The sequence below is a fragment of the Adiantum capillus-veneris genome, chromosome 4, assembly GCF_014529385.1.
Source record: "Adiantum capillus-veneris isolate H3 chromosome 4, ASM1452938v2, whole genome shotgun sequence".
Taxonomy (NCBI): Eukaryota; Viridiplantae; Streptophyta; class Polypodiopsida; order Polypodiales; family Pteridaceae; genus Adiantum; species Adiantum capillus-veneris.
In genome coordinates, this window is record NC_140934.1 from 127,723,430 (window position 1) to 127,867,608 (window position 144,179).

A 144,179-nucleotide genomic window follows, 5' to 3' on the forward strand; every position below is an offset into this window, starting at 1 on the left:
ATATGTATCTTGACGGTTTTTTGTGCTCTTAACGCCGAGTTGGCGGTCACACAACAGTGGTTTTGTGCAGTAGATGCCTAGTTAGTATAGTTGGCACATTTATGAGTGTTTTGAGTTGAATTTTGACTCCTCATACAAAGGAGACTCTGCCGGATTTCCATTCCGCGAGTCGTGACTTTCATTATTGGCACCTTTGAGCCTATTTCGGTTGAGATTTTACTCTCGATACAAAGGTTACTCTGCCAAAATTTCTGTAGCTTCTAGGCATAGTTTGGCACCTCTCAAACCCTCTTGTCAGTGATGGCTTCTTCTTCAAAAACGGAGGAGTATTTCATTCGCAAGTTCGACGGCAGCAACTTCACGTGTGGAAAGAGCGCATGAAAGATGTTTTGACAAACAAAGGCCTATCAGAATCGTTGAAAGAGCGTGCAGAGGATGATGACTATATGCAAGCTCTGTGGGAGCTTCTCGATGCGAGAGCCATGGCTACGATATGTCTACATCTAGTCGAGTTAGAGTTATTCACTATCATAGGGAAGACAACAACCAAGGAACTTTGGGATAGTTTATGTTCAACATGGGAGAGCAAAAGTGCATCCAACAAAGTTTTTCTCATGAAAAAGCTTATGAAGCTTAAGATGAAAGAAGGTAGCACAGTTTCTGGTCACTTAAATGAGTTCAACCTTTTGTTCAGTCAGTTGACATCTCAGGGCTTTAAGGAGTTTGACGACGAACTTAAATCTATATTCTTGTTATGCTCTCTACCCAGTTCATGGGACATCTTTTGCACAGCATTAGCAATTCGACTCCAAATGGCAAGTTAGTGTTCAATGATGTCACAAATGCATTGCTCATCAAAGAAATTCGACGTAAAACTCTCGACGATGCTAGTCATGGAGATGCATATGTGGTTGGCAGTTCAACGAAGACAAGAGGCTGTGACATGAACAAATACAAAAGCAAAAGTAGAGAGTGAAATCCTCATAGTCCTATCAGACACAGGAACTCAAGTAGAGACTGCAGTGCCAAAAATGTCGAGTGTTATTGTTGCCATAAGAAGGGCCATTACAAAAAGGATTGTCGCAGTTTCCCAAGAGATAAGAAAAACATGCAAAAAGATAATTATGGCAAAGGCAAAAAGTATGGTAAAGATTGAGGAGCTCAATGTGGTTGAGTCTCCCATACCTAGAACTGCACTAGAGGATGCTCCTCCTCCAGTGATGAACATTATGCCGACAAAGATTCATGCAGAGGTGACAACAGATTCCTCAGATGTTCTCGTTATCACTTCGGATATCACTCCAGATGCTTTGGTTGCACATGATGAGGGTTATGCACATAATTGGATTCTTGATTTTGGTGCAAGTTTTCATGTTGCACCGCATCGAGAGTGGTTTACCTCTTATGCATCCATGCATGGCATAGTCAAGCTTGGTGATTCCTATGAGCTTGACATTGTTGGCACTGGTGATGTGAAACTTCAAGATGCATAATGGCACTACTTTTGTGTTGTAGAATGTCAGACATGTGCCCAACCTTACAAAGAGCTTGCTTTCTATAGGGAAATTGGATGATCTTGGCTGCACTACAATTTTTGGTAATCGTTCTTGGCTGTTCCGCAAGAACAACCTTGTCCGTGTACTCTATTTTTGTTTCGAGTGTCAACGAACACTCTATCTATGTTGCCGAGTTGTCGTCTACTGAGTTGGGGCATAGCCGGCTAGGGCATATTATCCAAAGGGAATGAGAACATTTTAGCGTTTTGGCTACTTGCCTGTGTTAGATTACACAGACTTTCCATTGTGTGAGCATTGTCGATACGACAAACATACTAGGTTCACATCTTCGCCATTGAACAAGAAAGTAGGCGAACCCCTAGATTTAGTGCACAGTGATTTGTGTGGCCCAATGCCACATAAAACTATAGGGGGGGCAAACTAATTTCTCACGTTCATAGATGATTCTACGAGAAAGGTGTGGGAGGAATTTCCTTAAGCGTAAGGAAGAGGTCTTTTCTACGTTCCAAAAATTCCTCGCCATGGTTGAGAACCAATCAGGAAAAAAGCTCAAAGCTTTTTGAACAGACAATGGTGGAGAATACGTCTCCACGGAGTTCAAGGATTTTTGCAATTGAAGAGGCATTCGTTGGCAGTTTACTGCTCCATACACACTTGCACAAAATGGGATAGCTAAAAGAATAAATCACACGATATAGTTATCTCTATGATGTCTATGGTGAAGCTCACTCCAGAGTTTTGGAGGGAAGTTGTTCTAACAGCAGTGCCCATCATCAACAGGTCACCTAGTTCTCCTTTGAATTCCCAAATTCCATAGGGATTATGGACTGGGAAAACGCCAAGCTATGAGCATTTATGTGTATTTGGATGTGAGGCATATGCACATGTGCCCAAAGAACTTCATCGCAAGTTAGATCCCATGTCACACAAATGCATTTTTATCGCCTATGGTGCAAATGGAGAGATGGGCTATCGTCTATGGCACACAGAATCCAACAAATTCATACGTAGCTCACACGTAATTTTCAATGAATCAAAAATGCACAAAAAGCTCATTAAAGAAGTTGAGTATAGACGCGTTCGTTTTGAGGTTGTACGAACCAACTCGGTTCATAGTGTTGTACCTAATCCTCAAGTGCAAGATACTACTATTGCTCTGGAGAGAGTAGAGTCCAGCAATCAGGCACTGAGATGCTCTAAAAGAGTATAGCGGTCGAGCTGTTTGAGCCGAGTATACACCACATTTTGGTCACTGACAATGGAGAGCCAACCTGCTACAAAGAAGCTATATAAATGGACGATAGCGTTAAGTGGAATCAGATTATGCAATCAGAATACAATTTGATTATGATTAATGAGACATGGATTTGGTTGAATTACCAAAATGCAAAAAGCTTTACCTTGCAAGTGGGTATACAAGAAGAAGTATACAGAGGAAGATCCTGAGCCTAGGTACAAGGCTTGTCTAGTTGCCAAGGGTTTCAAGCAGCAAAAAGGTGTGGATTTCAATGAGATCTTCTCTCCAGTAGTCAAGATGACTACACTTCGCATTGTGCTTGGCTTGGTTGCTATCCAGGACATGGAACTTGTCCAAATGGACGTGAACACAACATTTCTTCACGGGGATCTAGATGAAGATGTCTACATGAAACAACCAGAGGGTTTCCTATGTGAAACCCAAAATCCAATGAGGGAAGAATTGGTTTGTAGACTTAAAAAGGCACTTTATAGCCTCAAGCAAGGTTCAAGGCAGTGGTATCAAAAATTCAACAAATTCATGCAGTCTCAGGGTTACATAAAAAGTAAAGAGGATCATAGCTTATACACAAAGAGGCTGAACGATGGTTCTTTAATCATCTTGATCTTCTATGTAGATGATATGCTCATCGCAGGCAAATCAATTGATGAGATCAATCAGTTGAAAAATATGCTAAGCACTCAAGTTTCTATGAAAGATTTATAAAATGCCAATCACTTTCTTGGTATGCGAATCAAGAGAGACATGCAACGTGGAATTCTTGAATTATCTCAAGAAAAGTACGTCCACAAAGTCTTGCAACATTTTAGTATGCAGGGGGGGAAGTCAATGAGTAGCCCAATGCAAGCATGCTCCAAACTTAGCAAGGAAGATTCTCCCAAGGCAATTGTTGAGAAAGAGAAAATGGCGAAAGTGCCATATTCTCAGCAATTGGCAGTTTGATGTACGCTATGGTAGCCACAAGACCAGACATTGCACATGCAGTGGGAGTGGTTAGTAGGGACATGGCAAACCTTGGCAAGAAGTATTGGGAAGCAGTGAAGAAAATCCATAGATACTTGAAGGGTACAACTAGCAAGTGTTAACGCTTCGGAAACAACGATGCATCTATTGTAGGTTACACGGATGTAGATTATGTGGGTTGCGTGGATCATAGAAGATCCACATTTGGCTATGTGTTCATGTTTGTTGGATAAGCTATCTCTTGGAGATCGTGTCTCCGAGACTGCACGTCTTCATCTATCACTGAGGCAGAATATGTTGCTGCGTCTGATGCAAGCAAGGAAGCCATATGGTTAGCTCGTCTAGTGGGAGATTTGGGCATTCACGAGGTTCCATTACTGCATTGTGATAGTCAAAGTGCCATTGCTTTGGCAAAGAATCTGGTGTTTCACTCAAAGTCAAAACACATAGAGGTCAGATACCATGTCATATGAGATGCATTGGCTGGCAAGCACATTGAGCTTGTCAAGGTTCACACTGACGACAACCCCGCAGATGCTAACACGAAGAGCCTAGCCTCGAAGTGATTTACACATTGCATAGAACTTATGGGTGTAGGATGAAGCCTAGGGGATGCTTCATCAACTTTGTATAGACTAATTATAATGATGCCACTATTGGCCACCATGAACTTCAAGTAGGAGATTGTTTGGGATGTAGGCCAGGTGGCCGTGGGAAACCACCCTTACACTTTTTCTTTCTAATCAATATAGGGAGAGAAAGTGAGAGAGTCGACCACTCTCTCACTTTCCTCTTCACTAACCCAAACAAATTGTGCTTCATCCCCTTCCCCAATTCTCTTCTCCCCTCTCTTGCATGCTTCGCCTCTTGCACACTCCGCATTAGTGCCCTATCAGGTCGCACTACTCAAGAAAGAGCTTGCAGAGGTGCGATCACAAAATGTCCTCGAAGAGGGAGAGCTTCAACCCTAAGTAGTTGAAGAGATCAACACGATTAAAGAACAAGTGTGGGCCATCAAAGAAGGTGAGGAGAAACAAAAAGAAATGACGACCTCGTGGGTAGATGTCATCACAAAGACCCCAACAAAAAGCAGACGAGGCCGAGAAATGGATCGAGATTTTCAAGAAAGGAAAGGGCAAGGAAATAACCCCCACCCCCACACCAACCATCATTAACTTGACACTAGAACATGAGCAAAGGAGACGTGTGCGGGCCTTACACGTATGGATATGTGGCCTCAGATACCAAGATAATGTGGATGAAGAGGTGAAAGAACTCATGACTATGGTGGGGGTTAATGAGTAGACGCATATGAGGGCTTGGAGCGTGGGCAATAAGAAAAGTGGGAGCAAGGGGGAAACCTCGAAGGAAAGGGCACTCTTTCTCCGTTTCCCCTCCATGGAAGCGAAGAAGGACTTTTTGAAGAAGAGACCAACTCTAAAGAAGATATGCATCTTTCTCGGAGATGACCTCGCCCTCTCACAGATTGCTCATATGCAAGAGGTAATTCCAAAAATTAGAGCGGCAAGGGAAAAAGGGAAGATTGCTTTTACCGTGATGGTGGTGATATTGGAGCGATGCTCGCATGACGGTGCGAGACATATGGGACCACACTAAAGATGGCAGCCTGGAACTGTAATGGGTCACTCCGATCTTGATGTAGGTACTTTGAGGATAGTTTCACTAGGAGAGACATCATTTTCTATTCTGAGACACATCAAGTCCTTGGGCAGTCCATGCCACAAGTGAGTGGATATAGATGGGAGATAGCTTGCAGACAGGAGACCAGATCAGAGCATCGAAGACGGGGCCCAAGGGGAGTGGCAATTTTATTCAGGGAGGAGTTGTAGCCATTGATATATATATATATATATATATATATATATATATATATATATAGTGCGCAGGGATGAGCAGGCTAGGTACACGTGGGTGAGGCTAAGGACAGAGACACGCAGATACCTCTACATTGCTATTTGTTATTTTCCTCCTAGTACGTCAATATATTCATCACCTAGAGGACATTCCCCCTTTGCTATTTTGGATAATGACATATGGGAGTTTTCCAGGGATGGCGACATTATCATACTAGGGGACTTCAATGCTAGGACTACCCATCACTAGAAAATATTCTATGATACTTCCAAGGAGATGCTTAGTGAGTTGGACGGTACAAAGATGGGCCTATCCAGACTACCACAGGATGAGGAGTACACTGAGTATGGTAGATACTTGATAGATATGGGAGCTGGACATGGATTGGCCATTTTGAATGACCTACAGAGATTTTCTACAGCTGGAGGTTTTACATGCTTTTCCCATCGACATGGTGCTAGTTCAGTGGATTATGTTATGGCCCAACCATGTCTCAATCCATTCTTTCAGGATGTCATGGTGGACACTAGGCTAGTTGGAGTAGCAGTTGATCATGCTATCTTGTCTTTCACTCTTACGCTTCAGTTCAGCATAGTTCCTTTAGGAGAGGTCCCAACACACACTCGGTATACCTTCGTGAGGGAGACGGATTCTGTGTATATGGATGAGATATACATGCAATTATGCACTCAAAAGCCGTGATGGCCACTAGATGAACTCACTTAGATATTGACAGAGACGCTCCATGATGCAGCATCAGAGGCATACCCCTGGAGACGATATGGGAGCATACCCCAGAACAATTGGTATGATGAGGAGTGTAGAGAGACAAGGATCAAATTACAGAGGGAAGTGCTCATGGGTATTACCACACATAGATAGTCACGGTTTTATCTTTCGCCGCCTACTGCGATAAAAGAAAAGGGCTTATCTATCTCAGCTAGAGCGGGATCTGTATCAGCTATTTAGGAGTCAAGACACGAGTGAAGCATGGAGGCTATTCCATGAGCATTCACCACCACCAGCCGTCACCTCCACAGAGACATGGGGGGAATATGCCACATCTCTCTACACAACATCAGGGCAGCCACCTTTGTCGGACCCACTAGAGACATGCCCTAAGACATGTACTTTCTTTACTACCGAGAGGGTAAGGAAAGCCATTAGCAGGATGAAGACAGGGAGAGCACATGATCATGATGGTCTGGTAGCAGAGCACTTCATCCATGCCAGAGATATGCTTGCAGAGTTTCTTGCTATTATGTTTAATCAAGCCATGTATGAAGGCTTTCCTGAGACTTGGAGCATGTCTACGATTGTGCCTATTTTCAAGTCAGGAGATTGCATGGTTCTCGAGAATTATCGCACCATCATGGTTGGTCACACATTGGCTAGGCTGTATGCATTTGTTCTTGAGTAGGAGCTGAGTAGATGGGTAGAGCGAGAGGGCATACGAGCACTAGGGCAGGGCAAGATTTAGGAGAGGGTTCTCCACTCTTGACCTGGTTCTAACACTCAGAGCTATTATTGAGGAGGGTAGACACCATGGCAAGAGGATCTATCGTAGCTTTGTGGATTTCTCCAAAGCTTTTGACACAGTGCCGAGAGCTAGACTTATACACAGACTATAGGACATGGGTGTTCCTATAGAGCTGATATGGGGTATTTTGGCTTTATACAGGACAATGATGGGGCGGGTACGCACTACTGAGGGAATGTCTGACACGGTCCACTCCACTATCGGTGTGAAGCAGGGATGCCCCCTATATCTGACTCTTTCTGGGATGTATGTGGACGAGTTTTCAGACTATGTAGAGCGACTGGGAGATAGAGGGGCTCAACTAGCAGGGACATGGATTTCGTTGTTACTATATGCTAATGATATTGTGTTGATTTTTGACTCTCTAGAGGGGATGCAACATCATTTAGATGCTTTGCACACATTTGCTCGTGACAGTGGATTGTTTGTCAACCTTGGAAAACCAAGGTTATGGTGTTCAACACCACATCACAGTGGGTCAGGAGGTCAACACCCACATTTGCATACGGCCAGGAGAATATGGAGTACATAGATGCATACACCTATCTCGGGGTAGTCTTCAGTGGACCGGTGTTTTCACTAAGGAGAGCATCAGAGACTAGACTAATAAGAGCCTATGCAGCCTTGGGAGGACTGGAGAGGATGTGTTCGCAGGTTCAGTTTCACGCACCACAAACAAAGCTCTGGTCTTTTGACACTCTAGTGACTTTCAGCTATGCTCTACGGAGTTTAGGTATGGGGACCCTCAGTAGACCATCATGGGAGATATGGCAACACAGATGGATGGAGATATATGGAGAGGCCTTTGGTCTCTATGATCGCTCAGATGATTCGGTCTAAGGCCTCAGTGCCGCATGAGATTATCCGAGCCGAGCTAAGCCCCCCCCCCCTCAACGTGGTTGAGGTATTGACTAGATTAGTATCCTTTATACACAGTTTATGGGATCTCCCTAGGGACAGATATGCTCGGCTTGCCCTGGAGTCATCTTGACAAATAGCGCTACATGGCGATACAACATGTCGGTATGGACAGATGGCAACATGGATTCAGTCACATGGTTTCAGCATGGATAGATTGCCTCCGTTTCAATACTCCCTAGATGCACCCTCCCTGTCGCTCACACAAATAGAGATCACCAGACTCATGCAAGGATTCGATTTAGCTAGATACCAGGAGCACATGGATACAACCGACACAAGAGTTGGGCACATGGCCTTCTACAGAGAGCATCTTCTCCAACTCACAGAGGACAATTTTGTGACTAGGCCTGCATACATGGATACACACTTATCTCATGGGATAGGATGCGCTATTGGGCAGATACGCACATCCTCACATCAGCTCCAGATTGAGACTGGCCAATTTCGAGGAGTACCAGCAGAGGCCATGATATGTCCCTTATGTCGCTTAGAGCCAGAGACAGAGCTGCACTACACATGTCATTGCCCAGCATACTATGAGATACGAGGCCGCTTCCATTGTTTGTTCAGAGAAAAATTTGGACCATTTTCCAGAGTCATGAGATACGAGGATCAGAGATGTCTCGAATTGTTTCTACTAGAGCTGCGCAGGCTTAGGGAGAGCTTGCTGAGGACATCAGGGGAGAGACAGTCTCAGAGAAAAATCAAAGATTTCTTTACACCAGCCAGGGGAGGAGTAGTCATCACAACAGATTTCAGAGCACCCACGAGGTACGTTGATTGATCGAGCCATTGAGCTAGGCAGATCTAGACGCCCACGACCTTGTGCGGCCTCCCACCATTGATGAAGGCTGCAACAACAGAAGATCTAGATCACTCTAGCTCGACATGCAAGATGCCTAGTTAGAGTATTGACCATGGAGGATATTGATGATGAGATTCGACAGTGACCGATGAGAGATTCCTTCTGAAGCCACCACCCCCCCTCCCTCTATCTCGTTTCAGTTCCGGATCAGCTTTAGATTCATTTCCTTAGTGCTTTAGTTTTAGTTCTTTGTACTTTACTTACTCAGACATGGTATCAAATTCACCAATTGTAACTTTCTGGTCTCATAGGTCATTTTGGCCTTACGAAGACGTTAATATAACATTTCATATCATTTCTCTCTCTCTTAGATTCTATGACAAATAAGGGAGAATTGGCTACGCTTGATTCAGAGTAAGATGGGTGTCTCAAAGATGGGTCCCCGGTCTAGAGACTAAATGGTCGGTGATATTACCAAGTTGAATGGAAATCTACAAATAAAGGTGGGTTAAGGAGTAGGGTTTATGGCAATGATTTAGTTGCAACCCTTTGCTCAATTTAACTTTCCCCTTTATTAGCCCTCTATCGTATAGTGAGCCCTATGGGACACAACTTGCTTCTTTCCGATGGTCATCAAGTCCCAATCTAAGCCATTGATGTTGCCTATCAATTGGTTCTACTCATCCGCTCGTGTTCCACAACAAAAACCGAGGTGACAACAATCACAATCAAGTAACCAACTATGCTCCAAAATGTATTAGAGCATGTACGGCAAAAGTAGTGCCTTGGTCTCATTGCTCGAACAGTTATAGAGAAAGCTGTGAAATTGGACCATTTTATAAATAGCTATAGAGCTAACCAATCATCATATATGTTTAATAAATACACTCGTAATTCTTTTTTAGAAACTCATCAATGCACTTTGTACTTGTTTACTTAATGTTAGATGCTTGATGTCAATCTCCGTATGTCTTGTTATTTATGTTCTATAGGACCAAGCAAGACTAGTTTCGTATTTTACAATAAGGGTAGGGTTCTTTTACTTGAGCGAGAGTCTTTTTGATGCTAGAGAAGAACAGACGGCTGATTGTTTTATCTGCTAGCTCTCTGCAGACCCCTATTTCCAACCCTAACCGTATCGCACTCGCAGAAGAGGCGCAGGGCTTTGGATCTGTGCCCTTGAATTTCTGTCATGTACGATCCTCAGATGGCTTCCGGCGGCCTCCCTGCTGATGACGGGGGCCGCATGCAGCATGGCTCCGAAGGTGACGCTGGAGGCCGTGGCTATGGATCTTCATACGGTGGAAGAGGTAATTCTTTGTGTACTGCACGTGTTAACTGTAGCGGTCCTGTTCTGACATCCCTATACGGTGAGGGAGTTTTGTCTTGAATTTCTGATATCGTTTTTTTTTGCAGGTGGGGGTTATGGTGGTGGAGGTAACCCTCAAGTTTTTGTTGCAGCAAGTGTTAACGTCGTTTTTTGTGTCTATTTGCTAAGTCTTGTGATATTTACAGGTGGGGGCTATGGTGGTGGAGGTAACCGAGACAGAAGGCCTGGAGGCGGCGGCGGTGGTGGTGGGGGAGGTCGTGGTGGGGGTCAGAGAGATGGAGACTGGGTGTGCCCAAGTTCCAGGTTAGACATCACGTGAACTCTTAAGATTGGAAGTTTGGGATGTCTCTTATTTTTGTTTCAATTTGAAGTTGTGTGTGTACAAGACATGTATCTTGTCCATCTTTTTGGAAAGCTGTATTCATTTCTCAGTGTCTGGACTTTGAAGTTTTTCTGGTTTCCTTGTAGCTGTGGTAATGTAAATTTTGCAAGGAGAGTTGAGTGCAACAAGTGTGGAACTCAGAAACCAGGAGGTGGGGGACAGCCTACTGGACCAAACAGTGGGTATGGTGGTGGAGGGAATCGAGGATACAAAGGCAGTGGTTTTGGTGGTGGCGGAGGTGATAGCTATGGAGCTCAAGGAGGTGGAGGTGGAGGAGGTGGTGGTGGTGGTTATAGACAAGGAAACAATTATCAAAATCAGGGTCCTCCAGGTGGATATAATACTGGCAATGACTATGGGAACCAAGCACCTGCTGCAGGTGGTTCTTATGGATATGGTGGTGGTGGTCAAGCCCAAGGCAATGTCCCACCTTCTGGGAATGTGTATGGAGGTCAGGCAGCTCCGCCTAGAGCTGACTATGGTGGCCACCCTCAAGGGGAGAGTAGAGGGAGAGGAGACTATGGTGGGGACAGCAGAGGCAGTAGGGGGGGAGATTATGGGGGCGACAGCCGGGCCAACAGAGGAGGAGACTATGGTGGGGACACCCGGGGCAGTAGGGACTACGGAGATAATAGGGGCAGCCGTGGGGGAGATTATGGTGGGGATACCAGAGGGGGCAGAGGAGGTGATTATGGTGGTGGAGGCAGAGGAGGTGATTATGGTGGAGACAGCAGAGGCAGAGGACAAGGGGGCTACGATAACTACGGGTCGGACAAAGGATCTCAACAGCTTGACAACAGAGGAGACTACGGCAGTGATGATGTGAGATCTGGGGGAGGTGGCTCAGAGTCGGTCAAAGTTAAGCAGTGTGACGAAAATTGTAATGAGACCTGCGATAATGCCAGAATCTACATATCAGGGCTTCCTCTTGATACAACAACTGATGAACTTAGAGAGCTGTTTGGGGGCATTGGTCAGGTAACCTCTTGCATCCTTTTCACCGCTTGTTTTGGATTTGTGTTTTGATCAACTGTTTGATCTCCTTAAGATAATTTGTTCAGTTTTCAAAAATATTATCCGCAGCGTTCTCTTCATTATTTTGAAATGCATTGCACACTCATGTCAATCACACTGTAAACATGCTTCTATCATTCCCATCAATATATTGGGCCAAGGCTTTTATTTTGGAAACTCCTGGGAAGGGTGTGGGGGAAGAGAGCGTCGATCAATGAGGTTGTGGGTTTTTTGTCGACTGTGAACCTCTTATTTGACCATTGGGAATTGTGAGGAAAGCGCAAGTCTGTACAAGGGGCAGAAGTTTTGTTAAGAGATCCTGGAATTTAGTGTGCTAATGAGATCATGGTTTGTAGCTTACGTACAAGAGGGACCCATCTCGAGGATGTATCATTCTTGTGATTGGTAGTTGGCCTGATGTGCGAGCTTTACGCGACTGTGTTTGAAATGTGTCTTTAGTGTTGTCATTGATGTGCCGTTTGTTGCTTGAGATTTGATCAGAGCATATAGCAATTTGTGACTGTTCACTGCACTATGATTTGCGAGCATGGTTGGAAGTGAGTGGTGATACTGGAGTATTATTCCTGGCTGCACGTGGACAACACCAGGCTTCAGCCTGTCAGTACTCCGAGGACAGTGTGTTTATCCGTGCATGAGTGCAACTCCTGGAAACTCCAGGTGTCAGCATATTGAGGATAGTCTATGTGCGTGTATCTGTGCATGAGTGAAACCTTGAGCTAAGATTCACAATTGTAGATTTTGATGAAAGCTGAAATGAATGGAGCCTCAGCAAGCAACGAAATGCATCGCTGTCTGCAAAAGTATAAATTCTAAGGGTCAGCTACTTGGTACTCTGTCCTTGTCCCTCTGTTTAGGGAGCAATCTTTTAGTTGAGTTTGTGTCGGCTTGCAGAGTCTGTTCCCGACATGAAGGCTCGGAGCCTTTATAGATGTTTATCTTTATACATGCCCAAGAGGGGAGTCCTGTACATAGGCTTTCTTCACTGCAAGAAAGCCTGGTACTAAGTCTGTCTCCCTTCGCCCTTCTGAATAGTCTTGGTTTGAAAACAAACACTATGCTCTTTCGCTTGGAGGCAATTGTGTCTTTATTGATGCAGTTGTGCTCTTCTCCGGTTATTTCTCGCATCTTATTTCTCACGCCATTGCAATGGAGACATTTGTCTAGGAAACCAATGTTAAATTGGAATTGAGCTGCACTAGCAATTCAGGCAAGCCGTCAAGTTGAGAGATAGTACAGACAGCTTTGCCTGAAGCATCTGCTCATTTTGTCGCCAAAAACAATCTAGATGTGATACAGTGATCCATCTTGACCTCGGTCTTGTCCTTCAGTTGTGGGGCCATTTCAGGACTAGTCGAGGAACATGGCTGTGTATCATAGGACTAGCTCAAGGAAGTTATGCATCTTTGGATTAGTTGAAGTATATGTGGGTGAATTTTAGTATAAAGTGTCTCCAGGTAGGCACACCACGACACAGGTATTGTTCCTTTCCCCTCTCCTTCATGTTTCAAGTTGAATGAGCAGAGTGTGGGATTCTAAATTTGGAAATTTAATGGAAGGCATTTTATAAATTATCTCTGCTGATTACCTCGCAGATAGCTGCACCAGCTTCTGGATAAGGCAAGTGTAGGTGATTCAGGTTGGTAGAAATCACAAACCCTTGTTTGTTTATGGATAAAGCAAATAGTATGGGGACTTCCTGGGGCTAAGTATCCACATCAGATGATTGTGGCATCTTTTACTTTCCACGATTTTGAGCTTAGTGATGCCTTATGTGACTTCTGGTTCAGTCATATTTGTTGCACTTGCAGGAGTTTGGCATGTTATCTTTATTTGCCTGTATGCGTTCGCCCAATGCTGATGATGCTACGGTTTGTTCTCAGAAGTGTGGATTGTTCATCCCTATGTAGGTGAGTGCTTAAAGGTAGGTCTGCAGTTAGATTTTCCTGTCTATACTTTGCATGCAGGAAAGCACAAAGAGGTGGTAGTTTTTCGTATTCTTTGGTTGTCATTTTAAACTCTGCTTTTTATGTCTGTAGCTGTTTGATGCCAACAATTTTATGTAACCATTTTTTTAGAGTTTGGTTGGTAATGATATTGGTCACTTGTAACAGCTTCAAGTCTTGAAAGCTACTTATCTGATAAGCTTAAACCTACTGCCATTGTTTGGTACTTGAATTAGTGATGGAAAACTTCATTCTTTTGTGCCTGCACGTGAAATGGAGGAGGCGTTTGCTCCTTTTGTACTCTTGGTGTGCATCTGAATAGACCAATTGACAGGTTGCAAGGATTAAGCAAAAACGAGGTTACAAAGATCAGTGGCCATGGAACATCAAACTGTACACTGATAATGCTGGCCAAAACAAGGGAGATGGAGTGTTGGTCTATGAAGATCCATCTGCAGCACATTCTGCTGGAGGGTTCTTTAATGGTACTTGCATTTATATCAGTTCAAAAAGTTCTGGATCTTCTTCTAATAAGTAGAAACTTTTTGCTCGGATCGCACTCTTTGATGGCTTCAGTTCATATCTCCTGTGGCGGATTCTTTTGCAGATCATGTCTTGAGGGGTCATCAGATAAAGGTTATCATGGCAGAGAAGTCAGCTCCAAGGCCAGCTGCGGCGGGGGGCTATGGTCAAGGGTGAGTGCTCTTATTTTCCTTTTCTATCAAGATGTCTTTTCAGAGCTATGTCCTAATTGTGTTTTGTTTTTATCTGCGTAGACATGGAGGTGGCCATGGTGGGCCTGATCGACGCTTCGGCGGTGGGCATCGTTCCCGACCCTATTAACTTGTCTGGTTCTGGTGGCTGGAGTCAACAAAGCTTTGCAAGTGGACTTTCATCTTTTGTAGTTCTAACAGTCCTCATCCGACAGTACATGGCACTTGCTGTTTGTGCTCAGGCTGTAACTTTTTTGAGTCCAGCTACGGCTAGGTGTCTTCTGTAGGATCTGGCCCTGATAACTAGGTTGCTATTTTGATCTTACTGGTCGAAATTGTTAAGTGGTTTGTTTGCAGCAGCAATCTGAGAGTGCGATGGATTCGAGGCCTTCTTTGTTTTGAACATTGATTAATGTCGTATTGGGTTTGACATACCTGTTTGTGGTGGTGGGGAAAGGTGTACATGGATAGATGTGAACGCCTCTTAATTTTCACAACGAGATTCGTCTTTGTACACTGTTTGAGCTTAGCTTCAATAGCCGAATGATGGTTATTTACCTGCAAAAACTCTGCATGTATGTGAGCTTAAATTCTTAAATGTCATTGCATGTGCATGTGAAGAACATTGCAATAAGATTTTCATGATTTGTAGTTAATTGGTCTCCATTGCACAGTAGGTCTTTGTGCGAATTCTGTCAACTTTTCTGAGGTCAGCTATTGGCTAGGCTCCTTCTGTTAGATCTGGCCATTGTAACTATTTGCTATCTTGAGTGGTTCGTGTACAGCAGCATGTAAGGGGGGTGACGTTTTTGAAGACTTCGTTTCAAACACCGATCAATGTTGTATTGGGGTTTGACATGCCCGGTTTTTTGGGAAATGTTGTCTGGAATGATGTTCATATTGTAGTGAAAGGTCACTGAAAGGTTATTTGGTGATTCTTCCCAGTCAAAACTGCGACTGCATGGCGATTGGCACGGAGCTGGGAGCAGTTTTCACTAGAAGAAAGGTGCCGGTTGCCATGTGGTCGCAAGTTTTTACGGGGAAAGGTCACCCGATGACCTTTCCTGGCCATCAAGGTACAGGGGAAGGGAGGCTAAGCAGTGACCTCCGAGGAGCTGCAGTGGCGTATGACGGAGAGTAGAGCAGCGCGTGAAGTTTGGAATTGTTGCTGCACTCACCTTAGTCAGCTGATGGCTAATTTCCTGGGACTGTGTACGTTAGGTCTTTAGTCATTATAATGGTAAGTGGTTGCATGTGGCATGTGAATGACTCCACATGCTTGTTGAGTTCTGTTCGTTGAGGCTTCCGGTTGGGTTATTGCCAGAATCCTTGATTTTATTGGATTCGATGTGATTCTGAATGCGCAATGTATGGTTTGGCTGCCAAGTTCAGTTGCTTGTGTAGAATGCTCTGAAGGGCTGGCACACTCACTGTATCCGTGCCAAGATGAAGGAGCTCATATAGACAAAATATGTTGTCATTATCTTTTTCCTAAAGGATTTCAGCTTGTTAGATTAGCAGGTTGGCTCTGGCCCACTGACTGGAAGGATCAAAGTATTTGAAAATTTTCAACCTGAGAGCTTACAGTTTCCATGGAGGAACTATCTTCTTTAGAAAGAATTGTGTCTAGCCTTGGGAAAAGAATAATCCCAATCTCTTTACAGTGGTAAAATGTACCACCAACACAAGGTTTCTGAAACACTTGAAATCTAGATGCTCTTTATGATTTCCTTGTTAAGGTTGAAAGGACTATTCTAAAGTCATGCAAATTCTTTTTTTTTGTGTACAGCTTATCCTTGAAAATTCCGTACACCACCCACTCCGTCAGTCAACTGGTCTGCTGCTTCTGCAACCAGTGACTGGCTACAACAGGGAGACATCGGCAGAATCTGAGCCTCAAAATTCTGCCTGCTAACATGTAAGCAACGCACAGCATTCTGTATTCTGCCTGCTGACTTGGCACCCTCCCAGCGACCGTGACGGTCGGGACTGGCCATTGGTCGCCTGACCTGCAGAATGCGCCTCTCAAAGTCCATTCCCTACACCATCCAAGTCCTTCCCATTAGTGTGCCATGCATGTATGTGTTTTTACATAACTGGAGTTTGAATTATGGCAAAAATAATTTCTTTGATGAATAAGGTTATGAATATGAGCATATTTGAAGAAGGTATTGGTATTGGTGAAGAAGTTGAGTTGGTCTAGGTTTCGAAAGCCCATCATCTTTTAGCCTTCATCTTGGATTCATGTCCTCACATTTAAAAAAGACTAGAAATGGAAGGACGAGTGCTTGAAGGTGGTTAGAGTACCAACTCCAAACTTATACGATTGAACACACAGAAATTGTGTTGGTGGTTATAAAATCTCTATCTTCCCCGACATTGTGAAATGCTTGCGACAATCCCAAGTTGATGTTTGAACATCTTGTAGGCTACACATTGTGAGATTATACTTGCGACGATGCAAGACAATGCCATGGTTGAAGCTTGTTGGGTAGGATAGAAGCTCTCGGCCTCAAAGAAGTTGAAGTGTTGGGTTAGTGAAAAGTTGGACGAGTGGCAAAAAAATTCGTCAAGCTAAATCTCTGACATAAGCTGAACCTCTGAGATTGTAGATAAATCCGATTAATAAAGTGGGCATTAACCATGACACCTCAAGAGAGGAAATCAAATGAAAGAAACGAGAAGTCCCAAGTAGGGAGTGGTTGTTGGGTTGAATGTGGGGGTTCCCGAAAACCTTTAGCATAGACCCATGACACCTCGAGAGAGAGGAAACAAAAAGAAAGAACGAGAAGTCTTGTTTTAGGGAGTGATTGCTGTGAGACTTACAAGTGGTGCCTAACGACAAGGCTTGCACAAATTGGCTCTATCAAAGGTTCCCAAAAGCTTCAGCCTTATTGACTAGACGAGTTTGTGGAAACATTGCAATTAAGACTCTATGCATTGGAATAGTGCTTGAATTGATGTACGAGTTTGTGGAAACATTGCAATTAAGACTCCACGCATAGGAATAGTGCTTGAATTGATGTCGGTAGATGTGTCCTTATGCTATCTCAATGAGAGCATGACCCCACGATGGTGTTGACAAAGATACAAGATGAAAATAAAAACTTTATAAAGTGCTTTTTGATGATATTTGTAATAAGACACTTCTCTAAGCTTTTGGGTTCTCATCCTACAACCACATGTACTTAACCTCTATATAGTGCATTAGATAACCTCGAAACTATCAAGTTATGAAATTTTTAACCCAGTGCAACAATTGTATTCTGCCATGCCAATTGATTGTTTGAGCTTCATAAATAGCACGCTTAATCACAAACTTGGGTGGTGCACATATGGGGAGCATTTCAATTAGGAGGGTGAAGAAGTATAATGAACTTGACAAGAATGATCGATCTGATATGTGTTACAAAGAAGATAGCTACATAATCTGCTCATAATGTTGTGCAAAGCGTTCGAGGTTTCTCATTGATTTGATTTGAAGGAAGAGATCCATGAATACACTAGAAAACAAGTTCTTATGGTGAAATATTTTCCTTGGATTATATTGTGTGAAATTATACTCACACACATTGGTAGGATTATGCGCTCGCACACAATCCTTGAAAGTAGCGTGGTCAAGACAATACATGTCCAATATGTGACATATGGTCTGTCTTATGTACCAACATATGGTGTGCATTCTCTCTTGATTAAGTCATAGCTTATATTCATGTGACTTCCATGTGGGTATGATGAGGTGTAGATGGTTACTTGGTTGGTTTAGTGCTTTTTTAAAAAAATGAGGTTAGAGAATAAAGCCACTTTACGTAATGTCAACCATTAATCAAATGAAGATTGAAGGACACAAGAATATCTCTTGCCTTGACTGTCAACAAGCACCTAGCCTACACTGAAAAGGTTGGAGAAACTATAGGCTTTCACTAATAACTTTGTGGATGGCTCAAAAGCGATGAGCACTGGCTTTGAAAATCTTGGAGTGGATAGCCCATATACGCAAAGACTGTGGCAAAAATGGCACATCAATGCAAGCACATGAGCTAGAGCAAGAGAGCGCAATAGCCACACTCTATGCCAAAGGGACTGTATGCGAACCTCCTTCCAAAGCACAACACCCTCCCTCTCGACTAGAACAAATCTGCACTAGTCTTTGGTCAATATTCCTCTAATAGACCATGATAGCTGAGCAACTTGGGAGCGGGATAACAAAGTGAACACAAGCCCAATTATATCCATCTCTCTCTCTCTCTCTCTCTGTGGAAAAAAATTCCTCCAACATTAAGACTTCTTTTCTCTTGAGATTAGATTGTTTCTATGATGTAATTTCTTCTCTTGAGTTGGTGTTATCTTTATGCCATTTTTTCTTATTTATAAGACTATGAAGATCAGCCACACAATTCTGGATGTACACAAGGCAGTGGTACGAATGATAGTTCACATAGCCTCACATGCAAAGGCAGATTATATAGTAGAAAAACTGTCTAATTAATTATGTCTACTTCACAAACAAAGAATTTCAAAATTTGGAATATTATTAATTGGCAATTTCCTCCAAGTTAAAATCTCCACCAAGACCTTCCCATCGGTTGAAATCCAGTTGCATATGCACGTAACCACCCATGAAATGAAGACACTTGAGGAGAAAGCATGTCCATGGAACAAGAAGGGACACTTGATCGATGAGACCATCTCATGGTTGCAAGTTTGAATTTATAATGGACATCCAAAGCCTATCAGGCTCAAAATAGCTACACATTTGAGCACAAAATAGGCTTTGCCCATGCGAGCTAAAAAAAAGAAAACATCTGGTAAAAAATGCTAAAATAATTAATGGCATAAAGTATGTGAAAGACGTGGTTGCTGATGAGAACCGACACGTGGCGGTACAATTGCTAAATACAAGCCATTGCCAACGCATCATGTGCCTAGCCACTCACTGATTTGCTGAACAACACCACCATACTAAGCGATTGTAATAATCACATCAATCCTCAATGTAACATCAATAAAACCGAATCCAAAAATAATAAAAATCTTTTTATTCATTTCCATTACATATCTAACGATTAAATTACTCTCTGTAGAGGTCATCTAGCTTCCAGGGCAAAAACTTTCGATCTAAGAGAATTACCGAATTGACATCACTCCATAAACTTTTTATTTTCATTTGTGGGTTTTTGTAAGCACCACATTGGTTCCTCATCCTCTTATCTCCTTCACACAAGGAAATCATAAGATGATCAGAAACTTTATAGCTAGCTATGAAAAACAAAACATAACTAGAGTAACTTTGTAGTAAACACCCACACTGATTTTTAAAGCATATGGTATATGTGTACATGTGTGCAATTTTTGGCATTTTACAACCCAAATTTTTGCTATTTAGAAAGAAATCTCTCAAGCTCTTTAGTTGTTGTCTTGGTGAATCTAGTTTAAAAGAGCTTGTTCCTTGAGATGGGTTGAAAAGTATAATCTCACAACAAATTATCCACCACATGATTTTTGTTGTAGAAGAACTTGATTTCATGTATTCATGTTTTGAATGATCTCTTTGAATACTTTATTCAAAATTAGTGGTGCTGAAAGTTAGAGTAGATTATAAAAAGTTATGGCTAGGCTATGCAAATTTTAACAACAAAAAAACATATCCACAATCCTGCTTAGCATTTTCTCGTCAAGTTCAGGACACGTTGTCACCCACCTTATCCAAATTCTCACCATTAGTGCACTACACAAGTATGAGATTTAGCACATGTTTTGTAGAGCTAAAATGTCCAGTTAGTTTTTTTATGTGTAAAATAATTGCTTAGATTTGTTAAAAGGTTCAAGGAGAATCAACAGTTATAAGCTTACTCAAAGGTAAAACACACTACAAAGAGATCACCTACATATGCTATTTGAGTTGTAACTGCAAAGCTAAGAAAAATGGCAAATTGCAATCAATTCAAAAAACATGTTTTTAATTTCATCTTGGATTTTTGGTAGCATCACCTTGGATCCTTATCCTCTTAGTTTTTTCTCACAAAGAAAAGCTCAAAAGATGACCAATAATGCGAGAGCAAGTGCTTCAATAGTAAAGCTCAAAACTCTAAAAAAACATAAAAAAATTTGGTCTTGAGTTACTTGTTAGACTTTAGGGTAGATAGTGAGAGGAGCATTCATGGTGTGTGTGTGTGTGTGTGTGTGTGAGAGAGAGAGAGAGAGAGAGAGAGAGAGAGAGAGAGAGAGAGAGAGTGTATAAACTCAAATTAGCCTCTCGATTATGCAGCATGCAGAAAGAGAGTAGAGACCTCTTATAAAGGCAGTGACATCATGGGTATATCATTTGAGTTTATATAATTTTAGCATGTCAACAATCCCATGTTGAAAGATACATATTCTATCACATGGTCTATGCCACATTCGCTACAACTAGAGAAGAGGGTTTGCATTTTGGGTTTATGGGATTTATCCCATGTGTGTAGCACCTTTTGTCTATATTGGGATGCTTAGGTGGCATGTAACCATGTAATTGCATGTGGAAAAGACACCTAAGGGGTGTAGTTACCCATGAGGGCTATTACTAGAGGGCGTGGACTCATCTAAACTTAGCTAAAAATTTGTTAAAGTAGCCTAAAAGGGCACCCATGAGTTCACAAGTGGATTGGGGTGATTTTGACGGTCCATATGATGTCATGTATGATGCCTACACCAGCTCTATATATATTAGTCTCTTTATACTCACTTTGAAGCAATTTAGTAATCAAGTTTGTGTCTACACTCTACTCCATTATCTACCGTGTGTTTAAGTGTTGATTATTATGAATGGTTTTCCAATTTATCCTTCCTAAACTCTACAAATGGTACCAGAGCTACACATGTGTGATTAGTATTTCCTAATTACACGTGGTTTAGATCCAAAGCTAAATCTCATGCTTCCCTTTGTTCACAAGCATTAGATCGATTGATACTTCTTTACACTAGATTGACTTAATGCTGATAAGTTTGTGTCATTAGTGTTGGATACGTTTTTATGGCCACTTCCTTCCTGATGACAAAGGCTTATTGGGATCAAGAATTGGGGATTTGGAATAAAACGTGTGCATACACACACATCAATTAGTATGCTTGCATTAATTTTGCATTCACTTGTGCTCGAACTGATTTAAGCTTCATTGGTCTATGCTCAAACAATTGGCTTGATTTAAGTGTGTGTGTGCATAGCATTTTCTACAAGCTATGCCTTTCAAATTAGGAATCATGAAGATCCGCTTTTGGAACGGCTTGTACTAGCAACAAATAAAAAATCCAAATAATATTTTAATTATGATTGATGATTTGCGGACTGTGAGCTTTTGTTGTTGAAACCACTATCCGATATCCCTTCTTGAAGACTCTAAAGTACGATTGCATATTATTGTTGTCTTAGAACATACTTTTCAAAATTCCACTTGAAAAATAGGGTGCAATTGGTTATCTATAGAAATAGAACTAGGATTTATAAGAGTCCCATCAAATTAAAGATTGAAGGAGGTAGAGACCTTTTTTTTTCTGGCTATGTGTGTGCTCTTGTGGTGTGTGCGTGTGTGCTTGCAAAAGCTCAAGCTCTCTGCTTCTTTCTCGCTGTTTAATTGGATCGTTGGAAGGTCGTTTTCGGCATCTCTATGGCTCCAAAATGATGCCAGTAGCAGCAATGAGACTTGAACACAGTCCAAAGCCCACTACTTATCAATTTAAATTGCAACTGTTTCCTCTAATGGGGGGAGGGGGCGCTAACCATTTATTTAGGTACAGATGCGGCATCTGGATCGTATAGAGACCGCGAGGTGAGATGATTTAATGGATCTTGGCGGGTAATGGCTGCGTTCAGACAATTCCGTCATGCTCAGGATCCTAGCCACGACTCGCTGTGAAGCACTTAGCGACGGTGACTTGGCCGCTTCATTCTCAAAATTAGCCTTGATGTCGAGCGCCGATCTCTCCATTAGCATTATAAAGCGCGAATCTGATTCACCGACCACCTCCATCTCTGGTTAAAGCTTTTACTTACCTGTCCATGCATTAGCTGATATGGTGCGGCTCAGCCCAGCTGGATTTGATCCTGGCAAAAAGGCATGCTGATTTGCGCATCTGGGCAAGGGCATGGCATCTGCAGAGATGCCTGGCATACCCATGAAAGCTGCGACATCCACTCCTCCTTCCAAAAAGCAGGACCACATGGCATCCACACCATCTTCTGAAAGGCACATGGTAGCTGGTCGCCGCAAGGTACATTCTTAAATTAATAGTGGCCCTTTGAAACTACAATGGTGAACATAAAATTGTTGGATTGAGGCGCAACTGCATAGGAGCAGCATTTAATTTGAGAAAGCTAATTTCAATTTTTGGTATTCACAGGCATCCCAGCTTTAGACCAAGGTTTCTATGGTTTCTTGTTTGTTTCCCTCCCTGTCTATGAAGGGTGTGCTTCAGATAGTTGTAAGGTAGAATGGGAGGAGAGAAAGGGTTGGATAATGAAGCTTATGGATCCATTAGTTGTGGAAGACAATTCAAAGTAAATTTTTTGAGCCTTATTGAGCACACTTACGTGTGGAGGACAAGAGGTTAGCTTAAAAGAAAATTTTGTGAGCCTTAATGAGCAACATACGTGACTGAACCTTGCAAAGTCATTTTTGGGTTTTCAGACATTTACTTCTACAATGAAAGGATTTTAGTTCATTAAAAAAAGAAAAAATCGTAAATGCTAAGACGTTCTTTTGAACACGTTTACATGGGCTTGGATGAATTTGCTTTGTGAAGCAAATCCGATGAATAGAAATTGAACTCAGTTGGGCATGGTGGCTGAAAATTTGTCCTGCTTATTGCGATAATGTGCAATCCTTCAATTGTGCTACAAGATTGGAGAGGACTGCAAACAAAGCCTTATTGGACGAGTGCAATAGTGTATGTGTGATCTCAAGACTCTGATGGTTTTTTGATGCACAAGCTAGTGTGCAGGCTACACTATATAAAGAAGCCCTTTATACCCATTTTTTTTCTGATTGAAGACTTTTCTCGTTAGGGAACTGGTTGTTGTTGTTTATGTCCTCAGTGTCGTGTTCTTTTGTCTTTGAATGTAAAGTTGTTATTTTCTTCTATTAATTGAGTCAGATACTCGATATCAGAGTTGTTATTTAAGGTAGCAAGTATTACATGGCAATTTATCGATCGCTCTGAATCCTACCCATTGTACTACGCCTTGTCATTGTAGCCTACGACATTGATCCTTTTGTAGAATATGTCCCTTGAAAGCAAGATAACCCATTCAAATTCTTTACTTTTACGTGCACTGTGTTAAGAGTATCACCCCATGTTTGTGGTGGCTCGGGTATCTCTGAGGAGAATGTATAGGGAGCAAGGGCCATTTAATGGCTGTGCCTAGGGGTGAGTGACGTATACATCACTTTCCCAGCAAGAGATGCCATGTTTTGCCCAGTTGGGTAGGCTGGAAGTGGGAGGTTAGTGCCCAATTTGAGGGCATTGTTGGCATTTTATGAGGCTTTTCTCCATTTTTATATGTCATGAGGCCTATGATGGGCTGGCACCGACTAAGGTCCCAGTTAAAAGTATGATGTTCACATTGGAACATCTAATATTTGACTTTCCTTATAACCTATAGCTTTTGATATGCCCACACGGCATGGTGTATAGTAGGGTGTAACAAACTTGGACACTCCAAGTCAAGAATCAATCGCGACAGCACCAAATAACCACTTCAAAACAATTCACAGATCACAATAGATTTGCACTGGCCCGGCGGAGTTCTGTATTGGCCCCAAAGACTGGCGCCCCTTTCGGTATTTCTTTATGTATTAAATCAATGTCAGAGTACAAAGAGCGGTTAGGGTTTCACTCTTAGACTCTGCGTCCAGATGCTCTGCAGAGTGAGCCCTAAACCGTGTATATAAAGATTACAAGGGATGCCCAAAAGCAGAGCCCCAAAAGCTTTCAGTTCAAAAGCAGTTTCTCTCTCTCTCTCTCTCTCTCTCTCTCTCTCTCTCTCTCTCTCTCAATGAGAGCAAAATAAAGCAATTCTGCCTTTCTCTCTCTCTATCTTCCAAAGCGTAGCCAAAAGCTGGATTTGCGTCGCTAAAAAAAAATGTTTTTTTTTTTCTCTCCACCTCCAGCCATTTTAGGGTTTCAGCCAGCAGTTAGGATTAGGAGTTCCAGAAATTAGGGTTTTTTCAAAATTAGGGTTTGCAAGAATTTTAGGGTTTTTGGCATAAATTAGGGTTTTTGCTGTCGGTAGCCACGTCATCACTTTGTGACATAGGGGGAGCTTCAGTTTGCATGGTTGATACAAGTTGCATGGACCTGGCCTACTCAGATGGTAGTTGCTAGCACTATTTGCCATTGGAGGACATGGTTGTCTATGTTGGGCTGTGTAGTTCTCTGTAGAGAGTTATGTTTGATGCAGTGGTGGATTGGGCTTGAGATTCCTTCGTTACTCTTGGAGGCCCTAGATCCTTGGTCTTGTTTTGTACCTAGGATCTGAGAGTGGGTGTTAGAGTTTTGGAGGTCATCTCGTGCGTTTTCTTGTCTAGATCTTGTGAATGAGGGCTTCTTTGTGGCTTTGCTTGGGCTTGTGAGGTTTTTCTTGGGGCATTTTCCAAGATTTTATCCGGTGTGCTACTTGTGGTCTTTTTGTTGGTCGCCTATTTTTATGTTTTTTACCCTTCATATTCCCATTTATTTGACATGGGTTATTCAGACGTGTGTCAGGTATTATTGTTACTCCCCTATTTGGGGGGGGGGGGGGGACTTTTTGGCAATGTAGAGGTATGAGCCTTAGTCTCTCCTGATAACAAAGTTTGCCTCCGTAGGGCTTGAGCACACATTCTCTCTCCATCTCTCTCTAGTGTCTCTCTCTCTTCTCTCGCTATCTTCCCTGTGTGTTCCCTTGTCATCACACCTCACACTGCATTTTGATGTTAAGTGCTTCAGCTTGGATTCCATCTTATGTCCGTATACGAGGCGTGCAAGGCTCAAGCTTGGCATGGAGGTGGATTGCATTGAGCATTTAGTATCTATTCAGGACCTTAGCTCCCGAAGGGAAGTCAGAGGAGCTCCCGAAGGGAAGTCAGAGGGGGCACATGTAACGGGTTGGTGCTCTTTAATGGGTGGTGATAAAGTGTACATACCTTGAAACCACAATCTTGAACAAATTGAAAACGGCTTCAAAACGTGCACAATTGTCATCACATATGAAATGCATGAGTTAGACTAGCGATCGTAAGCAAAACGCACCGTGTTTTGCGTTGTGATTCTTGCTAGTAACCCTATGGCATTTCACACATGCCCCCATTAAGGCTTGGATCCTTTGATTCGGTCGGCCAATGCTCCCCTCGTCTGGTTGTATGGTCATGTTCCCCCCCCTCCCCCCAAGAAGAGTAATCACCCTTGATTATGTTCATAAAAGAGACAGTAAACAGTAAATGTCACGAGGACGTGGCAACTGTTAACTATGTCACAAGGACGTGGCAATTGCTAACTTTAGTTGTTGGTTTCTTTCCAAGGGGTTTTGTTTTATTTTTGAGACCCTCTTCTTGAAGTAGCAAACGGTCGGACATTGCATGGCCAATGTGAACAGTAGTTTCATCGGCAGACGGGAAGTGGTCGGCACTGGAGTTCGTATGGTAAGAGGATGTCTAGGCTCAGAGCAAGATCATATAGGTCCCCCCGTCGCACTTAGTAAGTTGGTGGATACTAGGAAGTGAACTCAATAAAGGCCTAAAGTCAAGGTGTGACTACCAACAGGAAAGTATCCGACAGTTGGGCCACATTGCATTTTTGGATGCGGTCCCAATGAGGATAGATGGTCAGAAGACCAGTGGGAGCCCAACGGAAGCATCTCCTAAAATTTAGGGAACTACTATTTTGGGCCGAGAAATGTGTTCGCGTCATTACCTCCGGTATGACTAGGAGAACATTTTACAACTCTGCCGCGAAGTCAACTGGGCGATCAGTTGGGATATTTTTAAGCGGCGAACCCGAAACGGGAAAATGCTTGTAAATGCGCCAAGTGTCACATTTTTGTGCACTTTCCAATGCAAGGAAGAGTTAGTGCTGATTTCATAGCTGGGAGGCTTATTTGCAACTCTCTGTCACTGGTTACGAGCTATGGAGTGCTTCCTTTCCCTCTTATGTACAGTGCGGTGCCAGGAGTGATGCCCTGCACGCTACGCACTACTCTCTCTCTCTCCCCTACGAGCAGTATGTTATGCCCCACTAGTGGGCTTTTCATTTGACCAATGTACAGTTATGTGGGTTCATGCGCGATTGCTGAGGCAAGAGCCTCTTGCACAGGTACTGGATTAGCTAGCGGCTAATCCCCCGTAGGTACAGGTGAATTCGGAGAGGTTTCACGTTAGAAATCTCGTTCGATTCAAAGGGCAAGTAGCCCTACAGGTGCGGGAGCTCGAGGTCTTGCCACAGACGCGACCGGCAGCCCAAAACAGGGAATTACAGCCTGCTGTGTATTTTTGCAGGTTTAGGGTTTTGGCCCTAAACGGACCCTAATACCCCCAGGAGGTTCGGGGACGCGAGGGGACCGTTGTACAGGTGAATTGGCGCATTTTCGGGGCAGAAAACAGAGAATTCAGCGTGCTGCAGATTCTCGCCAGGTTTTGCAAAGTGTCCGTATGCGTCGGGAAAGTCACCTATTGTGTGGGGATACTGACTGTGAAGCGTCCTAGTACAGTTAGTCTGCCGAAATCGGGCCAAAACAGGTGTTTCTTAGCCTAGATTGTGCGGGGCAGCTTGTAGGAGATCACAGGTTTTATTCCCTCTGTTAAAGAATAAAGAAATACCGAAAGGGGCACCAATTTTGGGGCCTACAGGTTGTCGGCGTCTGCTCGGAGCATTCTAGCTTTCGAGCCGTGTGTGTACTTAGGTGTTAATCCCCGTTACAGGTTACCCTTTGCAAAGTGCTCTGTGTGTGTCTAAAGTAAAGAATTTCGGGTGAAAGCCAACTCCTACCGCCCCACGGGCCGGTTTCAGTAAACTAGCTCAATAGACATTGCTGACTTGATGTAGACATGCATGCACCAAACAATCATGCACTCACACAAAGAACACTTGCCATTGAACAATCAACAATCACATTCACATCTTTATCCCCGTAGAGATCTCAGACGTGAATCATGATCATTATGAATCATTTAGCCATCACATGCAAACCTCATCAATCTCTAACAAATGACTAGATGTGCTAAACCTTATCATATGCATCATTCATATCACTTTATTGGTGAATCGAGACAAAATGGTGCAAACATTTTACCTCGGATACTTATATAAACACACATATACATATCATATTGTAGTGACCAGGCAAAGCACTGTCAACACATAAGTACCCACAACATGTGCAAGACAAATCGGATGACTCCTATCTCAATTTGTGACAAAGCATTGGAGTGGCTACTCTCTTGTGTAGTGTCACAAGTTTGTGACGTGGCATGCCCAAGTTAAAAAACTGGCAGAGAGGACAAGGGGTTACACTGGCCTAGGGACCTAAACCCTAGGATGCAAAAGCGTAAAGCCTTGCTGTTGTCTTCGCAATTTGCGCTGACTTGCTGGTTGTCCGGATGGCCCGGATTTTGCGCTAATTGGGTGATGACGAGGCAAATTTTGTATGGACAACAGTAGGCAGATTTTGCACAAGGCTTTTGGGGTCAAATGCTTTTGGAGCTTTGCTTTTGGGCATTTGTTGTACTGTTCATGAGTGTCCCGAGGGCCTCTCTTCCGCAGAGCATCTGGATGCAGAGTCTCGGAGAGCTTGATCTTCAGGGAGTTGCCTGTCACAAATTGATGACGTGGCATGTCCTAGTTGGCAAAATCTGGTCGAGGGGCCTAAACCTTGATAAACAAAAGTAGAAGAAGTTTAACCAACTTACAAATTATGGCTGAGAGGCCCCCTGTAACAAACTTGGACACCCCAAGTCAAGATTCTACCGCGACACAGTAGATATTCACTTCAAATTGACTGACAGAACAAAAGAGAGACGACACTGCCAGGCATAGTTCCGTGCCAAGAGATATTGGCCTCAAAGACTAGCGCCTCTTTCGGTATTTCTTTTTATACTAATCTTTGAGCAAAGAACAACCGGTCCGTTGGTGCTCGCTCTCAGACTCTGTGTCCAGATGCTCTGAGAAGTGAGCCCCCTTGGGTCACTTATAAAGTTTTTACAAGGGTTGCTAAAAGCAGAGCCCCAAAAGCATTAAACTTCGAAAGCAATGTCTTCCAAAAGCTAGCGTTGCCGAAAGCAGCCAACGGAAATCGAAGAAATCGCGAAAATTGCGGAATTTTGTACAATTTTGCCACGTCAACATGCTCTTCGCTTCTTATTACTGGCACTTAGGCCCCTCGGCAAAGGTCCATAAGTTGGACATGCCACGTCATCAGTTTGTGACATACCCCCCTCTTGAAAGAATTGTAATCGCCCTCGATTACGCTTGCAAAACAGACAGAGGCCATAAACTGTCTTAGTAGACATTGATTGTTAGACCGACGCACTAGACACGACTTATCTAGCACTTGTACAAATCGACACTCGACATCACAGGACATCACTCGACATCACATGACAAATCACAGAAAAATTCATTCCAAATCTTAGACCATGACTGCCAGCAACGTGTTTAGTAATCGCATCTAGATCCATTCCGGACCTCACTGATCCGCGACTAACTAATCCTTATTGCGATCATGTCTATAGAGATATATGAGACTGAAATGCTGGAGATTTCGTCTTTTAGTTCTTGCACTCAAACAAGTCAAGTACAATATTCATTTTTGGGAATTCCTGTCATACACTCATACAACAGAATACTACTCAGCCCTTGAGTATCGCTGAAATCCAAAGGGGACATCAGTGACTCTATTCAAAATCGGGGTAATCTGTTGACAAAGGAGCGGAGTGACTCCCCTCTTGTGCAAACCCGTTGCACTAGATTCACCCTCGCTGAATTCGAGGTTCTATCGGAGTAGACTATGCTAAACCGAATGCTTCAAGGTAAAGTTCCAAAATCTGAGGAGTATCTGCTAGGTCCTCCTCCTCCATCCACTTTGCATCCAATGCAGGATAGTTCTTGAATTTAACCAAGAACTACCTAATCGCTTTACCTTTTATCTTTCTATCCTTGTGTGCCAAAATCTGTCCTGAAATGAGTATCTTCTTGCTTTCCTCCACTTATGAAGATTTGGGCAAATTTTCGGCGGAGAAGTTTGCTAGAGCAGAGTACGAACGTTAACTGCAAGTTGACATGTGTATGGAAAGATTGTTCAAGTACTGCACAAACCCCAAATATTTGAAGTATCTTAAGAATTACCCAATTGATGAGATTCACTCTAGATGGCAAGATGCCATTGATTCTCCTCTCAAGACGGGAAGGAAACTGAAAAGAAAGCAGAGTGCAGGAAAGTGGAAATTGTACTTGCAGAAGAGTTGGATAGAGCTCTTGAAAAGAGATGAACCTGGTAATGAAAGGCTTGAAGCACTCTCGGAAGAAGAGGAAATCGGCAGATTTCCTTAGTTATTTGGGCCGGAAGTCGATTTTCAAGGTGGCAAGCAAATCCAAGAAGCGTGCTCGTTTTGAGGATTTTTTCTTTGTCCTCAAAGAGTTTCGGCAGTTCGTCGTCCTCTAGTTTCAATGAGGATGAGAAAAGGCAGAAGAAGTGGAGAGAAAGCAAGAAATGTAGATTTTTGAAAAAGTCTAGAAGGCATGGGAGGCCATCTAGCAGTTCTGAGGAGGAGAGCTTGTCCTCTTCTGACAGTCAACAGAGGAGCAAGAAGACCAAGGACTTTAAGAAAGGGGGTCAAGTTGTCAAGTTTGAAATGCTATAATGAGCATACATCATCAAGAATTGGAATCTCTACCCGAGTTGTATTCGGTGAAATTTGGCAACAACTACAAACTGGTAGTAAAATTTTGCCCTACTCTATTAAGGATGTTGATCTTTATTTTCGCCATACTCTTTGTGTGGCACGACCACTTAGAACAAAGGCGATGGATAAAGCACATGCTTCTCCTTACGTAGGACAGAGAGGCATAATGTCCACAACACAGGTCTTAGAAAGATATTTTTAGTGGCCAACACTACGAGCTGACATAGACAAATACATCAGAGAATGTGTACCATGCCAAAAAGCTAAGTAATGATCCCCTTAAAACTCTTGGCTTACTTCAGCCCCTACTGGTACTCCAAAGACTTGGCTAGAGTTTAGGAGATTGTTTGCTTTTTTGTGGTTGACACATTCCTTTAAGGCTAATATCCTGGCTGCATGGAAAACTGGAGGTTTGAGGAGGAAGACACCCTCCAGACGTACAACTTAAGGGACGCCTCTTTGCTAGTGCCTTCTTTTAGGTCACCTTAGATGAGCTGATGGAGAAGTGTTGTGATGTCTTCCTTTTGAGTCGAAGAAGTCTTGTGGAAAAGGAAAAGACCAATGCGAGATTGGTGCTTGACATTCTTGGAACCCATCATGAGGATGAGTCTTTAAAGCTATGCAGGGCATGGGGAAACTTGGAAAGGCTTGGAGACTAGGAGAGACTCATATTCTTTGACAATGGAGCCAAGGCCAATTTCATTTGAGGTTTCAGCATGCCTTGCAGTGGAGCTGGAGGAGATGGGACCATAGATGGATGCATGCGCGCTCTCCTCTTGCAGTGGCCCCCATCATAGGTGAACTTTGTTCTCTTCGTCCAGCATCTCATAGTCATCAGGTCCATTGGCACCTGTACCTCTGCCATATGTTCTTTAGGCACCCCTCTGCTGGCACAAGAGGATCCATATGCGTCAGCACATGCACCAAGATCATCTCTGGCTGCCATGTCTGAAAAAGCAGATTTCCTTTTCATAAACTGGAAAAGGCGACACCTCATGGCGCCTGCAAGGCCAATGCCCCATGTTCTTCAATTGCTGTTGAACTTGCTTCTGTATTTCCCTGTGAATTAGGCGTTGACTCAGTGGAGACGTGGATCTCCTTTTCGCGTTTGATGACTTTGTCTTGACTTTCATTGGGGTCTTTTGACTTTGGGTCAAGTTTCAACTGATCCCCTGCTGCTAAATGATTTCCATAGGCGATGCCTTCACATGCTTTGCATAGCCAGCATCGTGAGAATACTCGATTAGGTGTTGCATAAGAAACTGGACTTCCTCTTGCCGCTTCAGATCCTGAGCATTGGCGGCATCAACAAATGATTCGGGCTCCCTTTTCAGCTCACCCTCATCAGCTGTTGCTTGTTCCTCATAGGCCGATTCCTCTTCTTCCTCCACTTCAACTTTTTCTTCAACACACTTGGTACTCTTCTTTAGAATCACGAGGTGCTTTTGGGTCCATGGTGGTTGTATAAAATAGGATTGGACTCTTGTAGAAGAAAAGTCAACTGGCGCTTTTGATACCACGGTAACTGGCAAGTCGTTGACAAGGCAATGAAACAGACAAACAGACCACGAACTGAACCGAAACAACAAATAGTGAAACTGAAAGAGAATTGAAAAGCTGGAAACAAGACACAGAGGGGCAGAATTCCCCACTTAAATGCGGTGGCACCTAGGGTAGGCTCCCTTTGTGGTACGTCTTTATTATTGATCTTTGAACATACATAACTGCCAGTGTCACAAATTGGTGACGTGGGTGCTCATACACACATACACCCGCCCCGCTGGTCATGGAATGAATGCTGACGTGGCCTACTGCTGATGTGGCCTGCTGTATGGACAGCTCCGGAAAATGCGGCGCCATTCGCGGGCAGGTAGCCACATGGCAGGGTGTACGGACAACTTTTGGCTACGTAAAAATTGAAGGCTGAAATCTACGGAAACCCTGCTTTAATTTACGCAAGGTAGTAGAGAAAGAGAGAGAGAGCCTATGCTTTAATTTACTAAGCCTTGTGAGAGGCTAGTTTTTAAAAATTTACAGCTTTTGATTTTTAAAAGCTTTTGGGGCTCTGCTTTTAGCATCCCTGGTAAACTCTTTAAATATGTGGGCAGACCTCCCACTTCTCAGAGCATTTGGACGCAGTGTGAGAGTGAGAGCCTCCCACTGGCTTGTACCTTGAGTTGCAGATGATACAAAAAGAAATACCGAAAGGGGCGCCAGTCTTTGGGGCCAATATCTCTAGGCACGGAACTCGGCCGAATCAATGGTGAACTGTGAATTGTTTTGAAGTGATTTATTGTGGTGTTGCGGTAGATTCTTGACTTGGGAGTGTCCAAGTCGGTTGCAGTGGTATCAGAGCATGGCCGATTTCTCTTCTACGGGAAATCTGATCCTTTTTATACGGCACTTATGGCTATAGGCAAAGATCAGTCGACTTCCTCTGCATTGGAGATGCGGAAGAGATCACAACGAAGATTCACGCGAGGAGTATGGCCCGCCTCGTCCTACTCAGGCGGAGCTCTTAGAGATGGAGCGTCGACGATTGATCAACGATGCAACACAGATGATTCTTAATTTTGCGAAGGACCCAAAATTTGCAAAATATATGAGCCATACTTCTTTTGATGAGGTGCACACACAGTGGCGGCAGACCACAAAACCACCCCTCAAACCGGCTCTCAAGAAACCTCCTACTCCCAGGATGTATACAGAGCAAGAATTAGAAGAGGTGGTTGATTTGACGCGTAGAACAAAGCTAAAAAGCATGACAAAAAGCAAAAGAAAGGCGTTGACTTCTTGGGTTATTCGGCTGTTAGTCTACTTTTGAATCGGCAAGAAAGCAGAAGAAACGTGTTCTAGTTGAAGGAGTACCCAGTTCTTCTTCTTCTTCTTCTTAGAGTTCTTCTAGCTCCTCTGACTCGAGCAAAGAAGACAGAAAAGGCAAAAAGCGAAGCAAAAAGCAAAGCTTCGAAAAGGACAAGAAAAAGGCAAAGAAGTCTAAATCTCGCCCTGTGGTTGACAGTTCTACAAAGGACTCGTCTTCGGATAGTTTGGACTCTGACGACAACAGCTTTTACGCAAAGAAGAAGAATTTTTATAAAGCCAACCAATATGACTTTTTGGAAGACAAAAGCAAGAAAGTCGGAGAGTTTAAGGAAGGTGGATAGTCAATTAAATTTGACACGTTTTCTGGTTCTAGAGATGCTTCGAAGGCTTTGTCTTTTATACAGCAGTTTGACATAGCCTTCTCGAGAGGGCGTTACTCAAAGCACTCTAAGATTCGGAGGGCTGCCTCTTATTTTAAGGGGAATGCTCGAACTTAGTGGTCCATGCTTCTATTAAACAAGACAACGCCAGTTAAATGGCTGAAATTCAAGAGGCTTTTTATTTCTTCTTGGCTGACTCGAGAGTATGAACGCGACATACGAATTGCTTGGAACCATCTTCGGATGACCAAGAAGGATACAGTGGACGCTTATTGCGAGAGATTCTGGAGCTCTTTTCTACCTGCCTCTTCGTTTAAGAAGAACAGATTGAGCGGTTTTACCTTGGGTCTTCCTACAGAAATCTGAGATCACTGCTTGGAACAAAAGTCAGCTTCCATTCAGGAGTTGATGAGTCACGGGGATTTGCCATTTACTCAGGCAGTTTGACCTACCCCACAGATAAGATCATGACGCATAGGGTCGAACAGACTTCGACAAATGAAAGTAGAAAGAGGAAGAGCAACCCAGAAAAAAAAGAAAAGGATGCATGACCCAAACTCACCCCTCAAGAGAGGGCTCGCTACATAAAGGAGGGGAAGTGCTTTGGATGCGTTGGAAACTGGGCATATCTCCGCGAAGTGCCCTAACAAGGCACAAAAAGAACAGAATGACGAAAGACCTGAGAGTCTGAGAGCAACTGAGGAACGTGGACGAACAGGCCAGATGAAAACAGGACTGGTTCCAGATTGCGTGGGTACCGATCCCAGTACGTTGGACGAGAGTACAGAACATTGCTGAGCTTGGGGCAAAGTGAAAGACCAAGAAGTTCTGATCTTCTTTGATGGAGGAGCCAAGGCCAACTTCATTTCACTAGAATTGACGGCGCGGCTCGAGATCACTCTCGATCAGATAGGACCACTTGCAGAGGCTGTTCTAGCGGCACCCGACGGGGACGTAGCCATTACACCTGTCATTGGCAACCTTCGGTTGCATTGTCAGGGGTATTTGGGGCATGAGGACTTTTACATAATGCCTTTGGAAGGTTGTGATGTCCTCTTGGGAATTCCATGGTACCACAAGAACAACGCCGTGGTCGACTATCGAGCGAGGAAAGCGACATTGACCACAGAGAAGGGCAGAACCATTGTACTTGATATTAAACTTGAGGGCGAGTGTGTCCCTATTGTATCGGCTTCGGCCATTTCAAAGTTAATGAAATCCAGTCTGTTTGTTTACTCGATCTTTATGAAAGAGTTGAGTGATGAAGATAGGACAAATATGTCTGAACTTGATAAAGAACGCCAAGATTTTCTCTGCTCTCATGCCGATTGCTTCTCAGAGGGCCTGCCAGGCAGGTTGCCACCCGCTCGTCCTGAAGATCATACCGTTGATCTAATACCTGGAAGCACACCACCGAACCGGCCACCTTATCATGGGAGCCGAGCCTAGAACAAAGAAATTATGAATCAGGTAAAAGACCTCTTGGAAAAGGGTCTTTTCTTGCCTAGTACTTCACCGTACTGCTCTCTAGTGTTGTTGGTTTTGAAGAAAGACGGATCTTGGAGAATGTGCATCGATTATAGAGCTCTCAATAAAATCACCATCAAGAACAGATTTCCGATTCCTAGAATCGATGATATACTAGACCGACTCCAAGGGTCCTCGTGCTTTAGCACGATCGACTTGAAAAGTGGGTATCATCAAATCCGAATCGCGTCGGGAGATGTCTACAAGGCAGCCTTTCGGACGACTTTTGGGTTATTTAAGTTTTTGGTGATGCCTTTTTGGCTTAACCAATGCTCATGCGACATTTAACCGGATGATGGACAAGATTTTTCGAGAGTACAGACTATTTGTTGGCACTTTCTTTGACGATATCATTGTTTTCTCCAAGGATAAGGGCAGAACATAGAGAACATCTGCTTCAGGTCTTTCAAGCATTACGAGATCACAAGTTAGTGATTAATGCGAAGAAAAGTGAATTTTTCCTACCAGAGATACACTTTTTGGGACACATTGTGTCAGCAGCAGGAGTGCAGATGGATCTGGCCAAGATAGAGACTATCCATGATTGGCCCGATTTGAAGAATGTCCACGAAGTTAGAAGCTTCTTGGGATTGTGTTCGTGCTACAGGCGGTTCATTAGAAAGTTTGTAGAGGTTGCTTCCCCTTTGCATATCTTGACACAGAAAGGAGCCCTTTCTCGTGGGGACCCACAAAGGTGACTGCCTTTCAGACATTGAAAGAGAAATTGATTACGGGACCATTTTTGACTTTGCTGGACTTGCAGAAGTCATTTAAATTTTAAAGTATATTGTGATGCTTGTGGTTGTAGTCTGGGTGCGGTCTTAATGCAAGAAGGCCAGGTCATTGCTTACGAGAGCCGATTGTTTTGAAGGCCCGAATTGATAGCACAGCTTTATGAGAAAGAGCTTTTGGTGGTTATCCATGCTCTCACTCAGTGGCAGCACTACCTACTCGGAGCGGATTTTACTGTCTTTATAGACCATCAGAGTTTACACTACCTCTTGTCATGGAAGCAGCTATCAGAAAGCAGATGCGGTGGGCGAACATCTTGTTACAGTTTCACTTCCAGATTTTCCATGCGCAGGGACAAAAGAATTTGGTGGCAGATGCTTTGTCTTGGAAGTTGGTTCAGGCTATTTCCGTGGCACAGATACAGATTTTGCAAACATTTTCACACGGATACGGGATGGGGAGACAGTAGCGGGATATTCCATTTAGGATGGCTACTTGATGAGGAAAACCATGTTGTGCGTTACACAGCCGTTGAGGGAAAAGGTTATGACCGAAATGCCACTGTCCACCTTTTACGGGTCACCGCGGACCTTGAAAGGGGTAGAGAGATACTTCTTTTGGTCAAGACTTAAGAAGGATGTGGACGAGTTTGTGCGCAGTTGCTTGGTATGCCAAAAGGTCAAGTTTTACAGGCATAAAGCATAGGGATTGTTACAGTCTTTGCCCATACCCACCCGCCCCTGGGAAAGTATTGCAATGGATTTTATTTTTGTTCTCCCGAGAACACAAAGTGGTCACGATGGTATCTAGACTGTTATTGACAGATTTAGCAAGCAGGCTCATTTCATTCCAGTGAAGAAAATAGTCAAGCCGGATCACTTAGCGAGACTGTTTGTGGCCTAGATCTTCAGATTACATGGCATGCCCGAGACGATTGTCTCCGACAGGGACCCCAGATTCACGAGTTTGTTTTGGAAGGCAATTTGGGAGAACATTGGCACGCGGTTGCAGTTCTCGTCATCTTTCCACCCGCAGATTGACGGGCAATCTGAGATTGCCAATTCAATGGTTTTAGCTTTATTGAAGTCTTATATCTCGGATTAGAAGACTCAATGGGAAAAGTATCTACCTTTGGTGGAATTTGCTTACAACAACATGATACACTCTTCGACGGGGAAGGCGCCTTTTTAGATTATTGAACGTGCTGCGAAGATTCCACCCTTCCTAAGCACAAAAGATAAGATTTTTGAAGCTGATGAGTACACGTGCGACTTGGACACGGCTTTTGCCAAGGTCCGTGAGGCTTTGCAGAAATCTTAGGAAAGACGGAGCAGATCGCGATCGTCACGATTTGAAATTGAAGGAGAATGATTAGGTGCTCTTATGTTTTGAGAAGGCACGTCTGAGAAAGAAGAAGGGAAAGGAGAGGCTTTTTGCAAAGCTTAGTATGCGATACTACGAACCTTTCCAGATCTGCGAAAAGATCAATGATGTCTCCTTCCAACTGAAACTGCCCGACACTTGGAGGATTCACAATTCATTTCATGTGTGTCTCTTGAAGCCTTTTAAAGGTGATGTGCCCGAAGATGGGGAGCTTGATGAGCAACCCGAAGTGGAAGAAAACGAGGAGATCCTTGTTCCTGAACAGATATTGGCACATAAGGACAGAAAGAATAAGGGTAAAGTGAGAAGGCTGTTCTTGGTTAAATGTAAGAATTATCTTGCATTGGATGCGAAGTGGATGGAGGAGGAGAACCTAGCAGATACTCCTCAGATTGTGAAACTTTATCTTGAAGTTTTTGGTTTAGCATAGTCTACTCCAAATGGAACCCTGAATTTAGCTTGGCCGGAGATCTGGTGCAGTGGGTTGCACAAGAGGCGAGTTACTCCGCTCCTTTGTCAACAGATGCCTCGATTTTTGAATACTAGAGTCACTGATGTCTCTTTGAGCTTCAGGGGTACTGAGAGCTGATAGTATTCTGTTGTATGACTTTTTGAAATGGAATTCCGGATAATATGAAACTGATTTGTTCTTGACTTGTGTAAGTGCACGAACTGATAGACGAAATGACTGCAGCATTTTGGTGTGAATGATCTCGATAGACATGGTTGAATAGGGATTAGTCAATCGGGCATCTATGAGGTCTTCAGTGGATCTAGATGCGATTGCTAATTGCATTGCCAATAAATCATGTTCTGAGATCCGAATGAATGTTGGATGTGATTTGTCATGTGATGTCCTGTGATGTGATTGTCAATTGGTACATGTGCTAGATGTGTGTTCCTAGTGCGTCGGTACTAACAGTCAGTGTCTGCTAAGACAATTTATGGCTTCTGTCTGTATTGCAAGCGTAATCGAGGGCGATTACAATGCTTTCAAGAGGGGGGTATGTCACAAACTGGTGACGTGGCTGCTCAGTACACACATACACCCGCCCCACTGGTCAATGCTGACGTGGCCTACTACTGACGTGGCCTATTGTAAGGACAACTCCGAAAAATGTGGCGGCCTTCGTGGGCAGGCAGCCATGTGGGAGGGTGAATGGACAGCTTTTGGCTACGTAAAAATTGAAGGCTGAAATCTACTCAAAGCCTGCTTTAATTTACGAGAGAGAGAGAGAGAGAGAGAGAGAGAGAGAGAGAGAGAGAGAGAGAGAGAGAGAGAGAGAGAGAGAGAGAGAGAGAGAGAGAAAAGAAAGAAAGAAAGATTTTTAACGTCTATGTCAGGCCAAAATCGGCCTATGAGACAAATCAAATGTACATGGTGTGTATGTCATCCGACTATCGGAAAGACAAATGAAACAAAATTGATACAAAACTGAACTGAATGTAGGTAGTGGAGTATCTGAGGAGGGATGGAGCTCTATCTCTAGGGGTATATGCATGTCTGTATGCTCAAGGTAGTACAATCATGAGAATGCATCAAGCTATCTAGCTCCATCCTGTACTAATGGGGGGATGTAAGATGTGGTACATGGGTGGGTCTGGTGCCAAGGCTACCGGGATGAAAGCTGTCGGGTCGGCCCTCATCTGAGCCACTCGCTCCTCAGTGGCACGGCGCTCCCGGGCTCGGATCTCCTCGATCTGTCGGTGGTGGGAGCTTGCGCCCCTGTAGCCTGTGACTCATGGTCGTCGTCTAGCTCGGTTCACCTCCGCCTGTGGGAGTGTCACCCCCCTCTGAGTGTCTGGTGAGGGGGGGGCGGAAATCCTCTGAAAGAAGTCTGTGAGCTGCGACTGTCTCCCCTCTGTCTATGTAGCTGTGTGTGGCTGTAGTAGTGTGTCCCGATGGCTCTGTATCTCTAGTAAGAAACGTCCGAGCTGTCTCTGATCTCGAGATTCCATGATCTCTTGGAGAGTGGGCTGTCCTCTGAATAAGGCCTCATACCTGCCTCTGATCTCAGTGTATGCTCTGCATCTACATACAAAGTGCTCCTCACTCTCCACCTCCTCTGTGCAGGCTCTGCAGATTCGCTCCTCCCTGGGAACACCAGTATGTCTCCCGATCTCAATCTCTAACCTGTGTGAAGCCACTCTCAGCTGACCAATCGCCACCCGTGAGCTGTGTGGCATATATGTGTCCATGTAGCGTGGTCTCTGTATGAACCCCCCCAGACAATATGGTGAGAAACTGGTCTCTGTAATCTGACATCCTCGTCCCCAAGCTAGGTGCCTCCCAGACTCTCCTAGTGTATAGCTGCCACAGATCCTGTCTCAATACCAAGTTCCTCTCACTGCGAGAGAGGTGAACATATGGAGAGAGAGAGAGAGAGAGAGAGAGAGAGAGAGAGAGAGAGAGAGAGAGAGAGAGAGAGAGAGAGAGAGAGAGAGAGAGAGAGAGAGAGAGAGAGAGAGAGAGAGAGAGAGAGAGAGAGAGAGAGAGAAATGAAATGAAATGAAATGTTATATTAACGTCTTCAAAAGGCCAAAGTGACCTATGAGACCAAACTGATACAAAAGTGGTGAGTTTGTTACAATGTCTGAAAAGTATGAAAATGTGAAAATAAATGCGAAAAACTAAATACAAAGTATTAGATAAACTTCTTAGGAGCATTTTGGGTGTCTAGCTAGAATGCTTCTAATCCTTTGTTGTAGTCTCTTCCGTTGAAGTGTGCTTCTGCATCTCGATCGTGGTCATCTCGATTTCCTAAACTCAATCGCCCTGTCAATGAGGGTGCCTTTGGTATGAATGTGGGTACTCCCTTGTGCTCGCTGCTCGCCTCTCGCTTCTCCTTCCATTCCTGCTTCTCTCGATCCAAAGAAATCTGTGATCTGCCTCTCAGGCTGTAGTGCTCTTTGTCTTCTCATTAGATTATCCCTGTGCCGATGTAGTTCCAGTAGGTACAGGCCTAAGCACCTTTGATCTTGGTATTGCATGACTCTATCTAGAGGTCCAAAGCCTTCTTTAAATAGGCAATGGAAACGCCCACGTATCTCATAGTATACAGTGCAGTGGCATATGTAGTGTAATTCTGTCTCCGGCTCCATTCCGCATAACTTGCAAATTCTGCTCTCAGGTGGGATTCCCCTAAATATGCCAAATTCAATTTCCAACAGGTGTGAGGATGTACGAATCTGACCAATAGCACATCTCAAACCATGAGACAGGTGGGTATCCATGTAGCTCGGGCGAATCACAAAGCCATCTTAAGATAGCTGTAGGAAGTTTTCTTTGTAGTCGGCCATCTTCGTGCCCAATTCTTGTGTAGGGTCTACCCATGTCCTCTTAGTGTCCAACTGTATAAGATCCTGGCGGATGATTTTATTAATCTCCGTTCGTGTGATTGCCAGTGATGGAGCCTCAAGAGAGTATTGGAAGGGGGGTAATCTTTCCATACTGAACCCGTGTCTCTGAAACCACGAGGACAATTGCGCATACTAGCATGATGTATCTCCTTTCATTGCTAACTGTCGAGAGGAATCGAGGGCCAATCTAGTATATCGGCAATATTTGTATCCCATAAACCATGTATAAAGGACACTGATCTGGTAAGAGCTTCAATTTCTATTGGAGGGGCAGCTAGTTCCGCTCGGGTAATCGCGGGTGGTATGGAGGCCTTGGCTCTAATCATTCAGGAAATCATAGATACCAAAGGTCTCTCCATTGACTTCCAATTATCCTGATCCACAGATGGTCCCCAAATCTGGACTCCATAAAGCATAGCCGAAGCCACCACAGTATCAAAGAGCCAAAGTTTTGTTCGTGGTTCCTGAAACTGCACTTGTGAACACATCCTGTCACCAGCTTGTGACTACTATCTATCCTTTTTGTTGATTTCTTTCTTATTATCTATTTACTTTCACTTTTTGGAAACACCCCTCGGGAAATCTAACTGCCCTGCATTGCATAGCTAGTGTGGAACTGTCTAGAGGGAGTCCAGGCCTGAGGGCAAGAGAGCACTAAGGTCGGACAAAGACTATGGTTAGCCAAAGTGGGGTCATTGACTAGCCAAAGTGGAATCCTTTGCTACAGAGGCTACATTTCAGTTTTGGGTGTGGTTGCAGTGTACAAAGGGGGTAAGATGACCTAGAAAGATACAATGGCAGCATCTCCTAAAATCTAGGGAACTGCTATTTTGGGACCTGAAAATGTGTTTGCGTCATTACCTCCGGAATGACAAGGGGAACATTTTCTTACTCTGCCGTGAAGTCAACTGGGCAACTGGGAGATTTTTAGGCGGCAACCCCGAAACGGGAAAATGCTTATAAATGTGCCAAGTGGCACCTTCTGGTGCACTTTCCTCATGCAAGAGAAGGGGGCGCTGATTTTAGAGAGGAGAAGGGCTCATTTGCAGATTTTTGTCACAGGTTAAGAGCTATGGAGTGCTTGCTTTTCCCTCCTATGTACAGTGCGGTGCTAGGAGTGATGCCCTGCACGCTACGCACTGCCCTCTCTCTCCTCTATGGCAGTATGTTATGCCCCTCTAGTGGGCTTTTCATTTGACCAATGTACAGTTGTGTGGGTTCATGCGCGATTGCCGAGGCAAGAGCCTCTTGCACAGGTACTGGATTAGCTAGCGGCTAATCCCACGCAGGTACAGGTGAATTCGGAGAGGTTTCACGTCAGAAATCTCGTCCGATTCAAAGGGCAAGTAGCCCTACAGTTGCGGGAGCTCGAGGACTTGCTACGGATGCGACCGGCACGCGAAACGGAGCCCGAAACAGTGAATTACAGCCTGCTGTGTATTTTTGCAGGTTTAGGGTTTTGGCCCTAAACGGTCCCTAATACCCCCAGGAGGTTCGGGGACGCGAGGGGACCGCTGTACAGGTGATCTGGCGCATTTTCGGGGCAGAAAAGAGAGAATTCAGCGTGCTGCAGATTCTCGCCAGGTTTTGTAAAGTGCCCGTATGCGTCGGGAAAGTCAGTCAATGCGTGGGAATACTGACTGTGAAGGGTCCTAGTACAGTTATGCTACCGAAATCGGGTTGGAACAATTGAAATTCAGCCGAGCTTGTGCGGGGCAGCTTGTAGGGAACCACAACGTTTATTTCCTCCTTTAAGCAATAAAGACATACCGAAAGGGGCGCCTAAGTTAGGGGCCAATTTGGTGTTGGTCTACTCATACAGGTGCAATCTAGCAGCCTGTATCCCTCTCCCCTTTGTTGTGTCTTGAAAGTACAGGTAGAATAGATGACTAATAATGGGTGAAAGCTAAATCAAGGTTTGAAGTAAAGTCTACCGCCCTTTTTGGATTGAACAGGCCGGTGTCATGGTTCCATCCCCGGGACTAAATCACTTTTTCCCATAGAAGTGAGCCTTGGTCAGGTTGGGCTTGAAGACACAGGGGATCATAGACCAGACACAGGGAATTGCAATTATGGCTGACAGACCAGATGATGTGATTGAAGAGGTTTCCTCTTCACAGGGGCAACAGACACATGAAGTGGGTTAGTCTTCATGACCACCACAGACGGATGATGATATATTCAGGACCCAGTTGGCTACTGCTGTGGCTATGTTCACACAAGTAATGCAGAACCCGAGGTTCTTAGCCTTTCTGCAACCTCCTCTTCCGTCTCAGCAAGTTGTGTCACTGGATCGTATTCAGAAGTCTGTTAAGGCTCAAGAACAGGTGAGTCATACAGCACAGTCAATGGAAACACCTGTACACTTGACGGAGAACATTCTTCTCCACAACCTGTGCCTAAGGTGCAAGAACAGGTGGCTGAGATCCCAGTCTTTCAAGCTGTACTAGTTCAGTCCGCCACTTTTCAGCAGCCTATAGCTGGTTCTAATGGGCAGGGAAGCAACCTACAGGCTATGCAACAGGTCTTCCCACCACCTTCAGTACACCTTGGCTATTTTGGAGGTGGATCGGTATTCCAGAGCATGGTTGGTCATGCACGTGGAAATCAGTTTTACACGCCAGGAACAGTGTTTGGGGGTGCTCAAACAATGATACCTAACCCCATGTATGGTGTCACGGGCATGCTACCAGGGTTTCAAAGCACTCAGGGCCAATTTGGGATGCCACAGGCAAATTTTGGTATGGCTGGAATTACAAATCAGCAGCCAAATATGGCATTTCCAGGTCAACTTAATTGCGGTCAGGGAACACAAATGAACCCTAACAGTGTTCCCATGTTTCAGTCACTTCCATATGACAAATTAACGCCGTTGGAGAGGCCAACTCCGTACAAAGAAGGTGGCAATGGTGTGACATTCACGACCTTTACAGGGTTTGATGACAGGAAGAAGGCTCTCTCATTCCTCCAGCAGTTTGACAAGGCCTATGCAGGGGGAAACTTTACAGAGGCTTCAAAGGTCCGCAAGGTAGCCACTTTCTTGACAGGGAATGTGGGACAATGGTGGACAACTTTATTGCTTCAAGGGCAAGCTCCGTCCACATGGATTTACTTCAAGCAAATTTTTGCAGCAGCATGGTTATCTGATGACTTTGAAGCAGATGTCATGACAGAATGGCACCAGCTTAATGCTGCCACTTGCAGAAATCTGGATGACTATAATCGAATGTTTTGGAAAGCTCTACCTCCAGTAACTTCCTATAGGTTTGTGCCATTGACAAAACAGATTGAAAAATACTGTTGTGGCCTACCCAAAGGATTGAAAAAGTACTGTACGAAGACCAAATTCACTACTTTGACGCAGCTCATCGAGGTAGCAAACACTGGCAATGGTTTGCTCAAGGGAGAAGATTGTGAATTTAATACTGGCGTCAAGGAAGGATCAGCCAAGAAAAATTCAGCGAAGAAGTATGTTCCCAAGGAGGTTCCTAGAGTGACTCAGGAGCCAGCCAACGCAGGGAAAGACAAAGCTACGACTGAATCAGAAAAGGGACCAGCGAAGAAATGGAAAAGAGGTTTTCCTCGCAAGTCGGAAGAGCAAAAGAAGGTCCTGAGGTCAGAGAACAAATGCTTTATTTGTGAGCAGCCTGGCCACATTGCTTACAACTGTCCTACAAAGAAAAGGCCAGCTGATTCTGAAGACAAGGAGGACAGGAAAGGAAAGAAGCCCATGGCTGGTCTAGTGCCAGATATGGTGGGCGATAAGCCAAATTCAGATGCAAGTGAGCTTTGCAGAGCATGGGGAAAGGTCAGGGATCAGACAGTTCTTATCTTCTTTGATCCAGGTGCGAAAGCTAACTTCATTTCCCCAGAATTGGCTTCAAAGTTGGGAATCAGACCTGAAGAGATGGGGTATACAGCAGAGGCAGGTTTGGCATGTCCTGGTCATACAGAAGCTGTGACACCCATCATTGTAAAGTTGCGCTTACATATCCAATCCTATGTAGATACTGAAGAATTTTACATCATGCCACTGGACGGATGTGATGTGTTGCTAGGTATTCCTTGGTTATTTCGTGTACAGGGAATCATGGATGCCTACAACAAAAAGATCACTGTACAGAGCAAGGGAAACACTCACATTCTGGATGTAAAGCTTAAAGGGGAGTCTATTCCCACTGTATCAGGTTCTGCTATTACTTCTGTAATGAAAAAGCATCTTTCTGCGTAGTTGGTTTTTGCACGTGAAGTGTCAGATTGTGATGAATCAAATTTATCTGTGCTAGATAAAGAAAGGTCAATGTTTTTACAACAATATAGTGACTGTTTTTTCGATTCATTACCGTCTCAATTACCGCCAGAGAGACCCGAGGACCATGCGATAGATTTGGTGCCAGGCAGTAGCCCACCAAATAAGCCTCCGTACAGGGTTAGTGCGGCTCAATAGAAAGAGATAATGGGCCAAGTACAGGAGTTGTTAGAAAAAGGGCTGATTCAGCCCAGTTCATCCCCATTCTGTTCTCCAGTGTTGTTGGTGTAGAAAAAGGATGGCTCATGGCGTATGTGCATCGACTACCGTGCACTGAACAAGAATACCATCAAAAATAGGTTCCCTATACCTAGAATTGATGATATTCTAGACAAATTAGGAGCAGCAGCTATGTTTAGGAGGATAGATCTAAAGAGTGGGTACCATCTGATCCGCATTAGATCAGAGGATGTGCACAAGACTGCTTTTAGAACAACGTTTGGCCTTTATGAATTTTTAGTGATGCCCTTTGGTCTCACAAATGCTCCTGCTACGTTCAATAGGATGATGGACAAATTTTCCGTCCCACCAGCAGTTTGTTGGTACATTCTTTGATGACATGATAGTCTACTCAAAGAATGAAGAGGAGCATAGACATCACTTGGCCATTGTGTTCGAAGAGCTACGCAGTCATAGGTTGCTCATCAATGCAAAGAAAAGTGAATTTTTTCTGGAAGAGATTCATTTTCTCGGACACATTGTCTCAAACGATGGTGTTAGAATGGATCCTGCAAAAGTTGAAGCGATCAAGTCATGGCCAGATTTATAGTCGGTGCACGATGTCCGAAGTTTCTTGGGACTATGCTCCTATTATAGAAGGTTTATCCGAAATTTCGCTGAGATTGCTTCACCTTTACATGCACTTCAAAAGAAGGCAGTCACCTTTAGATGGACACAGAAAGAGATTTCAGCTTTTAATCTCTTAAAGGAAAAGATGACTTCAGATCCAGTCATTGTGTTGCCAGATCTTAGGAAGTCATTTGTGGTCCAGTGTGACGCCTTTGGTAGTAGCATTGGTTCAGTGCTAATGCAAGATGGTGGGGTAGTAGCCTATGAGAGCAAAATTTTGCAAGGGCCAGAGATGACCATGCAGGTCTATGAGAAAGAGTTACTGGCTGTGATTCATGCGCTCTGAAGTTGGAAACACTACCTGCTAGGTGCAGATTTCGTTGTCCAAACGAACCATCAGACCTTGCGATACTTCTTGACACAGACAAAGTTATCTGAGAAGCATATGCGATGGGCAAATATCTTGTCCATGTTCCATTTTTAGATTGTGCATGTGGAAGGTAAGAAGAACGTCGTGGCTGATGCCTTGTCAAGGAAGCCACAAATTTCAGCTGTGTCAATTCCTTATCATCATGAACTTGATGATATGAGAGAACAGTATGCAAATGATGAAGATTTTGCAAGCGTCTTCGAGTAGCTAATGGATGGACAACGTCATGAACACTATCTTCTCAAAGATGGGTTCATGATGATGCATGGCAGATTGTGTGTCACAAAGCCATTGCGACGCAAAGTTATAGAAGAGAGTCATGTCCCACTGTATGCAGGGCATCGTGGTATCGATGCTACGGTTAAAGCGGTTGAGACATTCTTCTATTGGCCCACATTGAGAAGAGATGTGGATGCCTTTGTGCGAGAATGCCTAATTTGCCAAAAGGTCAAGTTTGACAGGCAAAAGGCACCAGGGTTATTGCAACCACTACCTATTCCAGATAAACCATGGGGAAGTATTGCTATGGATTTTATCTTTGATCTTCCGAGAACGCAGACAGGAAACGATGGCATTATTTGCAGATTCAGCAAGCAGGCTCATTTTACTCCTGTCAGGAAGAAGATAAAGCCAGATCAGATGGCACGCTTGTTTATGAGCAATATTTTCAAGTATCATGGCATGCCATAGTCGATTGTTAGCGACCGTGATCCACGCATGACAAGTTTCTTCTGGAGAGGCTTGTTTGAGAATATGGGCACAACGCTCAAATTCTCTTCGTCATTTCATCCTCAAACAGATGGGCAGTCAGAAGAGGCAAATTCTTCTGTCCTAGATCTGCTGAAGTGCTATGTGTCAGAGCATAAAGGAAAGTGGGAGCAATATTTGCCATTGGTGGAGTATGCATACAATAATACAGTGCATTCATCCACTGGCAAGGCACCTTTTGAGATAGTTGAAGGTGGCAAGAAAGTTCCTCCCATACTGCATACAAAGGACAAGATATTTGAAGCAGATAAGTATGTTCAGGACATGGATGAAATGTAGAAGAAGGTCAAAGTGGCCTTAGAAAAGACTGAGGTAAAGCAAAAGAAAGCAGCTGATCGTCACCGTCGTGAAGTGGTATATTCACTTGGTGATTGGGTGCTTTTACGCTTTGAAAAGGCAAGGTTAAAGAAGATGAAGGGCAAGGAAAGAGTGTTTCCAAAGCTCAGCATGCGTTACTATGGGCCTTTTCAAGTGTGCGACATAATCAGTGATGTTGCATATAGGCTGAAATTGCTTGACAGTTGGAAGATTCACAATGCGTTTCATGTGAGTCTTCTCAGACCCTATGTGGGTGATGTGCGAGAGGATATGCCAGCTGAAGATCAGCCGGAAGTCGAGGAACTTGACGAGATCTTGGTCCCCGAACAGATTTTGGCACATAAGGAAAGAAAAGTGAAAGGCAAGGTTGCTAGGCGTTACTTGGTAAAGTTCGGAAACTATCCACCAATGGATGCTAAGTGGATGGAAGAAGGTGAACTTGCAGAGTCACCAACTGTGTTATCACTTTACCTTGAAGCCTTCGATTTGCAACCTACCTTGACCCCTTGAGTTTCAAAGCTACATGGATTGTTAGTGTGACAATGGCTTCTGAAACAAATGATGTACATGGTATTTAAAGTGAGCTCAAATGAAATACCTGTTACATGAATGTTAGAGCTGTACAGATTGTCAGTTTGGCGATTGCTCTTATGGAATGTCCAAAAGTATGGTTAGTGCTATAGAAGTGAGTATTTCTTATCAGTTTGTCAAGGATACAGTAATTGCTTCTATCAAAGGGTACATGTGTAACTGCATTCTTAAACTGTCGGTTTCGGTATGCTCGAAAGTGTTACTGGGCCCAACGTGTACTATAAGACAGTGGCAAAATGTGTAGCTGCCATTTTGTCATTGGAAAGTTAGTGACTCAAAGCAATGGCAGAGTGCGAAGCTACCACTATGTCATTGGGATAGGGTTCACACGCAGGCAATACATGTGTCGACGAGGTGTTGAATACACGAGGGTTAACAATGAGCATGTATGTGTCGTACATGTGTCGACAGGTGTTGAATACATCAATGTTGACTATGAGCATGTACGACATAGATGCAAACGAGGACGTTTGAGATTTCAAGAGGGGGGTATGTCACCAGCGTGTGACTACTATCTATCCTTTTTGTTGATTTCTTTCTTATTATCTATTTACTTTCACTTTTTGGAAACACCCCTCGGGAAATCTAACTGCCCTGCATTGCATAGCTAGTGTGGAACTGTCCAGAGGGAGTCCAGGCCCGAGGGCAAGAGAGCACTAAGGTCGGACAAAGACTATGGTTAGCCAAAGTGGGGTCATTGACTAGCCAAAGTGGAATCCTTTGCTACAGAGGCTACATTTCAGTTTTGGGTGTGGCTGCAGTGTACAAAGGGGGTCAGATGACCTAGAAAGATACAATGGCAGCATCTCCTAAAATCTAGGGAACTGCTATTTTGGGACCTGAAAATGTGTTTGCGTCATTACCTCCGGAATGACAAGGGGAACATTTTCTTACTCTGCCGTGAAGTCAACTGGGCAACTGGTTGGGAGATTTTTAGGCGGCAACCCCGAAACGGGGAAATGCTTATAAATGTGCCAAGTGGCACCTTCTGGTGCACTTTCCTCATGCAACAGAAGGGGGCACTAGTATGTTATGCCCCTCTAGTGGGCTTTTCATTTGACCAATGTATAGTTGTGTGGGTTCATGCGCGATTGCCGAGGCAAGAGCCTCTTGCACAGGTACTGGATTAGCTAGCGGCTAATCCCCCGCAGGTATAGGTGAATTCGGAGAGGTTTCACGCTAGAAATCTCGTCCGATTCAAAGGGCAAGTAGCCCTATAGGTGCGGGAGCTCGAGGACTTGCTATGGATGCAATCGGCACGCGAAATGGAGCCCGAAACAGTGAATTACAGCCTGCTGTGTATTTTTGCAGGTTTAGGGTTTTGGCCCTAAATGGTCCCTAATACCCCCAGGAGGTTCGGGGACGCGAGGGGACCGCTGTACAGGTGATCTGGCGCATTTTCGGGGCAGAAAAGAGAGAATTCAGCGTGCTGCAGATTCTCGCCAGGTTTTGTAAAGTGCCCGTATGCGTCGGGAAAGTCAGTCAATGCGTGGGAATACTGACTGTGAAGGGTCCTAGTACAGTTATGCTACCGAAATCGGGCTGGAACAATTGAAATTCAGCCGAGCTTGTGCAGGGCAGCTTGTAGGGAACCACAACGTTTATTCCCTTTTTTAAGCAATAAAGAAATACCGAAAGGGGCGCCTAAGTTAGGGGCCAATTTGGTGTCGGTCTACTCATGCAGGTGCAATCTAGCAGCCTGTATCCCTCTCCCCTTTGTTGTGTCTTGAAAGTACATGTAGAATAGACGACTAATAATGGGTGAAAGCTAAATCAAGGTTTGAAGTAAAGTCTACCGCTCTTTTTGGATTGAACAGGCCGGTTTCACATCCTCTCCAACCCTCCCAAGGCCGCAGAGGATTTGGACAATCTAGCATCCGTTGCTTTCTTAAGAGTAAACTTCGGTCCTGTAAATACCACACCAAGGTATGTGTATGCATCTGTGTACTCTACTGTATCCTGGCCATATGCAAATGTAGGTGCCGATCTCCTAACCCACTGCGGTGTGGTGTTAAACACCATAACTTTGGTTTTACCCAAATGTACTGACAATCCGCTGTCCTCCGCGAATTTATGTAATGCATCTAACTGCCTCATCATTCCATCTGGTGATTCTGCTATCAATACAATATCATCTGCGTACAACAACAAAGGGATCCATGACCCTGCAAGTTGAGCACCTCTGTCACCCTCTCTATCAATGTAATCTGATACCTCATCTATATACATACCAAATAAAGTAGGGGACAGTGGGCATCCCTGCTTTACTCCAACGGTGGAATGAACAATGTCGGAATCCCCTTCTGGAGTACGTACATAACCAGTTACTGACCCGTATAAGGCCATGATCCCCCAGATAATCTCTTTGGGGACCCCTAACTCTTGCATTCTGCGCAACAATCTGGCCCTTGGTACTATATCAAAAGCTTTCCGAAAATCCACAAAGCAACAATACATCCTTCTCCCGCTTGCTCTTCCTTCCTCAATAATGGCTCTGAGCGTAAGAATGTGATCTAAATTGGAATAATCCCTCCTGAATCCAGCTTGTCCTGTTGCCCTTATGCCCTCATTCTCTGCCCATCTACTCAATTTTTGTTCCAGAATGGATGCGTACAGTCGTGTCAATGTGTGACCCACCATAATGGTACGGTAGTTCCCGGGTATCATAGGATCCCCTGACTTGAAAATAGGTACGATAGTAGATAATTTCCAAGATTTAGGTAATCCTTTACACATGACCCGATTAAACAGACGAGCAAGGACTTCTGAAAGTAGATCCCTTGCATGGATCAGATGTTCTGCTACTAAACCCTCATGATCATATGCTCTTCTTGTCTTCATCTTATCAATGGCTTTTTCCACCATTTCCGTAGTAAAGAAAGTACTAGTAGCAGGGCATGGCCCTAGCGGATCTGGTAATGGAGGCTGTCCAGATACCGTATATAATGATGTTACATATTGACCCCAAATCTCAGTAGAAGTAATTGTCGGAGGTGACGAGTGCTCGTGAAATAAACGCCAGGCCTCATGTGAGTCCTGACTCAAGAAGAGCTGATATAAATCCTTCTCTAGTTTGGCTAAAAATGCCCTTTTCTTGCGACGTACTATACGCCGAAGAGCAATCCGAGACTGCTTATATGTGATGATCCCAAGTGTAAGCTCTTTCTGGACCTGGGTTCTCATCTCTCTGCATTCCTCGTCGTACCAACTGTTTTGAGGCATGTTCCCAGATCCTCTCTTCTGATCAGGCTGAGTATGTGGGTATGCCTCTTGTGTTGCTCCATGTAGTATCTCTGTTAGCTGAGAAGTAATCTCCTCTACAGTATATACTGGCTCGGCTGCCCACATCCTATTATAGATCTGTTCCACACAGACTGAATCAGTCTCTGGCGTGAAAGTATATCTTGTGTGTGTCTTCTTCCTTTGTACTTGAGAGGCATTGTATTGGAAGGAGATTGATAAGGTCAAGAGAGCATTATCCACTGCAATCCCAACCGGTCTGGGTCCCACCTTAAGGTCCTCGATACTAGAAATAAAGTTTGGTGAAGTCATGACATAAACCACCGTACTGGCCCTATGCCTGTGCGGGAAGCATGTGAATCCCCCAGATAAAGGGAAATTCTCTAGACCATTAAGTATGGCCAAACCATGTGTAGTTGCCATCTCCATGAGATGTCTCCCATATTCAGTGTGTTCTTTATCCTGTGAATTTCTAGTAAGCCCCTCCTGTGATAAATCCACTTCTCTGAGCATTTCCTCAGAAGTATTATAGAATACTGCCTGAGAGTTGGCCGTTCTGGCATTAAAGTCTCCTAAGAGAACGATGTCTCCATCTCTAGAGAACTCCCATATGTTATTATTCAATATGGAGAAAGGGGACTGTCCTTTAGGTGAGGAGTAGACTGATGTACTTGGAGGGAAGTAGCATATAGCGATATATAGAAATCTACTTGTCTCGGCCTCATTCTCACCCACATATACCTTGCTCGTTCATCTTTCCTGATAATCTGTAGTAGTGGTCTCAGATCCTCTTTAAATAAGATTGCTACTCCTCCTGAACCGCGGCTACCTCGTAGAGATCTCTTGCCTGGTCGACCAGCTGTTTCCCATAAATACCCCTTCACATGTGGCATAAGTTGTCCCGGTATCTGGTGTGTCTCTGAGTAGAAAACTATGTCTCTGTCCCTAAAGCTCTCTTCAAAGGCACCTACATCTAGCCTATATGATCCATTACAATTGCACGCCGCTATCCGGAGCGTCGCCCCATAGGTCTCACACCGTCATGATGAGTGCTTTTCCAGAACCACTACTTTCCCTCCTCTATAAAAGGCGATTTTCCCCTTTTCTCTTGCTGCCCTGATCTCTGGCATCAACTCTTGCATGTGTGCCACTTGTGCCAATGTAAGGTCATCTCCCAGGAAAATACCGGTTTTCTTAAGAGTTGGCCTCTTCTTTAGAAATTCTATCCTTATTTCTATATTCGGGAAGCGGAGAATAAGTGCCCTATCCTTTACGTTTCCCTTCTCGTCGATTCCTTTCTTGCCCACTCTCCATGCACTTGTGTGAGTAGGCTCTGTGATGCCCATGCGTTGTAGCAGTTCCCTCACTTCTTCATCTACATTCTCTTTGTCTTTGACTCCTGTGACTCGCACATGCAGAGCCCGATTCTTCCTTTTCTGCTCTTCCTCAATGGTCATATTAATAATGGTGGAGGTAGGTGTGGTCTCAGGCATCTAGGCCTTCCCTTTCTTCGCATCCTCAATCCATTTCTCTGCTTCATTAACCTTTTCTTGTGTCTTAACAAGACGTTCCGCCCATGAAGATGCCGTTTTCGATTTCTGTTCATCTCCTTTCCGTAGAGCTTTCATCTGATCCTTCATGTTCTCGAGCTCCTTTCTCCTTAGTTGCAGATTTGCAAGCCGCAAGTTCTCCTTTTAGCTCTTCGATTATTGCATCTTTTTCCCCCATGTGCTTTTCCATATTTGTTTTCCATGCTTCAAAACTTGCTACTGCCTCATCGAGTTTCTTTTGCATAACGCATTCTGCTACATTTACTTCGGCCTTGATCAGGTATCGTAATTCCGTTTTCACGGTCTGAATTTCCTCATTCTGTATCCCCCGGATCTCTCTCCTTAGTTCTCTTCATGTCTCCATACATGGAGTTCCTGTAGCTCTCAGCGTTCCCGTGCATTTCCTTCCTGATGTCATCCCTCATATAGTTTAGCTCTGATTTGAGCATCACCTGGACCTTCTCCATTAGTAGCTCATCATGTATCCTGGAGGTTTTCCCGACTCGTAAGGATCCTGGTGATAGTACAGTATCTCTGTTTCTCCGTTTGAAAGTAGCCGTCGTTTTTTTTGGGAATGAAATGAAATGATATATTAACGTCTACAAAAGGCCAAAATGACCTATGAGACCAACTGATTACAATGATGAGTCTAGTACCAAGTCTGGGTACAAACAAAGAAAACTACAAACAAAGAACCGAGATAGGAGTGCTACCGACTCCTATGGGTGGCTGGTAGGCTGAGCAATGGTATCATGCCACAAAGGTACAAAGTGGGGATAAGTGTCACCATGATATAATAAAGCAATGGCATGGAGCCTATCCTGGTCGACACTCAGGGTGTCGTGCTAGAATCCTGTGGATCCTCTGCCGCAATCTCCGCCGGTGCTGCGTGGCTCCCCTCCTCAGTCGCGGTCGTCTCGATCTCCCCAACTCTATAGCTCGGTCAATGAGAGTACCACTGGTGTGTGTGGGTGGGAACCGAGCTCTGTGATGGTGGTGTCCCCTCTGCCTCTATGGTACTCAGACTGAAGAAATCTGAGATGCGTCTTTGGGACTGTCTCTGTCTTTGCCCTCTCAATAGAGCGTCTCTATGTCTCTGTATCTCAAGTAGAAATAATCCGAGACACCTTTGCCTTAATTTACCAAGCCTTGTGAGAGGCTAGTTTTTAAAAATTTACAGCTTTTTGAGTTTTAAAAGCTTTTGGGGCTCTGCTTTTTGCATCCCTTGTAAACTCTTTGAATACGTGGGCAGGCCTCCCATCTGGACGCAGAGTCTGAGAGTGAGAGCCTCCCACTCGCTTGTACTTTGAGTTGCAGATTAATACAAAAAGAAATACCGAAAGGGGCGCCAATCTTTGGGGCCAATATCTCTAGGCACGGAACTCCGCTGGGCCAGTGTCGAATCAATTGTGAACTGTGAACTGTTTTGAAGTGATTAATTGTGGTGTCGCGGTAGTTTCTTGACTTGGAGTGTCCAAGTCGGTTACAGCCAGGGAGTCTTTGTGCAAGGTGCAACCATGCTCTGATCTGCTGAGTGCATCACATTTAATGGCATTGAAGTACAAAAGCAACTGCTATCGTTCAAAAGCTATGCAAAAGTGTTTGCTTTCAATTGTGACCCCCACGTCCACTGCCAAGCAGCCTGCATCTGTTCCACAATGTCAGGCTGCGTCTGTAGTGCCTCAACCATGTCAGGCTGCATCTGTGTAGCTACGTGAGCAGCACCGTGATTCATGTGGCAAATAACCGCTGGGATTCCTGCCCACCGGGTCAGAGACGGCGGGTCCTCTGTTCAGGCAGCTCCAGCGTGGCTTGCTTCCCTCTTCAGGTTCAATGCTGCATCATCATTTTGTGACACAGGGTAGACGCATTGTCCAGCATCAACAGTTCTTGAAGATATTTAAGGTCACATGTTTATGAGATCATGGTGTGAATGCAAGAAATTATGAGTGTGATAAACTCTCTAAGCCTAGTGGAATGAGTGGATTAGGTTCATATCCATGTTTTTACCTGAGCGTGCTCTAAATCCAATGCTGAATGCTTATGCTGTTATTCTTCTTGCTTATTGATACATATTCTGGTTTGTATGAATTGTGTCGATGGTTTGTTGATAGCTGTTTTTGTCTGAGTTGCCATCTGTGGATATTCTTTTTATCTTGTGGTGTTGTGTCTGCCCTATCAATTATGTTCGAATTCTTACATTGAACGGTTTTGTTTAGCTATGCGCAGACCTCTTTCTTACTTATGCTCATGTATCTGTGTGTCTCTAGAGGTGCGCGATGTATTGGGAACATATGTAGATACTTATTTCTACACCAAAAGCTGGGCAATGATGGTGTGGGTGGATGTTGTAGTATTTTTCATACTATGCATGATGGAGCTGATTGTTTTATTGTCTTGCGGATGACCACCATGATTATTGAATGTGCATGCTCCTTTGTAGGTGAACCTGGGCTTTTCTTAGGGGTTTTTTCCTAAGAGTGTGCATTCTATCTTCAATTTGTTCATGTTTTCTGCTCCTTAAATTGTTCAAATTACTCGCCCTTTGAAGAATGTTTTAGGTGTTGGGTTTCTTTTTGACTCTGTTGCAGCTTGATGAGTTTAGAAAGAAACGAAAAAATAAAGCAGCAGAAAGGGCAGTTTCAAGTGATGTGCATTCAGAGGGCCTTGCCAATGGTCCTAGTTTTGGTCCCATTACTGAAGGGAATGGTGGGAAAAGTGGTGTTAATGGTCAGGATGCTCAACCTGTTAGTGTTCTCAAAGACGAGAGAAAGGAGAGTTTGTTTCAAGATTCACAGTTGGAGCAAACAAGTGGCGGCGAGTCTCATGAGACAACAAGCATAACAAACGATTCTGTCCAGGGAGTTTCTTCCTTCTCAGGATACATGCCTTATACTGCTGCCATAGTTCCGAGTAAGTCGGTCGGTGACTTGGCTGTCAAGCTTCAAGAGAATGGTAATGGTTTGCCACAGAAGTAGCTTTTGCTTGCTCTGTGGTGTTTTGCTTATCCATGCTATCTTACCAAGTGATGCATTGAAATTTGTATCAAAGTTTCTCTCCCCTGTCTTTAGTAAGGGTGCTTCGGCTTTCATGTGAGCTTGCAGATTCAGATGCTTCAGTCATCAGTCTGTCATCATCTACCAAGGATGAATTAGTCGACAGCAAGAGAGAGGAATTGCATGGCCAGCATATGTTCTCAGGGATATCCAATGGTAGAAGATCATGGGACCTGAAGGAGACTGATTTTTCATTTTTGCAGCCAAAGAAGTTGCCCTTTTCTGAACGTGTAGAGAGAGAGCCCCTCTTCCCTTCAAGGCTTCTTGACAAGTCACCGTTTCAACCATTATCTGCAAACCGAACAGCTTCACCTATCGCTCCATCTTCAACTGGTCATCAAGAAGGCCCTTCATTGCCATTGTCCGCTTCTGATCATTCAAAAGCAGATTCACCTTTAGACAAGGAGAAAGAATCAAAGACTCTCAGCCAACAAGAGGAAAAGCAAAAACATGCAGGGAATGATGACTTTGCTGCACTGGAACAGGTTTGCTAGCATCAGTAGTTTATTTGTGAAAGCCAGAGGGTTTACGTCCCATTAACTTGACAGGGCTTTTATTTCTTAAATATGATGCAGCACATTGATGATTTGACTCAAGAAAAGTATGCTCTGCAGCGGGCTCTAGAGGCAGCTAGATCTTTAGCAGATTCTTTGTCGCAACAAAATTCTGCTCTTACTGAAGATTTCAATTCTCAGGTCTGGATGACTACAATGATAAATTCTCTTTGTGTGAATGGTTTTTGGTTGAAAACTATGGTAGGCAGATTAAAACCTTACCATGGATCGACTGTATGAGGGGCGTGACAATTTTTTGGTTACATGCGCTTTGAAGGAATTGTGCTGACTGGGAACATTCAACTTTTCTTTGAAGTTTAGTGCCTGTGTTAGTGTGAATGCATAACAAATTTCCGTTCTGAATCTGACACTGAACTCCAGAATCAAGTTTTCTGGTCTCAAGGCTATTCCTTATCCGGGAACATCTGGCACCTGCACCTTAGTGCCATCCTTGAGGGAAACAGAGATCTGATCCATTGATGTGCTGCTCCAGCTCCATCACACCTGCTGGTACCTCTCTTACATGTACAAACAGATGTGTAAGTGAGACACAGGCAAGCCAAAGAAGCTTCTCCTGTAAAGCAAGAGCTATGTTATTGAGAAGTATCTTGCTGCCCTGCATGAAAGTGCTCCGAAGGAAGCGCCTGCAACTCTCTGATTGCATGCTACGCAATGAAAGCCCTCCATTATGCAAGGAGCCAACATGCAAGGGCTTACATTGCCCTCCCGTATGCAAGGAGCCATCATGCAAGCAAGACCCTCCGAAGTCTGAAGAAAATGAAGTCTTTGAAATCTTGTTTTCAGGTTCGCCAGCAGAGAGGGTGGTGTCAATGAGAGAACAGATGTGCATGGAGGTGGGCCGCGATCTTTAGAGCGCAAAGAGCATCATCCCATCTGGCATGAAGTCTGATGATGAGCCGTACTACGAAGCTTCCATTTAGTCACCATCATGACCTCACTCTTCATTCGTCTCTGCTCCTTTTCTGTATATGGAGAATTTTCATCTTCAAATCTGCCCTATGTAGCCGTGGGTAGTGGCTTCTACTGTGCTATGTCCAGGAGGAATTGTGTGTGGTAACAGAGGTGGCACTGGGACCTGGAAGTTCGGCTGAATGGGCCAGCACCTGTTGTGGGCTATCACTGGGCATCTGGGCCTGAAATGGGAGGGTTTAGGTCCCCTTTTCCACATGCTCTCCCCTTTGTAGCAATGTCTGGAGATTGTACTCTCATTGACGAAGAAGAAATAGAAGTATTTGAGTCGAAAGAATAACCATACAGTCTTGAAGAATACCTTATGTTGAATCTTTTCTAAAAGAAAACAAGAGATCATCACCCACCACTTAAAGCAAACATTACCTTATCTCCAAAGCTAAAAAAACCAACTGAACACTAAGGCCTTTGCCACTGCAGGCCAAAAACCTTGGAGCGAATACTTTACTTATTACTCAGTCACTTGGACCTTTTCTGTCGTGATAGATGCTCCACACCTGCTTAGCAGTCTATTTCAGGCATTCCTATATGCAGTTTCGTGCAAATGTTAAATATCAACTGTGTTTGTAACTTTGTTGTATAAGGATCTCCTCTTCATTCATGTGCCTCTTGTAATTTACCAAGAGTACAAGAATCTAGTCTATTACTGTTCTATACAGTCAAACGGCATCCCCCCCTTTCTATGTTTTGGTCAAATATCACGCACCAGGAACCCTGATCTAAAATTGTTGGATCAATTTTGCATTGTCCACAAATCGCGAGCTTTGTTAATATAACAGTTGTTAGAAAATAGCCAATTGATTACTGCAAGAAATTTATCTGGAATTTCACTGTACATGTGGTTGATTGCATACCATGCAGAAAAATCTTTATCTCATTACTTTTTCTTCTAACAGGGAGCTATGATCAATCAGCTGCAGGTGGACCTGGAAAAAAAGAATGAAGAAGTCACATCACAGTCGGTGAGCTCCACTGAACTCTTTGTTTTCAACTTTTAAAGCTGGTAGCTTAAATTTTTGTCTTTGGAGCTCTTTAATTGAGGACTACTAAGTCACCGTCCAAGAATTTGAAAGCCTTTTCAGATTGTGGAACTGTGCTGGGGACACTCCCTAGTACCTGCATTATGAACATAGTACATATGGCATATGGTAATATCACGTTGTCATAACCATAGTACCTTTGGCATGTGGTGAGGAGGAAGATTTTGTTTCAGCAATAACTTGCTTATATCATATACTCTGTGTACGGTTTATACTCGCTTTTTGACTGTTAAATCTATGCCTTTTCTGCTTGTTGAAGACTTTCAAATCTTCTTCTGCAGTCGCACTATCTTGCCTTTTTACTGGTTTTGTATCAATTTATGTATTGTGAGGGAGCATCGCTCATATGGAAATGCTTGAAATGGTTCGCATGCAACCTAAACCTCAACTGTGTTAAGCAACCACTTGGCAGGGAAACACATTGTGGTGTAGCTAACAATTAAAGCTTTTCATGCTGTTGACCTGGATTCTAAACTATTGTTTTTGTTACCGTTCTCCAAAGCAGTTAGTTCTAAGTAGCCTTATGATGGAGAGGGAAAGAGCTCAACAAGAGAACAACTCTGCAGTGGAGCGCTCACAAATTCTTGCTGGGGAGGTCATTGGTTTAGAGGAAAAGGTTAGCATTTTTGAGAGCATTGTTTATCTCTTGGCATGAAGCACACATTGACCTAGGTAACACTACAAGGTGCATAATTTTAAAGGGATTTTAGCGTTTCTTGCAAGTGTTCCAAGTGTCGTCTTGTTGACCCTCTGTTTGTTTCTACTTCTCTTTCCCCCTTTTTTTTCACATCACTCGGTTGATTTCTCCCACTTGCTCATATGTTTATTCTCAACAGATCACTGCATCTTTACATCTTACTCTCATGTTTACGTGCACACTATCTTTGTCACAGTCTTCTCACTTCTTCAACAGGTACTGAGGTTGCGCTCAAGTGAGTTGAAGCTGCAAAAAGAGCTTGAGACCTTGAAAGCGGACAATGATTCTTTCAGGTAGGGTCGCAAAGAAACTGCGGCAAAATTGATTCCACTTTATCATAGGGTAGGCTTCACTTTGGAAAACTAGGATTGTCTACTTGTCACGCTGTATTATTGAGATGGAGTGCTTGTCAATGGGGAGCTGTTTTGGATACTCAGGTTTGGGTTTACCAAGTCTCGTGTGTTTGACAGAAGTTTGAAGGTAGAATAATTGGGCTGTATAGTAAGGATACTTAAAGGTCTTGCTTGATGGCTTAACAATTTATTTGACTAAGGAATGCAGGGCCTTTAGCAGAGTGTCGTTTCTGTTGAAGTTCATGTTTGCACAAATTTGCCATTAGCCACAACCATCTGATACATCTTACATATTGCAGTTTTTGAGTCTTCACATGAATGCACCATATTTTAAAAGATGGCACACTTAGTTATGCATTCTTCTTTTTCATTGACTGCTTCAGAGTCCTTTATCTGTTTCTTCTTCCATTCAAAATAATAAGAAATTACTTTCACAAAGTGATTATGAGGCAGCTGATACATGGGCCTCTTCTTGGTAGAAAGCCTGCATAGACTTCTTCCACCACTGCTGTGATTGAATGCTCAAGTTTCTACCACAGAAACATTTTAAATTGCAATGATCCATAAGAACTTTGCAGTTGAAGTCAGTATCTATCATAGAAGCGTTTTCAATTACTTTGCGCCATAAGAATATCTTAGTTTAACCCAGAAAAAAGCAAGAAAGGAAACTCAGAGTTTGTTTTTATTTGACAACCATCTATGCCTTGTTCCAGGGTGCAGTTGACTACCTTGGATAAGGACAGACAGAATTTACGAACCATGCTAGAAGCATTGCAAGAAGGTATCTCTATGCTCTTGATGACTAGCCTGCCTAAGCTGCAGCCATAACATTAGATGAATGCTCATTTTAGGGGTCTTGCATGCTTGAGTAAAGTTGGGGAGACGAGTGAAATAATGTATATATGCTTTTGCTGAAGGTGCAATTTTTCTTTTTCAAAATATAAATTTGGCTCATAGAATGACATCATCCAATTCCGTCACTCTCTGGCAGTAGCTCGCACTTTTCTGCAACTTCTATCATTCGAAACAAATGTGGAGTATCTGAATATCTATTGTAATTTTGGCAGGTCATTCATCCTCTAAGCTTGTAAAAGCTGTGTGTTAGCTGTTGGCTTTAGTTCTTTTAAGTGTTTTTTTAAAGGATGGTTGAGATGGAGTTTTAGAGTTAGAGTACTTCAGGACCCAGGAGCATTGTTACCAGATATTCCCTTGCTCTCATAGGGGGCCTTGTTGTGGTCCTAGTGAATCTCTGGATTATTGCATATTATTTGGACGGTGCTGCTGGTGTTGACTTTTGATAGAGAGCTAGAGAACTGTTTCTTTCTCTATAGGAATGCTGAAGTGTGACCCCTCTCGTAATGTCGATGGGTGGAGCTGGGGTGAAAGAAGTCCGTGGTTTGTGACTATCTTTGCCTCCCTGGGTGTGTAGGGGTAAGTGGAGGATAGTCTCCCTATGTCTCTGGATCTCTAGTAAGAAGCAATCTAGCTATCTTTGGTATCTGGACTCTTAATAGCACTTTAAGCATCGGCTGTCCTGTGAAAAGGGCTGTGTATCAGCCCCGTACTGTCACAAACTGCTGACGTGGCGACCATTGAAGACGATGGGGGTTAGGACTCTAGAATCCTAACCCTTTGAAGTTGTTAACCAGTGGAAGCAATATAGAGAAATACAGAAAGGGGCACTAGGAATTGGGGCCAGTGCAGTCTGGGAGTGGAACTCCACCACTCCGTGTCTCTTCCATGGATTCTCTCCCTCTCTTTTCATTCAGTTGTTGAAGTGCTAAAAGTCTGTTCCAGTCTGTTCTTTTCAGTTGGCGCATGGTGCCCTCCTGTTACACATATCCTCTCATATGCTGGGAATCTGCATACATAGTACTCCTCACTCTCCACCCCACCTCCACATACCCTACATGTCCTCTAGTCTATGCTGCCTGCCCACCTCAATCTCTAGTTTGTGAGCTATTTGATCGCCACTCTAGCATTATGTGTATGTATGTGTAGCATTATGTCTGTATATCTTGACTGCTGGATGAAGCCTTCTTCTAGTTGAAGTGCTAAAAGTCTGTTTTTCAGTTGGCGCATGGTGCCCTCCTGTTACACGTATCCTCTCATATGCTGGACATCTGCATACATAGTACTCCTTGCTCTCCACCCCACCTCCACATACCCTGCATGTCCTCTGGTCTTTACCAATCTGTGCTGCCTGCCCACCTCAATCTCTAGTTTTGTGAGTTATTTGATCGCCACTCTTAGCATTATGTGGCATATATGTGTGTATATTTTGGCTGCAGGATGAAGCCAACTTATAGAGTAGTCATGAAGTGGTCTGTGTATACATCTTCGATGAAGGAGAGTGTTTGTGTAATCCATGTCTCTCAAATGTATTACTATCTGAGATCCTGTCTGAGGATCAGGTTCCTCTCACTATGAGAGAGGCGTTTAAAGGGTGGGAGCCACCCTATATCTAGACCCTGTGTGTGGAATCAATGTGTCATCGGTGCCTACCATGAGCTACTCACCTGCCTCTGCAGCCGAGCTTTGTATAAAAGTCTATCTTTGGATGAAACATACTTGTCTGCAAGAGTCTCCACTACCATGGGCGGTAGAGGGCTTACTGCTGACGATGCGGGAGATCATTATGACTTGTGATTTTTTTTTTTGAGAGAGAGAGGGGGGGGGGGGGGGGGGGGGGATGAAATGTAATATTAAGGTCTTTAAAAGGCCAAAATGACCTGTGAGACCAAAAGGTTACATGTGGTGAATCTAAGTCTGGGTACAAAAAGTACAAAGAACTGAAAAGAAAGTAGTGGGTAGGGGTGGGGTGAAAGTTGGGAATACAAAAGGGAAGGGGGGGGGGGGGGGGGGGGGGGGGGGATGAGCTGATACAATGGAGCTCTCTGACAGTCGAGGCATCATATACATATACATCAGTATCCAAAAGGCTAGAGATTCAATGTCCTCCAAGGTAGGCACTCTGTGTTGGGTGTTCCCACAACATAATACATCATGAGAGAACCTGTACTTTGCTGTAATAACCCGTTTTTGACCTAAAAACAGCCTGTTTTGGGCTGCTTTGGCACTCCAGGTATCCCCGGTGACCCCGAAAGCAAGGGGGTTCGCGATAGAAGTGGAGATTGTTGCAAGAAAACACCTTTTGCTTGCTGTCCAGCCACCTACGTAGGTCCTTGTGAAACCCTAGGGCTCTGATACCGGTTGAAAGCGTGAAGCAGAGGGTATCAGTAGGTGCGCGTCCCGATGTAGTGCAGGATTGGGGTAAGAAGCAGGAGGCGGAGTGCAGCAGAGAGGAAGCGTTAGGGATCGAAGCAGAGAGAGAGAGAGAGAGAGAGAGAGAGAGAGAGAGAGAGAGAGAGAGAGAGAGTCACAAAGTGATGACGTGTCTTCCCGGGAGCCGAGCTGCTAAAAATCCTAATTCTGCAAACCTAACCCTAAAACTTGCAAACCCTAAAATCTGCCAAAAACCCTAACCCTAACCCTAGCCCTAAAACCTGTTCAAAACCCTAACCCTAACCCTAAAAAGCAGCAGCTGATATTTCCATAAAATGCGTTGGCATGATGACGTGGCATCGTACGGATATCTTCGGAAATTGCGGCGCTGATTTTCAGCTTTTGGCTACGCAATTTGTGTGTGAGAGAGAGAGAATTCCCTTGCTTTATTTTTAAAAACTCAAGTGAGTTTGTGAGAGAAAAAGAGAGTTTGCTTTATTTCTAAAGCTTTTGGGGCTCTGCTTTTGGCATCCCTTGTAAACAATTTTTAAGCGGTTTGGGGCCTGGGCTCACTCTGCAGGGCATTTGGGTCTGAGAGTGAAACCCTAACCACTCTCTTGTGCTTTGAACTGATTAATACATAAAGAAATACCGAAAGGGGCGCTAGTCTTTGGGGCCAATATCTCTAGGCACGGAACTCCGCCGGGCCAGTGCAAATCTATTGTGATCTTGAATTGTTTTGAAGTGGTTATTTGGTGCTGTCATGATTGATTCTTGACTTGGAGTGTCCAAGTTTGTTACAGAGAGCTAACGTTTTTGGGGAAAACTCAATGGGTTTTCCTACTTTTATTATAAGTGACTTTAAAAATAATGTGTCAAAGTATAAAAATGTACAAAACGGGGTTGTTTAGTCTTCAGTTGTTGGGTTAAAGGCTTAAACAACCTTGTTTTGTACATTTTTATACTTTGTCCAGGTTCACATTGAACACATTGAACTTGGATACATTTTTTAAAAAGTCACTTATAATAAAAGTGGGAAAACCCATTGAGCTTTCCCAAAAAATGTGAGCTCTCTCTCTCTCTCTCTCTCTCTCTCTCTCTCTCTCTCTCTGCTTCGATCCCTAGCGCTTCCTCTCTGCTGCTCCTGCTTCTTGCCCCAATCCTGCACTACATCGCGACGTGCACCTACCGGTACCCTCTGCTTCGCGCTTTCAATCGGTATCAGAGTCGTAGGTTTCACAAGGACCTGCGCAGGTGGCTGGACAGCAAGCAAAAGGTGTTTTCGTGCGACAATCTCCACTTCTATCGCGAATCCCCTTGCTTCCGGTCACCGGGGATACCTAGAGTGCCAAAGCAGCCCAAAACAGGCTGTTTTTAGGTCAAAAACAGGTTATCACAGCAAAGTATAGGTTCTGTCATGATGTATTAAGTTGTGGAAACACTTGTACTTGGTCCCTACTACCCTAAATCAACCAAATTTGTTTAAAAACAGGTTTTTATTGCAAATGTATGCATTTGGAATGGGGAAAGTATTAAATGCTATAATTCCCGAGCATTAAGCAAGTTTTGGATGCAAAATGCACTTTTCGAGTCAATTTTTTGCACTTTTATGCTAAAAATTGTGGCTTTTGTCCATACATGCTCTCAAAGGTTGTGTTTTTGCTTTATGTACACTCTTTGAGGTTAAAAACAACAACATTTGTTGTTTTCGGGCAAAAATTTGCTTGCTGAATTTTCTGCACAAAAAATTTGAGAAATTGCTATTCTTGCCTAAACTTGCATATTTTTGGCTCAAATTGCATCTGTGACACTTTGGAGCTGTTGTGCACATTGCGGTGAGGTTATATATTGTTTTTGGTGCATTTTGCCCAAAAATTTCAGCATTTAGGCCCTCTTGTTTGTGCAACTATGGCATCGACTTCCTCTGACGTTAAGAATCTCTTCGAGATCAAGCGGTTTGAGGGAACAGGTTTTGATCTTTGGAAGGATAGGATCCAATGAATGCTCTTTCTTAAAGATTGTGACAGGGCACTTGAAGCAGAGAAGCCAGAAGATATGTCAGATGCAGCATGGCTTACATTGAACAAGAAGGCCATTACCTACATTAAAATGGCCGTCTCTGACGAGATCTTCGTAGATCTCAAGGGTCTTGTCAATGCATTTGAGTTGTGGGAGAAATTGAAGGCAACGCATGAGAATACGACCCCAGTAAATCAGGTGCATTTGATGCGGAAACTTGTTGGCATGCAGTTAGATGAGTCCAAGAGCAATGCAGAGCATTTGTCATTGTTTACAGGCACTCTATCTCAATCACAGGACTCAGGTTTGCCCCCTTTTGATGATAAGCTCAAAGCTATCTTCTTGCTGATGGCTCTACCTGATTCTTGGGAAACATTGGTGGTCTCACTGTCAAATAATCCCAACTTGACTTTTGATGGAGTTAGGGGTTCAATATTGAATGAAGAAATCAGGAGGAAAGCAAGTGGAGAAGGAGGTGACTCAGCCAACATGGTTAGAGGCAGGACAGAGAAGAAGAATGCCTATGCACAGAGAAGTAAGAGTAAGAGTAGAGAAAGGGGAAATGCCAGCAAAGGCAAGGGTGATGTCACATGCTATTAATGTGACAGAAAAGTCACAAGAAACCCGACTGTAGGTACTATAAGGCAGAATTGGAAAGGAAGAAGAACGGTGGAGACAAAAAGAAAGAGAAGAAGGAGATCAAGACAGATGCACAGGACAGTCCAAAGGACAAAGAGAAGGTCAATGTGGTCTCTAGTGTTATTATTGAGGAGCTGTCAGATGTTGAAGACATCTTATATGCCACTTTGTCAGCTGATGATGCTCATAAGTCTGATGCCTCTCTCAATGTTCATACACAGGATATGCAGATCACCAAGAGTGATCTAATTGATACTTTATTGACTGTTAATGATGCATTATCCCATACTTGGATAGTTGATTCCAGTGCTTCATTTCATGTGACTCCTATCAAGGAGTGCTTTTCTACTTTTGTTGTAGGCAGCCATGGCCATGTTTACCTTGGAAACAATCATGCATGTTCCATTGAGGATATTGGCACCGTGCATCTTTCTATAGATGGCACAAATGAGCTTGTCTTGCATGATGTTGGATATGTGCCAGGAATCAAGAAGAGTCTGCTTTCTGTTGATATGCATGGTTACAGCATTTTGTTTGAGAGAGGATCATGGAAGATGACAAAAGGCTCAAGGCTGATTGTAAAAGGTACAAAGAAAGGGACACTTTACTGCTTGCATAGAAAGGCCTTGTTGGGCAAATTTATTGCTTTGGCTGAAATTAACTCACATATGGAGTTGTGGTATAAGAGGCTTGGCCATATGAGCCAAAAAGGCCTTACTAAGCTTTGTTATTTGAACAAGCTTGATGCTAAAGGCACAAAGCTTGATTTTTGTAATGAATGTCAATATGGCAAGCAAGTGAAAAGTTCTTATTACTTCCGTGTCTCTCGCAAATCTAATGTGCTTGATCTTGTATATTCTGATGTTTGTAGCATGCCCACTAAATCTATGGGGGGTACACATTATTTTATCTCTTTCGTTAATGATCGTTCTAGAAAAATCTGGGTTCATTTGCTCAAATCTAAGGATGAAGCCTTTGTTGCGTTTAAGAAATTTCATACATTTGTGACCACCCATATATGTAAAAAGCTGAAATGCTTACGTACGGATAATGGGGGTGAGTTCACAAGTGGTGAATTTAACAAATTTTGTGAAAATTTGGGCATTAAGAGGGAGCTTACTGTTCCATACAGCCCCTCTTCTAATGGTGTGGCTGAAAGATACAATAGGACTTTATGTGAGAGTGAGATGCATGCTGTCCATAGCTAATCTCCCTCATGGATTTTAGGGAGAAGCTCTAAAAACTGCAGTGCATATATCTAATCGATCCCCTCACATGTCTTTGAAAGGTGACATCCCTGAAGAGGTTTGGTCTGGTGAACCCGCTTCATATGATCACTTACGCGTCTTTGGTTGCGAAGCGTTTGTGCATGTAAGACCTGAGTTGAGGAGTAAGCTGGATGCAAAGTCCATTAAAGGCCTCTTCATGGGATATAGTGAAGAAGGTGAAATGGGCTACAGAATTTGGTTACCTCAGCTCAAAAAGGTTGTACGCAGCCGGGATGTTGTTTTTAATGAGGCAAGGCTGCTTAAAAACAATTGTGCCTCTAATGGTGACCATAAGAAGGTCAAATTTCAGCATGTACAGCCACCTATTAGGCCTAATTTTGACCCTCGGGATGCACCACATATGGCTAAAAATGTTGATGAACCAGTGGTGTTTGAGCCAGATGATGTTGGACAACAAAATGAGGCTCCTGAAGAGCATGTGCAGCCACATAACAATGCTGAAAACAGGGCTGAAAATGATGTACAACAGCCCTTTGTTGATGATATCATCGTTCCACCTGATGTAGACTCATTTCTAGATAATGTGGATCATTGGGTGAGGCGTTCTACTCGTCCAAGGCGGAATGTAAGTAGATATGATCCCTCTTTGCATTATATTAGGCTGACAGATGAAGGGGAGCCTCTCACTTATAAAGAGGCTAAGACATGTGAGTCAAGCAGTAAGTGGGAGCTTGCAATGCAAGAGGAAATGAAATCCTTGTATGCAAATGATACTTGGGATCTTGTGCCATTGCCTAAAGGGAGAAAGGCTCTTCCTAACAAATGGGTATACAAGATTAAGATTGTGGATGAAAAACCCAAGTACAAGGCAAGATTGGTTGCAAAAGGATATGCACAGAAAGAAGGAATTGATTTTCAAGAAATCTTTTCTCCTGTTGTAAAGCTTACAACTTTACGTGTCCTTTTTGCTCTCGTTGCGGTGCTTGATTTGGAATTAAATCAAATGGATGTAAAGACATCGTTTTTGCATGGTGACATTGAAGAGGACATATACATGAAACAACTTGAAGGTTTTATAGTTCCTACACGTGAGGAACTTGTATGCAAATTGAAAAGGGCTCTGTATAGTTTGAGACAATCATCACGGCAGTGGTATAAGAAGTTTGACACTTTTATGCTGTCTCAAGGCTCTAAACACAGCCATGCAGATCATTGTTTGTATACGAAAAGGGATGAAGATGGTAGTCCTATCATACTTGTTCTCTATGTTGATGACATGCTGCTTGCCGGGAAACATAAGACCAGTCTTGATGCTCTGAAACGTAAGCTAAATTCAACATTTGCTATGAAGGATTTGGGTGATGCAGAGCATATTTTGGGCATGCGTATTAAAAGAGATAGAAAGCTGAAATTGCTGTTTTATCTCAAGAAAGGTACATTGCAAAAGTACTTGACAGGTTTAATATGGCTGACGCTAAGCCTCTTGGAGTACCTTTACCTCCATACACTAAGCTTAGCAAAGCAGATTGCCCAAAGGATGAGGTGGCACTGAAAGCAATGGTGGACCCTTGGCCAGGATTTGTAGGCTGGCTAGGGCTAGGCTCGGGGAGCCCTAACCTGTTCGGATCTTCATAGGCTTGACACGCTAGCAGTTTGTGACAGCAATCGAGGACGTTTGCGATTTCAAGAGGGGGGTAAGACTGTGACAAACACTAACTTTATTTGTTGGTTTCCTTCCATTCCCTTGATTTTTATTTAATTTTTGGGACCCTCTTTTTGAAATCGCAAATGCCGAGACATTGTATGGCCAGTGTGAAAGGGCAAATGGCTGAGAGTTTCACATGTAGGAGTCAAGGCTAGGGAGCCATGAGATGGTTGGGCCGATTGGCATTGAAATCTGACTAGTAAAGTCATTTAGGCCCCTCAACGAGATTTCATAAGTCGGTGGATACTAGGAAATTAAACTAAATGGGCAAACTGGACCCTTGTCAGTTACAGAGGCTTCAAGAGACACTTCAGCAGACAAGGGTCGCCAGCGCCCAAAATCGATTTGAGAGAGGGGTCTCATTATGTGACTACTGTGTTTGTGAGTAGTGGGTGCAGGTGATCACAACTTTACTGGAAAGCTTGCCTTCTCCTCTGTCTTATGTAGCATGATGATTCTGCTCTCGTGCATCTCTTTGGATACATATTCGTGATGCCCAGCTCAAGGGCTTTTCATGTGTTATGTACAATTATGGGGATTCTATGCTCGATTGCATAGGCAAGATCCTCGTGTACAAGTACCTAATCACTGATTCACAGCAGGTACACACGCTAACAGGACAATTTAGAGAGATTTCTCGCGAGAAATCTCCCCTAAATCAATGGGCCTGGATATGGCAGGGACGACCGCTTGACCTTGTTTTCATTGCAGAGGAGGTTGTGCAGCATGAGTCATTGAGGCACTGTTTCTGGATATGTCCGCCAGTGTGGTGGGCGGTTTGTTTTTTGCTGATGAGAGTGGGGTTTCATGATGGGTCTATGGCATGGGGGGGCATTTGCAATGCTTTTTCTTCAGAGGCCACACCCCTTTTTTCATGGCTCTCCGATAGATCCGGTCTTCATGCTTGCTTAAGTGCGATATAGACCGGGCTCTCTACAGATGATACCAGATACAGGTCATCAGTTGGACCTCTCTCTCAAGAGGGATGGAGTTTTTACTACGATCTGTAGCATCACTCTATGGACCATGTGGAAGGCTTCTTGTGCTCACAGTCTTCCCCTACATCCACCACTTTGACAACTATTTGGACTAAGCTGCTGCATACCCTTCGCAGCCAGTGGGATACTTCAGCGGGCTCCTCTGGGGCAGCGGAGAGGCGTCGATATACTCTTTCCTTTGGAGATGGGCGAGATCTTTAGTCCTTTTTCAGTCTCCACCATGGACACATCACATGGGATTACACACCTGCACAAAGTGGTCTCACATTCATTCGCCGTCTTGGCCTTTGAGCATCTCCAGAGATCTCTTTGTACACAGTATACAGCCACTTTTTATGCCGAAAAAGCGAGAGAGAGACAAGGGAGGGAGGGAGGGGGGGCGCGGCAGGGTTGTGGGCGCAACTTTCGCATATAAGAATTGTACATTGTTGTCTCGTTGGTTGTTTGGCCATGTACATAACTTTTTATAACTTATAGAATTACAAGAGGGAAAAAAAAAGAACATACCTTTCTGTAGATAAGAAGATGCTGCAAAGCCAAGTACAAAAAGCATTCATGGGTGGTGACAGCCATACCACAGTGAGTGCCAGAGAAAGTTCTCAAAGGGATTCTAGGGATGCCTCAACCTCTACAGAAGATCTTGGTAACTCTCTGTCCTAAAGTTTGTGTGAGAATAAGAGAGTTTTGGCTATTGCTGTGATGATTATTTTGCAAGGAATCTGCATAAAGTCTGGTGTTAAGCGTACTTTTTGGTGGTCACGTGTACAGTACCGCAGATCCAAAACGCTCGGACATTGCATTCAGCGGATAAGACTAGGGATGATGCAGATGAAGCCACGTCTTCATCAATGGCAGTCTCTGTACCTGATTTCATAGGTGTCGGTGTGCCATCTACTTTCGCTACCTTGTCGACAGAAGACTTGAGAGCTGTTGATAGCATTGATAAGTTGATTACAGAGGTATGCTTTCATTTTCTGTTTAATAAATGTTCAATCTTTTCTTTGAGCTCAATAATCCGAGAATGCTGCCACTCACTGTTTGAATGTATGTATCCAGATGTTTTCAGAAAAGGAGGCTTTGCTAGAATCCCTTAGAAGAGAAGCTGCAAGAGCTACTGAATTTGAGGTACTCTGTATGTAAAGTGTCGTGGATTTTTTGGAATCGAGAATTGATCCTTGCGATTATAATTGTAAATCTCTTTCAGGCATTGAGCAATGAACTGTCAAAGAAGCTAGAAACACAGACACAGCGCTTGGAATTAGCTGTTTCTCAAAATATGGCGTATGGGGGAAATGCGGTTACTGCGAACTCTATTGAGATAGAATCACAGGGCAATGATTATGTGGATGAAGGAGATGAGGTACTTTCGTTTCGAACTTTTCTCCTGTTTCCCCATACTAATATTGTCACCGTTTCCATTTTGCTTCGGTCTCCAAAACTTCAAATTTTTCCTGTTTCTGTTTCAGTTGCCGTCTCTATTTTTGTTCTGGTTTCCTTGCTCCCCCTAACATGATAGACTTGCACAATATGTTCTGTGCTGAATACCAATGATATTTACACTTCTTAGCGGTACTTGAAATTTAGGTGGTGGAGCGGGTTCTTGGATGGATTATGCGGATTTTCCCAGGTGGTTCTTCAAGGAGACAAACCAGTAAACTCTTGTAAGCAGAAAGCAAGCTGCAATACCCCAAGCATATTCGGCTGTTTGAGCAAATCTACAAAACGGTGAGCTCTACAGTGAAGAACCAGGCCTTGTCTCTGTACAGGCTGGCTGGGTGCTTTTTTTAAAATTCCGGGCCACGTGTATATTGAGAGGGGGAAAGCATAGGTAAAATCATTCTTTTGGGTGGAAGCCTGCTATGACAGGCTTGCTCCCTTGTTATTTATGGCTCTTTGTAACATGGACTATTTGTGAGGACTTTTAAACAGGGGGTGATCCTCAAGGCTTTTCCTACTTGCTGAATTGGCCTTGCCTGGTTTACCCAAGGGAATCTTCGTGTGAAAAAGCTGATTAGCATTCCACCATACACACTGAGATTACCCATTGTATGAGAGGCCAAGGAAAAGGCCAGGGGATTGTTTTTTGTAAAACCCACATACATAGAGGGTGTTAGTGTAAGGCTTCTTTCCCTTATGTACAAGAAGAGCTCATTAGTGCGGCTGGGGGATTTGCATGATGACATAGGGCCAAACCAAGTGCAAAGTCAAAGGAATGGCTTCTGAGAGGCGCTCTTAACTCTGTGTGTACATAGTACTGATCATAGTGGTTATGAGGATGTCTTGCTGATTATGCTGTTTCAAGAAAAGCGTTTGCAAATTTTACTCGTAATCATCGTTATACCATGCAAATTTTGTAGAGAAATAGACCTAATTTTAAAGATGCTATGGAGCATTTCAGCTTTCTCTGTCCGAAACTAGTTTCAATATCAATGCTTCACATTTTTCTCTCGAGTGTGTTCCTTGTTTATAAAGCACTAATGCTCTCAATGGAATCTCGCACTTTTTGAATTGGTATGGAAATGTTCTGGAATTGATACTTTTGTATTACTAATGGCATGAGCAGGCAGGAAATGGCTGGGCCGCCACTTGTTCCACTAGTGTGCGTGCCTTGACATCCACTGCCAAATTTCTGCATCTTAAAATTCATGCAGAGCTGGATGATGTTTCTTAGCTTTTGTCTTAGAAGCTTTGTGAAAACCTATTATCAGAGTGTAGAGTGTTTCATTAAGATAGCTTCTTGGTATGGTTTCATATTTGCGAAGAGTGCAATGCTGGTCAAAGCGTCATTAACTTCTTGAAGGTTTGCATGTAATGTGCCCCTCACTTTCTCTATCATGACTCGTTAGTCTCCTACTGGTGCCAAAACATACCTTAGTGCTCCTAAGAGTTATCCAAGGTTGACGCATACAAATGCGCAGAATTAGTATGAATAGGTATTTTCTGCACTAATCCAGTACTAGTATATTGTCAATCATAAAAAAGGAAGACAATTTTAAAACCATTGTGACAAGATACACTTGAGCTTCTCCTCTATATTACCTTAAAATCAAAAGTACATAGCAAAACCTAAGGATTTCCCTTATGCTATTAAAGGTCATGTGAAGGTAAGCCTGAAGGGGAAGGTAAGCTTGAAGAGGATGGACATAAGCACACGATATGTGAAGCTAATTAAGAGCTATTTCAATTTCAACAAGTGCCTCCATTTAGTCACAAGACTGACTACATGTATTTACACAAAGAGGTCCACTTGTTTTATTGGATTGTAAGTACAGCATCGAACTAAACTTATGGAATTGTACTATCGGGTTTGCTCATACACATCATTGTTGTAACTAGAGAACAAGCCTTGCAAGATGAGCTTAGGACAATTTGGCCAAAGGATATCAAACTCATTTTAAAAATGGGCTTTTAGTTCATATCATCTATGTTGAATGCTTCTTGGATAACTTATTGTTTAGGAATAGAGTTGTGGTGTACCAATATTGCAATGTATCAATGTTCGTTGATGTATTTAGTAGGCTTCGCGCTCAATGATGCGATTCAAGATTTGAAAGTGATGTCCAATAGTCTACTAGTCATGGTATCTTGTTTAGGAATTGATGCTAATAGGCATGAATCATATATCAGATTCAATATTCCATCTACTCTATTTTCCACTTTCTATGCATCCTTTAGCATTGCATTACATGTTGAGTTTTACATACTTGATGTGCACAAGATCACTCCCATGAATGTGAGGTACGTATTTTTGTGTTGCATGTGTCCTAGGGTCACTTTTTCCTCTATATAATAGTCTAGAGTAGTTTAGTGGTTCGAATTCTACATTGGAAATTGAACAGTGCTCTTGAGTGCTAAATTTGTATGTGTTTTGTTCAAAGAACTAGTAGCCTTGTTTTCTGTACAATTTTGTTGAGTGGAATTCATCATTGTCATGTCTCAATTTCTCAATGATAGTATGGATACCTATTTAATATGCAAGTGCTATGCATACTTATAGGTTCTTTCATGAGAAAGGCTCACATGAAGTTCATTTACCCTTTTGATATCCCCCCCGCCCCCCCCCGCCCCCCCCCCCCCCCCAACCCTAGTGTGACATCCTTCAAGGTTTCCAAGAGGTTTGTGGAATTGTGAAAGAAATACAATAATATGGGTTAGCTCTTGAATGAGATAGTCTTGTAAAGAAAGGGTCTTGAAATGCATATAAGAGGCATTAAAAAGAGTAATTAGTTACTTGCAAGATTTGATGGTATCTTCCTTTGTTTCGTGGTAGTAGCTCTGGGGTCCACCATTAAGAATATAATGTGTGTTCGTGAGCCCCTGTGTTAAAATGTTGACACAAATAGATCGACCCCTTTTTTTTTATGAACGAACATGTTTTTTTTCCAAAATACATTTAAAGAACCCCTGTTGGTAATGTATCTCTGCTAAATTGTCTAAATTTTTAAAAATAAAAATACTCCTATTGAACTCACATGCTATATTAACATGATTATAAAGTGGACCCCTTAGTAGGAATGTGGATGTACAATCGTACATTGTGTATTAAATACCAGGGCATGGTTGTAATCTTGAGCTTCAACTTCTAGATGTAGGTAGTCAAAATCTAGTGAATAGATTCAAAATTCTCTCATCTTCTACTTATTAGTCAAATTGAGTCTACTCATAGTTTCTAGGCTATTTTGTTGCAAGGCATCATAGGGCTAGCAACTGTAATTATGTACATTGATGCATAGCCTTGTGGCAAGTGCATTGATAGGCTAAACGTGTTGTGCATATTGCTTTTGTACATAAATCAATATTTGGAGTGGGCTCAAGCTCAATCCAAGCCGCTCAACTTTTCATCAAGAAGGGCTTCCAAGAGGCATTTTGTGACGGCTCCGGGGATGGCACTAAATGGAAACACTTTGGCAAATGTTTTGAAGGTGTCATGATGTTGATCATTGATATTAATAATGTTTCAAATAGACAATGGTTTTCCCAAAAAAGTTTGCACTTTAGTTCACAACTTCAAATTGTAATGCTCATTCCGATTGTTTGTTAAAAAAAACAAAAACCATAATTTGCGATGATGAGCTTCTTGCTTGTGCAGGAGGTTGAATTGCTAGATAACATAGGAAATGCTTTGTGTTGCATGGTAACAATGCTTTTAAGATTCAACTCTTCTGTGTGGGCAAGTAGAGTTCATAGTTAAACAGCCATGGGTACATAACATGGGTGTCGACTACATTGGTTTCAACATGTTAGTAGGGAAGCAAAGGGATTGATGGAACTTCTTTCTATCAAGTTGGTGTTTGGTGCACCTCAAGTTTGGTGTATATCCTCCCTCATTAAAGATGAGACTAGTTTTGGTTGGCTCGATGCAATGCACTTGTCTCCTTCACAATATTATTGCAAGGCTTTGTTTCCTCCACTTTTACTGTGTCTGATGTCTAGAATTGCAAAGTGCGTCCCCATTGTCGTCACCGAAAATGAGGTCAGATATATTTCAATGCAACGAGACGTGGACTTTAGTGATGCTAATGGCGAGAAGGCACCATATGTTGAATTGCTAAAATGCTTGGTGGTATTGAAACTCAATATGGATGGGATGCCTTTAAGAGTGGGGGAATTAGTGGTGGTGGTGTGCATGTGGGGAAGTAGTTAGAGAAAATGCTTTGATTGCTAGAAGGAAATTGCATGTAGAAAAGCAACGAGAGGGGATCCTCTCCTAGACCTAGCAAGTTTGCAATCTTTGCCCTTGCTACAATGCCCACATTAAGTCACCAAGTGTGATTGTAATAGTTCGAGGTTGCCTCTAGTCTTGACCCTTCAACCCATCTGATTCACCTTTTTCCATGCAGGCTATGCTCACATTGCTTGTTGTATGCCGTATTGCTACTGTATTCATCAATGCAAAATGGCATATTGCATTGTTGATAGTGTTGCTTCATTGAAGGTGCAAGATTTAGCTTTGCATGTAGCACGACTCAAATGGGGGGATTGAACCCATGAGCTTTTGGGATCACGATAGTGTCTACAATACAATTATTTCCGCAAATCAAGGATTTGCTCATCATAGAAGCATTACCTCTTCCTCTCTACCAATAGGAGAATTTTGTCAAGATAGTAAATAAAATTATGGATTTTAGCCAAGGGAAAAACCCAAGGCGTCACAAAGGGTTAGGCCAAAAAAGGGATGTTAAGCTAACCAAGTAAACATGGTAGACCATTGAGAACGGGGTTGCAACTCCAATTGTAGATCATGCAAATCAACCCTATATAATATGATGCAATTAACCTAGATTACATCACAAGCAATAGATGCAAGTTGATCAAGCTTCTTTAACTCTAAGCCCCTTTATCAAGATCTAGACTTGTGTAATGGAGTAGCTTGTTGAATCTATGCTACTTGCGCTTAAGTTAAATGATGACTTCGTTACTGCAATGCTTGTTGGTTTTTGGATGCAACTTTTCTATTGAGAATTGGGACACACATCCCTCTTTTGCAACATGTGTCTGATACAACTTTAGATTGCTTTACCATAATTTGTGATTAACATTTTACAAAAAGGTAATAGTCAGCATTTTTGTAGCATGCCAACAATAATGATTATTTAGACAGAGCTGATTAATCAAGAAATTTCTTTTGTATGTTGCAATCTAGAGATCTTTTTTGATAGCTCGGAACTTGATATATTTACATGAGATTCATAATTCAAGCAATAGTTAGTTTGTCAAATTAAAATATGAAACTTTGCAAGGTGAACTACAAGGCATAGTTTGGAAACAAAAAAGTTGCTTTGGTTAATTGTCACAAAAAAGGAAATTCAGCATAATTGTGCATACACTAAATCAAACAAGAAAAAGAGAAAAGAAAGACCAATGAAAAAGAACTTCATTTTCAAAGCTAGTTTTTGTTTCCATCTCTTACCTCCAAACTATAATAATTTTTTTCCACAACTTGAGCTAATTCCTATTGTAGTTGAGAGAGAGAGAGAGAGCTCACCTACAATCACCTACCGTGTAATATAAACAAGCTAAAGTATCCCGGGCAACAACCATAGGGTGTTTTTCCCCCCCCTTTCATGCGTAGATATATGGTAAACCTTCGTATAGCTGCGTACATAAGGGTCCCTTTCTCATAAGAGATTCTTTTCATCATGTATATGTAAAATAAGCCCTACTATGACTTTGCAGCTCCCTTCTGCATCCTTTCCTCATTTTGTATAGGAACCTACTCCCAACATTCAATTTAGAAAGAAACCCAAACCAAACCACTATATCATACCCATTTTTGGAAGAGGGCACACAACATGAATTGTTTTAACACAAAAACGGTTAAACCACCGCCAAATGACACAAGAAGATTTAGAAATTTTCTTATGTAAGAAAACGGAGTCTTTTCCAGTGTTTTTCATACAATGAATAACATCATGAGCTTCTGCTCGAGAGGCGCCGCATACCTAGCTAGGTACGATTGGTGGCAAGGGACCACCGGCCCCCCCAACAGGCCAACGGTCCCCTGCCCCCAATCGTACCTAGCTTGGTATGCGGTGCCTCCCTCACAGAAGCTCGTGATGTTGAGGTAAGTCACAATGTGGGAATTATTGTGAGAATTTGTCCAGAACTTCTTGTGTGAGAGCCCACCAGTTTTTGATACTTGGTAGTGTCAACTACAACAGACGGATCATACAGGTAGTTATGCTTGGGACCCAAAATAGCAGTAGACAATGAAGATCTACAAGGCCCATTGGGAAATTGTTGGCCCTAGTTTGCAAGCGCTTAATAGTTTCAAAGCTCAACACCAATCCAAATGTCCCATTTCAAAAGCGGCTCATGTTCTTTGCCCTTACAAAGACAATCTATCAAGATTGTGATCTTGGCATATGAGCCTTCATTTATATTCGGTGCTTTGAAAATCTGTCATTAAAGAATATTTAAGGCAATCACAATTTAAGAAGATCAACATTGGTAAAACATTTCCCTTCTGTAGTTCTTGTCAAAAAGTTGGACCATTCCTCCAAAGACTAACAGCAATTAGACTATATTAAACCTTTGTAAATAGTATAAATAGGCATCATTAGTTTATACATTTTTGCCTGACCATTGCTGCAACAATGCCTGAAATTCAATTCAGATACAAAACACATCAAGATTCACGAACCATCATGTGCAAGAACTGATTGTCAAGCTCCAATGTCTCTCAACTGAGGATGTGTGTGGAAATATCCCCACAGAAGCTTTTGGAAAGAATCAAGAGATCAATATGCTCTTTAACGCGGTGACTCTTTTTTTCCCGGTAGAACGCCTCCGGCTCAGGATGTAGGCCAATGGGTTGATTTCCTACTCAAACGGCAAGCAATCCAAGGATTGTAGAAGTGTTAGTATAAAGTACCTCTCAACTTTACCCACCTTTGTTATGTGCTGTAGACCTTGCATGGGCCCCCCTATGATCACATCCCAAAGTCGCCGTTCTCACCGTGCAAGCATTTGCTTCCATCTGCAACCAAGAGGAAACACTCATCTTCACAGCATTATTTTCTAAGAGTCCAGTTCTACCAAAGCTACGACTCATCCAGCTGACTAGTGCTGTCATCACCTTCTCGCTGGTTGCTCGTGCATCGTAATGATGTCAACTCTGATGCAATTGCATACTACTTTCTTCTGAAGGAAATGGTGATACTTCTTTACTCCATGTCAAAAAAACAACCCTCATCACAATAAACCATAGTATATACCTGTCTCAAGAAGAGTTACTGCAAACCTCGAATAAACAAGGGTGATAGGCAGCAAAGCAGCGAGAGATGAAGCGCTTTAGGCTACCATAAAGCCTTGCAAAGATATCCAACTTGTCACGTCAGCCCTGCTAACAGAACTTTTGCCAGGCTCGTGAAATGTTCACACTTATTTATGTTTGTTGCTCCAAACAGCGCAGGAAAGCTTTATCTGGTCACCGTCAGTTCACTGGGTAGCAGATGGAAATTTCCGATGATAGGAACATCCACAGCTTCCTTGCTTGTTGAAAAGCCTGAACTGCATCAATGAGATATCATTCAACTGACCTTTCTGCAGTGGCTGATGTAGCCTAGATCCATATTGACGCATTCTCCCAATTTTTGCATATAATCTCAAGAACTGCATTTCCTGTATACACAATAGGATGTGCAGTACCATCCCCAATTTCGACATACCCGGGAGCATCCAAAGTTTGCAATCATAAAAAGAATCGAAAAGCATAAAAAAATAGCCATGGCAAAAGCCATGATATGATGTGAAGAATGCCACGAGTGCAGCAGTCAAAGAATTAAGCATCAAATTGACTTTAAAAAATATAATGAGGATGCCACCAAGAGCAATAGACCACACACATTACATGAAATTGTTTGCACTGCTCTTGAAACACCTATCAAAAATCTGCAATCTCCAATTGAGGGATCCACAAAAGTGATGACACCAAGCCCATTAAAAGAGCAGGTATTATCATCCTGCTGATTCAGCTGATAATAGCTATTGAATGCATAAGAGGCATTGTCAGGCATGCCTACATTACTGCATGAGCCGCCATATGCAAGTGCAGTACAATCTGCATTTGCGCAAGCATATTGCGCACCTCTTACCAAGTCTGACTCGTTGCTCTTTGGATTTGCAACACACCACCGTGATGGTAGGTATGGGACGCTATCTGCATTGACCAAATTGGTGTCTAGCCCCTGCCCGGAGAAGTCCAAGGTGTACTTTGCTTGCCCATCAAATGTAAAGACACCCCAATGCCTTTCAAAATTCCCTGGAAGCAAGCTCTTTTGATTCTCGTCGAGAAGACCGAATATGTATGCCTCTATTTGCACACCTGGTCGTTGTGGCGTCCCTTGCTTACTCAAAATATGCTTTACTAGACCTTGATTGAACCTTTGCGCTGTGCTAACATTCGCATAAATTGCACCATCTGTCGGCCATCCTATTTCGCCAACAAACACTTGTACATTGGGATAACCAACACCTGCTAATGCTACTATAATCATGTCAAGACTTGCATCAAGTGCATTTGTATATGTGACGGCTCCATCAACCAATGCATGAGTAGTCCCATCAAAGAAGGCGAAATCTTCAGGAAAATCTGTTTGCAGAGTAAGATCTAGAAACGGATAGATATTCACCAGTAAAGGAGCATTTATTTGAGACAGAAGTGCAGCAATCTGCCGCATAGTCTCTTTCACATCGGATCGAAACTGTCCCTTTGAGGGCGGGGTATTGAGTAGCACATCTGCATTACATGGCACCGTCACCTTCACCTGATCGCCAAGGCCCACTTTGGCAAGTGACTCATAAATGTTTTTCATGGCAGGGTAGGTTGAATTCTGAAATTGCACTCCGTAGGCAGACAAAAAGGGCTCATTCCCTACCGCAACATACCTGCAAACAACATTGCAAATGCAGAGTAAAAAACCTTGTATTAGCTGACTTCCGAAAAATTTGCACGTCATTCTGGATATCATACGCCTGATAATCATGGTTTTTTCAGACGACTTTAAAGCATTCTGTAGCATTCAACTCTAGAATGACCAATAAGGTCATCACATTCGAGAATAAAATGAGCCCTTGACCATTAAGAAAGAAAACTCTTAGCTTTTGGGATCAATCATCTACGCAAAACAAAACATCAATTCCAGCCAAGCTTGAAAACCTGTTTCAAATTCCCAAAGTTTGCAAAATTTACAAACATTTGACATTTTTTCAAGCGAGTTTAAAATCAACAATACTGATAAACCAGTGTGTTAGCACAAGATCGGATCACACATTTAATCATTGTTATTGTAAAATTGAATTGTCTAGCTAAATGATAATTCCTAGTAAAGCAAGCCTTCGAGCAGTGTTCGAGAATAAAATGAGCCCTTGACCATTAAGAAAGAAAACTCTTAGCTTTTGGGATCAATCATCTACGCAAAACAAAACATCAATTCCAGCCAAGCTTGAAAACCTGTTTCAAATTCCCAAAGTTTGCAAAATTTACAAACATTTGACATTTTTTCAAGCGAGTTTAAAATCAACTATACTGATAAACCAGTGTGTTAGCACAAGATCAGATCACACATTTAATCATTGTTATTGTAAAATTGAATTGTCTAGCTAAATGATAATTCCTAGTAAAGCAAGCCTTCGAGCAGTGTGAAAGCCAGTGAATGTTTCTTGTGTTTCGTCATTCCAAGGCGTTTTGTCTCGAAAATGCCAAGACAAAACACATATTTCTAATGGCTATAGAAAATCTAATATTTTAGGAGTCTAGTAAATCGATACATCCTATATACATGGTCACACAAGTGGTGAATTACGTTGCATATCAAACGCTACATGGCTAATTCTGAATTTCAAAGATTAGACCATTTTTATTTTTGAACCTTAGAAAAGCATTTCGTCTTCCTGTTTCAAGTTTTGTTTGTTCCATTTCGACGGAACACATTTTCATGAGACACTCGCACTGAGAGCTAAGACTCATGCTGCAACGACCTGATAATACACAAAGACATGACAAAACTGGTGATCTAACGATAACGCTTTGTCAGGACCATGCACTTCTGTCACAAATTGATGAAGTGGCATGTCCAAATTGACGCGATTTAAAGTTATAAGTTAAGGGTATAGGGTCCCGTTCGATGGGGCCCTAGGGACACTAGAAGAGAGAGAGAGAGAGAGAGAGAGAGAGAGAGAGAGAGAGAGAGAGAGAGAGAGATGGAAAAAGAGTTGACGTGGCAGCTGTATGGACGCTCCGCGTTTTGTGTTGACTGATGACGTGGCAGCCCTACAGAATTCTATGATTTGTGATGGCAACAATTAGCACTAGCTTCGAACCCAGGGCCACTCTCTGGCTTAGTCTTGTTGACGAGTAACAGAGCAGAGAGGACCCTCGGGCCTTGTAACTTTGCTCAAGCATTAATATAAAAATAAATAAAGAAAGGGGCGCCAATCTTTGGAGCCAATATCTCTGGGCACGGAACTATGCCGGCTGTGTCAACTCAAGTAAAGTCGTTTTAAGTGATTCTCTTGTTTGTCGTGCCAGATTCTTGACTTAGGGTGTCCAAGTCTGTTACAGCTTCCACCAAAAGAATATACATTAGCCACTGCTTATCGTAGCTTCCAACACTAAATACAGCTTGTTTGACACTCCAAGGAACAAAAGCCGATGATATGTAGAACTAGCCAAGGAAAGCACTGCCTCTTTAACAGTGGAGCTTTCATGTTTAAAGAGCCCGTTGGGCTACTATTATTAATAGGGTCACATGGTGTGCAAGCTAAAGAAAACCTTAAGCACTGAATTCCTTCACTTCCATAGCTTGAATTGAGTGTAGATGTTAGAACTACAATCAAGGAGCAACTAAGATCTGGGATCTAAACAATTTTATAGAAGCCCTACAACCGAAAACTGTTTGTCATAATAGACAACCAAGAAAACTTAGGAGGATAGCCACTTTAAGCTAGTCGTTAAGCTGCAAATGCTATTGAAGCAAAGTTGTAACGCCAACGTGGTGGGAGCACAAAGCACGTATGGCATATGGCATATGTAAATAGGGTGCATAGAGCTTGGAGTTGCAGTCCATAGCTAGAGCCATAAGGCCAAGAGCATTTTATATACATGGGACTCCTACGGAAGGGTGGACACTGCATTCTAAGTGGTCCTATGTTAGAGAGCTCTTGTTGGAGAGGTCACAATGAGAGGCTACGACACCTACCTTAGAAAAGCGGAGGTTGTCACAACAGTTGATGACCCACTTTAGCCTTGACATTCAAGATTCCACACGGTAAATCCCACTTTTCACACATTGAAACCATCTGATGCTCACTTCTTTCACTTGTGTCAACCAATAGATGCCATTGCCCTAGAAAAAGACATAGTCCTGTCTCGCAAGCAGAAACGGACAAAATCTAAAAGACCTAAAACTTTTCAAACTAACCTTTGCACATGGACTAAGGAGTCCTCTTCCAATGCTTTTTGCCCTCTATGGAAGTGAGGGCACAACCGTTGGTGGACTCCTCTTCCTATAAAGAAGTTTACTAAATGTTAATGCATAGGAATGGATAGTTACACAAATAATTGGGTCCACCCGTCCATAATTGACAACCTTAGTCGATCCCCACTTACCACCCCGCACACACATTATGCTTCTTTTTTAATTTCTAATTACTACCACATTCTTTTTAACATTTAAAATAATGGTTCGTTTTAATTTTCAATCAACAAGGAACATTTTTGGCAGCTTTCTATACAGGAAAATCCAGTAAGTTGACTCTAAAAGGCAACTCCATCGATCGCCACATCCACACACACAAAGCTCACTTAGACAATACAATGACCTTTTTACACATGGTCCAACAGCGCAACCTATACACGTTATCTACTAAAAAGTTCACATGCAGTTCAATAGAAGTCGATAGAACAATTCCAGTAGTCTTGAGATCTCTACCCCTGAGTTATTCGATCTATTAGTGATTCTAGTCAACAACCTTTCAATACAATCCAGTAGAATAAATACCAAAGAGTCATTACATGTCCTTTAAGTACCACTAGAGAGTGGCGACAAGATTCCAAACTTCTGAAAGAACTTCAATTGTGAAAATGTGAAAAGCCCAGTTTGTGTCGCACATACTCCCAAAGGCTTGGTGCGAGCAAGAGCACGCATTTCATGTTTTTTATATTTTGTTGTATTTAGTTTGCAGATCTTCACAAAAAGAATGACCCAGATCGTCATAGTCCTTTGCAAGTTAACAAGCCCCCCATCAAGTTTACAAGTATCTTGAGCTCAATACCTGTCAGATAGATCAATTTGATCGATGCAATTAAAAGATTCTTTTGTTTCTCTCTTCTTCCGTCACATCTGTCTGTTGGTCCATCCCTCTCTCTCCTTCTCTCTCTCTCTCTCTCTCTCACAGGAGAAGAAGAGCAAGCACATCTGGAGCTCATCACAAAAGTACCTGATGTTTGCACCTCGTTTGCCCATAAAGGAGGTGAGATTGGTGCTGACCCAAGCATCAGCAGCTGCAGAGGAGCTGGCTAAGGTGTGAAGAAGCTCATTTGGAATCCCAACCATGACCTCAATGCCCGAGCCTGCAAGCGCAGAGAGGGCAGCAGGGTTTGCATCAAAGAGCTTCACCTTGGAGATGTTGTTTGCCTTCAGCATCTGCACCACAACGCGAGGAGGCACCGGATGGGAAGTGATGGTGCCCCAGTTGAACCCAAGTGCAGACACTCCAACGAGGGTTTCCTGAAGTGGGAATCCAAGTGCAAGGAGGAGGAAGAGATGCGCACAAGCGGCCATGGCCGCATGTGCAGGGGAGATTGTGTGTGTGTGTGTGTGTGAGTGAGAGAGAGAGAGAGAGAGAGAGAGAGAGAGAGAGAGCTGGGGTGGGCGGCTGTGTGTGTGACAGAGGTGGAGAGAGAGGGAGCAGTTGAGTGGGGGGCACTTGCTAACTGCTAGTGCGACGTGTGATGTTTTACCCAAAAGGCAGAGCTGGTTTTTCAAATCAATACTCTCTCGACTTGTTGCCAAATCCTTACGCTTGAACGTTACGTATTGACGGTGGAGAGCTCTCGGGAGTGCGTGAGAGAGAGAGAGAAGAAGACGAAGGAAACTATCCCAAGAGACGTTAAAGATCTAGCCGACGAGGAGTGGAACTCAAGACCTGTTATTCAAGAGGGAAATGGCATAACCAATCTACCACACTTGGGTGATAGAGAGAGAGCGCCACACCTAGTCATTGTTGGCATGCAAAGATAAAAGATCAAAAGAAAGAGAATCTTCTATTTTTTTTTTTCATAGTAGTGGCTTAGCTTGCAATTATGTAAACGAATATCGCGGCCTCTCTCCTTCGCCCCCCCTCTGAGCTCTCTCACTCCCCCACTTTTGGCTTATAGTCTTCATCTCGCAGAACGTGACGTGTAAAGGGTCACTCCCTCCACCATATTATGTTAGTAGATAAAGAATATTCCTACTGCCCCTATTGGCCCAATGTAAATAAAATTCATTACCTAAGAATATTCCTCTTCACCTCAAACTCCTCTCCTCTCCCTCCACCTGCCCCAATCTTCGTCCCCGCATTGTCTCCTCCCCACTTCCCACACATCGTCCTCTGGTGCATTGTTTCTTCTCACTGGATAAAATCAAAATGGACAGCACTTATGCCCTTAGGCTTAGTTACAGGAAAGCGGAGGGCATGGTCTCTTGCTTTCATCGCAGGGAAACGGGCAATAAAATGGTCCTCGCACAAAGAAAGAGAGAGAGAGAGAGAGAGGGAGGGAGGGAGGGAGGGAGGGTGGCACTCCTCTCTGCAAAAGAATGCAAGGGAGACACAGAAACACACACACACATACACACACACACAGACGTTCTCGAGAGAGAGTTGCATGCATGCACGAACACACACACACACACACACACACACACACACACACACACACACACACACACATGTTGGGATTCAGGCCAACTGGCCGGACATCCCACTTACTACTAACCCATCTACTAATTTAACCATTATTTATTAATACAAGAGAATAAGAAGATGCAACAGGATAACGTTGCTGTGCGCTCCACCCAAAGCAGGTCTCTCTCTCTCTCTCTCTCTCTCTCTCTCTCTCTCTCTCTCACTCGCACACGCTTCCCGCGGCACCTTCAACTGGTATCAGAGTAGGGTTTGTGCTTGCCGTTCTCGCGTCCGCGTGCGCGCACTTTCAAAAGTGCAAACAGGTTTTCGATTTCGGCATCGATAAATTCAGCGTTCCGAGAGCGTTTCCAGTAGGCGTCCCGGAGTTTTACCGCCCTTTCGAAGCTGTTCGTGCAGTCGAAAGCTTCATCATCCGAGCTACGCTTCAGGAGTTGTATTTTTCAACTCCACTTTTGCTACAGCTACAGGTACGGGACACATGTGCAGGTTGTTCAGAGACTATCTTGGGATTGTATATAGCCATTTTATGGATATTATGTGCTATTGAGATGGTGTTTATGGGCTGATTATGAGCACTTTTTGGCATCGACATTGTCTCGGGTCCTCAAGTCTGTTCACCGAGGAGATTCGCAGGAAATCTCTCGAAGGCAAGAAGGATGGTGATGCATATGTTGCTAGTGATAGACAGAGGGGTCGCACTCAAAGTCGTGCCAAAAGCAAGGAACGTGGGGGCTCACGCAGTAAGTCTCGGGGTTCTATGCATAATGTCGAGTGCTATCACTGCCATAAAAAAGGGCATGTGAAGAAGGATTACAGGAAATGGCAGCAAAGCAAGAAGGATAAACAATCCGGTAAAACTTCTAAGTCTGATAATTCAAACAAGGGCAAAGCAAAGTTAGAGGAGATCAATGTGCTAGAGTCTTCAAATGCTCCTATTGTAGAGACTCTTCCAACGGTTGTTATGCCACTTACCTCTGACGTATTGGTCTTCACAACAGATCTACCTGTTGAGGCTCTTGTTACAAAAGATGCGCAGTATGCACAAAATTGGATAGTAGATTCTGGTGTGAGTTTCCATGTGACACCACATAGAGAGTGGTTCTCTACTTATTCTCACTCTTGTGGGAAAGTGAGACTTGGTGATGCTTATGAGCTAGACATTGAGGATGTCGGAAACGTCAAATTGCATCTAAGGAATGGCACGCACTTTACTTTATGTAATGTCAAACATGTGCCCAAGTTGACTAAAAGCTTGATTTCTGTTGGTTAGCTTAATGACTTGGGCTACAAAACCACATTTGGCAATGGTTCGTGGATAGTACGCAAAGGTAATCTTGTTGTGCTCAGAGGTCAAAAGCATGGTACCTTGTATTCCATGCATGTGTCAGATGTTGGTCATGATTACATATCTATAGCCGAGCTGCCGTCTACTGAGTTGTGGCATTGCCGGCTAGGTCATATTAGCCAAAAAGAAATGAGAACTCTTAACTCGTTTTGGCTACTTACCTGTCTTGTCTTATGTTGACTTTCATGTTTGTGAGCAATGTATCTATGGCAAACAGACTAGGTCCATGCACTTACCATTGGGTCAAAAGCGAGCTGAACCTCTAGATTTAGTACATAGTGATGTTTGTGGTCCTATGTCAACCAAATCTCTAGGGGGGGGGGGGCAGCTATTTTGTGACATTCATAGATGAGTCTTCTCGAAAGGTGTGGGCATATCCTTTGAAACATAAGGATCAAGTTCTTCCTGTGTTCCAATTTTTTTTAGCACTCGTTGAGAATCAGTCTGGCAAGAAACTCAAGAGGTTACAGACTGACAACGGTGGAGAGTATGTCTCCAAGGAGTTTGACAATTTCTCTGCTAAAAGGGGGATTAAAAGGCAGTTTACTGCACCATACACACTAGCTCAGAATGGAGTTTCTAAGCGCATGAATCGTACGATTCAGGAAAGAGTCACAGCCATGCTTTCTAAGGAAAATCTCACACAAGGCTTTTGGGCAGAAGCCGTCTTGACCGCAGTGCACATTATAAATCGTTCGCCTAGTACGCCATTGAATTATGAGATTCTAGAAGAGTTATGGTCTAAACATAAGCCCCACTATGACCATCTACGTGTTTTTGGTTGTGAAGCTTATGCTCACATGCCTAAACAACTTCGACAGAAGTTAGAGCCAAAGTCACACAAATGCATTTTCATTGGATATGGTGCAAATGGAGGGATGGGATATCGTTTCTGGCACCCGAAATCTCGTCGAGTCATCCGTAGTTCAAATGTGATCTTCAATGAGTCGAAGATGCATAAACAACGGAGAGTCACTTTTGAGGATGTTGCCTCAGAGACAGTGAAATCAACTCAACGGGCTAGTGATGTACCTTCCACTAGCAATGCTCCAGAGGGAGCGGATAGCAATGGTCAAGGAGTGAGACGGTCTACTAGAGTCTCTCGTCCACCTGCGTCTTTCAAGCCAGGTCTTGATTACATCATGTTGACCGATTGCGGTGAGCCAAACTGCTACCAAGAAGCCACGATTGTGGATGATGTGGTGAAGTGGGAGCAAGCTATGGAATCATAGTATAACTCAATTCTGGCTAATGACACTTGGGACTTGGTAGAACTACCAAATGATGCGAAAGCTTTACCTTGCAAATGGGTTTATAAGAAGAAATTTACCTCAGGTGATCCAAATCCAAAGTACAAGGCTAGACTTGTAGCCAAAGGGTTCAAACAGCAAAAGGGAATCGATTTTGATGAAATCTTCTCGCCTGTGGTCAAGATGACACGCTTAGAACCGTACTTGGTCTTGTAGCGATTGAAGACATGGAACTTGTCCAAATGGATGTGAAGACAACATTTCTTCATGGGGATCTCAATGAGGATGTTTACATGCAGCAACTTGAAGGGTTTGTTCAGGAGAATGCATCTCATGAGGAGCTAGTATGTAAGCTAAAAAAGGCACTTTATGGCTTAAAGCAGGGTTTAAGGCAGGTGGTATCATAAATTTGATGCATGTATGAGGTCTCAAGAATATAAAAGGAGCGAAGAGGATCATTGCTTGTACATAAGAAAGCTAGATGATGGCTCGATGATCATTCTAGTTTTGTATGTTGATGACATGCTTATAGCTGGGAAATCCATTGCGGAAATTGCCAACTTGAAGAAAATACTTAGCAATAGTTTTGCAATGAAAGATTTTGGGGATGCTACACACTTTCTTGGCATGCGAATCAAAAGAGATCGCAAACGTCGTATTCTTGAGTTATCTCAAGAAACATACATTGAGAAAGTTTTGCAGCGTTTCAATATGCAGGGGGGAAAGCATTGAGTACCCCAATGTAGGCATTCTTGAAACTCAGCAAGGAAGATGTACCCAAATCTGATTTCGAGGGAGCTGAAATGGCTAAGGTACCATATTCTTTGGCAGTGGGCAGTCTCATGTATGCTATGGTGGCCACAAGACCAGACATTGCTTTTGTACTGGGAGTAGTGAGCCGATATATGGAAAATCATGGCAGCAAGCATTGGGAAGCAGTGAAGCACATTCTTAGGTACCTCAAAGGTACGGTCGACAGGTGTTTACGCTTCAGGAATAGTGATGCATCCATCGTGGGTTATGCGGATGCAGACTATGCGGGTTGTGTTGACAATAGGAGATCGACATCTGGCTATGTCTTCATATTTGCTGGAGCAGTAGTATCTTGGAGATCATGTCTTCAAGATTGTACATCGTCTTCCACTATGGAAGTAGAGTACGTTGCATTGTCGGATGCAAGTAAAGAGGCTCTATGGTTATCTCGCTTGGTAAGAAATCTTGGCATTGATGAGACTCCAGTGATACATTGTGATAGTCAGAGTGCTCTTGCATTGGCAAGGAATTGCGTGTTTCACTCCAAATCAAAACACATTGAAGTCAGGTATCATCTCGTGAGAGATTTCTTGGCCAAAAAGCTCATTGATTTGGTCAAGGTACACACTGACGACAACCCGACAGATGCTTTCACAAAAGGCTTAGCTTTGGAGCGGTTTACACATTGCAGTGAGTTGATGGGTATAGGTTGAAGCCACTAGATTGCTTCACGGTTGTACATACCAGGTCACTTGGGCTGCGTTGGCCTTCAAGTGGGAGTTTGTTGGGATTCAGGCCAACTTGCCAGACATCCCACTTACTACTAACCCATCTACTAACTTAACCATTATACACTTATTCTTTAATACAAGAGAATAAGGAGCTGCAACAGGATAACGTTGCTGTGCGCTCCACCCCAAGCAGGTCTCTCTCTCTCTCTCTCTCTCTCTCTCTCTCTCTCTCTCTCTCTCTCTCTCTCTCTCTCTCCTCTCCCTCCTCTCACACTTGTAGCACTCGCACACGCTTCCCGCGGCAAGTTCAACACACACATACGGAGAAAGTGCAAAAATCTCCTTAGCTTCAACAAACAGTATATTGCAAAGATTCTCCTTAGCTTTCTTTTCCCAAAAACTATATCACATACTAGCTCCTCGGTTAACGATGCAATTGGAGTAGAACATAACCATAGCACTTATGGAAGATAGCAAATAACACGAGGAAGATTGAAAGCTTAAAAATTATATTGTATATCAAGCACAAATTCTATTATTCATGTTGTTTAATCGAGTCACAATAACGTTTAGCCTATTTAGTTGCACTTTAAGAGATGCAACTTCCCTACAGAAACATTGCACTTGCTCCTCTAATTGGGAGACTTGAACATCTGTCACATTTATTTCGTAGTCACTTTTCATTCTCTTAATGCTCTCTATGGAGCTATTGATGAATTTTCAAAGTGGGGCAGCATCCTCCACAATATCTTCATATAGCTCTCTCTAGTCTTGTTGCTCTCTATGCCAGCTGTTCAATGATTACAAGTCGCTTTCGGACTCTCTTTGCTGGCCTTTCATATACTTTATATTTTCCCTTAGATGTTATTTTCTTTTCTTCTTTTAGTTCTGGGTCTGGATAACTTGCTTTAGAGACTTGCTACTCAAGTTCCTCCATGGAACCCTCATCACTTTCCTCGTTACTCTTGACCGGAGCTTGTTGATCCAGTTTCCTCTTTGATCCCCGATTGAGTGGTGGCAATTCATCATCTTCCTCATTCTTCAAACCGGCTTCCAACCAAGCGTTTTGATCTAGGGCAGGTGGTAGATTTTCTGCCATTCCCAGAGCATGGTAGGCAATGCACGTCAGGACTTATGGTGCTCCCAAGTACTTGATGCCTTTTGACTTCTTGGTGCTTTTCAAAGTATTGAGCACATATGAAGCATGGTCTATCTGCAACCCAAAATTTCTTAGTGTTGTGTTGCAATTAAGCTTTTGTTAACTAGATTTACATGGTTCTTTGCATGCATGTGCTATGAGGATGGATTCGATGTCGAATAGTTGACATTGGTGATCAGTTGACTGTGCTTTCTATCAACTAAGAAGTTTGAAGAGCGGCTATCCACTCTTCTTTGCTAGGAGAAAATGGTACTCGCAACAGTCACCCCTTAAGTGTTAACTCGAGAACTTTGTCATCCCAATCCTGGACAGCTTTGTATGTTCTCATCCATGGAAATCCCAACACTATGTCTTCATTCATATGTTCATAAAAAATGCAGATAAACATGTGAGGGCACAATCTGTACACAAAGATATTGAGATTTAGCAAATCCAATGTTGGAGTGAACTCCTGGTAGCCTTTGACTTTAGCTTTGAAATGCTCTAATGGTTGGGTGGTCGCCTTCTTGTAGGTTAACTAGTTTATTGCATTGAGTTGAGCACCTGTGTATGCGAGTGCTTTGACTTTGGATCCATCTTTTAGTGTTATTGTTGTTCTCATGTCCAATTCGTCCATCCATTCACCATCGATCTCTACTTCATCTTCTACTAAAGATCGATAAAAGTGGAGAGGTTGAATTTGAAGTGTATTGACTAGCAAAATTTATGGGATTGGTCGCATTGCAGTTTTTCGGTTCAAGATGCGAATGCACGCATCCTCTTGAGCTTCTTCGATCACCTGTTGTCGTTTGAGCTTTTGTTCCTTAGCTGTGTGCATTCTTTGGAAGAGATCATTAGTCAATGACAGATGATACTTTCTTAAGCGACGTCCACTAATCCAGTTTTTCATTATTTCCCATCTATGGTGGCTAGTTTAATTGCCTCGCTTGGTGAAACACTTTCAATTATAAAGAGATCGTGTCCTTTTTTCCTTGAATTTAGGTATGTGATGTTTCAGGGAGTAGACCAAGACCAGATCTCCTTGCTTGAAGATTTTTGTCAATAGATGTGAATCAAAGAACTATCTTTGTTTCCTTTTTCTAGCGTATATATGTGCAATAGCGGCTAGTCTCTACTCATCTACTTGTTCTAGATTCTCGAAGTCGTTCCAACAGTTCATGATCTTTCCACTCTAATTCGTGTGCAACTCTGAGAGTTGGCAACAAAAACTCTAGTGGCAATATAGCATTAAGTCCATAGACCAAGTTAAATGGAGTAGAATTCAAACCTGTTTTGATTGAAACCCTGTAAGCTGATAAAGTTGATTAAAGATTCATCTCCCAGTATGTTCTTCTCAAGCTTACAATCTTAGTAAGCACCGAGCTTAGATCTTGTTTGTATGTTTTACTTGGCCGTTTACCCAAGGATGATATGGCGCAGACTTTTTATGGATGACCATAAATCGTTAAGCACATTTTTTATCACCTTGTTGAGAAAACGCGTCCCTCCATCACTCACAAGCTCAATAGGAAGCTCGTCTCGTGTGAATATGCACTCATACAAGAATGCAGTTGTGATTCGAGCATCGTTTTTTCTAGTGGCTCTAGTTTTTTCCCACTTAGTTAATTAATATGTGGCCACAATAATGTATTGTGCCTAAGTTTTGTAAGCAGGTGGTTGTATTGGACCAACAAAGTCTATACCCCACTTAGCGAATGCTCTTGCTCCCATCATAGGTCGCAATGGAATGCTGTCGATTCTAGTCGGCATCTTTGCTCTCTGAAAGAGTCACAACATTTAACAAATTCCTTTGCATCAGTAAACAAATTTGGCGATCATATACCAGCCATTAGTATAGCTCTAGCCATAGCTTCATGAAATAAATGACCCCCTGCTAGCCATGCGTGTGCTTGTTCAAAGATAAGAATGTACTCCTTTTCATTGGCATACAATCTAAGCTGTTGGTCTTTTCCTCGTCAATATAGCTGCTGACCAATCATGGCACAATTGGATGTTGCGGTCTCAATCGCTCTTTGTCTTCATTTGCTTATGTTTTTTGCAAATTTCCTATTCTTCAAGTACTCTACCAGATATCTACTCCACTTAGGGTGTAACCAATATTTGGAATAACGTTGCATATGGAATGGTTGCTCTTTCCTTGCACTAGGAATAATTGTTCACATATGCATGAACATCTCTTTTCATACTAGGCCAGTAAACACCTAAATATGTTAGTCGTCACAAAGTTTGATCTTCTGCAAAATGGATTACCACTATCGTGGTATGAGCACACAAGTAGAATCCCATCCTTGTTTTTTTGATACAGCCTTCCTGCCAAACAGATACATAGCCGATTGCTCGATCATCATGGTGTGATTGGAAGTGGGATCTGTGAATCTACTTGAGCTATGGTCATCAAAGAAACAAGATCTTCTGACCATCTGATAATCATTTCAATAGAGAACAAATAAGCATCTAGCAAATCATCATCCACTCCTTTTGGAGGTTCCTCTAAAGTGATTCTTGAAAGGTGATTTGCTCGTTGATTTGTGGTGCCCTTCTTGACTACCACTATAAAATCAAACTCCATTAGGTATAGGGTCTTTGTCTACTCGGTTTAGCATTAGCTCTCATAGGAATATTTTGCTGACAGATTTCAAGATCCACTCCCTTGACGTCTTTGTATGACCAAGCGAAGATGTGTGGTGATTTGCTCGTTGATGTGTGGTGCCCTTCTTGACTACCACTATAAAATCAAACTCCATTAGGTATAAGGTCTTTGTCTACTCGGTTTAGCATTATCTCTCATAGGAATAGTTTGCTGATAGTTTTCAAGATCCATTCCCTTGACGTCTTTGTATGACCAAGCGAAGATGTCCCTATACTTTTTTAGAGTTTTGATGAGGACTTCTTCCTCTTTAGAGACAAGTTTGTAGCTATGTATGTTGGGTCTTGAGTCTTCTCTAGGCTTTGCTAGGTCAATACTCTTGGCGTTCTCGGGACCTTTATAGGATTTTCTAGGTTCCTTTGATTGTCTAATTGGTTGCTCCACTATGATCCAAAGGTCTTGCAAAGTATACTTCATGTAATGTGAGGGAACAGTGATAGCCTCTGGTTTATTGCTCTTGGATTTCATTTCAGTGGTCTAAACCTCCTTCAAGGTTCTCTTCAACTCTTTATACTTAAATTTCTGCTTCGTTTTTGTCTTTGGAGGTTCCTTTTCTTTGGTTTCATCATGTTTTCTTAGTTTTTGTTTTGTTTTGTGTTTTCCGTTCATGTCTTTTCCTTTCTGTGAGATAGGGTACCTACGTGTTGTAATGGAAATGGCCTATGAATTTTGAGAGTAGCGGAATTAGGAAATTAGATGAAGCACTTTTGTGAGATTACTTTGTGAGCATAGCGGGTGAACTTAATTGATGGTAGCAACATAAACATGGTACTTAGTTAACTTGGCATGAACAATACTTTTGCAAGAGAGAGAGTTTAGAGAACATGACAATAGTTGAGGACCGGATTCATACGGAGCCGGTCTCCCCTCCAATAGGCATTTGTATTATAGTTTCTCTCATCACGAGAGACTTGGTACAATACAATCTTTGTGTTCCTTGTGACCTAGGTGATGCAATGAAGATGGAAAGCTTCATGTATCACAAACATAACATAAACTTTGTATAAAGCATTAACTATCCCAAGCCTCAATCCCAAGGCCTCAAACACCTTCGAAGATGGAGAGAGCTAGCGGGGAATGAGGGTAGGGAAGAGGAAGAAGAAACATTCCATAGGAGAAATAAATAGCTCCTCACTTATCATCACTCTTCTTGCTAGCATACATAATAGCATAGTAATGAAGATGGAGAAGATGGTAAGCTTAAGCATTGAAGCATGGCTCTTGGTTGGATTTGCATTCCATAGCCAAGAGTGTTGGTGTATGCTCTCACTTCTCACAAGCTTGGAGAAGGAGGTGGAGTTCCTCAACTTTCACCAAGTGAGAATGGATCCACAAAACGAGTGTGTTTGTGGTGTATATCCCCCTAGCACCCCCATTGCTTGCTGGGGGCGAGTTGCAACTTTTCCACATGTTGCAAGCTCATTGGACCCTTCTCCCCTTAGCCAATCACATGCAGCATGTAGTCAAGTACATGGGTAGTCTTTTGACAAGTGTCCTCCTTACCCCTTAGAGAGAGAGAGCTTGAAAATATCTAGATATTTGTTGGATGGAACTAGAAGCTCATTGTACCCCTCTTTAGCCCAACTAATAGCATTCAAGCACACCATATGGTTAAGCTTAGTGAGAGTCTGACATGTGTCCCATGTGCCCTTTTAGAAAAGGGGTGCCCTTTAGGTGAGTGGAAGGTTAGGTCAAAGATTCCCCTAACTTTGGGACTTTCATGCATAGGAAGCTTCTCAAGCAACTTTCTCATTAAGTTTTTAGGATCTCTTTTTGACTCAAGCACCTTACCCCCCATGTATAGGAAGCTTCTCAAGAAACTTCCTCATTAAGTTTGTAGAGTCTCTTTTTGACTCAAGCACCTTACTCTCCATGTATAGGAAGCTTCTCAAGCAACTTCCTCATTAAGTTTGCCAAGTACCTCAAGTACCTTAGTCATCAAGCATGACAAGCACCTTAGGTGGAGTTTCCACCTCAAGCTCAGCCCTAGCTTTTGCCTAAGGTGAAAGGCAAGTTTAGGTCGGTTTCCCACCTCAAGCTCAACCCTAGCTTGCCTAAGGTCAAAGGTAAGTTTAGGTCGGGTTCCTACCTCAAGCTTAGTCCTAGCTTGCCTAAGGTCAAAGGAATTTTAACACTAACCATTGGAGGTTTTTAATGAAGCTAACCCTAAGGTCTTTTAAGCTGCATTAGTTAACCTTGCTCTTTGATAGACCATCTCTCATTTGGGCCCCTTTATCATTGGCCCCGTGTTGAGATAGATCCGTAAGCACATGTCTATATTCTAACCCTTGTTTTCGTTTATTATCCCACATTAAATGATCAGTTTAATATGAGAAAATCATTTGGGTTGGTTAGCTATTAGATTTAATGACATTACCTCTCTCTTGAAATCATAGTCGTCCTCGACTATGAGGTAAAAGAGATAAAGCCATAGTCATTAGTCAATTTTTCTTAGCCCGTAGAGGATCCCCTTTTTACCCTATGACATCATTCCAAGATGGATGACTAATCCATTTGGTGCTTGGGAGACATAGCTGCAACAAGCATGTCTGCTCTTTAGTCCATTTCATCGTCCCAAGTAGACTGACAAATTCTACATGGTGTTTGAGAGATGTCGTCATCCCAAACATGATTCTTAGTATGCATACTACTTAAATTTGTGCACAATAAAGAGAGAATTAGTCTTATAAAACAAAAACATTGATCATCTAAAAGAAACATCTACATTTGCTTACTCTAATGTAGCATTGTAAGCGTTGACAAGGTTCATACTATCCTTAAGCTGGATTCCTTGCATCCATCTAGCATCTTCAAAAGGATAATTGTTGAACTTAATAAGATACCGTCGGATAATCTTACCACGTCGTAGTACCTTGTCTTTATGCCGAAGGATAGCTTCGGGTTGTAGCACCTCTTCTTGGTCTTCAATTTCGGGAGGGTCTTCAATAATTGGTTCATTTGGAGGCTCTCCTTTGTAGGGCTTAAGTAGGCTCACATGAAAAGCATTGTGTATGAGCCAATGGTTAGGCAACTTGAGTTGATAAGCCACCTCATTGATTGGCTTCAAAATTTGAAAAGGACCATAGTATCTTTTTGCTAGTTTATCATAATACTTTTGATGGCCCGTAGGATTTTTGCCAGTCGTTTGCCTCAATCGAGCCTTAGGAAACTTAAGTAAGACCCAATCATTTTCTTTGAACGTTAAGGCCCTTCTGTGCTTGTCAGCAGAAGCTTTTTTCCTTAGTTGGGAGATGGATATAGCCTCCTTAATCTTTTGAAAAGATGCTTGCAGGTCACGACTATACTCATCGGTAGCGAAGATCTTCCCATGTACTTTAAGTAGCAAGGGACTTTTAGGTCTTCCCTCTATGATTTCAAAAGGTGCTTTTCCCGTAGAAGTATGGATAGTATTATTATACGCATACTCTACAAGAGGTAAGTACTTTTCCCATTGTGAGCGTTGATCTACTTCTGTAAAATAGGTCTTTAGTAGATCAAGAATCTAAGATTGACTATCTCACTTTGGCCATCTGTTTGTGGGTGATAGGCCGAATACATGAATTTCTCACGAAGGGAGTGGGTAACACATAGCCTATTGCCATGGAGAAGATAACCATCTTGCAAGGTGATTGGTTCCTCTTTCTTCCCCAAAGCAAGGGCTGACATTATGTATTTAAAGTCAGGGTCAGTAGCATACTCATTTATCATAGAAGATAGATCAATGTGAGTTGCTATTGACATAGCATTAACTTTTGGTCGTCGTGAAAGTGCATCGGCCACTTGATTGTGCTTGCCAGCAATGTGGAAATTAAATTACGAAAGAAAATTTGCCCACCTCATTTTTTTGTTGGAAAGCTTTGTTTGTGTCATGAAGTACTTGAGATTTTGATGGTCTATTTGTAAAATGAACGGAGTCCCCAATAGATAGTGCTTCCATGTGTCTAGGGCATGTAGAATAGCTAATAGTTCTTTGTCATAAATGCCTAAGATCCGCTCATCCGTGTTGAGCCTTCGGCTCTCATATGCTATGGCATGCCCTTCTTGAAGCAAGACTGCTCCAAGGCAATCACCACAAACATCACATTGGACCTCAAATGGCTTTGAGAGATCCGGAAGCATAAGGACTGGTTGGGAGGTAAGCTTCTCTTTGAGCTTGTCAAAAGAACTTTGCTCCTTAGCAGTCCATGAATACTTAATGTTTTTCTTTGTTAAGTCAACATACAAGTAAAGCTTCTTAGCTCATGTAGATTCCTTGGATTAGGCCATGCTTTTATTACCTCCAACTTTGATGGATCCATATGGATACCATCTCGAGAGATAATATGACCTAAGTATTGAATCTCTTGAAGGAAAAATTTGCTTTTCTTTTGATTGAGAAAAAGCTTATTCTCCCTTAATGCTTGAAAAATCACTTGGAGATGTTGCTTGTGTTCCTCCAAGGAATTGGAGTAGATGATGATATCATTAAAGAACACTCTAGTGAATTTGCGGTAGGGTCTAAAAACTTTCTCCATTAATCGATTGAATGTAGCTGATGCATTAGTCAAGCCAGAAGGCATGACTAGATATTCATAAAGGCCAAACATTGTACGAAATGCGGTCTTTAGGATATCTTCATTCACTATCCTTATTTGATGGTAGCCACTTTTAAGGTCAATCCTACTGAAGTAGGGAGAGCCTTGTAGCTTATCAAACAGATCTTCTACCTGAGATACGGAAAATCTGTTTTTGATAGTGATATGATTTAGTGCGCGATAGTCCACACACATGCGGTATGTACCATCTTTCTTTTGCACTAAAAGGACTGGAGAACAAAAGGGAGAGGAGCTAGGCCTCACCATCCCTTTGTCTACCAATTCTTGTACTTGCCTCATGATCTCCTCTTGTTGAGCTTGTGAAACTCTATAGGGAGGTTTGTTAGGTGGTGAGCTTCCTGATAGGAGCTCAATTCGATGGTCATCATCCCCTCGTTTTGGAGGTAAGTCCATAGGGATATCATCAATGAACACATCTTGAAATCCTTTTAGAAAGTTAGACAAGTCTAACTCTTCTTGATTCCTACCATTCACCTTTGATGAATCATTAGGACCTTTTAGGGATTCTTTGACATAAATCATATACGCAGAAACATAATTTATCAAGGGTTAGAGGATTTACAAGTGGTATAGTACGACCAGACTCATTGACATCTATATACATATTATTTTCCCTGTAGGTGAAGTTGCTACAAGCTCATTGGACCCTTCTCCCCCTAGCCAATCACATACAACATGCAGTTAAGTACATGGGTATTGTTTTGACAAGTGTCCTCCTTACCCCTTAGAGAGAGAGAGAGCTTGAAAATATATAGATATTTGTTGGATGGAACTAGAAGCTCATTGGACCCCTCTTTAGCCCAACCAATAGCATTCAATCCCACCATGTGGTTAAGCTTAATGAGAGTGTGACATGTGTCCCATGTGCCCTTTTAGAAAAGGGGTGCCCTTTGGGTGAGTGGAAGGTTAGGTCAAAGATTCCCCTAACTTTGGGACTTTCATGCATAGGAAGCTTCTCAAGCAACTTCCTCATTAACTTTGTAGGGTCTCTTTTTTGATGCAAGCACCTTACCCTCCATGTATAGGAAGCTTCTCAAGAAACTTCCTCATTAAGTTTGTAGGGTCTCTTTTTGACTCAAGCACCTTACCCCCCATGTATAGGAAGCTTCAACTTCCTCAATAAGTTTGTCAAGTACCTCAAGTACCTTAGTCATCAAGCATGACAAGCACCTTAGGTGGAGTTCCCATCTCAAGCTCATCAGCCCTAGCTTTTGCCTAAGGTGAAAGGCAAGTTTAGGTCGGGTTCCCACCTCAAGATCAGCCCTAGCTTGCCTAAGGTCAAAGGTAAGTTTAGGTCGGTTCCTACCTCAAGCTCAACCCTAGCTTGCCTAAGGTCAAAAGACTTTTAACACTAACCATTGGAGGTCTTTAATGAAGCTAACCCTAAGGTCTTTTAAGCTCCATTAGTTAACCTTGCTCTTTGACATACCATCTCTCATTTGGGCCCCTTTACCATTGGCCTCGTGTTGAGATAGATCCGTAAGCACATGTCTATATTCTAACCCTTGTTCCCGTTTATTATCCCACATTAAATGATTAGTTTAATATGAGAAAATCATTTGGGTTGGTTAGATATTAGATTTAATGACATGTATGATCTTATCCTTGACACAATATTTTGCATCTACCATCATCAAGAATTGGGTTTTGTCCCCTATTTTTGGCACATTCTAATTTGTTCTCTCGTTTCTTACGATATCTTTGTTGGCATCTGTGATGCTGATTTGAAAACTAAAAAAAAAATCTTTCCCTCCCCGTAGCAATAGCTTTGCTCCGACGTGTTCCTTTTTAGAGTCAGATTCCTCATTCGCGAGTGTGTTCTCCTCTAGCTCATCAGCGATGTCATAGTAGTGATCAAAAAAATTTGTTGTTCATCCAAAAGTTCAATCATCATCATTTGGATGGGAACAATGTCGTAGCCCTCTTAGTTGGAAAATTGTGTGGGTGTGGACTAGTTGACACATATATCCACAATTGCCAAAATTTGAGTCCACTCAAACGGCTCGAACAAATGTTTTGGAAAGGGTTTTGTCATATATTCAGCATCATTTACATCTCAATCTAAGATACAATCTTCTTGTCGTAAACTACCACTCTTAGAAGTTGTGCCCATCCAAATTGGTGTGTCTTTTTTCAACCATGATGACAGTTTAGCTTCGGCTGATTTTTTAAGAATCCAATTCTTGGATTGGTGCCTCAAAACAGCCTTATATAAATGGTCTTTCGGGTTTACCCGCATTATTGATCCAACTTGTTTTAAGTAGAGATAGTCGTTCTCATAGTCTTGGATCAACTATATTTGCCTCATAAAAGGTCATCCCAAAATGATTTCATAGTTCAATTTTTTTTGAAATCTAGAATGGAAAAAGTGTGTTAATAGTCAATTTTGCAAGATCTTACTATCACATTTTCTAGTAATCATATGGGCTTTTCAACCATTTGCCAATTGCATGTTTGCCTAGTTGTCAGCTTTTCCCAGGCTTCCCAGAGTGCTTTCCTTGTGATGGCAATGCCTGCTCCATTGTCTAGAACTACCATGGTTGTTACATCATTGTATTGTATTGGAAGGGTTGTGTTTCACTCGTTCCCTTTGCAATAATCTCCTATCTTGTTCGTAGGTACAAATTTGGCGATTTTTCCCCGAGATTATTCTTTATACAACTGTTCTCTTTGGTTCCGTTATGCCCATTTTTTCTAGGCTGCCTTGAAAATCTTTTCATAGATGTGGTCTTATTTTCAACAACTCACCCAATGTGATGGTACATTGAATATGTGTTATGATAAACTGCAAGTTTTCCACATCCAAAGTCTACTTTGGTATGTTCAATTTTGTGGTCTTACATATCAATGATTTATCTGCGTTTTCTCCCAAGTATGAGGGTAATGTCCTGAGGGTTTAGGCTTTTGATATGCTTGATCACTCTGATCCCCAATCTCTATACAAAGATTGTTCATCCAACTCCATGGGTGGTTGATCTAGCCAAACTTCCTCAATTGGAGTCGATATCATAGTTAGGCTTCCATCATTCACCTCTCTAATCAATTCCCATAGATGATTTGGCCAATCTTCCTCCACTACAAGAATTCCATCTAGCCCATCCTCACTATCTAGAACTATCAATTCAGGTTTGTTAGTTCTGACTAAAGATTTACTTGATTCTTTAACGTCCCTTGTTTCTATAGGTTCTAGTTTCGTTTCTCTTTTAGTTGGTAATCCAATGATTTCTAGTTTTGGTTTTTGTGTTTCCAACATTCACTGCGTGATTTGTACCAAGTTCTTATAAGATTCAAGCTTTGCGGCTTCCATGTCAGGTGTTGGGTGTTTTTTCCATCTTATTTCTCATGTTTGACCCACTTTGAGTCTTGCTTGAAAGGCTTCCAATGGTGCATTGATGGGTTCATATATTTTATCCACCAACACGTATCCTCCCAATCTTGATTTCAATTCCTTGAACTTTGATGACATTGATTGAGCTATTTTCTCAGCCAGTTTTTGAGCTTTCTCTTCTACTTCTGTTTGTTTTTTGCCTTCTAAGGCCATAACATCTATGTCTCCATTTCTTGGAGTCTCTGAAAGGATTTTTGTTTGTATTGGACTTGCTCGCACCGTTTTCTATTCTTCTTAGCCTGTCCCTTGGTAACTACCTGGACGAGAACTGTGGGTTCACTGTCTGAGGAGCTATTTGGCATGACTTGTACTACATTTATGGTTGTTTTTCCTTTGTTCGTAGGATTTCTAGGACAATCCTTCAAGAAAATACCCACCTTTTTTGCCACATTGCATGCAATAAGCCTCAACTAGTCTAACATTCTTATTTGGCCCTAGACAATCATTTTTCCAAAGGTCATATAATTTCCTATTCTCAATTTAAGCATTTGTTTTATCATTGGTGGCCTTGTTCCTTGGTTTGCAATAAAGTAAACCGATGTTGCCTCTAGAGGAGTCTGATAAACTTGTTCTACCATGGCAGGAGTAGGTTGAGTGTACCACTCATCTTCTATGACGCAATTAATAAGCTAGTTTCCTTGTATGGTTTAACTGTTGCTAAAGCCATCTCTTCCATGCGTCCTTCAAGAAGCATGTACTTAACTGGCACAACATTATTTCCTAGCAGAGGTGGTTGTTGACTTAGTAATGGTTGTGGTCTCTCCATAACGAGGTATAGTCTGGAGCCAAGTTAAGGCCTTATCTTCCAAAATCATTCCAAACCCTTCGAATTGAGTATGGAAGTCCATTATACACTCTCCCCTTAGTACCCACCTAAAGCTCTAAATGGTCATAAGGATCCCTAGATCCTTATGACCCACCTAAAGCTCTAAATGGTCATAAGGATCCCTAGATCCATTGTATTTTTTGATCCATTTTTGGAGGTAAGCTGGTATAACACTACAATTGTGTTCTATACATGTTCGCCTAATCGATATTTCTCCAACTAAGCCTTCAAACTAGTTTCTTGGTAGGTGTGACTCATGTGGACCTCTTCTTGTCTTGGTGCCACCCGTTCTTCTTCGGTTAATGGTGGTTTCTACATTCCTATCCCAATTCTCATTCATTGAGGCCGCCTCGGGTCGTATTGTTCGGTTGCTTGGCCATACTACCAAATGCTCTTTTGGTTGGTCTAAGTTTTGTTTTGTTTCAATTCTCATACCCATGATGATTTCTTGGATCGAGTAGCCCTGGTGCTTCATCTATTCAACCTTCTTGGGAGTCATCATAACAAAGTTGTTGCTATAACAATTCCTAAAGAGATGGGCAGGAAGGTCCTCAAGGACTTTCTCCCTTATCATGAAAATTGACATGATTTTCAAGAGTGTCAACTGCCCCGGTTGGGCATGGTCTCTCTATATCAAATCCGTAATTTTGTTGTCCTCCCAATTATACACTCCAAGTCATGGGTTATCCGTAGGTATGCATTTCAGAGGTTTGGCATATATATGGTTGTATCCATCTAATTCTAACACTGGTGGTTCCTCCTTAGTGGTCATGTTTGGAATAAGTGCATCAACTTCCAAACCCCATCGGTCCATAGTATCGGGATCCCTATCTTCAGATATTGCACTCTGTCTCGGTCCATGTAGAAGGTATCTTTCTTGTTACCTCTAACCTCCAATTGTATGGTCATTGACTCTCACTACGTAGTCCTCATTGGGATCTAGATAGATCCAAGCCCCATGCTTGTTAGTCTTATAGAAAGTCAAAACGAGTTTGAACTTGAGAGAGGTTCCAATCTTTGATTGAGGTGAAAAGGAAGACATCTCGAAACTTGAGTCGGAGTAAGTGTTAGACACTTTTTCAACTATCGTCTCTAAAAGCCCACCTTGGTTTATGCTCTCCTCCGTAGATACTCTACTCTCAATCTATATAGCCTTGATTTGCTATGACATTGCGTGACCTAAGGTCCATAAAGACTTGAAATACTCAATAGAAATAAATATCTGGCCTTCAATACCAATATCAACCTGCTTTAGTAATCATAAATCCAATATGGCTATTTCTTAAGTTTTAATCTCGATCACTCTTGTACAATCAAGGGTAATAAAGTTAGTGTATTGATCAACAAGCATATACAAGGACTCTTGGTCAAAAATTTGCTTCAATCCTGCCAAAGTAGCCACAAGGTCATTTTGCACCTTCAAATCCAAAAAACTCAATTTCAAGTAGCAAACAATATCCAAATGACTTCAAACCTGCTAGGATATTTGTATAAGGTGTTTATCACCCTTGTGAACCAAAAATGTAAAAAATGGACTCTCTGGCTAGAAGGAGATAATAAGCACGCTTATTATCTATTGAGTCAAAGTTGGATCATTTTCCACTTTTGTTGGTCCACATTGGTTCAACATGTATTCAAGAATGAGTTTATTCAAAAATTTTAATCAATTTGGTCCAGTTCCCTAGTAGTTTATGTATCTAGTAGTTTCAATTGAAAATCAAGTGGTCATACAAGTCAAATAATCTCCAAATTACTTGAAACTCTTCTCCCAAGCACTCTATTACTCTAGACCCAATCCCCTTCGAAAAAATTTGCAAAAGTTGAATTTTTAGGACAAGAGATATTAAGCACGCTTATTATCTTCATGATCAAAACAAAGATTTTTCAACTTTTCTGGTTTGTGCTAGATATTCACACCCTAAACAAATCACAAGTCAAGTTTCATGAAGTTTGGTTTAGTTTTGAAGTTTTTAGGGTGTGTTTGTAGTTTCTAATTGACAACTTACATTTCCAAATGCTACCAAACTTGAATCAGAGCCTCCTTATACTATGCTAATGCCTATGGGTTTGAAAAATGGTCGATATCTTGTTTTTTAAAATCCCAAGTTATTAAGTGCGCTTATTATCTAGGTACCAAGTTTTTTGCTACCTTTTTCCACTTTTCACAGTTGTAAGGTGTTTTAAGCCTGTCAAGGAGTTTCATAAAGTTCTGTTCAGTTTCATAGGTTTTTAGCCCCAGTTGTCTGTCTACTTAGAGTAAAGGGTGTTTTGGCCCAATTTGGTCCCCAAATGGAGTTACAATCTTTTAAGTCTTCACCAGTGTTAACATCTCACCCAAGCAAGATGTCCATATGAAAAAAGTTCAACTTTATGCCTCTTAAAGGAAACGCCCTACTAGACAGAATCTGTACCTTTTTGGGAGTTTGATGGCATTTAGGTCTTTTACAAGATAATGCAAGTATTTTTGGCCAACAAAACTCACTTTTGTATGCATTTATCACTGGGGAGATAATAAACCTATTTTCTTTCAAACTTTGAAAATTTTCTTGAAAGCTGATTTTTGACTTACCCGCCCCGCCGGCAGGCTGCTACAGCCTTTCCAAGATCAATGATGACCAAAATGTTGTTTGAAGCTCTGAACTCACCTTAGATTTTTGTACCAAACAACGTCACTGATGACAATTCAGAGGGTGAGAAAGGTCAAAAACCTTCCTCGATTGCCTACTTACCCTACTCCTAATCACATCAGCAAAAGGTAGTGGAAAGTGTCCATCTGCACTAGTTTTCTTTGTTTTTTTCTTGAATAGTGCATCAATCCCCAGACTCTGACATAGTCTAAGCTATCAACCACTTAGAAACAACCTAATTTAAGCCTAAAGGTTCTTCGTGAGTACGACTATTCCCAAGACACCTCTACACAGTCGAAGTAGACACACCTCAACCGTGCGATTTCTAAAAGTTGGTTTTTGACTCCAAGAAAACCTAGAGGAAGTTTTGGATAACACTATTGAGCATTGAGGTTTTTCCCTATTTTAGGTCACATTGTGCCCGACAACGACGCCAAAATGTGGGGCTCCCGAATGCCAAACATTGCTATCTTTTTGTCGTGGTAGTGAGAACCACGAACATAAATGTCATATCGTGAGACGAAGTTGACTCAACTAGTGCATGGAGGCTATGAGAGGTCGTCAGTTTCTCTGAAAACACACTCAATCCCTATCTATTCAAAGCTACACTCAATTGCATGTCAAGCAATAATTGCCAAATACGACATTGCAAACAAATCTCAATGGTTCACCAAGAAAACAAAAATGAGACAAAACTTATAGGATGGGTAGGCAACATCTAAGGACACATACCCATGCCCCAAATCCCATGCATAAAATACACTTTTATTATGTAAATCCTAAGTTATGAGAGCAGATTAAGGAGAAGGTGACCTATAACAAAAACACAATTTTACCATGAGAAAAGCACAATGTTGCAAAGAGCTTTCACCTGTGAACGCGATGAAGCAAAAGGCACTTCAAACAGACACTTCACGAGGGAGTTATGAGATTGAGAACAATTGTAACGCTTATAATCCAAAAAGAACCCCCTTAGGTTTTACAAACATTGTCTTTTATACCTTAGCCAAAGGTTTTGGATTCAAAAATGAGAAACTCTCTAACCCTATTGCAACCTAAGTTTTCACTGATACAATCTGGAAGCATTTAGCCCCACTCTATCTGGCTCATAATCGCATAATTGTTTACAAATGAAGTCCAAAAATCACAGAATCACAAGGGTTTAAGGCTATATATGTCCAAATTGATAAAAAAAATGAGAGATTACTTCATATGCTATATTTATAGACTCTGATGTTAGCAATGTGCTAACATTGGTCCATATCCTTCATGCAGTACCCGAGTATTCCATGGAAGGCATACATATTTTTCTGCTTCAAGATATGGCACGTAATATTTGCACCAATAGGGTTATCAATATCCCAACTGAGGTAATGTTTTTTTTTTAAAAAGACAGCTATGATGGATGTAGCCATGATCCATACAACCATCTAAAAGTAAAGGTGAAAAACAATGCTACCGCGCTCAATCAAGCACATATCAACAACTGCCTCCTCCTTAAGGACATATTTCAGCCTCTAAAACAAAGTCGTGTCTATATCGAACTACACTGTCAAACTCAATTCTAGAATTTTTTGTGCTCATTAGATTCTATTTGAGCCCTCTCTTTCTTTGAGAGCCTTCGTCTCCCTCTGCCTCTCCTTGAAATGGAGGGAGCGGCTTCTATGGCTCATGCGAGATGCTTCATTCTCGCCATGACACGACTACCTAATACACACACACACACACACACACACAATATATCCATATGGCAGATAATTACATGGCCCTACCCCCCAACATATGGACTCTTTGAGTGATGGAGGAGGGACACAGACATGCGTGTGTGTGTGTACACACACATTATCCATATATAACAAATAGATACACTGATGTTAACATACCATTTTGTAGCCCTAGAGCTTTTATGTCGGGCTTTTAAAAAGGCTATGCAATATAATAATACCTCTATACACACGCTTCCTTTAAAGTGTCACACAGTCACACACACCCCCATACGTACATATAGCTTTGATCTGGCCCACCCACACAAGCTCTCTTTAAAGCAAGGCACACGGCCGATTATCTCTCTCTCTCTCTCTCTCTCTCTCTCTCTCTCACACACACACACACACACACACACACACACACACACACACACACACACACAAAGGCTATTGCTCTTTTGCATGCAGTCATGGCATCCTTCGAGCATTTACATGGCTTTTCTTTGCTTGCTCTGGCTCATAATATTCATAAGATAGTGTATTTTTTTCACACACCTCTCAAATCACATGCTTGTAGACCATGTGAGGATCCTTTGCTTGCTTGATAATCAAGATCAACTATGCATTTTCTTGCCTCGGTTCCACACACACGTGATCCTGCATGTGCACGCATGCACACACATAAGAGGGACGAGTGCCCTTTGAGTATTCAATAGTCAGATGATTGGCAACAATACCTACTACAACTAGAGTTATCTATAGAATAACACGCTCTCATCCACAGCTCGTGAGGAGGTGCTCATTCTATAAGGATTTTAGGTAGATACACCTTTAAAGTCTACCAACACTCTACTAACAAACCTCATACACAAGCCCACTAACATTTTTTAAAGTCTACCAACACTCTACTAACATTCATAGACTGGCCCACTAACTTTTTTTGGACCTCTATTGAACACAACCCAAATACTTCCTCCTTCAATATCTTTGCCCATGCAAGGGTTGATTGCGTTTAATTTCCCCTTACTAGCCTTTTGTTGAGGTGAAGGTGCTGCACCTTTGCCCGGGGTTGGATGTCCGGTGTCTGTTTGACCGTCCACCCACCGTGTGTACTTCCTTATTCATTATATACATATGAATAAGGAGCTCCTCACACAACACTTCCTTAGGTTGCTCTACCCACATACTCTTGTGCTTCTCCCCTTTTCTTCACGCACCACATCACACCACGCACATGTGCACTCACAAGTGGTATCAGAGCTATGGCTTGGTGACGGTGATGGTTTCTCAACGACAACGCAGGTCGGACACTTCACGGCACCATATCGGAGTGGTTTGGGGCGGATCCAACACGGATCAGGTGAGATCATGGATCTCGACACCCCAGCGTGCGTAGCCCCTCTTGTACATGTGGAAAATCTTGAAGGAATTTAGGGCATCTCTGCAATAAATAGGGAAAGGAAGCTCTGGAGAATTGGACAGTCAGCATCAGAGGCAACAGACTCGGCACTCCAAAGCTTGGGGCAACTTGGTGAGAAGCACCGAACAGAGCAAGTCAAGCTTGTGAGGAGGGGGAATTTGAATCAGCTCTCAGCATTGCATCAGATTCTGCAGTAGGGCACAATTGAGCAGGAGAGTACCGAGAGCAAGAAGCTTCTGTAGGAAATCAGCCTTGAGGCTCGTGTGCAAAGGCTTGGAGCAAAAAACAGGAAGTCAAGCAGCAGTCGTAGGAGGTGTGCACTGTGTGGGCCTTCTATGTAGAGATACCATTGAGCATTGAAAGCAAGTTCGTGAGCCATTAAGGCTTGCAATGAGCACCGAGCAGGACATAAAGGCAAGTTGGGGCAGTCGACAGTGAGCAGGTGAAGCGGGTAGATTCCAGCCTTTGAAGCAAGGAGCTTGGAAGAGAGAGATTGCAAGTAGTAGGGGAAAGTTGTGGGTGTTGAACACACTCTCTCTCTCTCTCTCTCTCACACACGCACACACACACACACACACACACACAAAAACACACACAGGAGCTTGGGGGGGGGGGATTGCGGAAGCAATCAACAGAGTGCTCGTCAGAGTCTGCAAGTTCAACAAAGACTGCCATTTCGTCAGTTTACAGAGAAATTGAGTTAATTTTCTTTAAACTTGAGCCTACACACTATAGTGTGTGCAATAGTTTATTCCCACCAAACCCCTTGACACCCCGACCCCCGTCTCCCCTTCCCCGCACGCATCGCATCGCACCACGCATGCACTCTTGCAGGAGTGAGGTTAGCATATGCTTGTGTGGCTACAGATAGATAGTCACATGTTTCACAGGATTTTGCATATTTTTGTAGGGAGTTTATCTTGTGGGATGCGTTTTGAGTTAGTTTGCTCTCTACTTGCATATATGGTTATGCACTTTACGCGTGGTTGAATGCTTTGAGCGAGAGACGAGACGTGTCTCCTTTGCGGGTGAGCTCCACCATGCTCACGAGACAGAGCATTTAGCTGTGCAAGATGTGCGAGTAGAATTTGTAGAGACAGAGATAGAGCACTAGTGCTCTAGTGAGACACAAAAGGTGTTGTTAGGGTTTGTGCAGGCAGAGGTAGAGCATGTGTACTCTCTAGAGCTACATAGAGAGATGATAGACATGGAGTTCTTTGATATGCTCATGTTAGAAGCTAATGAGTTGGTGCCAGGACGTACATTTTCGCCTATGGGTGAGAGAGACATAGCCATCCCATTGTCGGTGTTTACAAATGCATATGCAATGGGTAATCCTGATGATGTGGTGATTGTAGATAGCATAGGGGAGGCGAGTACAACCAGGTTTGCACATATTTCATCAGCGTTCGGGCGTCTCATGTTTGACTTGTTAGTGTCGAGGCCCGACCTAGCAGCTGCAGTGGGAGCATTTGTAGCAGGGATTGTCAGCCGTACGATGACTGACACTAGCATGACCCTTCGTGGAGCTTTGTAGACCATATAGAGTTGTTTGGGGGATTTACATGCAGGCACCGCACCGCGCACACACACACGCACTCACACTTTTAATTTTCATCACATGCAACCATTGTCTTTGCCCATACTAGGTTTGTCCCGAGTGGTGTTTTTGGCATCAAGCTTGAGTTTTGATCCTCTCACACAGGAACGGATCTCAATTTGTTGCACTGGTTACTCTGTGTGTGTGTGTGTGTGTGTGTGTGTGTGCGCGCGCACACACGCGCGTGCATGTGCAAATAGGACATGCAAGGAAATAATTGGCGAAGGGCTTTGTGAGAAAATGAGGCAAAGATGGTTGCATCCTTTTTTATAGGTAGCTCTTGACAGTGCTTACATTGCCACTCATGGCACTCACCACTCATTGTGTATCCATATCCTCGTAAAGCTTGCACACCTACAGAACCCAAATGACATTCTCTTCACTGGAGAGTGATTCTTTTACTAGAGAAGCCTTGTAGCAGCATAGCCTTTATCCTTTATGCAAATATTTCAGTACTTTTTAGTCTTTAGCTGATAGGTCTTGTGGGAGAGAGGGTTGAGTGCAGGGATGGAAGCATGCATCTAGGGAGGTGAGTGCAGAGGAAGAGGAGGGGGGGATATGAATGGAATCTTAGAAAGTAATGAATTTTATTATGAATCAATTTTTTCTAGAACTCACAATAGTGAGTGATAATGTATGAATCAAACCCAAAAATTGCATGATATAACGATGCTCACATCCCAAGCCAGGGCATCCAGACAAACCGACAACAAACTCCAATAACAAATCATAACCCATTATAACCACTGAGCCCACAAGGGTGCCATTGAAGACGTGACAACTACCACTCATCAAACCTTCGCCCTTGAGATAGCCCCGACCCAAACATGAGAGACATAGGAGGCCATCCCATAACCAGAAAAAGATAGCAAACCAATGATGCTTGCCCCTCGGTGGGCTAAAACTTGGTGGCACAACCGGAGAGCTAATTTGGAAATGCAACAAAGAAACAAAGGCCTTGGAATGGGGAGAGATAATAAGGTACTTCCACAACTCTATATCTCATTGGTCCTTGGCTTTCTAAGGCGGGAAGCATGTTGTTGAACCCATTCTGGAGGGAAATTGCCAAAAAGCTCAGTAACAAAGGACTTCAACATCTGAGCCAATTTGGGATAGCAACAATAGAAGATGGAAAGGAACACATTAATTGGCCTCCCAGTTCCATCTCTGCAGGACTAAAATTTTGATGGCCAGTAGAGCTCTAGAACGGCTTGACGGATTGGTTTTCCCCCTAAACAAGAAGTGGCACAAGCAACGGCCGGAATCAAGATGAGTGATAATCGCCAAAGAACATTTGGTCCCCTCGTTTGCCTCTTGGGATGAAGGTTTTTCTTTGGAAGGTTCTATGGGGGGCCTTACCTACTGGTGTGAAGATACTAGCCAGAGGTATTGGTCTTGATAGATGTTCGTAATGCAGAATCGCTAGTGAGGATCTCCCTCACCTTTTCAAGGAGTACTTGGCAATACATGGCTTGGCAGGAAAAGCTTACAGTGGGTTTAAAAGACCTGGAAGATAGGGTTCTTCAAGGAAGACCTCTTTTGGGGGCGGGATAGTTTTCAAGAGCCAAGTTCTTCTTATTGGCATGCAAATTGTTAGATTCTTTTGTTTCAAACATGTATGGAAGTCTAGGAACTATTGGGTATTCAAGAACACCCTGGAAACAACTAGGTTCACAAAGATCTCACAAGAAAGCAAGGAAGCATTTGTCGCCATAGGGAAACAAATGAACTCTGATGAGTGAAACACTACAAGAGGTTGTGTGCTCTTGTGACGCTGTTAGCGACGAAAATACACTGGGTTTTTATAACCCCCGGCGTCGCTACGAACGTCGCTATAGGCGTCGCTATATGCGTCGCTATATAGCGACGCATATAGCGATGCCTATAGCGACGTTTACACAGAAGACTATAGCGACGCTCATAGCGACGCTACAGAGCCATAAATAGCGACGCTTATAGCGACGCCTGAGAGAATTTTTTTTTGGTGGCAGGGCATTGAATGCCCTGCCACCCATCAACCATATTGTACTTGATTCACTTTTTAAAAAAAGTGCAAAGGTAGATAATAGACCCAAAATAGTCACCCACAAGACGCATTGTTTGCAAAATTGACAATTGTACACATCATAGGCAAAATGAATTGATTGGCAAATGTAATAATGACAATTGTACAACATCATAGGCATAAAGAATTGATTGGCAAAAGGAACTGCGGTGACAAATGTAATAATATACATGGTTCAAAAAGACGTATAAAATCCGTCTCATGATACATAAGCTATGAGAAACCCTAAACTAATGCTATCTAGCTACGGCTAAACTAACGTCGTCTAGTCAGACGTCTCATCGCGTCCAAGCGGCGTATCTGTCGGATTCTGCAAAAAAAGACAATAAGACAGCTTTCAGTAAGTATAAACATATAACGACATTTATAAAACAATACAAAAAATAAAAAAGAGTAAACCATAATACTAACCATGCCGCCGCGAGAACTGAGAATGTCCATCAGGGCGTTTAAGCCCTTCTTGCCTGCGTACTCGCGCTCGTACGGTGTGGGATCACGTCCTGTCATCGACCACTGTCAAAACATACAAAGATTTCATTATGTTAGAACTAAAAAACTCATAAACCCTAAACTATCGAACATGCATAAAGAGCAATGTGAAAACACTTACAAAATCGGCCTCAAATGATACCCATCCACCGCTCCCCAAGTGGTGCGAGCTCCCTGCCTCTACTCGCGCTCTGGCTGCATCCTTTTGTTGCTTCCACTTGTCGGGATTCTCGCGCGCTGCTTTCTTCGCATTCTTCCAATCTTCTTTGGCCAGCCAATCTGGCATGTTCCACCCATTCTTGATTGCTTTTTGCACTTCGGAACGCTTGTGTTTGCAGTATTCGCGCATTCGAATCTTCATCAGGTCTTCATTGAAGCGCTGATCCCGTGTTGGAACGGGAAACTCATCATGAAGTATGGTGATGACTCTGTTTTTTAAATCACTTGGTACTTCACTCCATTTGTTTAGTATGTAGTGTCTAAACAGCTGAGAGCAAAGACCACGCATGCGCGAGATCACCTTCTTGCCGTCATCATCCATGATGATGCCGCCGCTGATGTCGACGGAGTAAGGCAAGCCCTCTGGCTGGTGACGCGTGAACCTGGGTGTCCCGGCAGGGGTCTCTAGCGGCGTGTCGATGGGGGTACGGACGTCAGGTGTCTCCATCGGCGTCTGGGCCCCGAAGCGAGGAGTGTCGAGTGGGGTGGCTCCTGGCGGAGTAGGTAGAGGTGTGTAGCTTCTAGGAACAGTCAGCCGTGCAAAACCTGGCGTAGATGGCGATGCTGTGGCTGGTGTGGGGGCGGGCAAAGAAGGGGAGGGTAAAGAGCCTCGTCGAACACGAGGCGGTGTGGAGGCATCGGTGGCGGAATCCCCACAACAACCGCCACCGCCACCACTAGAGCGCCGGTGTCTAGACGAGTGTGAAGCTCGTCTCGTCGACGCCGAAGCTTCGGAGCGCGCCGAATGCTCCGAAAGAGAGGGAGATGCGGATGGAGTAGGAACGCGCGATGATGCGCCAGAGCCATGACGCTCCACGTACCACTGTCTCTGCTGCGGTGACAAAGAAGAAAGAAACTCCTCATCATCCATACCTGCATTAAACACACGAATATTTAAACTTAATATTGAATGAATAGAGTAGACAATGACGCAAAGACCATTAAATACAATGACGTAATGACGCATATAAATACAATGACGCAATGAATCGAGTGATAGAAGAGGCAAGTCGAAAACTCAGAATTTTCAATCAAAAGATGTGAGCGCGAGTAGAAAAGAGCGTTATACACCATGGAAGGTACTTAGAGAGCCAGAGCTTTTACAACACGGAGCAAAATTGTTCAAATACAATATTTGTGGCTTTAAGAGATCTCTCTCTCATCCTCGCATAACTCATCATAACTTCCTATATCTATATAGAGCTCTCCGTTTAAACACATATCCTCTGTTTCATTTTGTAGCTCCTCTGCATGCACCCCATATAGAGTAGTAGCATCTTGATGCTCGTCTGGCACCGCCGCAGCGGCTTCTGATTGAGCATCTTCTCTGATCTCCTCCATTGATGTCGTTGTGATTGGCACATGGTAGCCTTCATACGTCCTTGCACTACGAGGGGCTACCTCTATGACGTACCACCAGTTTGATGGACTTTGTAGGATGAAATATTACCTGCCAGAGCCACATAACTTACATGAGAGCTTTCAGGCACATAACTTGTAAAAGGGGGATGTTAACTATTTACATACTTACTTGTTCACAATGCTCGGGTAGTACGAAAGTGTCTCTTAGGTCAGTCCATTTCTTAGTAGAATCCACCTCAAGAAAACCAGACTCTCCTCTACGCACAGTAGCGTTGCGACCCTCCATGATTATCTTGAACCATTGCACGTCGAACAAGTCGACAAAAAATCCTCTGTAATCGATCCTCAAAATCTCTTGCAGCGTGCCGAAGTAAGTGAGTTCCGCCACCACAGGATCTGCATCAGAGGAACGTCGTCGACTAGACTGTTCAAATTTTGCCATGATTCCACAATCTTGAGTAAAACGCTTTTTGTCGATTCGTTCCACCCTAAAATGTCGACCTTTACACCATGCTGCTGTGTATGACTTATACTACAACGAACAAAGGTTATGAGTGGCCGTTCAAACGTTTATAAATAAAGTCACTTGCTAGTCGTACATTGCAAACTTACCTTGGTCGCGCAACCCCGAGAGTACTCCCACTCTTCTTTAGTCACTTCATCACCGCATTGTTGTGCGATTTTCAATTGGTTGTGCAACCATCTTAAGCTCATGAAGGTTGGTAGGCTCTCCAGAACCGCTGGATAGTGCATCGGTGGTCGTCTTCCCCGTCTCCACTCGATTCGTGCCCTTTGTCGCTCTTGCTTTGCATCCTCATATTGTGAAATCCACTTTTGCATCACTGGATTGTGAAGCATGCAAAATCGGTTGATTTTAGCCTCGAGATCTTCCGTCATCTTCTTCTCAACACCAAGATTGCACATGACAATCCCAGATATGCGCTCATCATCTATGGTTCGCCATAGCGTGTCCCGGGATTTATCAAATCCGTCTAGCCACTCTCCAATGTACACTAGGGACTTTGATACCAACCAACCTTCTGCCATGCTACCCTCCGGACGTGCCTTTTGACGCACATATCCCTTAAGCGTTTTCATGAAACGCTCTAAGAAGAACATCCATCTGGAATGAACTGTGCCAGCTATTTCCACCTCATCAACTATGTGAACAAGAAGATGCACCTGAATGGTTAGCATTGTAGTAGGAAAATGTTTCTCAAACATGCACACAAGCTCCGCAACATTTAGTTTGGCGAATGGTATGGAGTCTACGTTGATCTCCTTTTGTGAGATCCATTGCACCAGCTTTGCAAGTTTGTAGATTGTGTTACGGATGTTGAGAGACAAACATCCCTCAATGGCAACCGGTAAAATAAACTGTAAAGTATGTGCAACAATGATATTAAAGTCCACATTTTATGCAATGATATTAAAGTCCACTATGAACGTACCTGACACATTTTATGCCAATCGTGTGACTTCAAACCGGTAAGCTTTCCTTCTTTAGTAAAACACGTTCGGAGCGAGTGCATTACGCCAGTGGGGGTTCGCAAAGATCGAATGGTCTCTTTTACTTTGCGTTCTTGGGCTCCTGTGAAAATCCATGGTGCTTTAGGAAGTTTTATCGATCCATCAGACGCTGTTTGCGGCCAATATTGCTCCATACGATCCACATTTCTAAGGTCAACTCTGCCTCCCAAAGTATCTTTCTTGCCGGTCAAATGGTCCCATAGTAGATTACCCACATTCTTGAATATGTGCATTGGATCGAGCAAGTGATTGATCATGAGTCGGGGCCAGTATGGTAACTCGTACCATAGAGATAGTCTCTTCATCCCTGGAGGCAATCCGTCATCGCACATCTCCTTCTGCTCTAACCATGCTTGTGCAGACATCCTTGGTGGCTCTCTTCCCAAAAAGCCGTCGCGTAACACATGATTCTCTGGAAGATACGCTTGATGACCTTCGTAGATTTGCTTCTTCAGTGAGGGTGCCCTACGTGCATTCAGTCTAGGTCCACATGTGACACATGCTCTGTATCTGCTTGTTTGAAGCCCTGCATGTATACACATGATAATAGATCAACTATGGGAAAAAACAAGATTTACAGTGTCTGAGTGAGGAGTGTCAATAGATCACCTGAGCATTCTGTTAGCCCGGGATAGTCATGCATGGTCCACATTAGAATGCCTCTGATCAAAGCATTTCGTCGTCCTGTGTGTCGGCTCATATCCACCACACCCTCTGCCAAGGACCTTTACTATAGTAGGTAGGGCTCCCCACATAACCTTCCAAAGACTTTCATCTCAAGCATTAGATATACTTCACCACCGACCTCGATTCTGCTTGCCCGTTTGTCTGTAATTTCTTATTTTTGTTGATATAATTAACTCACCATTGTGAGTTTTGCACAAAAAAAGAAAACCAAGAGAGCCAATTTTTGGGTCATGCCTTTGTTTGTAATGATAGATGGAACCTAAACTTGATTAAAGTGTGTGCTAGTATTTTTTGCACCTCAAAAATAAAGCATTATCATAACATGCATACAAGTATGTGCCTATGAAGAGCAAAAGGGCGGTCACCGAGCTAGTTGCACGTTGTAGACAATTTTTTTAATACAGTAAAGGGTGTGGGATGATACCAACAAAACCAATCGAACATGCCGGTTACAACATACGACTTTGGAGTCAAGTTATATGAGTTCAAAACTATTTTTTCGCTCTCCGCCAAAAGAGTTAGGAAATAAATCTGGGAAGATTTTGTATAGAATAAAATATGGAACTTGCCATATGTTATTAGAACTTATCAGTATGCTCAATGTTTTGCTTGCAAAAAACATATCTATTTACGATATGGTGCAAAGAGCAAAGCAAGTTATTGAAAATACGAGACCAATTTGTCCATTCTTAGTTGTTACTAATAATGGACTTGCTTAAGCTAACTCCTAAAAAAGTAACATAAAATCCTATGTTCAGAAACAGAGTGGATCACACAGAAAATGATAGTTCCCAGAAAGCTTCATCAAAGTTTTCAGCCAATAACATTGGAACAAGAGGGTAAGCAAGCATATTTAATCCTATACTTAAAATGAGAATGCAGTAAATGAACCCACTAAGATTTTTCTGTTATCATGGGAGTGGCACCCGTACTATAATTTTTTTTATTTTTTTAATTTTTTTTGGGGGGGGGGGGGGGGGGGGGGGGGGTTGATAATGCAAACTCCCCATGTAAGGAAATTGTTTTCTTGTTTTTGGAAAAAAAAATGGTGAGTGTATTATATTAGCTTAACCAAAAAATTACAAATTCTAATCATGCTCGGGCCATCCATGACGTCTCCCAGCACCCGTAGATACACCGGTTAATAGGGGAGCCACCCCGTGACACTTTGAGAAGGAGACCTTTACTTGAGCAAGGACCCAAAAAACTATCCAGATATTGCGGCATCAATTGCCCTATTTCACTACAAGAGGCTCTTCATATTAGCGACGCTCACACAGCGACGCTCAAAAAAAAAAATCCCGGCGTCGCTATGAACGTCGTTATAAACGTCGCTATGAGCGTCGCAAATTTCTTTGTAAATTTGCGACGCTCATAGCGACGCCGGCTGGGGTAAAAAAATAACCGAGCGCGCCCAAAAACTCAGATCTCAGATCTGAGTTTTTCGGCGCCCTCAAGCAAGGAGCAGGTAACGCTCTCCCTCTCTCTCTCTCTCTCTCTCTCTTTTTCTTCTCCACACACACACACACACATACACGAGGAGAGGAAGGAGAGCCAGGTATGCTCCTTCCCTCTCCTCATTCTCATGTTCCCTTCCCCTCTTTCTCTCTCCCTCTCTCTCTCTCTCACACACACACACATACACACACACATAGTGTTTTTGAGAGAGAGAGAGAGAGAGAGAGAGAGAGAGAGAGAGAGAGAGTACAAACAAAAACAAAAACGCACACACACATACATAAACAAAGAATGCACACACACATTGAGAGAGAAAAAGAGAGAGAGAGCATGCATAAACAAAAAACGCACGCATTGAAAGAGGAAAAGAGAGAGAGAACATGCATAGACAAAAAACGCACACATTGAGAGAGGAAAAGAGAGAGAAAACATGCATACGATCCAAAAAAACGCACACACATTGAGAGAGAAAGAGAGAGAAACTAATTTAACGTCGTAGGAAACTAATTAAAATTAAAAGACCTAAAGATCTAGCCGACGAGGAGTTGAACTCAAGACCTATTATTCAAGAGGGAAATGGCATAATCAATCTATCATACTTGGCATGGGTGATAGAAAGGTTATACCATTTATCTCTTTTTATTGGCACACACATCCACACACGCGCACACACACAAGAAGAAGAGAGTTATAACGTCGTAGGAAACTATCTTAAAAGACGTTAAAGATTAGGTTATATGTAGACTTACATTAAATTAGATTTAGGTTTATTTTTAACTAGATTTACGTTTATTTAAGCTAGATTTAGATTTACGTTATATTAGATTAGATTTAGGTCTCCATAGACTGCGATGCCTGCATGAAGCGGGTGAAGAAAGCCCTCAATGGAATATAGGGTATTGCTGCCTTCACTCATGGTGGGCTCCGTCGATCCAAAAGTACTGGTGAAATGTCTTCAGAAGATAGGGAAGAAGGTGGATCTTCAGGGCGGCAAGAGTCACTACATCCCCGACACAATGACCATCTAGACAACCTCTAGTCATTAGACTTACGTTAAATTAGATTTAGCTTTATTTTTAGTTAGATTTACGTTTATTTAGATTTTACGCTTATTTACGTTAGATCGAGTCCACGCAAGAATTACTTACGGTTTAGGGTTTAGAGTTAGACGAACAGTGAAAAGATCTACTGTGAAAAGATGTTAAGATGAAGTGAAGTGCTACAGCTAGAGAAGAGGCAAAGGGGTTTTGTCCACTACATGCAGTATCATGTAGACGTGGGTGTGTAGATTTCTTGTACCCACAAATATAGGTATTGACCAATAAAGACGAGATTATAACCCGGTGGTTCTGATCTCCGTGCACCTCTAGACCGAGGTGTGCGGGGATTGGACATGACTAGAGAATGTGAGGTAAAGAGAGAGAGAGAGAGAGAGAGAGAGAGAGAGAGAGAGAGAGAGAGAGAGAGATAAGACGAAGAATGCCAATAGAATATTAAATTTGTTGTCCAGGTTATAAGTTTTTTATCCTCATTATGAGTAGCGACGAGGATGTGGGACCGTCCAACCGAAACACCTATCTCTCAACGAGGGTCTTATGTCCTTGTAATCAATGCAAGCATGCTGTGCGACGGACAAGACGTGTTTCTTTGCAGCACGTTCGCGAATTTGGCGAGTTCGATCCATCTATTATAGATCGAGTTGTTGCCAATTATAACTTGTCGGACTCCGACGCTAGCCAACAAGCAGCAATCTTGCAACCCAATAGACGTGTTCGCAGGCGCTTTGGTCAAGCAGCATATGTGAGGCCACAAGATGTAGCCTCTGACAGCTCGGGGGATGATCATGCAGAGCACATTCCCAACGAGGCAATGTTTGAGCCCGAGATTGATGAAATGATCGAGACGATCATGGATTCAGAAAGGCTTATCTATGATGATATGAAAATTGAAGCCGATACGCCATTGTATAATGGAGCACGTATGTCTAGATTGAAAGCACTCCTGGTTCTTCTCAACATGCAGGCAAAGTTTGGATGGAGTGACACTAGCGTCACAGCGCTTTTCAGGTGATCTATTACAATTAGTTTACTTTAATAGAACTCTAAATGTATAATGATCTGATAGATTTTTACACGACTGTATCATATTTTTATGTTGTGTAGATTGCTGAAAGAGCACATACTACCAGCTGACAATGTGATGCCAGATTCCCGAGATGAAGCAAGAAAGATTTTGCGAAACTTGGGGATGGATTACAATTCTATCCACGCTTGTCCTAATGACTGCATTCTTTTCAGAGGGGAATACATAGACATGGAGAAGTGTCCGAAATGTGATTCCGAAAGATATCGAGTAGATCTCCACGGGACAAAAATTCCACAAAAGGTTTTGCGACATTTTCCTCTGCTTCCTCGCATCAAGCATTTCTTCGAATGTAAGTCCATGGCCGCCCTAGCATCATGGCATGAGGAGAATAAATCTTCGGATGGTGTGCTACGAATTCCTGCAGATTGCGTAGCGTGGAAACATATAGATGGAACATGGTCGGATTTTGCCAGGGAAGCTCGAAATTTGCGCTTAGGCCTGGCTATGGATGGCGTAAATCCATTTGGTCAAAGATCAACATCTTACAGTGCGTCAGTCATTGTGGTTAGAGAGAGTAGTGCACAACATTAGTTGTTGAGTGGTGAACAAAAGAAGATATGAACACAAAGCTATTTTATAAGATTTGAGAGGCTATCAAATTCATATTAAATTGAATAGATGATTGATTTGACACCTAAATAGTCTCTTTCCTTACAACACTATGCAAAATAAATATTTCTAGAAAATTCTCTATACAAATTGAGCTAAACAAAAAACATATATTCAAAAAACCTTCATTGATGGAATTCTAACAAGGCAAATACATTGAGGAAAGATAACAAAGGCCGTTGTAGGGAAAATCAGATCAAAAATTAGCTACAAATCCATGGCAGGTTAGGTGCACTCTCTGCTTTTGTTACCCAATTCATGGTCCGTTAGTGTGATCAAATTGCACCCAAACATTGCAGACTCTCCTATTCCATTTTGCTTCATGCGGTTCACTAGGTCGACGCCTGATGATGGACCTATGGTGGACATTTTGAAAACAAATTGCTTCGTCCCTTCCTTACCTTGCCCCGAAAATTGGCCACCTTGGAAGAAGTCATAGGTACAATCTTGTTTCAACTTGAGAAGTGCGTCAATACCAAATGATTCTTTGGTCTGCCCACTTCACCTCAAAGATACAGATCGTTGAAATTTAATGGATAAATTCAATGAAGGGAGCATTACAAACATATTACTTCTACTTAAATAAATTACATTTTGAAAAAAAATACTATACTATATGAAAAGGAATTGTTACTAGTTGCCTTGCATCAAGCAACCCATGTTCTCTACAACGACGTATAGTTGTTTCGTCAATTTTTTGTCATTGACTCAAAGAATCGTCCTTGACATTATTTCTTTTTCCACACACATCTAGACTTTCTAAGTACCCGATGATCAATAGTAAGTACCCTTTTCACCATTTTTTTGGTTTTCTCCATGAGAGATTTTGATGTGTCATCCACAAATTTCATGGGAGAGCATGCCTTGATGAATTAACAACCTACTGCATGTCTCATCAGACAGCATCACATAGTACACAAAACATTCACAAGTTCAGACGCATAGTGCATCATTGATGAAGTGTCACATACCTCGTCGAGTGTCTGTAACATCAACAAACTACATCAAAAGTGTGCACAATTAGAATAGCCATACTTTAGTAGTTTGGGGCAAACCTTATTGATGCACTTCCAAGAACCAACGTGTTGGATTCATTGTGAAACCTTGGAGAAGACTATGTTGGAGGTTTGTGGCTTTGTTCAGAGATAAGGGTCATATCGATGTTCCATTGAGTCCATGCGTGCACTTTTCCCTTGGTCGATGGGAACTCAAAAATGGCATCTCCATTGTAACTCTTGGAAATCTTTGTCACCTTTACAATAAGATCAATGTCAATTATGATCTTTGTTAAGGTGTTCTTCTTTAATGCGGACTTCAAAATATCCACAAAACTATTTCCATTTGTTGTGAATGGTGAAGCTTGCAAACAATCGTGAGCCGACACATGTTTCCCATCGAGGGTGCTCAAATTAATGAATTTTGTTGTGTTTGGTTCAAATACTAAAGGAGTTGCAACAAGGCACTTAGGGGATGATGTCATGATGGGTTTGCGACATTAACTTTGTGAACACTAGACAAGCACTTCTCCAAAACTTATGCACCCAAGATGATTGATAGTACACTCCAAGGCACATAACTTGCTCTGTTCCAATATTGATAATAGAATACATGAAAGGAGAAGCTTGATCAATCAAGAAAATTTCAAGTATATTAACTTTTTCGTTTTCTTATTAAATTTTCCATCAGAAAACAGAAAAGATTGAATGAAACCAGGGAAGTTAAGAGTACAAACTATAAGAGAGATAATGTTTAGTAAGAAGTTGCTTGGTAGATAAAGAGTACTATAAACTGCAATCCTCTTAAAATTAGAAAAGATTAAGCTTATATAACAAGTACAAATAAGTAGCCGTTTTAAGATCAATTAAATAATATTTTTGAAAATAATTTATTATTTTTTAAATAAAAAACTTTTTATTTATTTTTAAAAATCAACTCTCTCTCTAATCAGCACGTTCCTCTCTACACTTCAATCCAATACTCTCTCTCTCTCTCTCTCTCTCTCTCTCTCTCTCTCTCTCCACTTCATCTCTCACTCCCCTCCCTCCATTGCTCTCACTCTCTCTACCCTCCTACCACCCCCTTTCTCTCTATCTCTCGCTAGTGTACTCTCTTTACCACCTTGGATCCACCCCCACCCCCCGTCTCTCTCTCTCTCTCTCTCTCTCTCTCTCTCTCTTTCTCCAACCCATTCTCTCCCTCTTTCCTATTCCACTCACACTTCAATCTACTATCCCACCCCTCTCTCTCTCTCTCTCTCTCTCTCTCTCTCTCTCTCTCTCTCTCTCTCTCTCTCTCACTCTACCTACACTACCTAATCCACATAAAGATGAAAGATTTTTAGTCTGATTTAAATCAGAGAAAATGAGGAATTCATCTGAGCTTGAGTTGATAGCAGCCCAACTAGTAGAATAGACCAGTGACAATCCCTTAGCATTTTGGGATAAAGAGGAATATTGAATTTCTCTACTTGGAGAACCTCAACCTAAAGGATTGAAAGCTACACATCTTGCAATGTCTTTAGAGGATACAAGAATGTGCAATGAGGAGATAAATCAACTTCTCAAAGATGGTTTGATTTCTCCCTCTAACAATGCTTTTGCATGTCAAGCATTCTATGTCAATAATGATTCAGAACAAAAGCGAGGATAGTAATCAACTATAAACCAATCAATGATTGGTTATAACCTAAACGGTTTCCTCTACCATTAAAGGATGAGTTGTTAAGGAGGATTAAAGATTGTAAGGTATTGTCCAAATTTGATCTAAAAAGTGGGTTTTAGCAATTCAAAATTCAACGTCAAGACAGGTACAAAACTAGCTTTGTTGTACCACAAGGTATGTATGAATGGAATGTTCTTCCCATGGGATTAAAGCCAGCACCATCTCTTTGTCAAGAACGAATAGAAATCCTATTCGCTGACTGTAAAGAATTTTTGCTGCTCTACATCAACGACATCTTAGTCTATCCAAGGATATTGCAATTCATATAAAGCACCTACACCTATTCATATAGAAACTACAAAAGACACGATTGGTTCTTAGTCTCAAAAAGATTGAGCTATGCCAACCTCAGGTTGCTTTTTTGGGAGTAGAAATATCTTCTGGATGTATTAAAATGCAGGAACATGTATTGAAGAAACTTCAAGGTTTTTCAGACCAACTTAATGATCGAAAAGAAGTTCAATCATTTATTGGATGCGTGCAGTGGATTGCCCAACAATATCCTCATCTGGCCAAAGATTTAGTTCCTTTCAAGGATTTGGAAAGAAGTAAAATATTCTTTTGGTCCGACAAACTTTTCGAAACAGTAAGGCAGATCAAGCATATCTACAACAACCGCCCTCCTCTTCAAATTCATACCAATAAGCCACTTATTGTTTATTCTGATGCTTCTGAAGAAGCTTGGGGAGGCATTTTACGTGAATTAAATGATGATACCCCTATCATATGCAAATGGGCTTCTGGGCTCTTCAAAGATGCAGAAATGCGCTATCATTCTATCCAACGTGAACTCCTGGCAGGAGCAAATGCAGTCTTATCCTTTTGACTTTTTTTATGGGAATTCCTTTTACTCTAAGAAGTGATCTAAATAATTTCGACAAATTTCTAAAAGAGAAAATTGCTAGAAAAGTAGGCAACGCTCAAATTTACCGATGGGCCTACAAGTTAAGTCACTTTGACATCACTTACGAGTTTGTTCCAGGAAATAGGAACAATGTGGCCTATCTTCTTTCCCATGTCAAAATGACCTAAGCAGTGACCTCACAGTGAAGATTAAAAGTGATTTCAGCTATGATGCAATACCCACTCACTTTTAAGATACCCACTCACTTTTATGATGCACACTCACCTGACACGTAGCCCAGCTTGTAAGTTATGAAAGTGCTCAATCTTGTATAAAAGGAGGCCTTGCAGTCTTTGTAAGGGATTTCTTTTGGTACATACCAACCCGATAGCTCTAAGTTTTTAACCTTTTGTAACCTCTGGCAATATATGTTTCTTCATCTTCAGTTCTATCAGTGTCCATTGTCATTACTTTGTGCGTCTATTAGTACTCATACTTTGTTCTTCTTGCTTCCGCCCTAAATGGGTATCAGAGCCTTTGGTGCTTGTTGATTATGATTAACCATGTGAGGTATTACTAGTAAACTCTGAGTGCTCGTGAGGACTGCCTAGACTTTGTGGTTGGAGCTTCTTTCACTGTTAAGTCATTGTCGCTAGGCTTGGTGCCGCTTAGACACAGACATCATCAGCTCTTTTAGACTCCACTATCTAGTGCTTTGCATATCCACAATCCATTGACACCCTAGAGAGCTAGTCATCTCTTAGGCATAATTCAACACTCATTATGGCAATGAGCATATCTTCCTTCAAGAAGCTGTTATCTAACAATTTGGAATTAGAAGAAACAAATCCCTATGGAAAATGGAGTTTACCGAAGGTTTCTACTTCTAAGTGTTGACGCATAACAAGGTATTTTCCCTCTCTTCTAATACAATATATCATGAAACCCATGGAAAGTTAACAATTAGGGAAAGTGGTTCCGATAATCACATAATCCATCTCTTTGAGGAATAGTTCGAGTTTAGAAACAAGGCATTGAATTTGTGCATATATATAGCTGTTGGTATAATACCTTTGTTTTGCAAATGTCTTAATGTTTCATGCGTTGGAGCCTTGCTAGATACTAGGCACATAAATCTTCTTGTTCAAACTATCAGCATTCTGCAGGGTAGCCTATCCAATGGTCCTATATACATTGAATGTTTTCCAAAATTCCCTTGTAGCCTTACTGATAAATATTTTGATGGTTATTTCTCTGTTAATAAAGACTCATGGCCTAGATCTCAAACATAGTTCAGATCATCTGCAAATAGCTTATAGAATGATCATTAGAACAGTTAACACCTGTCTTCCCTCAGTGTATAACTCTGGCTATCTGAGAGAAGATGCATCTCACACTAAAGGACAGAATATTGTTATGAAAGTGGATGATACAACTCAGGGAACATTACCTGAAATGGTGAATTGGCAAGAAGTATAGTTTCCCTCAGAATTGAAACTAGATAGTTCTAAAACTCTGTTAAATGAAGTTCAGCAAACCAGTGCCGGTGAACATTCAGTGGCTTGGATCCACTGATCAATACAAGGTCTTAAGTCGATCTAGATCTAAGAAAGAAATTGCTTTTGTCTTGGAAAAACCTGTCTACCAGATGCAATTCAGTGAACTTGATTCTTGGGCCTCCAGTTATTCTTCTGCCTCAACCTCTCATCGGCGATAGAATCCTTCACCTCTGCCTTGCATACATCCAGAGAACTACAAAGATTATGAAGAGATGTTCAGATGCAAACTCTACAATAAAATTATTGCATCTGAGTTTGTTGCTAATGGAATTGATCTTTTGACAAAGACAACTATAGAAGAAAATGAGCTTTCTTATAGCCTTCCCTATAATCTACCAGCACCCAATACACGTCTTCAACCTTTGGAGTCCACCTCAAACTGCCATACCAATGCCTTAGATCAAATTTGGAGAATACCTTACAATCTTTAATCCTCCTTAACAACTCATCCTTTAACGGTAGAGGAAACCGTTTAGGTTCTAACCGTAAGGTCAATGTTAGGATGCGGGTGCAAGTATAGAGTAACCTGCATTTTCGCATGCCCCAAAGCAAGTTTGCATGTGAAAATCTTATTAATGCGGCCGCAAGAATTACCTGCATAGGAGACTGTGATTGCATAAGGAAGTATTTGAATCAGTTGTTGAGGGACTAAGGTGTGATTGATATAGGATATAACTGATCCTGAGTCCTAGAGAGCATCCAGATGAAATGATTGTTGCTGAGGGAACTTGACCCAACCTTCAAAATAAAAGGCTCAATTATATTTTGGATTGAATTTGAGAATGCTGCAACCATTTTAAAGTTCGTTCAGGGACCCATTCAGAAGTAGGTTCAATGGCAACCTGTGCTAGGAAATCCATATCTGATAAATGGTTAGCAATTCCAAATACATGGTCAAGTTTGGCTTCAACGGATGCTAGTTGAGACTCCATAGATTGAAACCATTGATATAATTGATCACATTTGGTATTTACTTGATGGAGGGCTTCAAGAATGGCCTTATCATTCTTGCTGCATATTTGAATATAATCAAAAGCCTCATTCATGGGGTGATGGTGTAAAGTTGAAGCTTGATTCTACTGCTCATTTGGTTTTAAAAAACTACCTTCAGCTCTATGCAAGGTTGCGTAGGATGTGAAGGCTGTGATGTCTAAGAAGGCCGTAGCCCTACATGCATGAATCGCTTCCAGTCATCTTGTTGGGCAATAGAAGTGGCATGTTCTACCATGTTCCTGAACAAGGGCAAAGGTGTGTACCTTTGCTGTTCTTTCCTTGAGAGACTTAGATTTAGCGGTGGTTGTTGGCTTTCCCACGATTCTGTTTTGTCAGAAGAACCTTGGCTAGACTCAGAGTTAGGAGAAACATACTTTTTTTTTCTTAGGAAATGAAAAAGGTTTTCTCACCATGTTGTTAACCCTTGGTTGACTATCATAAAAAAAATTTGGTTCTTCAAACTGATCAGTAGCCATAGATTCACCTGTGTCGCTGTCAGGCTGATTGTTCTTCATCAGAATCATACTCAGTATATTCTTCAATCGGGATATCTTTCTTTTGCAAAACATTGCAGTAAATTACCTCATATTCATAGTTATCCCGAAGTACTGTATTTCCAAATTTTTTCTTGCGTTGTGGACATTCAGGAGCAAAATGCCTTGGTTTGTTACAGATGTAGCACCGTAACTGTTTTCTTTCTTCTTTGTTGAGTTTTCTCTTTCTTCGTGCTACCTTGAATTTTTTACCATATTTGTTTTTGTGATGTTTAAACTTGCAATTACATTTTGTTATCTCTGCATCCAAAGGATTTAGCCTCCGTCGCTTTAGCACAAAAACTGGAGTTGAATTCTCTGGCCTGCTTGATTTCTTTCTTCATTCTTATCCTAGTGTATTCAAGGTCAGTAACCTCATCCACAAAAGAATTGATTTGTGCGAGAGAAATATTCTCATCAAGATGCAAACCTGCTGCTTTGATCCTTTCTTTCACTAAATTTGCAAATGACTCAGGGAATGAATTAATGTAGTACTGTTTGTATTAAGCTTTGAAATACCCACCTGGAAATTGATATATCAAGTGTGTCACGTGTTGTTGGTATTTCTTAATAATCTGAGTCAGATCACAGAGTTTGCTTCAAAATAATGCTTCTTTATTCCTTTCTTGTATTTTGTTGGTTGACCCCAAAAATTGCATGACCAGTGTTGAAAAGAATAATGAAATTACATTATCAAAAATTTCACGGCCCTCTGGTCCTCCTTGCATAATGTAAGTTTTACTGTCTGTGCTTAGGTCATCCCACCAGGCTCACAACATTCCTTGAAATCCAGCTATTATCATTGAAACTGATTGTCTTCGTGTAAAATCTTTATAGTGGATTCCGTAATGAGCAAAATTGTATATGAACTCAAAAAATTTCCATACCCGTTCTTGAGTAAGACCATCAATATCAAGAATAGTCATATCTCCAAATTTACACACACACACACACACACACACACACACACACACACACACACACACACACACACACACATATATATATATGTATATACACACATACACACACACACATACATATATATATGTGTGTGTGTGTGTGTATATATATATATATATATATATATATATATATATATATATATATATATATATATATATATATATATGTGTGTGTGTGTGTGTGTGTGTGTGTGTATCCCCTCTATCTCTCTCCATCCCAAATCCCTTCTTCTCTCTCAACCCCTTCAACTCTCTCTCTCTCTCTCTCTCTCTCTCTCTCCATTTCCTCACTAATCTACTATCCCGCCTCTCACCCCTTCTTGCTCTCTTCCCCCCCCCCCCCCCCCCCCCCCCCCCCCCCCCCCCCCCCCCCCCCCCACTCCATCTCCCTCCCTCCTCTAGCAGAGAAGCCACCGAGTACAATGATTAGGAAACACACCAAGAGTTAGTTGTCTTCATTTTCTTGATTCAATTTTCTCACTTCACAAAAAAGAAATCTTTGCAATGTTCATGAATTATAACTTTTAAAAAGACCCACCCCTAACAAAAATTTACAACGCAGTGTGAGGATAGCTAGGAAGAAGGACCGTCTAGTGGGAAGCTCCAGAAGAAGGCAAGATGGGAACAAAATGGGGACATTGACAAGGATTTGGCAATGGGCCATGGAGGAGGTAACAAAGAGAGTATCCGATGATGATTGGAGAGCGGAGTCACATGGTGAGGGGGGGTGGTACTCATATGACATAGCATACCAATACCGGAGAGAAATCTCAATCACATGCCTCATAGCTAGATCATAGTACCCACTGCTAGTTTGAGCACGATGGTCAGCATGTTTGTAGTCCATTGCCAGATGATAACATTGAGGAGAAATGCATAATATCTTTCGCTCACACTATTTGTTATTGTGCAAGTATCATGCACAAATTAGTAAATTTGATTGCGATATAGTTATGTGGTTATTTTTTATTATAGATGGTACAAACAAGGAGATTGATCCACTACACCTTGGATTATGTTGCAATATCAATTACATGCAATTAGACTTGCAAGGTACGGGACATATTTTTATGGCAAGCATTTTTTGACGAGTTCTTCTTGGAATCGGGCAAGCTGATTCCAAAAAGATTCTTTCTCTCTCTCTCAGTCCTTGAAAGTTGAGGATCTACTCTTTTTTCTCTCTCCTCTCTCTCTCTCTCTCTCTCTCTCTCTCTCTCTCTCTCTCTCTCTCTCTCATATAGAAGTCTTTCCTTGGCAAACCCACCTTGATCAAACATTGGGAGCCATTGAGTGCAAATAGTAATTATTTGAAAATATCACTCTTTTTCCTACTCTCTCGTGTACACTCGTACTCAAGGACAAAAACACACCTGAATCACTATGCATACACTCTTTCAAATATCACGATTTACATCGAGAAATAGTTTATCCACCAACAAAACTCGATCAAATATTGTGATTCCTCGAGAATAAAGGACTCTCTCTCTCTCTCTCTCTCTCTCTCACACACACACACACACACACACACACACACACACACACACACACACACACACACACACACACACACACACACACACACACGAAGATGGATCTTGTCCTTGGGTTCCACTGCAATGTGAGTCCTCTATAATATTTCACCAGCTTTGAAGCATTGTGTGACCAATTTATGATTGTTGTTGATAGATCTCTTGCTGAATTTGTCATTGCTTGTCAGTTGTTCTCATGTGCTCATTCTTTGACTTGCCACTGTTTGATGGAGCTTTGTTGTTGACCTTGAAGCTAAGAGTTTCTCTTGATAAGCATGTGAAGACCTACAACTGTTGCTCAATTTGTTCAATGAATGATATGAGTATTATGTCCTTATTGATGATGTAGAAGGAATATATGCAAGAAGATAGTGATGAGTGTTGCTAGATTAGGGTCTAAACCTAGATGACCAAAGGGAAAAAGCCCAATGGGAAAAAACTGCCTTTGGTATACACTCTTATTGGAGTTGAGAAATTGGATTTGAAGTACTTGTTCATGCAAGGTGAGTGCTTGGGAGAAACAAAGGAATAGTGTCTAATGAAAGTGTCAATTATAAGACACTCTATTTGCATAAGAGAAAATTTATCAAACAAAAGCATGCAGCGTGAAAGATGGAGTTGCTGGGTGAAAGATGGAGTTGCTGGGTGCTTCAAGGCACATGCGACATCAAAGGATGTCGCAATAGATTCCATGTTTCCAAGAAGGGTTTTTGATGTAGAAGCTTCTCCACTCACACCTTACTGTGCTCAATGTGTGAGTGTCTTTTGGACCTCCTCCTTCACTTCATCATACTTAAATTACATACACTTTGACTCTTATGCTCACCTATACAACATGAGGGACACAATATAAATATGCTCAACTCTTCTAGCTTGAGCACTACCTAGAATAGGTAAGACTCTTAGACCACAGAGAATATTACATGAAGCTTTGGGACTAGCCTCACTCATTAGTGGCTTAGCTGCCTGACTCTAACTCTTATGCCATGTTTTTAATGGCGACTTGTGTTGGGGTGTGTGATACATCCGCACCACCACAAGTGAGAACACCCTCTACTTTGGAAGCCTACACATTTGACATCAGTGATCAGGTCATCAAATGCTCTCCCTCTAGCCTATAAAAGAAGCCAAGTTACACACTTTGTATCAACTCATTCACTGCCATCATTAGCTATTTTGTATCCATCCTTGCATATTAATTTGATATCATGATTTCCGACTGTATTAGTGTCAACTTCTCTCTCTAATCTCTCTTGTAATTAAATCTCTAATCACATCATGGACGATTTGTTTATGTTTTTTCCATAACCACCATCCCTTTCATGTGGTATCAAAGCCGATGGTTCACTCCTAGGCATTATTTTCTATGCTAGATCTTGCGAGCTCTCCTCTCCCTCACAAGATTGAATCAATTTATCATGCATACGAATTTAGATTAGCATTGTCCTCTATGCTAATTTCTCTAGTCATTGGGCATGTTCGTGGTGAAAAACCTCGAGCCGCTACCCTTGCTACAAGTGCTTAGAAAGGAGGGAATGCTCGATTAGGAGCACCATTAGTTATCTTCCATTGATCATCAATTAATTTGCTTTTGCATTTAATTTTAGTGATTAATTTTGTGTAAGTTTTGCTTCATTATCAGCCTCTATTTTTGTTTCAACTCACTGCATTGTGGAATGTGTGCAACAAGTGCTTACCAACAGCTCTCCATAGAGCTATCAAACTCTGCATTTTGAGGCCGAAGACTCTCAACTCCACCATCCAATTTTTTCTATTTGTGGGTGTGTATATGAGATTCTTGTGTGTGAAGGCCTGTAGAGTTGTGCATATAATATCTTATATTGGCTTCTCTCATAAGAAAGCCATGAGGTGGTCTTGGCTAGCTCATTAAAGATAGGCATTACCAGTGCATGGTCGAGGGTTTAAGTAACCTGTTTTTAGGAGTGAGGAGCGTGGGCGTGAGCCGGCGCTCAAATTCAACTTATTTGAAGGTTCGGGTCCGCAAGCTTGGGATTCCCCGCATCGATGACAACACCCGAATGTGATTTTGTGCCTTCATTTTGTCGTATTAAAGCTTTTCAGGTCCATTAGGGGACAGTCCTGCACGACGCCGTTTTGAGCCGGTTGACACCCAATCCACATCACGAGCCTTGACATTGGGCTCCCTCCACTCGGCGGCCTTCCGCACAACAGAAGCTTCATCTCGACATTCTCGGACTGTCTCAATCTACAAAAGCCCTTTGTTATGGCCGAACAAAGCAGTCCATGCTTTCTTTCGGACACCAAACAACTTCAAGAAGATTTTGTAGGGGAAGATTTTTCCCAAAACACAATGACGTGTATGAAAGAATTTGATTCTCAGATTTACAAAGGCCCACAAGCCCCACACCATGCATTTGCACACACATGTCCTAGCATTTTGCACCAAACCCTTTGCATTCACACTTTTTTGCATTGGATCACATTTGGCTTCATAACAAGCAACTTTGTACAAGGATTAGACACTGCTCGACATCAGGTAAGACCATCCTTACACACATTTGCACAATCTCTATTTTGTATGCCATGGCGATATCAGCATCCACTTTGATTCTGAGGACACATTTGAAGGGGAGCATCAACAACAACGACAAAGACAATTTTGCAGCTGACATCAGCAACAAACCCCGACACAACATACTTTGAAAAAATTGTAGTAGGACTTCACCTTTTGACAAAGCCCCATTTGTATCGACCTACCACCTAGTTGCCTACAAATCTCTAGGGGAGGTGCACACTTTGATCCTACACCCAAGTTGACAATTCTCTCAAGGGAAGGATGTTGTGACTTTGATCTTACACCCAATTGACAATTCTTTGGGAGGACACCTTTTGTACTTGTGGGTGCTACTACATCACACACGGGGAGGCTTCTTGGGGTGTGTGATACATCCGCAACACCACAAGTGAGAACACCCTCTACTTTGGAAGCCTACCCATTTGACATCATTGATTAGGTCATCAGATGCTCTCCCTTTCGCCTATAAAAGAATCCAAGTTACACACTTTGTATCAACTCACTCACTGCCATCATTAGCTACTTTGTATCCATCTTTGCATATTAGTTTGATATCATGATTTGCCAATTGTATTAGTATCAACTCACACAATGCCATCATTACCTACTTTGTATCCATCTTTGCATATTAGTTTGATATCATGATTTTCCAATTGTATTAGTGTCAACTTCTCTCTCTAATCTCTCTTGTAATTAAATCTCTAATCACATCATGAACGGCTCGTTTACATTTTTGCCATAACCACCATCCCTTTCAACTTGGACATACCTATTCAAGGCCAAAAACCCAATTCCATAGGTTCTTGAGATTTAGGCCTCTTTCATTGTTTTGGTATGTGGATGCCAAATGTTGACGAATTTAGTATACGCGCACCCAGCTAGCCAGACACAACATTTGTACTCTGTTATTTTTCCGAGCTAGTGTAGCTACACTGTATGTAAATCTTGATTTCAGAGTAGCAGGTTGATTCCTTGAGTTGTAATTCTGTCATGATATTTGTAAAGGCCCATGTGATCCAGCCATTGATTATTTAAAAAGCCCGAAGAATAAAAGTCAATAACTTTAATGTGAAAGGAGGCTTATAAGAGAAAAGAACTCTACTGTACGTACGCTCAAGCGGCTTCTCAGCTAAGATTTGTACTCAATGTATCTAATGATTGGGTGATCCTTTTTCAAATCCAAAAAGCGCATTGTGCTCCTCTTCTCTTGCTCTTTCATTTGAGTGTAAGCATTTCAAATTTTGTTATGGTTTGCATCTACGTATTTACGAGTCTAATCTTCAAATTTGAGTGCCTAAATCATTGTTTTTTTATGTTTTGACTATAGGAGAGTGTTCCTAGACTATAGGATGCCCTTTTTGAATAGTTTTGTTGCAAATTCTGTGACGGGTCATGATGGATCGCGATCCATGTACCTTGTCAGAATGCGACCATAGTTTGTAGACTTGTCCTTTTAGGTCTAATGAATCTTCTCTTAAAGGTTCATGACTATCGAAGTTTGTTTAGTCATCAAAATGGCATGATGACCTAGAGTGGTGAGAAAAGACATATGCAAACTTTTTGATCATTTAGTGGTGATTTGCTTGTTGAGTTGATGTGTTTGCTTGTTAGGTTCACTTCTTGAGGACTAACAACTTCAAATAGTCTCTATGTCCCATTCAAGTTGCTTCCCTGAGTATTGACATTATGTTTGTGCCAGACAGCTATGCTACATACGTTTGTTGTGGTGACCCAGTTACATTCTCCATAGCAGTGTGCCTTCTCTTGTGCAAGCGGAAGGTGCTCATTCACTAGCATTCACTGGGGCCTTAATTTTGAGCATGTCTTAGACCTCTCTTTCACATATTGCTTGCGATTTTGGTTGATCCTACACTAATTGAATCTTCTCAATGCTCTTACTCTAGTGTACTTTCATTCATGTATGTGCGGTTGGTGCCATGGTAGTCTCCTTGTGTACATGCTTGATAGTGTGAAAATGCAGTAACAGATAGCTCCATGGTCAATGGTGTGGCGTGCGCACACACACACACACACACACACACACATAGACAATCTCTCTCTCTCTCTCTCTCTCTATCTATATATAGACAACAGAGAGAGAGAGAGAGAGAGAGAGAGAGAGAGAGAGAGAGAGAGAGAGAGAGAGAGAGATAATTATAGTGGAAGTCAAAGAGAGTGTGTGTTAGGAAGAGGGTGAGATGGGTTGGGTTCAGGGTTTAGTAGGGCATGGGGAGGGGCAAGTGGTGGTGGGAGAAATGGGCTAGGGGGCTTGAGGTAGGGTAGGGAGGGGCAAGTGGTGGGAACAATAGGTTAGGGGTGATAGGTAGAGCATGGGAGTGGTGGGTTTGGGGAGCAAGAGGCTAGGGCGGGTAGGTAGAGCATGAGAGTAAGGGGTTTGGGGAGCATTGGGAGTGAACGAGTAGGTGGGGAGTGTGTGTGTGTGTGTGTGCGCGCGCGCGCACATGCATGCATGCATGATCGAGTGTGCATTTTTGTGTATTTGTGTGTGTGAGAGAGATATAGATTTTATTATCGTCCTTGGAGGTCAAATATGACCTATGGGACCAAATCTACATGTGATGTAGTATGTGTATGGTTGATGAATGACTCTCAATGCTCCAAAATTATGGTGATGAGAGTCGCCATGGAGAGACCACACTGTGGCTGGGAGAGAAAAGTGTGTAGGTCTAAGTCATGGCTGAAAATGTAAGAGAAGGAAGTTCGGATGTGACCAAATCTAGTAGTGTGTGGTACTCAAATTCTTGAACTTGCAGTGAGCATAATGTGCACAATCGATTTGACTCTTCTCCATTTTCCCAACACCCTGTCTTGCATCTAAGGAAATGGGAGCTAAGCCGAATGCTGTGATAGTGTCTATTGCCGATAAGGGGATAGGCTCAACCATGTAAGTGTGAGTACGGTTTCCTCTTTCAGTGAAGAACATGGTTTTGTAGTTGGGGGCAATATGGGTGGTGTAATGTATGAAGCGTGACCCACCGGATTTCTCCCAAACCGTACTACATTGGTGTTGTAGAAAGCTTCATTCACTTGGGAGTCAATTGAAGCATCATGTAGCAAGTATAATACATCCCATCTCCCAAACCAGTTCTTTATGTCTTGCATCCAACCCCTGCTCAAGATCTTTCATTTATGCATCTTTTGAACTTTTTTTCTTGCTTTCCATGCAAGTCATGTGGGGGTCTTGATGCATCTTTATCATGTACTCCACAAATCTTCCATGCCCATAACCTCAATTGGAAGAGATCCCGACTCAAGAAGTAGGAGCGTATATGGTGTTTGTGTCTTAACTTGGAGAAAGTTTGTAAGAAAACGCTTTCGGACATTCTCAAACTCTTTCCAAGTAGACTTTGAGATGCTCCAGCCCCACACTTCAACTCCGTAAAGAAGAATCGGTGTCACCAATGCATCAAAAGATACGTCTTGAGAACTCAGCACTTGATGTTTCCCGCATTACATATGTTCTCAAATGCATAATATGCTCTCTTTCCCGCTTCCAAACGATGCATAGCACATTCATGCCACTTGTGATTGGACGGAACCTCAAGGCCAAGGTACTTAAAGCTCTCAACAACTTCAAGTGTCTCATTGTTATACACAATGCATGGCTTCTCCTTATGGTTGGTTTTCACAAGCATAACCTTTGTTTTGGATTCATTCACAATCAGTCCACTATGCAAGCAAAAGTTCTCAAGGACAACCATAAGCTTTTGTGCATCTTCTAAAGTGTGTGCTAGAAGCACTACATCATCCGCATACAACAAAAGCATGATTACCACATTGCAAATAGTGACCTCTTCAATGCCTTCTTCTTGCCTAAAGTCAAGTACCATTTGTTCCAATTGATTGATGCATAGACCAAAGAGAGTTGGTGACAACGGACATCCTTGTTTAACCCCAATAGTACTTACAAATTTTTTTGAAATTTCTCTTCCCATGCGCAATTGACAAATCACCTTCTCATAGATTCGAGAAACCGTAAGCATAAACTCACTTGGCACTTGAAGTTCTTCCATCCTTCTTCATAAATTTGTTACATGGAATCATATCAAAGGCTTCTTAAAGTCCACAAAACAACAATACAATCGTTTACCTTTCAACCGACTTTCCTCCATGAGAACACAAAGAGTGACAAGATGATCAATGGTACTATGGCATTGATTAAAACCCACTTTTCCTTTTGCATGCTTGTCATTATCTTCAGCCCAATCACTCAATTTCATCTCCATTATGCACCCAAACAACTTTTCCATAAGAGACCCAATCATTATAATCCGGTAGTTGTTTACATTCTTTACATACCCTCCTTTATGCAAAGGCTTAACCCAATTAGTACTCCAATCATAAGGCATACCATGTTGAAGTGCACGGTTGAACATATCACACATCCACTCATGGATAAAATCTACCGTCCATTTGATCATCTCCGACTTGATACCTTGAAGATCTCCCCCTTTGCAAGTGTGGCCAACTTTTCAAGCCCACCGCATACATCCTCAATAGTAAAAAAAGAGACCCATGGATGGGAGTGAACCATAAAATGGTATTTTTTCAGTATTTGCTTGCTTATATAACTGCCTACAATGTGTGTAGATATCCACAAGACTCAAGTTACCAAAATTCTCAACCCACTTGCCCCTCAAGTTTCTTCAAAATCTCCACATGCACGTGCCTTCTCTTGGACTTGAAAAAGTTGTTTCTTTACTTCCCATCTTCTTCTCTTGTTTTGAATCAATGCCTTGTATGTATGCAAATGACTTTGATAGTTTTCTTTGTCCATAGTTGCATCAAAATTTATCAAGGACTTCCGAGCATCTTGACATTCTTTAATAAACCACCTTTTACGTGATCTATCTTTCTTGATACCATGGAGATGCTTTATGGCAAAGAATTCTTCAGCACAAGAACAAATAACTTTCTTGAAAGCTTTCCATTTAGTTTCCAATGGTGCGTCATATTGAAGCTTTGTCATCCATAACTTTTGCTCAACCATTTCAATGTACATTGGTGCCCGTTTGAAATCCATACATAGTGATAATTTTTCTTTCCTTTGGCTAAGATTATCATACTTAATTGCTTCTCCATATGAAATGTCAATACATAAGGTCCGATGGTCGGATTCCGGGGTCCATGGGCCAAATATAAAACTCTTTATGCGATACATGATGGCTTCGGAGAGTAGTACATAGTCAATCACACTGTGCCCAATATGTTTCCTACATGTAAATCCACTGATTCCACTCCACAAAGATACACCATTGGCAATGAGCATACCTGTGCTATTACACATGTGTAAAAGTAATTTTCCATAGTGATCCGGCTCTTTCTCATCCATTGAAGTATGATCATACAAGTGAACTTCCTCCAACTCCCTTGAAATGTATGGCATATCAAATTGTTGAGTATCATGTTGCAATGTTTTTGTGCGAGCATTCATATCCCCAAATACAATAACATCACCTTCGCCTTTGAAATAAGAAATGTCCTCTTCTAAATAAAAGGGGAATCATGATGACGAATGTAGCAACCGGCTATAAAAATGGGTTCTATTTTTGGTGTCATAATTTTCAGCCATACATAATGTTTGTACTTGTCATCTTTTACAATTGATACAAAATCTTTCAATCATTTCTTAAACATACATGATACCCCTCCTTGCCCTCTTCATTGCTTGAGATTAATGTACATTGTAATCCTCCACGCCGTTATTCCTTTGTGTATTATTCTCCCAATTTTCAACAAGAAGTACAACATTGGCTTTGCTTGTTAGTTCATCAATGCCAACCCCTGCATTCCATGGGAATCCATTACAATTCCAAAATCATATTTTCAATTGTAACTTGGTCTCATAGGTTACGCATCCGTATTTGCTCGAGGGACTTGCCTCCTCCTTGGGCACATTTTCTTCGCGAGGGATCTCCTTGTTTTTCTTATTATTTTCATCATATGCCTTGCAACGCATATTTTGTTGCTTAATAGTGTGATCTTCACATACAAAATGTTTTGTATCTCTCAAATAGATCCAACTATTATCAAGGATAATCTTTCGTTTGGTCTCATCCCGCATGGTGCATACAATTGGCCGTTCTCCCAAGCGAGAAGCTCCTTGCTTCCCCACTCTATGTGCTCCATAGACCATAACTCCGGACATGCCAAAGTGGGTTTTGAAGAAATCTTTGATAACAATGGCAAGTGAAGGAGGTGTCTCTAACTTCTTTTTGAGAATTCCACGAATAACAATGTTCTTGGAACGTCGATCCCATTTCTTCAACTCCTGCACATCCACATTCTCAACATTCTTTGTTTGAACCATAGCTTGCATCAAAGAGGAATTAGGAACCGCATTGTTACCACATAAATCAGCCCAAGACTTGTTAGTGCATGCATTTTTTATGTCCCATACATCCCGGCTCATGGTGTCAAATTTCTCCTCTTTCAATACATGGTCATGCTCTACTTTGCTCATGCGCTCCTTCAAAGCATTCAAGTCCACAAGAGAGCGTTTACATTCCTTGACTTCCTCTTCAAGTTGCATCAAATGTGTTGTTTGCATCTCAAGTGTCCTCTTAAGATTCTCATTCTCAACCACAAGTACCCTTAGTATGCCATTCTCCATTGCAAGTGCTCGTAAGTCTTTGCCTTGTTTGTTTACGGTCTCTTGCAACGATACCAAGTATGCCATGATCATGGTTTTTGATGTCGTTGGCTGGGTGGTTGTGTTGCTATCTCCACACTTAGGATATTTTGGATCATTTTCCACAATGGTTGTGGACCTTGTTGAAGAAGAAGAACCCTTGCGAGTGCCGGAAGACATTGTATGTAAAATAAGAGATGAGATTCAAATTTCTTGAACCTATTCACTTTGGAAATGTTGCTACAAAAACATCTTCCATAATTCTGAAATTTTTTGTCTTTACATCAGTGTGTAGAGGGCGTTGTTGTCTTAGATTGAGGCTATAGATCACCCAAATCGGAGTTCGGATGAAGAAGTTATGATCAAAATAGTGAACTGTTGTCTACTAGGTCAAAAAACGGCTGCATTTTTTGTTGAAGGAGAGAGAGAGAGAGAGAGAGAGAGAGAGAGAGAGAGAGAGAGAGAGTGAAAGGGTCTACATTTTAATGAGTAAAAAGGGGATTTTTTAAGGTGTCGCTTGTTAAATTTGGTGAAAGCCATTCTCAGTTTTTCAAAAATAGCAACCATTTTTTCTGGATCACTAATGGTCCACATTGTGGTAGTGTACTTGCCATTGTAAGGAGCTTGAGAAACAAAAGAGAGAGTAGTATTTACTTCCTTGAAACTAGTCAATCCTAAGATATTATGACTATGAGTTGCTACCCTTATTATAGATATGGGTCAAACAACTAACCTAAACTTCTAATAATTAATTGTATTTGTCAAACTCTCTGTTCTATTTTGACATGTCAAATTTGAAACTTGTGCCTATATGTGTGTGTTTGAGTCCCGATTCATTTTGTTGAGGTATATACGACATTGTACATTGGTGTTTTATCCCACGACTGACTAGAAATTCATTAAACTCACTTGACATATATTCCCCACTCGATCTGAATATAGGGTTCCTGTAGTAGATTCAGAGACTTTTTTAGCCATAACAAGAAATTTCTTGAAGCATATGAACACTTTGGACTTAGCTTTAAGCAGATACACCCATACATGTCTGGAGTAATCATCAATGAAAGTCACAAAGTACAAGTAATAACCCAAGGATGTAGCCCTTACTAAACCATCTTTTGGAGACTTTAAAGGCTACATCTTACCCTAATTACAATCTTCAGAAATTTGCTTAGAAGGTGCTTCAAGAGATGGCAAAGAAACAACCATTTAGATTTATCTAAACGTAGTAAACGAGCAAAATTCAGATGCCCAAAATGTGCATGCCAAAGTTTTGCATCTGAAATAGCCTTTGAATTCACAACTTCACTTGAAAAATTATGCCCACACTCATCATACAAAGTGAGCTTATACAGCCCACCGCATAAAATCTTAGATGCAACAATTGCATCACTAGAACAAAGATCATGAAGTGTACATATGTCATCCACAAATTTGATAAGAAGATCAATTCTTGCAAGTGTAGATACAGAGACAAAAGGCTATTTTTATCCCTAGTACATAAAGTGCATCAACAAGTGTGAGAGAACTACAATTCATAATAGTTAACAGAATCTATTGAACTCTTTTGATCGGATAAGAGGCATTGTTGGCGCAAGTGACCATATTCCCATGAGGTATAGCCTTGAGTGAGGTAAATAAGTCACGATGCAAAATAATGTGCTTTGTAGCACCACTATCAAAGTACCAAACATGTGCCTCTACAACAACTAACATACATGCGTCATGGATAGAAGGATCATGAGTACGCTCTGCACTAAATGCCCATTTTACATCTACATCATCATCACAATTTCCATTTATAGAAGATCTTACAATAGCTGCATTGGTAGAAGATTGAGCCTCTTTCTTCTTGGCTTCTTTTGCCTTCAACTTAGGACATTGCTTTATCAAGTGATCATTAGCCTTGCAATAATGGCAACACATCTTCTTCTTTCTTTTTTCACCACAATTCCTAGAAGAGTTTCTACCAGCAAAAGAACTAGACAAAGGTGATCTACTACTCATACAATAACCACAAGAAGTGGTTACATTGCTATTACCACCTCCTCTTTGAGCATCAACAAAAGCATATTCAACTAAATAGCTAGCCCAATTATTTCTTGAAAATGACTCTTATAACAACAATGTTTTGGGGTACAGACGTCTATGCCTTTCCATGCAACCCAAGCCATGGGCGCCCTCCCACTGACCACCTTATTTGTTGTACATATACACAACAATAAGGAGTAGACCAATTGAGCCCTACTCCACCCACACACTGTCTACTCTCTCCTTCTCCCCTTCCCGTATGCACACTACACTGTGCATGCACACATCCGTGCACACACAATCTTCAACTAGTATCAAAGCTTTTGTGGCGATGATGTCGATCAGCACGTGCACAATGGCTGAAGCACATAGCTCGGCTATGGCATCTTGAGCTTAACGACAGCAGATCCATCACGGATTGGGGCTTGATCAGAGTGGATCGATGAGATCTCAGATCTCAACTTCGTCGACGTGCACAATCCCTCTTGAGCTTGGAGAATCTCAGTAGGAAACAGAATCTGCAGAGAAAGGGGCAAATTTTGCACACTACCATAGATTGGAAAATCAACAGACGGGAAAGCTCAGTGAGCTTGAATCAAGCATAGAGGGAAAGTGTGAAAAGCTTGAGGAAGAGCAAAGTCAAAGAGCATTAAAGCTCTTGGGTAGCCGACAGACAGAGCTTGAATTAAGGGAAATCTTGAAGGAATTGAGGACTTTCCTCCCACGCCCATTTCGAAGCAAATTTTCTCCGACGAGCATCCTCGGCAACTCGACCTCAATTTAGCGATTTTGGCTTCGACGACTCCCAATTTTTAGCTTCATCGACACACACCATCGCATAGCAGCTTCGATGATCCATTCTGGAGCACGTTTCTCGTGAGCGCCGCTCTCCGATGACGATTTTGACCACAGGCAGTTGGTTGTGCTTTGCACTTGGTTTTCGATCGATGTGCTTATTGATTGATGACATATTGTGCCGGTTTCCAGGCAGTTTTTCTCGCAATTTGTGCTTTCTTGCAGTGCACACTATGTATGATTGTGTGGGGCATTCCAGAGAGCTATTTTTTTCACGGTTTAGTGGTCGAGTTTGACTCTCACTTTGACAGTGATCGAGTGTTCACTCTCACTTTGACACGTTTTGTCAGCTTGGACACAATTTAGTGTTCTTGTATCCACTCTCGCAAGAGTGAGGATTGTATATGCTTGTGTGGCTACAGACAGACAGTCACATGTTTCACAGGTTTTTGCAGATTTTTGCAGGCATTTTCTCTTGTGGTATGCGTTTTGAGCTTGTTTGGTAACTACTTGAGTATATGGTATTGCGCTTTACTCTTATTTGATGTAGACCCCTAAATATTTTGGCATTTTGTATCAAAATTGGGGTTATTTTGGGAGCTGCATGGGCATTTTAGCTTCATTTGCATGCATATAGCTGCATTAGTATGTATGTTTGTCCTAATTGTATGATGATTGCACAAATGCATGTTGGCATGCTTTAAATTTGTGCACTGTGTGATTTTATTATGTTGTGGATTAGTAATTTAATTTGAAATTATAATTGTTTTAGCCTAAGTATGCTTTAGTCCGTCTACTTATGACCATATACTAGATGGGACTAGACTATAGCTGTATACTGAAAAAGAATGTTGGGAGCTACTAGGTTAGTTTGAGGCCAAAGTCGTTATGAAGGGAGATCTAGGGGAGTCGTTAAAAAAAATAAAGTTTGGAATGAGCTACATTAGATCTTTGAAGTCTCGAGGATTGTTCGTGCGACATTAAAACCTTTTTAAAGGTGGGAGCAGGGTCTTAAAAGACCATGGCTTCATAATTCTTTTAAAAGGGAAAATAAAAATTAGGGAAAATTACCAATATACCCCTCTAATTTGTGGAAATTTCCAAAATACCCCTCAAATTCAAAAATTCCCAAAATACTCCAGTATTTTGTCATAAAATTCCCAAAATGCCCTTCAAATTTTCCGAAATTCCCAAAACACCCCTACTTGTGAGAGTAAATTTCTCCAAAAACAATTTTTTTGTAGCTTTTCATAAGAAGACTAATTGTCTATCATAAAAGACGCTAAAACTAGAATTTGAGTTGGTTATGTGGCTTTGGAGATGGATTGCTTCATTATTTTTAGATGTAATTGCCTTTTTTTGCGAGGTAATTTGTGACAAACTACATGCTAAGCACTAAAAAACGGATATCAATTTTAAAAAAGGAATAAAGATAAGAAAATCTTGAACATTTGAACCAAAATAGTTACAAGGGTATTTTGGGAATTTCCACAAATTAGAGGGGTATTTTGGTAATTTTCCCTAAAAATTAATAAAAGCAATGTTTTGTTTTTGTTGCCGACAGCTCTAAAGTGCCGAGAGAGAGAGAGAGAGAGAGAGAGAGAGAGAGAGAGAGAGAGAGAGAGAGAGAGAGAGAGAGAGAGAGAGAGAGAGAGAGAGAGAGAGAGAGAGAGAGAGAGAGAGAGAGAGAGAGCATGGGGTTACAAGGAGAGAAAGAAGGAGTCGCACAGTAGTTAAGAGAGAAGCGTGAGATCCAGGAAGGCGCTGAGAGATGGGAGTGCATCCTCCCATGAGGAGTATGGCGATGCCCTGTGTGCAGGAGTATTGATAGATAGAGAGAGAGAGAGAGAGAGAGAGAGAGAGAGAGAGAGAGAGAGAGAGAGAGAGAGAGATTGCAAAGATTGTGTGCCTATGTATGTGAGATGGATTGCTTGAGGCTGAGTATATTTAGTGTACTCCATGTGTGTGTCTATGCCTATTGCATTCATGGCGTTACTCAAGAATTAGAGAGAGAAACTGTGGTTATGGGTATATTTAGGAGAGATAGAATCTTTGAGGCAAGAAAGAGAGAGAGTTGGTGAAGAGAGGGAAGTGTATGAGCCTGTGAAGCCATAAGTGAGTGCAAAATTGATAGTTAGAGCGGATGATTGAACAAGAGCTGGCATAGACAAGCAAAGTGCAAAGAAGCCAAGCTATGGAGTAGTGAGATCACAAAAACGATCCAAAACAAATTGTGAAGAAAATGCAATGAAAGGTTGGTCGATAGTTTGAAATATAATTACAAACATAAAATTACACAATAAACAATAAATTTGAAATTTGAGCATAACAATTTGGAATATAGCCAAATGTAAAAGTAACTTGCTTATGTGTTTATGATTTTGGATTAGTATGAGTGTTTGCAAGAGATTTAAATTGAGAAAATAATGCATAATAGAAGCATTGGGATTGGGAGAAGTGAAAATTTACCAAAAATAAATCATTTGAATACAAACATTTCAAAATTGATCAATTTATTGTGTCAAGAGCTAGTGTATGGGCAATTGAGAGTGAATTGTGATTGTGCAAAAAAATATATCATTTTATTGATTGTTGAGTTCATATGTCAGTTTGAAAGTGCAATCTAGTGTCTATGGTTGTTATGATAAATAAGTGTTTTGGGAAATGAGGCATTGAGATATTGTATATACATGTGATTTTTGCTGGTGTGATGTGTATGTGAGAAAGAAAATCTTGTAAAAGTAGAGTTTCCATAGCATTCTTGTGTCTTTTGCACTTGGTTTTAGTAGATTTGAGAACGCATATTAGGTTTTGGAGTGTATTAGACATAGTTGGACTACATTAGTAAGACTTGGAAGGCTTAGTCAGTTGAGCTATTTGTCCCGGATTATATGCTTGCAGTTTGTAGATTGTGAAGCTGATTTTATGCATATGTGAGCATTGGGTTTGATGCAGTTTGATCATGGTTTGATCATGGTTTGATGATTGTGTAGTGGTCAAGTTATCTCCCACTTTGTTGCCAGTTTGGCATGGCTTATGGTAGAGATTGTACTTGAGTTTTTGCTCGGTTTACAGGGGAAACTCTACCAGATTTCCCCCAAGATTTCTTGCCATAGTTTGGTTTCTTGACATTCACTTATGGTTGCAGATATGTGTGGTAGTTTAGAGTCTATAGTGTTGACTCATGAGAGACGACGGTCTTGTAGTTGCCGATACTTGCGTTCTTAGCATTGTGGTCACACAGGTCACATTAGGCACCGTTGTTTCAGATGTATGAGACAACAACGGAGATCTATGTGTGGTGCATATGAGGTTTTGACACATGCTAGAGCAGTGGCTTCATATGCCAGTGATGGTGATGTCACATTTGCTTCATCTTTTTCTCTTGATATTCTTACGTTTGCGGATTGTGCACTTCCTTCGTAGTGGTTGCTAGATGCGGATGCTACGTTTCATGCCACTCCACATCGTGACTGGTTTTGTCGCTATTCTAGCGGGGTGCTTGGAAGTGTACGCTTGACTGATGGTTTAGTGTATGACATAGTTGGTGCAAGAGAGGTGACATTTTCATTACCGAGTGGTGCATCATATGTGCTTAGACATGTGCGTCATGTGCGAGACATGACATTGAGTTTGATCTCAGTTACTCAGCTCAGACATTAAAGTGTTCTTGTATAGTAGACTTCTTAAAGTAGGATTATTGGGACTGTCACAAGACACTTTAGAATTTTTTTTCCATCAGTGAGCCTTACTTTCCAAACCATCCAACAAGAGCCACCATTTTTAATTTATTTTGTTTAGAAATTTAAGTAACTAAAATTAATTAAGGTAGTTGATTCATGTTTTCTAAAAAATCACAATGTCAGTCTAGCAAAAAGTTTATGAGGTAGCATTTTGTTACCATATACATGTGGTAGTGATGTGTGTGAACACACTTAGGACCATTGGGGCATTTTTCCCCGCTTTAGGAGGGTTTTTCCCCCCTACATAGTATATACGCCCATCACTCTAGGGCTATCTATCTTTCCATTGCACACTAAGTAATATAATCTCCATTGTGTGCCTTGAGGTTCCTTCATCTTC

The 144,179-nt window shown here is 42.2% G+C and overlaps 4 protein-coding genes across 8 annotated transcripts; 3 read left to right on the forward strand and 1 right to left on the reverse strand.

Moving 5' to 3' along the window:
- Positions 1–9,906: 9,906 nt before the first annotated feature.
- TAF15B (TBP-associated factor 15B) lies at positions 9,907–14,714 on the forward strand. Of its 5 annotated transcripts, none has more exons than XR_015187924.1 (7): positions 9,907–10,189; positions 10,296–10,316; positions 10,395–10,512; positions 10,678–11,569; positions 13,219–13,262; positions 13,435–13,547; positions 13,904–14,054. XR_015187924.1 is itself a non-coding variant. In XM_086511125.1 (7 exons), exons 1-7 carry the CDS (start codon positions 10,072–10,074, stop codon positions 14,410–14,412), a joined length of 1,455 nt encoding a protein of 484 aa, XP_086367251.1. In that variant the 5' UTR covers positions 9,912–10,071; the 3' UTR covers positions 14,413–14,714. The 5 variants fall into 5 exon arrangements, 3 of the variants coding, with proteins under 3 accessions (XP_086367253.1, XP_086367251.1, XP_086367252.1); XR_015187923.1 differs by having other exon boundaries at positions 13,435–13,533; XM_086511125.1 differs by lacking the exons at positions 13,219–13,262; positions 13,435–13,547 and adding exons at positions 14,177–14,264; positions 14,346–14,714 and having other exon boundaries at positions 9,912–10,189.
- Positions 14,715–22,002: 7,288 nt separating this feature from the next.
- BLI (protein BLISTER) lies at positions 22,003–71,341 on the forward strand. Its single transcript, XM_086511128.1, has 13 exons — positions 22,003–22,529; positions 54,982–55,345; positions 55,495–55,931; positions 56,022–56,141; positions 57,887–57,952; positions 58,536–58,646; positions 58,944–59,020; positions 59,794–59,861; positions 69,413–69,538; positions 69,664–69,854; positions 69,952–70,020; positions 70,100–70,255; positions 70,480–71,341. The coding sequence occupies exons 1-13, from the start codon at positions 22,404–22,406 to the stop codon at positions 70,558–70,560; spliced, it is 1,992 nt and encodes a 663-aa protein (XP_086367254.1). The 5' UTR covers positions 22,003–22,403; the 3' UTR covers positions 70,561–71,341.
- Positions 71,342–76,897: 5,556 nt separating this feature from the next.
- LOC147459961 (glucan endo-1,3-beta-glucosidase 8-like) lies at positions 76,898–83,391 on the reverse strand. Its single transcript, XM_086511129.1, has 3 exons — positions 82,837–83,391; positions 78,248–79,284; positions 76,898–77,902 (listed from the first exon to the last, which is right to left on the reverse strand). The coding sequence occupies exons 1-3, from the start codon at positions 83,178–83,180 to the stop codon at positions 77,817–77,819; spliced, it is 1,467 nt and encodes a 488-aa protein (XP_086367255.1). The 5' UTR covers positions 83,181–83,391; the 3' UTR covers positions 76,898–77,816.
- A 38,641-nt stretch (positions 83,392–122,032) lies between these two features.
- LOC147459962 (uncharacterized) lies at positions 122,033–122,464 on the forward strand. Its single transcript, XM_086511655.1, has one exon. The coding sequence runs from the start codon at positions 122,033–122,035 to the stop codon at positions 122,462–122,464; it is 432 nt and encodes a 143-aa protein (XP_086367781.1).
- The last annotated feature ends 21,715 nt before the right edge of the window (positions 122,465–144,179 follow it).

Excerpts from the sequence above, each read along its gene's own strand:
- LOC147459962 (XM_086511655.1), top strand. The coding sequence starts at position 122,033 with ATGCAGGAACATGTATTGAAGAAACTTCAAGGTTTTTCAGACCAACTT.
- LOC147459961 (XM_086511129.1), bottom strand. The coding sequence starts at position 83,180 with ATGGCCGCTTGTGCGCATCTCTTCCTCCTCCTTGCACTTGGATTCCCA. Across the intron at positions 79,285-82,836 it reads AAACGAGGTGCAAACATCAG|GTATGTTGCGGTAGGGAATG; the intron begins GTACTTTTGTGA and ends TGTTGTTTGCAG. Across the intron at positions 77,903-78,247 it reads AGCAGTGCAAACAATTTCAT|GCTTTTCAACAAGCAAGGAA; the intron begins GTAATGTGTGTG and ends GATGCAGTTCAG.
- TAF15B (XM_086511125.1), top strand. The coding sequence starts at position 10,072 with ATGTACGATCCTCAGATGGCTTCCGGCGGCCTCCCTGCTGATGACGGG. Across the intron at positions 10,513-10,677 it reads TGGGTGTGCCCAAGTTCCAG|CTGTGGTAATGTAAATTTTG; the intron begins GTTAGACATCAC and ends GTTTCCTTGTAG. Across the intron at positions 14,055-14,176 it reads TGCTGGAGGGTTCTTTAATG|ATCATGTCTTGAGGGGTCAT; the intron begins GTACTTGCATTT and ends ATTCTTTTGCAG.
- BLI (XM_086511128.1), top strand. The coding sequence starts at position 22,404 with ATGGCATCTGCAGAGATGCCTGGCATACCCATGAAAGCTGCGACATCC. Across the intron at positions 56,142-57,886 it reads CTGAAGATTTCAATTCTCAG|GGAGCTATGATCAATCAGCT; the intron begins GTCTGGATGACT and ends TTCTTCTAACAG. Across the intron at positions 69,855-69,951 it reads TTGATAAGTTGATTACAGAG|ATGTTTTCAGAAAAGGAGGC; the intron begins GTATGCTTTCAT and ends GTATGTATCCAG.